At 49.9% G+C, this 144,179-nt stretch overlaps 1 protein-coding gene and 2 long non-coding RNA genes across 3 annotated transcripts; 2 read left to right on the top strand and 1 right to left on the bottom strand.

Annotated features, from left to right (window-relative positions):
• Positions 1-32,808: 32,808 nt before the first annotated feature.
• Positions 32,809-79,658, top strand: LOC143773239 (uncharacterized). Its single transcript, XR_013215113.1, has 3 exons — positions 32,809-32,854; positions 79,424-79,506; positions 79,579-79,658. It is a non-coding gene; the product is annotated as an uncharacterized LOC143773239 (long non-coding RNA).
• Positions 79,659-85,856: 6,198 nt separating this feature from the next.
• Positions 85,857-90,674, top strand: LOC143773238 (uncharacterized). The gene is made up of 3 exons (XR_013215112.1): positions 85,857-85,987; positions 86,294-86,388; positions 89,846-90,674. It is a non-coding gene; the product is annotated as an uncharacterized LOC143773238 (long non-coding RNA).
• Positions 90,675-90,769: 95 nt separating this feature from the next.
• Positions 90,770-124,386, bottom strand: LOC143774182 (insulin receptor substrate 1-like). The gene is made up of 5 exons (XM_077261548.1): positions 124,235-124,386; positions 121,083-121,488; positions 108,660-108,952; positions 106,687-108,505; positions 90,770-91,951 (listed from the first exon to the last, which is right to left on the bottom strand). Exons 2-5 carry the CDS (start codon positions 121,405-121,407, stop codon positions 91,944-91,946), a joined length of 2,445 nt encoding a protein of 814 aa, XP_077117663.1. The 5' UTR covers positions 121,408-121,488; positions 124,235-124,386; the 3' UTR covers positions 90,770-91,943.
• Positions 124,387-144,179: the final 19,793 nt, after the last annotated feature.

The raw sequence follows: 144,179 nt of genomic DNA, 5'->3' as shown, positions 1-144,179 counted from the left end.
TGGAGGTCACTTTACCAGGTTAGAGATCGCTTGTGGAAGCCGGGGGGCGCAGCGTTCCGCAGGTCCAAAACTTTAGTTGCCAGGCAGCCCCCAGAAAGCGTGTGCTTGCCCCCCTCTGGCTGGCATATGCCCTGTTTCTTAGCTGGTCATCTTCTGTGTGTCCCCACTCTCCACATGGTCCAGCTCTTAACCCTGCCGTGTCCCTCCCCCTGTAGCTGGGTGGGCTTAGCAATCTCCACCCCTCTGCCTCCCTGCGATATTTGTTCCAATATCTAATAAATGGGATAACTGCTCTCAGGATGATCGGATCAGCACACGGGCAGTACCAGCGCCTGTGGTTTGTTCTGCCGGTCGTACTGGGATCAAACCTGGACCCATTCGGTCCCTGTGGGAGGCTGATCTCTATATCTCGGGTTTCAGACCTCCCACGGATACAGGAGTCGCAGCATTAGATGCACCATTTCTTTAGGACGAGGGGAATATTTTTTATGAGCCGCTACCTCGGACGATGCGTCCATAATTCACGATTCCATGTCAGAGACGGTTCGGCTGGACGACCATACTAGATGTGTATCCAGTGGCCCCTTGACATGCGTGCTTTAATTAAGCCCTTGAGCATTTCCAAGCCCCCTGCTGGTGTGGCTTCCTAACGGAGCTTTGAAGTACCTTCTGCAGTCTCCTCTGAGCTCAGCCGATTACCATACTAATAGGCACTATGTTCATTAGAAAAGGTGGGGGCCAGGAGCACTCCTCTCTGCAGACCTGTGACCAGGAGGCAAAATGGAGTCACGCCAATCTCTGTTAGTATGCCCGTCCAAGATGGCGGCTGTTCCCTCATCACACCTCCCTGCTTTAGAGGGCGCTAGGGGGCATCACATTCCTGTGTTTCCCCATGCGCCCTTCCGCACCTTCTCCTTGCCGGGACAACCCATCAGCGTTACCATGGTCTCTGCCCCCTCCTCTGCCTCTCCCCGAGGCTGTCTCTGCCTCCTCTGTCTCTCTGAGGCAGTCTCTGCCTCCTCCTCTGTCTCTCTTTGAGGCTGTCTCTGCCCCTCCTCTCTCTGTCTGAGGCTGTCTCTGCCCCCTCCTCCTCCTTTCTCTGAGGCTGCCTCTGTCTCCTCCTCCCTCTGTCTGAGGCTGTCTCTGCCTCCTCCTCTGTCTCTGAAGCTGTCCCTGCCTCCTCCTCTGTCCCTCTCTGAGGCCGTCTCTGCCTCTCCCTCTCTCTTTCTGAGGCTGTCCCTGCCTCCTCCTCTGTCTCTCTCTGAGGCTGTCTCTGCCTCCTCTCCCTGAGGCTGTCCCTGCCTCCTCCTCTGTCCCTCTCTGAGGCTGTCTCTGCCTCTCTCTTTCTGAGGCTGTCCCTGCCTCCTCCTCTGTCTCTCTCTGAGGCTGTCTCTGCCTCCTCCTCTCTGTCTCTGAGGCTGTCCCTGCCTCCTCCTCTGTCCCTCTCTGAGGCTGTCTCTGCCTCTCCCTCTCTCTCTGAGGCTGTCTCTGCCTCTCCCTCTCTCTTTCTGAGGCTGTCCCTGCCCCCTCCTCTCTCTCTCTCTGAGGCTGTCTCTGCCTCCTCCTCTCTGTCTCTGAGGCTGTCCCTGCCTCCTCCTCTGTCCCTCTCTGAGGCTGTCTCTGCCTCCTTCTCTCTTTCCCTGAGGCTGTCCCTGCCTCCTCCTCTGTCCCTCTCTGAGGCTGTCTCTGCCTCTCCCTCTCTCTTTCTGAGGCTGTCCCTGCCTCCTCCTCTGTCTCTCTCTGAGGCTGTCTCTGCCTCCTCCTCTCTGTCTCTGAGGCTGTCCCTGCCTCCTCCTCTGTCCCTCTCTGAGGCTGTCTCTGCCTCTCCCTCTCTCTCTGAGGCTGTCTCTGCCTCTCCCTCTCTCTTTCTGAGGCTGTCCCTGCCCCCTCCTCTCTCTCTCTCTGAGGCTGTCTCTGCCTCCTCCTCTCTGTCTCTGAGGCTGTCCCTGCCTCCTCCTCTGTCCCTCTCTGAGGCTGTCTCTGCCTCCTCTCTTTCCCTGAGGCTGTCCCTGCCTCCTCCTCTGTCCCTCTCTGAGGCTGTCTCTGCCTCTCCCTCTCTCTTTCTGAGGCTGTCCCTGCCTCCTCCTCTGTCTCTCTCTGAGGCTGTCTCTGCCTCCTCCTCTCTGTCTCTGAGGCTGACCCTGCCTCCTCCTCTGTCCCTCTCTGAGGCTGTCTCTGCCTCTCCCTCTCTCTCTGAGGCTGTCTCTGCCTCTCCCTCTCTCTCTGAGGCTGTCTCTGCCTCTCCCTCTCTCTTTCTGAGGCTGTCCCTGCCTCCTCCTCTATCTCTGAGCGGATAGGGTACCCCTAACTGTCGGTCCCTGGGCCACGCCTCCGGTGAACCCTGCTGGACCGTTACCTGGAACAGCCATCCCTGGTCCCAGACCACCCGCTCGCGGTCTGACTCCCCAGGAGGCTGTGCCGCCTGCTCCTTGAGAGCTTTCAGGCTAGCATCAGCTTCCAACGCTGCCTGAAATCCCTGACTCGATGTGGCGAGAATGGACGACACTGCCACATCCGCTGTCAGCTCCCCGGGATCTGTCTCCTGGCCGCTGTCTGACTCGGCAGCCACTTGGTCAGAGAGGGGGAAGCCGTCGGACCTCTGCAAGGCTCCTTGGGCTCCGGCGCTCCCACTCCTGGTGACAGCGGCCACGACCGCTGTGCCCATGGGTAGCGCCTGCTTCCCTCCGGCTCCTGACCAAGCCGCCGGGTCAGGCAGACTTCCCTGCCATCCTGACATCCCGGGTGTGGGGAACTCCTGCCCTGGGGTCTTACCTGGTGGCTCCTCTCCCGGGACGCCTCCTCCCCCCATGGCCTGTTCCTCTTCCTGCAGGGGCCCTAGACTCAGCAGGCTGGATTCACTTAGGGGCCCTACACTGCCCATAGCAGCCCCTCCCTCCACCTCTGAGCTCTCCCCTACAGTCTCCTCACCTGTCCTCCCTGTGAGCCCTGTGTGTGTGGTGTCCGTGCATGGATTACCCTCAGGTTTCAATCCCCCCTCCACTGTTGGAGGCACATTCAACACATCAACATCCACAGTAGAGTCATGACATTCTTGGGGAGCCGAACTTGGGGGTTCAGTGGCCACATACTGAGACACTATCCGCCCCAAATCGGTCCCAAGTAATACATTGGCAGGAATATTTGACGTTACTCCCACCTCCCGCACTCCCCTCCCGGCGCCCCAGTCCAAAAACACCTTGGCGACAGGCAGCGCTGGTTCCACGCCTCCAATTCCGGAGACGGAAAGGGTTTTTCCCGGTACCAAGTCTTGAGGGGACACCACCTCAGGACGTACCAGGGTTCGTTCAGCGCCTGTGTCCCGCAGTCCCATGACCGCTGAGCGGCTGATAGTGACGGGTTGGTAATTGTCCAGGGACCTCCCACCACCCCCTCCCACACATAAAACAGTGGACGGTTCCAGGGACAGGGATGGGGCCTTAAGACGCTGGGGACATGCAGACTTGAAGTGTCCCAGCTGGTTGCAGTGATGACAACGTCTGGGTTCTGCGCCTGGCCTGGAGAGGGCAGCAGGGGGGTACACCCCTTGCACTCTGGGGGCTGGGGAAACAGGGGCAGGATTGGGCTTACCCCCTCTCCAGGTGCAGCTGGCAGGCTTCTTCGGCTCAGGCGCCCTGTTATTGGCATACTCATCTGCCAGGGCGGCTGTAGCAGAAGCCCCCTTCGGTTTCTGGTCACGAAGGAACTGCTGGAGGTCCTCTGAGCAGTTCCACAAAAACTGCTCCGTGACGAACAGTTCCTGGACCTCCTGGCGGGTGGCGAGCGCTAGACCCGAGGTCCAGTGCTCTGCAGCTCTCAGCAACGCCCGCATGTGGTCGGTCCAGGTGTCCTTTGGGCCCCGCTGCAGGCTCCGGAACTTCTTGCGGTAGGACTCCGGGGTGAGGTTGTAGTGTTGGATCAGGGCCCGTTTGATGCTGCTGTAGTCCTGCTCCGCCCCGGCAGGTAAGTCCCCCAAAACTTCCAGGGACTTACCCCTCAAACGGGGGGTCAGGTATCTTGCCCACTGAGCCGGGGCCAGATGGTGTTGAAGGCAGGTCCTTTCAAAGGCCAGCAAGAAGGAATCCAGGTCTCCATCCTTCTCAAGCAGAGGGAAGTCCTCGGCCCGGACTTTGGAAACCCTGGACTCTGGTGGTGCTGGGGCGTCCAGCGGGAGCCCGTGTTGAGCCATCTCCAGTCGGTGCTGGCGCTCCGCTGCTCTCTCTGCCGCCGCTTGCTCCGCTGCCCGCTCTGCAGCTTTCTCTGCCCGCTCTGCTGCCTCACGGCGTTCTGCACGCTCGGCCTCCGCTGCTTTCTCTGCAGCTGCCATGAGTCTCATATAGGCGTCTTCATTACCCGCCTCGAGACGTGCCACTGCCGCTGCAACAAGGGCCTCTGATGTGGACAGGCTGGGGCGGGTAGGTGGTGGGTAGTCCCTTGCCGGACTAAGCACAGGTGGCTGGCTCCTTGGGGAGTCTGGGCTGAGCTCCCCCTCGCCTTGAACAGTACCATCCACCACCACCTCCTCGACCATAGCACTGGCCTGCGCCCTCACTGTACTCCTGGTGCCCTCTGCCATCTTTGGAACCTCTGGTTACTGACACAGCTGTAACCCTGGCCTTGCACACAACTTATTATATTTACACTCTGACCGTCTAGTGCTGGGCTGACCTTAAGACCCCAGCAGCGAAAGTTACCACTGGTAGTCTTTAGTGTCTGGGAGTAGGGGTCCCACGCACACTATTACTCTGATCCCACGTACGCTGCCACCACTGTGAAGAAAGCCCCTGTTCCTTCCACGTCACCAATCCGTGACGTCACTACACAGGCCCAGCTCTCCGGCGCCCCCTTTGTCTCTCAGGTCAGTAAGGGAACTGCACCTAGAGCAAATGGCCGCCGGGGAGACTGCCCTGTTACCCACACTGGGTATTCTAAGATTCGCAATCAGAGTAAAAGGATCATCCCAAAATTAATTTATGATTTAATTGCCTTAAGGGCGCACTAGGTAATTACAATAATATACAATCACAATATACCAAGAGTTACAGTCAGAGTACAATATAACAACAATGATACAAGGCTTAAGGTATAAAGCTGGAGGTCACTTTACCAGGTTAGAGATCGCTTGTGGAAGCCGGGGGGCGCAGCGTTCCGCAGGTCCAAAACTTTAGTTGCCAGGCAGCCCCCAGAAAGCGTGTGCTTGCCCCCCTCTGGCTGGCATATGCCCTGTTTCTTAGCTGGTCATCTTCTGTGTGTCCCCACTCTCCACATGGTCCAGCTCTTAACCCTGCCGTGTCCCTCCCCCTGTAGCTGGGTGGGCTTAGCAATCTCCACCCCTCTGCCTCCCTGCGATATTTGTTCCAATATCTAATAAATGGGATAACTGCTCTCAGGATGATCGGATCAGCACACGGGCAGTACCAGCGCCTGTGGTTTGTTCTGCCGGTCGTACTGGGATCAAACCTGGACCCATTCGGTCCCTGTGGGAGGCTGATCTCTATATCTCGGGTTTCAGACCTCCCACGGATACAGGAGTCGCAGCATTAGATGCACCATTTCTTTAGGATGAGGGGAATATTTTTTATGAGCCGCTACCTCGGACGATGCATCCATAATTCACGATTCCATGTCAGAGACGGTTCGGCTGGACGACCATACTAGATGTGTATCCAGTGGCCCCTTGACATGCGTGCTTTAATTAAGCCCTTGAGCATTTCCAAGCCCCCTGCTGGTGTGGCTTCCTAACTGAGCTTTGAAGTACCTTCTGCAGTCTCCTCTGAGCTCAGCCGATTACCATACTAATAGGCACTATGTTCATTAGAAAAGGTGGGGGCCAGGAGCACTCCTCTCTGCAGACCTGTGACCAGGAGGCAAAATGGAGTCACGCCAATCTCTGTTAGTATGCCCGTCCAAGATGGCGGCTGTTCCCTCATCACAGTATAAAAAGACACCTGTGCACACCCTCAAACAGTCTGACTCCAAACTCCACTATGGTGAAGACCAAAGAGCTGTCAAAGGACACCAGAAACAAAATTGTAGCCCTGCACCAGGCTGGGAAGACTGAATCTGCAATAGCCAACCAGCTTGGAGTGAAGAAATCAACAGTGGGAGCAATAATTAGAAAATGGAAGACATTCAAGACCACTGATAATCTCCCTCGATCTGGGGCTCCACGCAAAATCCCACCCCGTGGGGTCAGAATGATCACAAGAACGGTGAGCAAAAATCCCAGAACCACGCGGGGGGACCTAGTGAATGAACTGCAGAGAGCTGGGACCAATGTAACAAGGCCTACCATAAGTAACACACTATGCCACCATGGACTCAGATCCTGCAGTGCCAGACGTGTCCCACTGCTTAAACCAGTACATGTCCGGGCCCGTCTGAAGTTTGCTAGAGAGCATTTGGATGATCCAGAGGAGTTTTGGGAGAATGTCCTATGGTCTGATGAAACCAAACTGGAACTGTTTGGTAGAAACACAACTTGTCGTGTTTGGAGGAAAAAGAATACTGAGTTGCATCCATCCAACACCATACCTACTGTAAAGCATGGTGGTGGAAACATCATGCTTTGGGGCTGTTTCTCTGCAAAGGGGCCAGGACGACTGATCCGGGTACATGAAAGAATGAATGGGGCCATGTATCGTGAGATTTTGAGTGCAAACCTCCTTCCATCAGCAAGGGCATTGAAGTTGAAACGTGGCTGGGTCTTTCAACATGACAATGATCCAAAGCACACCGCCAGGGCAATGAAGGAGTGGCTTCGTAAGAAGCATTTCAAGGTCCTGGAGTGGCCTAGCCAGTCTCCAGATCTCAACCCTATAGAAAACCTTTGGAGGGAGTTGAAAGTCCGTGTTGCCAAGCGAAAAGCCAAAAACATCACTGCTCTAGAGGAGATCTGCATGGAGGAATGGGCCAACATACCAACAACAGTGTGTGGCAACCTTGTGAAGACTTACAGAAAACGTGTGACCTCTGTCACTGCAAACAAAGGATATATTACAAAGTATTGAGATGAAATTCTGTTTCTGACCAAATACTTAATATGCAAATAAAATGATAAAAAAAACACAATGTGATTTTCTGTATTTTTTTTTCCCAGTTTGTCTCCCATAGTTGAGGTCTACCTATGATGTAAATTACAGATGCCTCTCATCTTTTTAAGTGGTGGAACTTGCACTATTGCTGACTGACTAAATACTTTTTTGCCCCATTGTATATACAGGAGATGCCCAGGTTATATCGGCTGTACATATATAATTATATACAGGAGATGCCCAGGTTATACCAGCTGTACATATATAATTATATACAGGAGATACCCAGGTTATACCGGCTGTACAGATATAATTATATACAGGAGATGCCCAGGTTATACCAGCTGTACATATATAATTATATACAGGAGATGCCCAGGTTATACCAGCTGTACATATATAATTATATACAGGTGATGCCCAGGTTATACCAGCTGTACATATATAATTATATACAGCAGATACCCAGGTTATACCAGCTGTACATATATAATTATATACAGGAGATGCCCAGGTTATACCAGCTTACAAACCATGTTTGATTTCCTTTTATCCTTGAATCCTGAGGGTTGTTTCATGTAAATGTCTTCTGTTAAGTCTCCATTCAGAAATGTTGCCTTTAAATCCAGATGTTTGAACTTCATTTGTTTTGTTGCTGCAACTGCAAACAAAGTTCTGATTGTGGTGTGTTTGACAACTGGTGCACATGTCTCATCATAGTGTTCTCCATATTTCTGAGTATAGCCTTTAGCTACGGGTCTTGCCCGGTATCGATTAGTTGTGCCGTCTGCTTGGTATCTTACTTTAAAAACCCATTTACATCCTATATCCTTTTCTTTTGGTGGTTCTGTCAGTGTCCATGTCCTTGAATCATGCATGGATTTTATTTCTGTTTCTGCAGCCTTTAACCATTTGTTGGCATCTTCTTCTGAAAGTTGAGATATGTCCTCCCAAGATGTAGGTTTATAAATTTTATTTGTACTTGCCTTGTATGAAAGACGTTGAGGTGTGTGATGATAATGTATAATATGATTTTTAGTTTTGCCTGTTAGCACACATACTGTGGGCTCTGACCCCCCCTTCTCTTTGTGTTTCTGCTTGCTGAGATGTGTATGTGTGGATCCCAAATCCCTCATGGCCCCCATCACAAGAATTTATATTGTGCCTATAGCCGCACAAATCTCCCCCCAGTACCAGCTGAAACTGGTCTAGTCTCTCTCAAAAGACGTGAGGTTCTTTGTTCTATTATAATAAGATATTGGGCCACTGATTTTGGCTAAAAAAATAAGGAGTATATATTGCTAACTTCCATCGGTAGATCTGTCAAACACTGTAAGCGCGAGCAGCTAAACACATCGAGTACAAAGTGCGGATTTCTCCGACACAGTGTGGAATGACTAGGACGAATTTGGTATCATTAGAAAGCCAATTTTAAAATAAGAGGAATGATGGGTGTGCTGTGATTCTTACATGTTCTCAAGCTAAGATGAGAATTACAAGTATTGTTGGTACAAACTGTACATCTGAGGAGAGGGGAGGGCAATTGTAACTCAAACCCCTTTAGTGATGTCACAAGCCTGCAGTTATAAGTTGCTGCACTCGACCCAGCCTTGATTCTTCCCTTGGACCACACCACAGAAAGACTATTTGATGCATTGGGACATTTAGGGCTCTGCCTACCAGCATGGTTTGCCTGAAATGATCGAAGCAAATGTGATTTTATCTTCCTTTAATCCATGTTTATTTTATAATTGCTTTGTACATACTTTGTCTCATATTGTAACATCTTTATATGCCTTTTATAAACACTGCCTAATCTTTTATGGAGTAAAATATATAAAATACTAGCTTTGTTCTCCTGCTCTAAAACGTACCCTAAGTCTTCCTTAAGTAATTACGCTACCAATTTGGGTTGGCTTGAACCCCTCTCTGTGAGAAATCTGAGCTGGTGGCAGCGAAGTGTGTTCTGGGCTAGGGGCTACCACTGGCAGCGACGGAACAGGGTTTTATAAGCTATTGTCTGGCTGCTGCCTGAGCATTTATAATTCTCTCGCTGCAATGTGCCTGCTAGCCAGTCCACAGTGAAGCGGCCCGTCCGGCGACTAATTATCCCAGGTGTAGTTCCCTGACTGCAAGAGCTGCAAGTTCCGAAGCGGAACTGGAAAGCGGGATATACATAAATCCCTGCAGTTCGTCATATTGTAGCAGCAGTGGGATAACTAAAATAAGCCCCTGCGATAAATTGATAGGTCAATAGCCTTTGTTTGTGTTTTCAACACATTGTAGTAGTGGAGGGATAACTAAGATAAGCCCCCTGCACATGTGATAGCCGTGTGCTGGCCAAAGGCCACCCCGATCCGTGACATAGTGGTGTCAGCACGGTGTGAATCGTGACATTGGCGGCAAGCGGTGGGATCTTAGAGCATTAGCGATCTGGTTTGAGCAATCATTCCTCTCACTAAAAACTTGCAAAGTTCTTGCGAGTACTTGGTGTAAATAAGTTTGGAGAACGAACTCAGTGTTTATTAGTCCTGAGACAATTGTGTGTACTGGTAATTATCCCTTCCTTTCTTTGTTTTTTTATCCTATCTTTTATTTGGCAACCATGGTTATGCTGGGAGAAACCTTTTATAAGAAGCAGTTCAAGGACACTCTTATGGCTTTGAGCATGTCACAGCAGATTGACTTTGCAGGTAAAAACAAAGACCAACTGGTCACGGCTCTCGTGCAATGGGAAGCCGCTCCAGACTGCTCTCAGAGCCCAGTGGCCGCAGATGCTGGCACCTGTGAAAATGGTGGTGCCGCAGAGGTTCAACCACTGAATGCCGGCCCGACTTGCAACCAGGGGAGCGCGGACCTCCACCTGCAGCTGGCTCTGCAACAATGCTCCGCGGACAACATAGAGATGTCTGCAGCTAGTCCTGCAATTCCAAGAGGCAGAGAGAGCCGAGCGGTAGGATGAGAGAGCCAAGCGAGAGGCCCAGCGAGCCGAGAGGGAGGCTGAGAGCCGAACGCCAATCCCAGCAAGTCCACGAACTCGAGATGGTCCGGCAGGGGGGGATACCCTCCACAGTCAGGAGCGGTGAGCCCAACAGTGCTCAGATACCGAAGCCCCGGCCAGAGCACTTTCCTGTGATGGAAAAGGACGGGGACTTGGACACTCTTCTGCGGGCCTTTGAGAAAGCCTGCAGACAGTACCAGCTGCCTACGGAAGAATGGGCACGATACCTGACTCCAGGGCTAAAGGGCAAAGCTCTGGAGGCGTTTGCTGCCCTCCATCAAGAACAAGATGGTGACTATGAGGCTATCAAGTAGGCCCTGATAACAAAGTACCAGCTTACACCCGAGGTTTATCGTAGAAAGTTCCGGAACCTCCAACGTGGCCCACACGGCAGTTACAGCGATGTGGCGCATGGACTCGGGACCCTCTTTGACCAGTGGACCCAAGGACTGTCAGTGACCACCTTTGCCCAGCTGCGAGACCTGATGATCAGAGACCAGTTCCTACATCTTTGCCCAGCTGAGGTGCGACAGTTCGTGATGGACCGAGAACCCAAAGACGTGACGAAAACAGCGCAGATTGCCGATGCCTATGAGGCCAACCGTAGATCGGAAGTGCGGAAGCCAGTCACCACCAGCTGGAGAGGGGGTAAGCCTGCAACCAACGCCAGTGGCCCTGTGTTATGATCCGGTGACCTTGGAGCCACATGAGACTTTCTCAGGAGAAGGTGGAACCTGTACTGACTGCAAACCCTAAACTGACACCTCAACTAGAAGTAGCCGTGGGGTGTACCTAACACATCCTAGACACCTCGACACAGCCAGAGGACTAAATACCCCTATAGATGGAAATGGGAATTCTATCTTGCCTCAGAGCAGAACCCCAAAGGATAGGCAGCCCACCACAAATATTGACTGTGAGTATAAGAGGAAAGACAAACACAGGCAGAAATCAGGATTTAGCAAAAGAGGCCATGCTAGCTAAATAGGAAAGGATAGGACAGAATACTAAGCGGTCAGTATTAAAACCCTAAAAATATCCACAGCAGATAACACAAAAATTCCACATCTAACTAAGACATGAAATGTATCTCTGCATCTCCTGAGAATCCAACTTGACTGAAAATATCCAAACACAGTCTAAGCTGGACAAGAAAAACAGTGAATAGCACTGAACTGTAAAGCACACCGCATGTGTGCAGCAGAAACAAAACCAGACACTTATCTTGGCCGACTTGGCAGGAGGGCAGGAGGAACCAGACAGAGATGAATAACCTCCAAGAACAATGGGCAACTGGCAAGGACTAATGAATTCTGCACACCTAAATACCCCAGTCAGAGCTGCAATCAGCAGGAACACCTGCCCAGGATTGCAACCCAGGGACAACTGCATTACCACCAGCAACCACCGGGGGGAACCCAAGAGCAGAATTCACAACAGTACCCCCCCCCTTGAGGAGGGGTCACCGAACCCTCACCAGCGCCCCCAGGCCGATCAGGGCGAGCCAGATGAAAGGCATGGACCAAATCAGCAGCATGGACATCAGAGGCAAAAACCCAAGAATTATCCTTCTGGCCATAACCCTTCCATTTGACAAGGTACTGAAGCCTCCGCCTCGAAAAGCGAGAATCCAAATTTTCTCAACCACATACTCCAACTCCCCATCAACTAACACAGAGGCCGGAGGATCAACAGGGAACAACGGGAACCACATATTTCCGCAATAAAGATCTATGGAAGACATTATGGATAGCAAAAGAGGCCGGAAGGGCCAATCGAAAAGACGCCGGATTAATAATCTCAGAAATCCTATAAGGAACAATAAACCGTGGCTTAAACTTAGGGGAAGAAACCTTCATAGGAACATGACGGGAAGACAACCAAACCAGATCCCTGTCATGAATCCCAATGGCTAGGGATAGCACAGGACAAGCAAAGTACAAATATATTACGGACGAGCTCTAGGGTGATGGAACCTGGGCAGACCGCTGCCCTACGCCTGACAAACGCAACTAGAGATAGCCAGGGAGCGTGCCTACGTTGGTTCTAGACGCCACGCACCAGCCTAAGAGCTAACTAGCACTGCAGAGAAAATAAAGACCTCACTTGCCTCCAGCGGAATGAACCCCAAAAGATATAGTTGCCCCCCACATGTATTGACGGTGAAATGAGAGGAAGGCACACACATAGAGATGATATATATAGTTTTAGCAAATTGAGGCCCGCTGTAAACTAGAAAGCAGAACGATACAAAAGGGGACTGAGCGGTCAGCAAAAAACCCTAATCAAAAAAACCATCCTGAGATTACAAGAACCCATGTGCCAACTCATGGCACATGGGGAGAACCTCAGTCCACTAGAGCTACCAGCTAGCATAGAGACATAATAAGCAAGCTGGACAAAAAACCAAACAACTGAAAATCAGCACTTAGCTTATCCTGAAAGATCTGGGAGCAGGTAGGAGGAACCAAAGAGAGCACATCTGAATACATTGATAGCCGGCAAGGGAAATTACAGAAAGGCCAGGTAAAATAGGAAACACCCAGCCACTGATAGACAGGTGGAAACCAAAGGCCGCAACCCACCAAAGTCACCCAGTACCAGCAGTAACCACCAGAGGGAGCCCACAAACAGAATCCACAACAGTACCCCCCCCCTTGAGGAGGGGTCACCGAACCCTCACGAGAACCCCCAGGGCGATCAGGGTGAGCTCTATGGAAGGCGCGGACCAAATCAGTCGCATGAACATCGGAGGCGACCACCCAGGAATTATCCTCCTGACCATAACCCTTCCACTTAACCAAATACTGGAGTTTGCGTCTGGAAACACGAGAATCCAAGATCTTCTCAACAACATACTCCAATTCTCCCTCCACCAGCACCGGAGCAGGAGGCTCAACCGAAGGAACAACGGGCACCTCATACCTCCGCAACAACGACCGATGGAACACATTATGAATAGCAAACGATGCTGGGAGATCCAAACGAAAAGATACAGGGTTAAGAATCTCCGAGATCCTATAAGGACCGATGAACCGAGGCTTGAACTTAGGAGAAGAGACCTTCATAGGGACAAAACGAGAAGACAACCACACCAAATCCCCAACAAGAAGTCGGGGACCCACGCGGCGACGGCGATTAGCAAACTGCTGAGTCTTCTCCTGAGATAACTTCAAATTGTCCACCACCTGATTCCAAATCTGATGTAGCCTGTCCACCACCACGTCCACTCCAGGACAATCCGAAGGCTCCACCTGACCAGAGGAAAAACGAGGATGAAACCCCGAATTACAAAAAAAAGGAGAGACCAACGTGGCCGAACTAGCCCGATTATTAAGAGCAAATTCGGCCAGTGGCAAAAAAGCAACCCAGTCATCTTGATCAGCAGAAACAAAACACCTCAAATAAGTTTCCAAGGTCTGATTAGTTCGCTCCGTCTGGCCATTCGTCTGAGGGTGGAATGCAGACGAGAAAGACAAATCAATGCCCATCTTGGCACAAAACGTCCGCCAAAATCTAGACACAAACTGGGATCCCCTGTCAGAAACGATATTCTCCGGAATCCCATGCAAACGAACCACGTTCTGAAAAAATAAAGGGACCAACTCAGAGGAGGAAGGCAACTTAGGCAAGGGCACCAAATGAACCATCTTAGAAAAGCGGTCACACACAACCCAGATAACGGACATTTTCTGTGAAACCGGGAGATCAGAAATAAAATCCATGGAAATGTGCGTCCAAGGCCTCTTCGGGATGGGCAAGGATAACAACAACCCACTGGCCCGAGAACAGCAAGGCTTAGCTCGAGCACACACTTCACAAGACTGCACAAAGGTACGCACATCCCTAGACAAGGAAGGCCACCAAAAAGACCTGGCCACCAAGTCTCTAGTACCAAATATTCCAGGATGACCAGCCAACACAGAAGAATGGACCTCGGAGATGACTCTACTGGTCCAATCATCCGGAAAAAACAGTCTTTCTGGTGGACAACGATCTGGTTTATCCACCTGAAACTCCTGCAATGCACGTCGCAAGTCTGGGGATACGGCGGACAATATTACCCCATCCCTAAGGATACCAGTAGGCCCAGAGTCTCCAGGAGAGTCAGGCACAAAACTCCTGGAAAGAGCATCTGCCTTCACATTCTTTGAACCTGGCAGGTATGAAACCACGAAATTGAAACGAGAAAAAAACAACGACCAACGAGCCTGTCTAGGATTCAAACGCCTGGCAGACTCAAGGTAAATGAGATTCTTGTGATCAGTCAAGACCACCACACGATGTTTAGCACCCTCAAGCCAATGACGCCACTCCTCAAATGCCCACTTCATGGCCAAAAGCTCCCGATTACCCACATCATAATTGCGCTCGGCGGGCGAGAATTTTCTAGAGAAGAATGCACATGGCTTCATCACCGAGCCATTAGAACTTCTCTGTGACAAAACCGCCCCCGCTCCAATCTCGGAAGCATCAACCTCAACCTGAAAAGGAAGTGAAACATCTGGTTGACACAACACAGGAGCAGAAGAAAACCGGCGCTTAAGTTCCTGAAAGGCCTCCACGGCCGCAGGAGACCAATCAGCAACATCAGCACCCTTTTTAGTCAAATCAGTCAAAGGTTTAACAATACTGGAAAAATTAGCAATGAACCGACGATAAAAATTAGCAAACCCCAAGAACTTCTGAAGGCTCTTAACAGATGTAGGTTGTGTCCAGTCACAAATCGCCTGAACCTTGACGGGATCCATCTCAATAGTAGAAGGAGAAAAAATGTACCCCAAAAAAGAAATCTTCTGGACTCCGAAGAGACACTTTGAGCCCTTCACAAACAGAGAATTGGCCCGCAGAACCTGAAACACCTTCCTGACCTGTAGAACATGAGACTCCCAGTCATCAGAAAACACCAAAATATCATCCAAATACACAATCATAAACTTATCCAGATATTCACGGAAAATATTGTGCATAAAGGACTGAAAGACTGACGGAGCATTGGAGAGTCCAAAAGGCATTACCAAATACTCAAAATGGCCCTCAGGCGTATTAAATGCGGTTTTCCACTCCACCCTGTTTTATCCGCACCAGATTATACGCACCGCGAAGATCTATCTTAGTGAACCACCTAGCCCCCTTAATGCGAGCAAACAAATCAGTCAATAATGGCAATGGATACTGATACTTGACTGTAATCTTATTCAGAAGGCGATAATCTATACAAGGCCTCAGGGAACCATCTTTTTTTGCCACAAAAAAAAAACCTGCTCCCAGAGGGGACGAAGATGGACGAATATGTCCCTTTTCCAAGGACTCCTTAATATAATTCCGCATAGCAGTATGCTCTGGCACTGACAGATTAAATAAACGACCCTTAGGGAACTTACTGCCAGGAATCAATTCTATAGCACAGTCACAATCTCTATGCGGAGGGAGCGAATTGAGCTTAGGCTCCTCAAAAACATCCCTATAGTCAGACAAAAACGCAGGGATCTCAGAAGGAGTAGATGAAGCGATTGAAATCGGAGGTGCATCATCATGAACCCCCTGACATCCCCAGCTTAACACAGACATTGTTTTCCAGTCCAGGACAGGATTATGAGTTTGTAACCATGGCAGACCAAGCACTAGTACATCATGTAAATTATAAAGTACAAGGAAGCGAATCACCTCCTGATGAACGGGAGTCATGCGCATGGTCACTTGTGTCCAATACTGCGGTTTATTCATAGCCAATGGTGTAGAGTCAATTCCCTTCAGAGGAATAGGAACTTCCAGAGGTTCCAGACTAAAACCGCAGCGTTTAGCAAATGACCAATCCATAAGACTCAGGGCAGCGCCCGAATCCACATAGGCATCGACGGAAATGGAAGACAGTGAAAAAATCAGAGTCACAGACAAAATGAACTTAGGCTGCAGAGTACCAATGGCAAAAGATTTATCAACCCTTTTTGTGCGGTTAGAGCATGCTGATATAACATGAGCTGAATCACCACAATAGAAACACAATCCATTTTTCCGCCTATAATTTTGCCGTTCACTTCTGGACTGAATTCTATCACATTGCATAGTCTCAGGTGCCTGTTCAGAAGACACCGCCAACTGGTGCACGGGTTTGCGCTCCCGTAAACGCCGATCAATCTGAATGGCCATAGCCATAGACTCATTCAGACCTGTAGGCGTAGGGAACCCCACCATAATATCCTTAATGGCCTCAGAAAGACCATTTCTGAAGTTTGCAGCCAGGGCGCACTCATTCCACTGAGTAAGCACCGACCATTTCCGAAACTTCTGACAATATATCTCCGCTTCATCATGCCCCTGAGAGAGGGCTAATAAAGCCTTTTCAGCCTGAATCTCCAGGTTAGGTTCTTCATAGAGCAATCCCAATGCCAGAAAAAATGCATCCACACTGAGCAATACAGGATCCCCTGGTGCCAATGCAAATGCCCAATTCTGAGGGTCGCCCCGCAGGAAAGATATTACAATCTTGACCTGTTGAGCAGGGTCTCCAGAGGAGCGAGATTTTAAAGAAAGAAACAATTTACAATTGTTCCTGAAATTCAGGAAGGTAGATCTATCTCCAGAAAAGAACTCTGGAATAGGAATTCTAGGTTCAGACATGGGAGTGTGAACAACAAAATCCTGTATGTTTTGAACTTTTGCCGCGAGATTACTCAGGCTGGAAGCCAAACTCTGGACATCCATGTTAAACAGCTAAGATCAGAGCCATTCAAGGGTTAAGAGGAGGTAAGAAGCAGCTAGACGGCAATTAAGGGCTAGGCAGCAAAACTCTGAAGGGAAAACAAAAAAAAAAAAATTTCCCTTAAACACTTCTCTTTCTCCTGCTTCAGCCCAAACAATTAACACTTTGTGGGCCGGCTATACTGTCATGAATCCCAATGGCTAGGGATAGCACAGGACAAGCAAAGTACAAATATATTACGGACGAGCTCTAGGGTGATGGAACCTGGGCTGACCGCTGCCCTACGCCTGACAAACGCAACTAGCGATAGCCAGGGAGCGTGCCTACGTTGGTTCTAGACGCCACGCACCAGCCTAAGAGCTAACTAGCACTGCAGAGAAAATAAAGACCTCACTTGCCTCCAGCGGAATGAACCCCAAAAGATATAGTTGCCCCCCACATGTATTGACGGTGAAATGAGAGGAAGGCACACACATAGAGATGATATATATAGTTTTAGCAAATTGAGGCCCGCTGTAAACTAGAAAGCAGAACGATACAAAAGGGGACTGAGCGGTCAGCAAAAAACCCTAATCAAAAAAACCATCCTGAGATTACAAGAACCCATGTGCCAACTCATGGCACATGGGGAGAACCTCAGTCCACTAGAGCTACCAGCCAGCATAGAGACATAATAAGCAAGCTGGACAAAAAACCAAACAACTGAAAATCAGCACTTAGCTTATCCTGAAAGATCTGGGAGCAGGTAGGCAGGAACCAAACAGAGCACATCTGAATACATTGATAGCCGGCAAGGGAATGACAGAAAGGCCAGGTAAAATAGGAAACACCCAGCCACTGATGGACAGGTGGAAACCAAAGGCCGCAACCCACCAAAGTCACCCAGTACCAGCAGTAACCACCAGAGGGAGCCCACAAACAGAATCCACAACAGATCCCCCACCCGAAGCCGGGAACCAACACACCGACGACGGTTAGCAAAACGTTGAGCCTCCTCCTGGGACAACACCAAATTGTCCACCACATGAGCCCAAATCTGCTGCAACCTGTCAACCACAGAATCCACACCCGGACAGTCCGAAGGCTCAACCTGACCCGAAGAAAAACGAGGATGAAAACCAAAATTACAAAAGAAGGGCGAAACCAAAGTAGCTGAACTAGCCCGATTATTAAGGGCAAACTCGGCCAATGGCAAGAAAGCCACCCAATCATCCTGATCAGCAGACACAAAGCATTTCAAATAAGTTTCCAAAGTCTGATTAGTTCGCTCGGTCTGGCCATTTGTCTGAGGATGAAATGCGGAAGAAAAAGACAAGTCAATGCCCAGCCTAGCACAAAAGGCAAGCCAAAACCTAGAAACAAACTGGGAACCTCTGTCGGACACAACATTCTCCGGAATACCGTGCAAACGAACCACATGCTGAAAAAACAACGGAACCAAATCAAAAGAGGAAGGCAATTTAGGCAAAGGCACCAAATGAACCATCTTAGAGAACCGGTCACAAACAACCCAGATAACAGACATCCTCTGGGAAACCGGAAGATCCGAAATAAAATCCATAGAAATATGCGTCCAAGGCCTCTCAGGGACCGGCAAAGGCAAAAGCAACCCGCTAGCACGGGAACAACAAGTCCCAATAGATTAAAACATAACCTTTATTTAGAATATTAAAATAGAACAAACAATATACAACAAACTAATAAAGTGCTCACGCCGAAAACTGTGCTCGAGATAAAAAACTGGTTTGATCTCACCAATTGTGGACGAAGGATCCCCACATGGATAAATAGGGTAATCCTAGGGAGGGTCCAAACTGTAGGGTGATAGAAGGAGACAGGGACCTGTATCTAATCCCCTGTCGTGCCCCAGCAAAAACTCCTGTCCTTACAAGGACAGGCCCAAATATGCCCTACTATGAACACCCCCCACCATGTATGATGTAGTCAACGCCTCCCTACGCGTTTCTTCACCAATAATGGAGATTCATCAGGGGAGTTTTTTTCTCAGTGGCCAAGCAGGCCTAGACGTAAATTCAAAGGTCCATGAATAAAGTCCACTTAAGCATCCAAACACATGAGGTATACGCAGTGGCTGTATACCATCCTAGAGATAGGCAATCCCATGTGGCAATCCACCCCGGTAAGTGAGTCAGCCAGGGCTAAGATGCTTAAGTGGACTTTATTCATGGACCTTTGAATTTACGTCTAGGCCTGCTTGGCCACTGAGAAAAAAACTCCCCTGATGAATCTCCATTATTGGTGAAGAAACGCGTAGGGAGGCGTTGACTACATCATACATGGTGGGGGGTGTCCATAGTAGGGCATATTTGGGCCTGTCCTTGTAAGGAGAGGAGTTTTTGCTGGGGCACGACGGGATTAGATACAGGTCCCTGTCTCCTTCTATCACCCTACAGTTTGGACCCTCCCTAGGATTACCCTATTTATCCATGTGGGGATCCTTCATCCACAATTGGTGAGATCAAACCAGTTTTTTATCTCGAGCACAGTTTTCGGCGTGAGCACTTTATTAGTTTGTTGTATATTGTTTGTTCTATTTTAATATTCTAAGTAAAGGTTATGTTTTAATCTATTGGGACATACTCTTCTAGCTGATATCCGTCATAATCCCCAAGAGTTTGCAACGGCTTGGTTTACCTAGGCCATAGCTTATCACGGGAACAACAAGGCTTGGCCCGCGCACAAGTCCCACAGGACTGCACAAAAGAACGCACATCACGTGACAAAGAAGGCCACCAAAAGGACCTACCCACCAAATCTTTGGTACCAAAAATACCAGGATGGCCAGCCAACACAGAACAATGAACCTCAGAAATCACTCTACTAGTCCATCTATCAGGAACAAACAGTTTTCCCGCTGGACAGCGGTCAGGTTTGTCAGCCTGAAATTCCTGAAGAACCCGTCGTAAATCAGGGGAAATGGCAGAAAGAACCACCCCTTCTTTCAAAATGCCGACCGGTTCAAGGACCTCAGGAGAATCGGGCAAAAAACTCCTAGAGAGGGCATCAGCCTTAATGTTCTTAGAACCCGGAAGATACGAGACCACGAAATCAAAACGGGAAAAAAAACAAGGACCATCGAGCCTGTCTAGGATTCAGCCGCTTGGCAGACTCGAGGTAAATCAGATTTTTATGATCAGTCAAGACCACAATACGGTGCTTAGCTCCCTCAAGCCAATGTCGCCACTCAAATGCCCACTTCATAGCCAACAACTCCCGATTGCCGACATCATAATTGCGTTCAGCAGGCGAAAATTTACGGGAAAAGAATGCACATGGTTTCATCAAGGAACCAACAGGATCCCTCTGAGACAAAACGTCCCCTGCCCCAATCTCAGAAGCGTCAACCTCAACCTGAAACGGAAGAGAAACATCCGGTTGACGCAACACCGGAGCAGAAGTAAATCGGCGTTTAAGCTCCTGAAAGGCAGAGACAGCCGCAGAGGACCAATTCGTCACATCAGCGCCTTTCTTCGTCAAATCGGTCAAGGGTTTAACCACACTGGAGAAGTTAGCAATGAAACGGTGATAAAAATTAGCAAAGCCCAAAAATTTCTGAAGGCTCTTCACGGATGTGGGTTGAATCCAATCATGAATGGCCTGAACCTTAACCGGATCCATCTCTATAGATGAGGGAGAAAAAATGAAGCCCAAAAAAGAAACCTTCTGCACTCCAAAGAGACACTTAGACCCCTTCACAAACAAGGCATTATCACGAAGGATCTGAAATACCATCCTGACCTGATCCACATGGGACTCCCAATCATCGGAAAAAATCAAGATGTCATCCAAATATACAATCATGAATTTATCAAGATAAGTCCGGAAGATATTGTGCATGAAGAACTGAAAAACAGATGGAGCATTAGAGAGCCCGAATGGCATCACAAGGTATTCAAAATGGCCTTCGGGCGTATTAAACGCAGTTTTCCCTAAAAATATCCACAGCAGATAACACAAAAATTCCACATCTAACTAAGACATGAAATGTATCTCTGCATCTCCTGAGAATCCAACTTGACTGAAAATATCCAAACACAGTCTAAGCTGGACAAGAAAAAACAATGAATAGCACTGAACTGTAAAGCACACCGCATGTGTGCAGCAGAAACAAAACCAGACACTTATTTTTTTCCGACTTGGCAGCAGGGCAGGAGGAACCAGACAGAGATGAATAACCTCCAAGAACAATGGGCAACTGGCAAGGACTAATGAATCCTGCACACCTAAATACCCCAGTCAGAGCTGCAATCAGCAGGAACACCTGCCCAGGATTGCAACCCAGGGACAACTGCATTACCACCAGCAACCACCGGGGGGAACCCAAGAGCAGAATTCACAACAGCCCTGCCAGCCACCACAACAGAGTCCTTGTCCCTATTGCCAACAGAACCAGGCCTACCACCGACCGCCAGTGTTTTGTTTGCAAACTCACTGGCCATATCTGTCCCTACTTTCCAGACAAGCAGAAGAACCCCCCAGCCAGGGCCTAACGCAGCAGTTCCTTTGGTGGGTGGGGTGGCTGGGAGGGTATGTGACAACATGCGGCACGTCACTGTGGGAGGCCATGTTGCTACAGGCCTCAAGATTAATAATAAAGGGTGCACTCCAGCCAGAACAATCCCTATAATACCAGGGGAAGTGGTGTGCCGAGCCACGTCCAATAATGTAAATATCAGGAAAGGGAGAAAAAGATTGGACTATGGAAGGCTCGCACAACCAAGTATGAAAATGTAGAAAACGTTTATTAAACACCACAAGAGAACACATAAAAACAATTAAAATACAACCAATGTAAACATGACACCTCTATGTAAACATGATAAATCTGCAGAGAGTAGACAAACACGACCTGATGGGCCCAAAAATGGCATAAAAGGACAGAGTCCCTAAAGATGTATATATGCAATGGCTAACCATATAATGAATATATCAAAAAGACATGATAAGCGCTCAATATATAATAAATGTAAAGCTCACCATGTAGCCCACAAATGGAGTGCAAAGATGTACTATAAGAGAAATATTGCACAGAAGGGGTAGGTAGCCACGCTCAGCAATGATGTGCCATAAATGTGCAGCCAGCTGAGGAAAAGAGAAGGATGAACTGGGCCTAGCAGGTCTAGAAGAGATCCCTGCCCTAGGTAAACGGCAATGGGATCAGAGTTTACCTAGGGCAGGGATCTCTTCTAGACCTGCTAGGCCCAGTTCATCCTTCTCTTTTCCTCAGCTGGCTGCACATTTATGGCACATCATTGCTGAGCGTGGCTACCTACCCCTTCTGTGCAATATTTCTCTTATAGTACATCTTTGCACTCCATTTGTGGGCTACATGGTAAGCTTTACATTTATTATATATTGAGCGCTTATCATGTCTTTTTGATATATTCATTATATGGTTAGCCATTGTATATATACATCATTAGGGACTCTGTCCTTTTATGCCATTTTTGGGCCCATCAGGTCGTGTTTGTCTACTCTCTGCAGATTTATCATGTTTACATAGAGGTGTCATGTTTACATTGGTTGTATTTTAATTGTTTTTATGTGTTCTCTTGTGGTGTTTAATAAACGTTTTCTACATTTTCATACTTGGTTGTGCGAGCCTTCCATAGTCCAATCTTTTTCTCCCTTTCCTGCTACAGGCCTCAAGGACACCAGGGCCGAACGAACCCTCATCCGACCCGAACTGGCGGCCCCTGAAGAAATTCCGGGGAAAACCCTAACTGTCACTGGGATTGGAGGCATCACCTGTCACTTGCAAATGGCCCGGGTTTATATTGATTGTGATGCCGGGAGCGGGGTGAAGGAAGTGGGGCTGTCTGATAACTTACGCACTGATGTTTTGTTGGGGAGGTTGTTTGCATACTATGTCCCTGACACCCGTCCCCAATCTGCTAATAAGGGTAACGTTAACCATGATGATGATAATGGGAAATCGCATGCGTTACCTGACCATACTTTATCTAGTATTGATGCATCTGTTAACCATTTTTTACCTAGGTATGATGCTGGAAATGTTGTACCTGTGCCAACTGAATCTGATAATCATTTTTCTGCAAAAGTTGATGTGTCCATAGGTACAGGAGTGCTCAGCCACGTCGCTCTGCGGAGTGAGACGGCTGAGGAACCCCTAGCAGGGGCAAGTGTCGGTGCTACCGGAAATGGGGAGATGCATGGGAACCGTGAGGAAGGTGATGCCATGCAATTGACCAGTGCCACCGAGGAAGGTAACTGGCCCATAAGTAGCAATGCTCCTGAGGTAATGGGGTTGGATGGGGAGGTAGAGCCCATAGCAGCGACGGCTGATGGGTCTGTAGAAATCCCCGGGGAGACAGCCTACGTAGCTGCTGTCACCCGCAGTCAGAGTGCCCGGAACGCAGATAACTGTCTGCCTCCCGGACCATCCTCAGTCATCAGTGTGACTGAACCAGAGGTGGACCCAGTGCAGGTCCCAGAGGGCTCCCGTGGGGAAGGGACCCTGACATCGCTTTTGGCTTCCCCTAGCCAGGAGTTTCAGGCCGCTCTGCACACAGATGCGAGCCTAGAGAGTTTGAGACAACTCGCCGAGACGCCATTCTCCGAGACTGATAAGGAGAAGGTGTTTTGGGAAGGAGGAAGGTTGTACCGGGAGACAGTACCCGGAAAATCGCAAAAGGAATGGTTGAGGGAAAGACAGCTGGTCGTCCCGCAGCAATTCCGGGGTGAGTTGTTACGGATTGCCCATGAGATCCTGCTAGCTGGACACTTGGGGATCAGCAAAACTAAGGCCCGGCTGTCTCAACACTTCTATTGGCCTAAGATGGGGACAGATGTGTCAAACTACTGCCGCTCCTGTGTCACCTGTCAAAGAGCGGGGAAGGTGGGGCCTGCTCTTAAGGCTCCCCTGATCCCTTTGCCAGTGATAGAGGAGCCTTTCCAGAGGATTGCGGTGGACATTGTGGGCCCGCTGGCCGTCCCCAGCAGCTCTGGAAAGCGATATATTCTTACTGTGGTAGACTACGCTACCCGGTACCCAGAGGCAGTAGCTCTGTCGTCAGCTAGGGCAGATAAGGTGGCGGATGCCCTGTGGCTATCTTTGCACGTGTAGGATTTCCCAGGGAGATGCTTAACGATCAAGGGACCCAATTCATGTCTCGCCTAATGGAGGCTCTCTGTAAGAAAATGCAGGTGAAGCACCTGGTATCGAGTGCGTATCACCCACCGACCAATGGCTTGTGGGATCAGTAAACTTCCTATAGATTGACACATGGGATCAGCAAACTTCCTATACACTGACACATGGGATCAGTAAACTTCCTATATTCTGGTAGGTGGGATCAGTAAATTTCCTATAGACTGGCACATGGGATCAGTAAACCTATAGACTGGCATGTGGGATCAGTAAACTTCCTATAGACTGGCAAGAGGGATCCGTAAACTTCCTATAGACTGGCACGTGGGATCAGTAAACCTCCTATAGACTGGCACGTGGGATCAGTAAAGTTCCAATAGACTGGCACATGGGATCAGTAAAGTTCCGATAGACTGGCACGTGGGATCAGTAAACCTATAGACTGGCACGTGGGATCAGTAAACTTCCTATAGACTGGCACGTGGGATCAGTAAAGTTCCGATAGACTGGCACATGGGATCAGTAAAGTTCCGATAGACTGGCACGTGGGATCAGTAAACTTCCTGTAGACTGGCACGTGGGATCAGTAAAGTTCCGATAGACTGGCACATGGGATCAGTAAAGTTCCGATAGACTGGCACGTGGGATCAGTAAACTTCCTGTAGACTGGCACGTGGGATCAGTAAACTTCCTATTGTCAGGACTCTGAACATTTTTTATTACCTTTTTGTGCATTATTGACCTTTTCCAAGATGGCATCTTTGGTCCCATGTGCACTGTGTCTTCCTGCTATAAAACTCCACCCCAGCCTTCAGTCTGTGCTAGAGTATTCTGCCTTGCATCCAGCTCCTGACCTCTGGTTACTCCCTGGCTATACACCTGCTCCTGTGAACCTGTGTGGTGATCCTGCTACTCTGCTCTGAGTTCCTGCTGCATACATTGGTTTCCAGTAATCCTCCTTCATCTGCTGCTCGTGTTTACTTCATCTGCATTTGCTGGTCATGTAAGCTGTTGCTGCTCTGCAATAACCTGAGACTATTACCCAGGCCTCCCTGGTTGAGCTAAAGATATGATTTGAACTGCCTAATAAGCATATCTATCTGTGTTTGGACTAAGACAAGGATTATTCGTCTCAAGTATCCTCAAGAATAATTGTGCTTCATAGACTTTCTGCATGATTGCATTTTCCTCTGAAGTTTCCTATTGACTGATAAGCTGCATTTAATATTTACTCCAATTTGTTGTGGACTTGAGTTTCTCTCTGCACCTGTTTGAATCACCGTGTGATAATATAGACTTTACCACTTATAAAACTGTGTCCTGTAGTTGTCTTGTTCCACGCAAAGAGTCTCCTGAGTTATGCACTATAATTATTACACCTATAAACTGGCACGTGGGATCAGTAAACTTCCTATAGACTGGCATGTGGGATCAGTAAACTTCCTATAGACTGGCATGTGGGATCAGTAAACCTCCTATAGACTGGCACATGGGATCAGTAAAGTTCCGATAGACTGGCACGTGGGATCAGTAAACTTCCTATAGACTGGCACGTGGGATCAGTAAACTTCCGGTAGAATGGCACGTGGGATCAGTAAACTTCCTACAGACTGGCACATGGGATCAGTAAACTTCCTATAGACTGGCACGTGGGATCAGTAAAGTTCCTATAGACTGGCACGTGGGATCAGTAAAGTTCCTATAGACTGGCACGTGGGATCAGTAAAGTTCCTATAGACTGGCACGTGGGATCAGTAAAGTTCCTATAGACTGGCACGTGGGATGAGTAAACCTATAGACTGGCACATGGGATCAGTAAAGTTCCGATAGACTGGCACGTGGGATCAGTAAACTTCCTGTAGACTGGCACGTGGGATCAGTAAAGTTCCTATAGACTGGCAAGTGGGATCAGTAAACTTCCTGTAGACTGGCACGTGGGATCAGTAAACTTCCTATAGACTGGCACGTGGGATCAGTAAAGTTCCTATAGACTGGCAAGTGGGATCAGTAAACTTCCTGTAGACTGGCACGTGGGATCAGTAAACTTCCTATAGACTGGCACGTGGGATCAGTGAAGTTCCTATAAACTGGCACGTGGGATCAGTAAACCTCCTATAGACTGGCACATGGGATCAGTAAAGTTCCTATAGACTGGCACGTGGGATCAGTAAACTTCCTATAGACTGGCACGTGGGATCAGTAAGGTTCCTATAGACTTGCACGTGGGATCAGTAAACTTTCTATAGACTGGCACGTGGGATCAGTAAACCTCCTATAGACTGGCACATGGGATCAGTTAAGTTCCGATAGACTGGTACGTGGGATCAGTAAACTTCCTGTAGACTGGCACGTGGGATCAGTAAACTTCCTACAGACTGGGACGTGGGATCAGTAAACTTCCTATAGATTGGCACGACACGTGGGATCAGTAAAGTTCCTATAGACTGGCATGTGGGATCAGTAAACCTTCTATAGACTGGCACATGGGATCAGTAAAGTTCCGATAGACTGGCACGTGGGATCAGTAAACTTCCTATAGACTGGCACGTGGGATCAGTAAACTTCCTATAGACTGGCACATGGGATCAGTAAACTTCCTATAGACTGGCATGTGGGATCAGTAAACTTCCTATAGACTGGCACGTGGGATCAGTAAAGTTCCTATAGACTGGCACATGGGATCAGTAAACCTCCTATAGACTGGCACATGGGATCAGTAAAGTTCCGATAGACTGGCACGTGGGATCAGTAAACTTCCTATAGACTGACACGTGGGATCAGTAAAGTTCCTATAGACTGGCACGTGGGATCAGTAAGCTTCCTATAGACTGGCACGTGGGATCAGTAAACCTCCTATAGACTGGCACATGGGATCAGTAAAGTTCCTATAGACTGGCACGTGGGATCAGTAAACTTCCTATAGACTGGCACGTGGGATCAGTAAGGTTCCTATAGACTTGCACGTGGGATCAGTAAACTTTCTATAGACTGGCACGTGGGATCAGTAAACCTCCTATAGACTGGCACGTGGGATCAGTTAAGTTCCGATAGACTGGTACGTGGGATCAGTAAACTTCCTGTAGACTGGCACGTGGGATCAGTAAAGTTCCTACAGACTGGGACGTGGGATCAGTAAACTTCCTATAGATTGGCACGACACGTGGGATCAGTAAAGTTCCTATAGACTGGAATGTGGGATCAGTAAACCTTCTATAGACTGGCACATGGGATCAGTAAAGTTCCGATAGACTGGCACGTTGGATCAGTAAACTTCCTATAGACTGGCACGTGGGATCAGTAAACTTACTATAGACTGGCACGTGGGATCAGTAAACTTCCGGTAGACTGGCACGTGGGATCAGTAAACTTCCTACAGACTGGCACATGGGATCAGTAAACTTCCTATAGACTGGCACGTGGGATCAGTAAACTTCCTATAGACTGGCACGTGGGATCAGTAAAGTTCCTATAGACTGGCACATGGGATCAGTAAACTTCCTATAGACTGGCATGTGGGATCAGTAAACTTCCTATAGACTGGCACGTGGGATCAGTAAAGTTCCTATAGACTGGCACATGGGATCAGTAAACCTCCTATAGACTGGCACATGGGATCAGTAAAGTTCCTATAGACTGGCACATGGGATCAGTAAAGTTCCGATAGACTGGCACGTGGGATCAGTAAACTTCCTATAGACTGACACGTGGGATCAGTAAAGTTCCTATAGACTGGCACGTGGGATCAGTAAGCTTCCTATAGACTGGCACGTGGGATCAGTAAACCTCCTATAGACTGGCACATGGGATCAGTAAAGTTCCTATAGACTGGCACGTGGGATCAGTAAACTTCCTATAGACTGGCACGTGGGATCAGTAAGGTTCCTATAGACTTGCACGTGGGATCAGTAAACTTTCTATAGACTGGCACGTGGGATCAGTAAACCTCCTATAGACTGGCACGTGGGATCAGTTAAGTTCCGATAGACTGGTACGTGGGATCAGTAAACTTCCTGTAGACTGGCACGTGGGATCAGTAAAGTTCCTACAGACTGGGACGTGGGATCAGTAAACTTCCTATAGATTGGCACGACACGTGGGATCAGTAAAGTTCCTATAGACTGGAATGTGGGATCAGTAAACCTTCTATAGACTGGCACATGGGATCAGTAAAGTTCCGATAGACTGGCACGTTGGATCAGTAAACTTCCTATAGACTGGCACGTGGGATCAGTAAACTTACTATAGACTGGCACGTGGGATCAGTAAACTTCCGGTAGACTGGCACGTGGGATCAGTAAACTTCCTACAGACTGGCACATGGGATCAGTAAACTTCCTATAGACTGGCACGTGGGATCAGTAAACTTCCTATAAACTGGCACGTGGGATCAGTAAACTTCCTATAGACTGGCACGTGGGATCAGTAAAGTTCCTATAGACTGGCACGTGGGATCAGTAAACCTATAGACTGGCACATGGGATCAGTAAAGTTCCGATAGACTGGCACATGGGATCAGTAAACTTCCTATAGACTGGCACGTGGGATCAGTAAAGTTCCTGTAGACTGGCACGTGGGATCAGTAAACTTCCTATAGACTGGCACGTGGGATCAGTAAACTTCCTATAGACTGGCACGTGGGATCAGTAAACTTCCTACAGACTGGCACATGGGATCAGTAAACTTCCTATAGACTGGCACGTGGGATCAGTAAAGTTCCTATAGACTGGCACGTGGGATCAGTAAACTTCCTATAGACTGGCACGTGGGATCAGTAAAGTTCCTATAGACTGGCACGTGGGATCAGTAAACTTCCTATAGACTGGCACGTGGGATGAGTAAACCTATAGACTGGCACATGGGATCAGTAAAGTTCCGATAGACTGGCATGTGGGATCAGTAAAGTTCCTATAGACTGGCACGTGGGATCAGTAAAGTTCCTATAGACTGGCACGTGGGATCAGTAAAGTTCCTATAGACTGGCACGTGGGATCAGTAAACTTCCTGTAGACTGGCACGTGGGATCAGTAAACTTCCTGTAGACTGGCACGTGGGATCAGTAAACCTCCTATAGACTGGTACATGGGATCAGTAAAGTTCCTATAGACTGGCACGTGGGATCAGTAAACTTCCTATAGACTGGCACGTGGGATCAGTAAGGTTCCTATAGACTTGCACGTGGGATCAGTAAACTTCCTATAGACTGGCACGTGGGATCAGTAAACTTCCTATAGACTGGCATGTGGGATCAGTTAAGTTCCTATAGACTGGCACTTGGGATCAGTAAACTTCCTATAGACTGGCACGTGGGATCAGTAAACTTCCTATAGACTGGCACGTGGGATCAGTAAACTTCCTATAGACTGGCACGTGGGATCAGTAAACTTCCTGTAGACTGGCACGTGGGATCAGTAAACCTCCTATAGACTGGTACATGGGATCAGTAAAGTTCCTATAGACTGGCACGTGGGATCAGTAAACTTCCTATAGACTGGCACGTGGGATCAGTAAGGTTCCTATAGACTTGCACGTGGGATCAGTAAACTTCCTATAGACTGGCACGTGGGATCAGTAAACTTCCTATAGACTGGCATGTGGGATCAGTTAAGTTCCTATAGACTGGCACTTGGGATCAGTAAACTTCCTATAGACTGGCACGTGGGATCAGTAAACTTCCTGTAGACTGGCACGTGGGATCAGTAAACTTCCTATAGACTGGCACGTGGGATCAGTAAACTTCCTATAGACTGGCACGTGGGATCAGTAAACTTCCTATAGACTGGCATGTGGGATCAGTAAACTTCCTATAGACTGGCACGTGGGATTAGTTAAGTTCCGATAGACTGGCACGTGGGATCAGTAAACTTCCTATAGACTGGCACGTGAGATCAGTAAACTTCCTGTAGACTGGCACGTGGGATCAGTAAACTTCCTACAGACTGGCACGTGGGATCAGTAAACTTCCTATAGATTGGCACGTGGGATCAGTAAAGTTCCTATAGACTGGCACGTGGGATCAGTTAAGTTCCGATAGACTGGCACGTGGGATCAGTAAACTTCCTATAGACTGGCACTTGGGATCAGTAAACTTCCTATAGACTGGCACGTGGGATCAGTAAACTTCCTATAGACTGGCACATGGGATCAGTAAAGTTCCGATAGACTGGCACGTGGGATCAGTAAACCTCCTATAGACTGGCACGTGGGATCAGTAAACTTCCTATAGACTGGCACGTGGGATCAGTAAACTTCCTATAGATTGGCATGTGGGATCAGTAAACTTCCTATAGACTGGCACATGGGATCAGTAAACTTCCTATAGACTGGCACGTGGGATCAGTAAAGTTCCTATAGACTGGCACGTGGGATCAGTAAACTTCCTATAGACTGGCACGTGGGATCAGTAAACTTCCTATAGACTGGCACGTGGGATCAGTAAACTTCCTATAGACTGGCACGTGGGATCAGTAAACTTCCTATAGACTGGCACATGGGATCAGTAAACTTCCTATAGACTGGCACGTGGGATCAGTAAACTTCCTATAGACTGGCACATGGGATCAGTAAAGTTCCGATAGACTGGCACGTGGGATCAGTAAACTTCCTATAGACTGGCACGTGGGATCAGTAAACTTCCTATAGACTGGCACGTGGGATCAGTGAAGTTCCTATAGACTGGCACATGGGATCAGTAAACTTCCTATAGACTGGCACGTGGGATCAGTAAACTTCCTATAGATTGGCACATGGGATCAGTAAAGTTCCGATAGACTGGCACGTGGGATCAGTAAACTTCCTATAGACTGGCACGTGGGATCAGTAAAGTTCCTATAGACTGGCACGTGGGATCAGTAAGCTTCCTATAGACTGGCACGTGGGATCAGTAAACTTCCTATAGACTGGCACATGGGATCAGTAAAGTTCCTATAGACTGGCACGTGGGATCAGTAAACTTCCTATAGACTGGCACGTGGGATCAGTAAGGTTCCTATAGACTGGCACGTGGGATCAGTAAAGTTCCTATAGACTGGCACGTGGGATCAGTAAGCTTCCTATAGACTGGCACGTGGGATCAGTAAAGTTCCTATAGACTGGCACATGGGATCAGTAAACTTCCTGTAGACTGGCACGTGGGATCAGTAAAGTTCCTATAGACTGGCACGTGGGATCAGTAAAGTTCCTATAGACTGGCACGTGGGATCAGTAAACTTCCTATAGACTGGCACGTGGGATCAGTAAAGTTCCTATAGACTGGCACGTGGGATCAGTAAAGTTCCTATAGACTGGCACATGGGATCAGTAAACTTCCTATAGACTGGCACGTGGGATCAGTAAACTTCCTATAGACTGGCACGTGGGATCAGTAAACTTCCTGTAGACTGGCACGTGGGATCAGTAAACTTCCTGTAGACTGGCACGTGGGATCAGTAAACTTCCTATAGACTGGCACGTGGGATCAGTAAACTTCCTATAGACTGGCACGTGGGATCAGTAAAGTTCCTATAGACTGGCACATGGGATCAGTAAACTTCCTATAGACTGGCACGTGGGATCAGTAAACTTCCTATAGACTGGCACGTGGGATCAGTAAACTTCCTATAGACTGGCACGTGGGTTCAGTAAACTTCCTATAGACTGGCACGTGGGATCAGTAAATTTCCTATAGACTGGCACGTGGGATCAGTAAACTTCCTATAGACTGGCACGTGGGATCAGTAAAGTTCCTATAGACTGGCACGTGGGATCAGTAAAGTTCCTATAGACTGGCACGTGGGATCAGTAAAGTTCCTATAGACTGGCACGTGGGATCAGTAAACTTCCTATAGACTGGCACGTGGGATCAGTAAAGTTCCTATAGACTGGCACGTGGGATCAGTAAACTTCCTGTAGACTGGCACGTGGGATCAGTAAACTTCCTATAGACTGGCACGTGGGATCAGTAAATTTCCTATAGTCTGGCACGTGGGATCAGTAAAGTTCCTATAGACTGGCACATGGGATCAGTAAACTTCCTGTAGACTGGCACGTGGGATCAGTAAACTTCCTATAGACTGGCACGTAGGATCAGTAAACTTCCTATAGACTGGCACGTGGGATCAGTAAACTTCCTATAGACTGGCACGTGGGATCAGTGAAGTTCCTATAGACTGGCACATGGGATCAGTAAACTTCCTGTAGACTGGCACGTGGGATCAGTAAACTTCCTATAGACTGGCACGTGGGATCAGTAAAGTTCCTATAGACTGGCACGTGGGATCAGTAAAGTTCCTATAGACTGGCACATGGGATCAGTAAACTTCCTGTAGACTGGCACGTGGGATCAGTAAACTTCCTATAGACTGGCACGTAGGATCAGTAAACTTCCTATAGACTGGCACGTAGGATCAGTAAACTTCCTATAGACTGGCACGTGGGATCAGTGAAGTTCCTATAGACTGGCACGTGGGATCAGTAAACTTCCTGTAGACTGGCACGTGGGATCAGTAAACTTCCTATAGACTGGCACGTGGGATCAGTAAATTTCCTATAGACTGGCACGTGGGATCAGTAAATTTCCTGTAGACTGGCACGTGGGATCAGTAAACTTCCTATAGACTGGCACGTGGGATCAGTAAATTTCCTATAGACTGGCACGTGGGATCAGTAAATTTCCTGTAGACTGGCACGTGGGATCAGTGAAGATTCTATGGTTTCAGGCTTTGAGCACATGCGCAGTCAGTACTGATGAGCAGCTTCGCCCCCTCTTGGCCTCTTGGTGAACAGTAAGTTCCTCTCCTGCAGCAGATGATATAACGGTTTTTTACCTCTAGAGGGCGCTGGTTCTCTTCAGCTGGAAGGCGATCGCCAGAATCACGGAGGAGCCGGTAGATGGCGCTGTGGATGAGAGCGTTTGTGCTGAATCTGATCGTTTGTAGTGTTCTCCATTGCCCCCTGGTGTCCGTGTGGGGAACTGCTCTGGTGTAAATGTGAGAAATCTAAGCATGGAAGAGGTGAGTGCAGTGAGACAGGTCAGTGCTGACTCACAGGGGTCAGTGCTCACAGGGGGTCAGTGCTCACTCACAGGGGGTCAGTGCTCGCTCACAGGGGGTCAGTGCTCACTCACAGGGGGTCAGTGCTCGCTCACAGGGGGTCAGTGCTCACTCACAGGGGGTCAGTGCTCACTCACAGGGGTCAGTGCTCACTCACAGGGGGTCAGTGCTCGCTCACAGGGGGTCAGTGCTCGCTCACAGGGGGTCAGTGCTCACTCACAGGGGGTCAGTGCTCGCTCACAGGGGGTCAGTGCTCGCTCACAGGGGTCAGTGCTCACTCACAGGGGGTCAGTGCTCGCTCACAGGGGGTCAGTGCTCGCTCACAGGGGGTCAGTGCTCGCTCACAGGGGGTCAGTGCTCACAGGGGGTCAGTGCTCACAGGGGGTCAATGCTCACGGGGTCAGTGCTGACTCACAGGGGGTCAGTGCTCACAAGGGGTCAGTGCTCACTCACAGGGGTCAGTGCTCACAGGGGGTCAGTGCTCACTCACAGGGGTCAGTGCTCACTCACAGGGGGTCAGTGCTCACTCACAGGGGGTCAGTGCTCACTCACAGGGGGTCAGTGCTCACTCACAGGGGGTCAGTGCTCACTCACAGGGGGTCAGTGCTCACTCACAGGGGGTCAGTGCTCACTCACAGGGGGTCAGTGCTCACTCACAGGGGGTCAGTGCTCACAGGGGGTCAGTGCTCACAGGGGGTCAGTGCTCACAGGGGGTCAGTGCTCGCTCACAGGGGGTCAGTGCTCACGGGGTCAGTGCTGACTCACAGGGGGTCAGTGCTCACAGGGGGTCAGTGCTCACTCACAGGGGGTCAGTGCTCACTCACAGGGGGTCAGTGCTCACAGGGGGTCAGTGCTCGCTCACAGGGGGTCAGTGCTCGCTCACAGGGGGTCAGTGCTCACAGGGGGTCAGTGCTGACTCACAGGGGGTCAGTGCTCACAGGGGGTCAGTGCTCGCTCACAGGGGGTCAGTGCTCACAGGGGGTCAGTGCTCACAGGGGGTCAGTGCTCACAGGGGGTCAATGCTCACAGGGGTGAGCTCAGGACGCTGCAGGTAGGGTATCACAGAGCGCCTGGTGCTGCCCCTGAAATGTACAGAGCGAAGCAGCACAGAGTATTTTAGGAATGAAAGAGAGTGGACAATGATGAGTAAACACACCTGAAGCGAAGTCCCAGCAGCACAGAGAATTGTTATAGAGAAGGGCACTGGTGCCAGTAATGGGGCGACACAAGGTTCGGGGCTGGCACTGCTCTAAGTCCTGGTGTGGAGGCATCAGAAAGCCAGGTGGTGGCGCTGGAGGCTTCATTAGAGCGGTGTGCAACTGGCTTTATTCTCCAGAGACACAGGGTTCAGGCCTTATGTAGGGAGTATACACACAGTATACGGGGAATGTACAGGGGGCATACAGAGAGCGTACAGGCGGTATACAGAGAGTGTACAGGCGGCATACAGAGAGTGTACAGGCGGTATACAGCGAGTGTACAGGCGGTATACAGAGAGTGTACAGGCGGCATACAGAGAGTGTACAGGGGGCATACAGAGAGTGTACAGGCGGTATACAGAGAGTGTACAGGCGGCATACAGAGAGTGTACAGGCGGTATACAGAGAGTGTACAGGGGGCATACAGAGAGTGTACAGGGGGCATACAGAGAGTGTACAGGGGGCATACAGAGAGTGTACAGGGGGCATACAGAGAGTGTACAGGGGGCATACAGAGAGTGTACAGGGGGCATACAGAGAGTGTACAGGGGGCATACAGAGAGTGTACAGGCGGTATACAGAGAGTGTACAGGGGGCATACAGAGAGTGTACAGGGGGCATACAGAGATGTACAGGCGGTATACAGAGAGCGTACAGGCGGTATACAGAGAGCGTACAGGGGGCATACAGAGAGTGTACAGGCGGTATACAGAGAGTGTACAGGCGGTATACAGAGAGTGTACAGGGGGCATACAGAGAGTGTACAGGCGGTATACAGAGAGTGTACAGGGGGCATACAGAGAGTGTACAGGGGGCATACAGAGAGTGTACAGGGGGCATACAGAGAGTGTACAGGGGGCATACAGAGAGTGTACAGGGGGCATACAGAGAGTGTACAGGGGGCATACAGAGATGTACAGGCGGTATACAGAGAGCGTACAGGCGGTATACAGAGAGCGTACAGGGGGCATACAGAGAGTGTACAGGCGGTATACAGAGAGTGTACAGGCGGTATACAGAGAGTGTACAGGCGGTATACAGAGAGTGTACAAGGGGCATACAGAGAGTGTACAGGCGGCATACAGAGAGTGTACAGGGGGTATACAGAGAGTGTACAGGGGGCATACAGAGAGCGTACAGGGGGCATACAGAGAGCGTACAGGGGGCATACAGAGAGTGTACAGGCGGCATACAGAGAGTGTACAGGGGGTATACAGAGAGTGTACAGGGGGCATACAGAGAGTGTACAGGGGGCATACAGAGAGTGTACAGGCGGTATACAGAGAGTGTACAGGCGGTATACAGAGAGTGTACAGGCGGTATACAGAGAGTGTACAGGGGGTATACAGAGAGTGTACAGGGGGCATACAGAGAGCGTACAGGGGGCATACAGAGAGCGTACAGGCGGCATACAGAGAGCGTACAGGGGGCATACAGAGAGCGTACAGGGGGCATACAGAGAGCGTACAGGGGGCATACAGAGATGTACAGGCGGTATACAGAGAGCGTACAGGCGGTATACAGAGAGCGTACAGGGGGCATACAGAGAGTGTACAGGCGGCATACAGAGAGTGTACAGGCGGTATACAGAGAGTGTACAGGGGGCATACAGAGAGTGTACAGGGGGCATACAGAGAGCGTACAGGCGGCATACAGAGAGCGTACAGGCGGCATACAGAGAGTGTACAGGCGGTATACAGAGAGTGTACAGGGGGCATACAGAGAGTGTACAGGGGGCATACAGAGATGTACAGGCGGCATACAGAGAGTGTACAGGCGGCATACAGAGAGTGTACAGGGGGCATACAGAGAGTGTACAGGCGGCATACAGAGAGCGTACAGGCGGCATACAGAGAGCGTACAGGCGGCATACAGAGAGCGTACAGGGGGCATACAGAGAGCGTACAGGGGGCATACAGAGAGCGTACAGGCGGCATACAGAGAGTGTACAGGCGGCATACAGAGATGTACAGGCGGCATACAGAGAGTGTACAGGCGGCATACAGAGAGTGTACAGGGGGCATACAGAGAGTGTACAGGCGGTATACAGAGAGTGTACAGGCGGCATACAGAGAGTGTACAGGGGGCATACAGAGAGTGTACAGGGGGCATACAGAGTGTACAGGGGGCATACAGAGAGTGTACAGGGGGCATACAGAGAGTGTACAGGGGGCATACAGAGAGTGTACAGGGGGCATACAGAGAGTGTACAGGGGGCATACAGAGAGTGTACAGGGGGCATACAGAGAGTGTACAGGGGGCATACAGAGAGTGTACAGGGGGCATACAGAGAGTGTACAGGGGGCATACAGAGAGCGTACAGGGGGCATACAGAGAGCGTACAGGGGGCATACAGAGAGCGTACAGGGGGCATACAGAGAGCGTACAGGGGGCATACAGAGAGCGTACAGGGGGCATACAGAGAGCGTACAGGGGGCATACAGAGAGCGTACAGGGGGCATACAGAGAGTGTACAGGGGGCATACAGAGAGTGTACAGGCGGCATACAGAGAGTGTACAGGCGGCATACAGAGAGTGTACAGGGGGCATACAGAGAGTGTACAGGGGGCATACAGAGAGCGTACAGGCGGCATACAGAGAGCGTACAGGGGGCATACAGAGAGCGTACAGGGGGCATACAGAGAGCGTACAGGGGGCATACAGAGAGCGTACAGGGGGCATACAGAGAGTGTACAGGCGGCATACAGAGAGTGTACAGGCGGCATACAGAGAGTGTACAGGCGGCATACAGAGAGTGTACAGGTGGCATACAGAGAGTGTACAGGCGGCATACAGAGAGCGTACAGGCGGCATACAGAGAGCGTACAGGGGGCATACAGAGAGCGTACAGGCGGCATACAGAGTGTACAGGGAGCATACAGAGAGTGTACAGGGGGCATACAGAGATGTACAGGGGGCATACAGAGAGTGTACAGGCGGCATACAGAGAGTGTACAGGGGGCATACAGAGAGTGTACAGGCGGCATACAGAGAGCGTACAGGGGTATACAGAGAGCGTACAGGGGGCATACAGAGAGCGTACAGGCGGCATACAGAGAGTGTACAGGCGGCATACAGAGAGTGTACAGGCGGCATACAGAGAGGGTACAGGCGGCATACAGAGAGCGTACAGGCGGCATACAGAGAGCGTACAGGGGGCATACAGAGAGCGTGCAGGCGGCATACAGAGAGCGTGCAGGCGGCATACAGAGAGCGTACAGGGGGCATACAGAGAGCGTGCAGGCGGCATACAGAGAGCGTACAGGGGGCATACAGAGAGCGTACAGGCGGTATACAGAGAGTGTACAGGCGGTATACAGAGAGTGTACAGGGGGCATACAGAGAGTGTACAGGGGGCATACAGAGAGTGTACAGGGGGCATACAGAGAGTGTACAGGGGGCATACAGAGAGTGTACAGGCGGCATACAGAGAGCGTACAGGCGGCATACAGAGAGCGTACAGGCGGCATACAGAGAGCGTACAGGGGGCTGTTGTGAATTTGGTTTCTGGGCTCCCCCGGTGGTTTCTGGTGGTACTGCACTTATGTGCTTCATCTCCTCTGTTCACCTGTTTCCATCAGGATGTGGGAGTTGTCTATTTAGCCTTGCTCCTCAGTCATTTCTGTGCCGGCCAACAATGTTACCAGAAGCCTTTCTGTTGCATGTTCCTGCTCCTAGACTACTATCAGCTAAGTTGGACTTGTAGTCCTAAGTTTGTTTTGCATTTTTGTTCCAGTTCTCTGTGATTGATTATTTCTGAGACTGGAAGCTCTTGTGAGCTGGAATTGCCACTCTGGTGTCATGAGTTGATATTAGAGTCTTAAAGTAATTTCAGGATGGTGTTTTGAAAGGGTTTTCAGCTGACTGTGAAGTTCCCTTTTCTGTCTTCCTACTATCTAGTAAGCGGACCTCAATTTGCTAAACCTATCTTCATACTTCGTATGTCAATTTCCTCTAAAATCACCGACAATATATGTGGGGGCTACTGTCTGCCTTTTGGGGAAAATTTCTCTAGAGGTAAGCCAGGTCTGTATTTTCCTCTGCTAGGGTCAGTCAGTTCTCCGGCTGGCGCTGGGCGTCTAGGGATAAAACGTAGGCACGCTACCCGGCCACTGTTAGTTGTGCGGTAGGTTTAGCTCACAGTCAGCTCGAGTTCCCATCTTCCAAGAGCTAGTCCTTTTTGTATGCTTTACTACGTTCTCTTGCCATTGAGAACCATGACAGTTTGGCCGGCCAAGGGTTAAAATTATTGGCAGAAGAAAGGAGAGAAAAGAAGTCTGCAGAGAATTTTTTTTTTTTTTTTTTTCTGAGTTTGCTCATTAGTTGATTCTCTAGCTTCTCTGCTTACTGCAGCCTTCGTCTCTCTCTCTCCTTCTAAACCTTGAATGGTTCTGACTTCACCTGATGAAAATGGATCCTCAGGGTTTAGCTACAGGTCTGAACAATCTCGCTATGAAGGTTCAAAGTTTACAGGATTTTGTTATTCATGCTCCTATATCTGAACCTAGAATCCCTTTACCTGAATTTTTCTCCGGGGATAGATCTCGCTTCCAGAATTTCAAACATAATTGTAAATTATTTTTGTCTCTGAGATCTCGCTCCGCTGGAGATCCTGCACAGCAGGTCAGGATTGTGATTTCCTTGCTCCGGGGCGACCCTCAGGACTGGGCATTTGCTTTGGCACCAGGGGATCCTGCGTTGCTCAATGTGGATGCGTTTTTCCTGGCTTTGGGGTTGCTTTATGAGGAACCTCATTTAGAGATTCAGGCTGAAAAAGCCTTGATGGCCCTGTCTCAGGGGCAAGATGAGGCTGAAATATACTGCCAAAAATTTCGTAAGTGGTCTGTGCTTACTCAGTGGAATGAGTGCGCCCTGGCGGCGAATTTCAGAGAGGGTCTCTCTGATGCCATTAAAGATGTTATGGTGGGGTTCCCTGTGCCTGCAGGTCTGAATGAGTCCATGACAATGGCTATTCAGATTGATCGGCGTTTGCGGGAGCGCAAACCTGTGCACCATTTGGCGGTGTCTACTGAGAAGACGCCAGAGATTATGCAATGTGATAGAATTCTGTCCAGAAGCGAACGACAGAATTTTAGGCGAAAAAATGGGTTATGCTTCTATTGTGGTGATTCAACTCATGTTATATCAGCATGCTCTAAACGTACTAAGAAGGTTGATAAGTCTGTTTCAATTGGCACTTTACAGTCTAAGTTTATTCTATCTGTGACCCTGATTTGCTCTTTATCGTCTATTACCGCGGATGCCTATGTCGACTCTGGCGCCGCTTTGAGTCTTATGGATTGGTCCTTTGCCAAACGCTGTGGGTTTGATTTAGAGCCTCTGGAAGTTCCTATACCTCTGAAGGGTATTGACTCCACGCCATTGGCTAGTAATAAACCACAATACTGGACACAAGTAACTATGCGTATTAATCCGGATCACCAGGAGATTATTCGCTTCCTTGTGTTGTATAATCTACATGATGTGTTGGTGCTTGGATTGCCATGGCTGCAATCTCATAACCCAGTCCTCGACTGGAAAGCAATGTCTGTGTTAAGCTGGGGATGTCAGGGGACTCATGGGGACGTACCTTTGGTTTCCATTTCGTCATCTATTCCCTCTGAGATTCCGGAATTTTTATCTGATTATCGTGACGTTTTTGAGGAGCCTAAACTTGGTTCACTACCTCCTCACAGAGATTGCGATTGTACTATAGATCTGATTCCGGGCAGTAAGTTTCCAAAGGGTCGTTTATTTAATCTATCTGTGCTTGAACATGCTGCTATGCGGGAATATATTAAGGAGTCCTTGGAAAAGGGACATATTCGTCCTTCGTCATCTCCCTTAGGAGCCGGTTTTTTCTTTGTATCTAAAAAAGATGGCTCTTTGAGGCCGTGTATTGATTATCGGCTTTTGAATAAAATCACGGTTAAATATCAGTATCCTTTGCCACTGCTTACTGATTTGTTTGCTCGAATAAAGGGGGCCAAGTGGTTCTCTAAGATTGATCTTCGTGGGGCGTATAATTTGGTGCGAATTAAGCAGGGGGATGAGTGGAAAACCGCATTTAATACGCCTGAGGGCCATTTTGAGTATTTAGTAATGCCTTTTGGTCTTTCAAATGCCCCTTCAGTCTTTCAGTCCTTTATGCATGACATTTTCCGCGATTATTTGGATAAATTTATGATTGTGTATCTGGATGATATTTTGATTTTTTCGGACGACTGGGACTCTCATGTCCAACAGGTCAGGAGGGTTTTTCAGGTTTTGCGCTCTAATTCCTTGTGTGTAAAGGGTTCTAAGTGCGTTTTTGGGGTTCAAAAGATTTCGTTTTTGGGGTACATTTTTTCCCCCTCTTCCATTGAGATGGACCCTGTCAAGGTTCAGGCTATTTGTGATTGGACGCAACCCTCTTCTCTTAAGAGCCTTCAGAAGTTTTTGGGCTTTGCTAATTTTTATCGTCGATTTATAACTGGTTTTTCTGATGTTGCTAAACCGTTGACTGATTTGACTAAGAAGGGTGCTGATGTTGCTGATGGGTCCCCTGCTGCTGTGGAGGCCTTTCGGGAGCTTAAGCGCCGCTTTTCTTCCGCCCCTGTATTGCGTCAGCCTGATGTTACTCTTCCTTTTCAGGTTGAGGTCGACGCTTCAGAAATCGGAGCTGGGGCGGTTTTGTCGCAGAAAAGTTCCGACTGCTCCGTGATGAGACCTTGTGCGTTCTTTTCTCGTAAATTTTCGCCCGCTGAGCGAAATTATGATATTGGTAATCGGGAGCTCTTGGCTATGAAGTGGGCTTTTGAGGAGTGGCGTCATTGGCTTGAGGGGGCTAGACATCAGGTGGTGGTATTGACTGACCACAAGAATTTGATTTATCTTGAGTCTGCCAGGCGCCTGAATCCTAGACAGGCGCGCTGGTCGTTATTTTTCTCTCGGTTTAATTTTGTGGTTTCTTACCTACCGGGTTCTAAAAATGTGAAGGCGGATGCCCTTTCTAGGAGTTTTGAGCCTGATTCCCCTGGTAATTCTGAACCTACAGGTATCCTTAAGGATGGAGTTATATTATCTGCTGTTTCCCCAGACTTGCGTCGGGTCTTGCAGGAGTTTCAGGCGGATAGACCTGATCGTTGCCCGCCTGGTAGAATGTTTGTTCCTGATGATTGGACCAGTAGAGTCATATCGGAGGTCCATTCTTCTGCGTTAGCTGGTCATCCTGGAATCTTTGGTACCAGGGATTTGGTGGCTAGGTCCTTCTGGTGGCCTTCCCTGTCGCGAGATGTGCGAGGTTTTGTGCAGTCTTGTGATGTTTGTGCTCGGGCCAAGCCTTGTTGTTCTCGGGCTAGTGGATTGTTGTTATCTTTGCCTATTCCGAAGAGGCCTTGGACTCACATCTCCATGGATTTTATTTCTGATCTCCCTGTTTCTCAGAAGATGTCTGTCATCTGGGTGGTGTGTGACCGTTTCTCTAAGATGGTCCATTTGGTTCCCTTGCCTAAATTGCCTTCCTCATCCGAGTTGGTTCCTCTGTTTTTTCAAAATGTGGTTCGCTTGCATGGTATTCCGGAGAATATCGTGTCTGACAGGGGAACCCAATTCGTGTCTAGATTTTGGCGAGCGTTCTGTGCTAGGATGGGCATTGATTTGTCTTTTTCGTCTGCTTTCCATCCTCAGACTAATGGCCAGACCGAGTGAACTAATCAGACCTTGGAGACTTATTTGAGGTGTTTTGTGTCTGCGGATCAGGATGATTGGGTTGCCTTTTTGCCTTTAGCGGAGTTCGCCCTCAATAATCGGGCTAGTTCTGCCACCTTGGTTTCTCCTTTCTTCTGTAATTCGGGGTTTCATCCTCGTTTCTCTTCCGGTCAGGTGGAGTCTTCGGATTGTCCTGGAGTGGATGCTGTGGTGGAGAGGTTGCATCAGATTTGGGGGCATGTGGTGGACAATTTGAAGTTGTCCCAGGAGAAGACTCAGCATTTTGCCAACCGCCGTCGTTGTGTTGGTCCTCGTCTTTGTGTTGGGGACTTGGTGTGGTTGTCTTCTCGTTTTGTCCCTATGAAGGTTTCTTCTCCTAAGTTTAAGCCTCGGTTCATCGGCCCGTACAAGATATTGGAGATTCTTAACCCTGTGTCCTTTCGTTTGGACCTCCCTGCATCTTTTTCTATTCATAATGTCTTCCATCGGTCATTGTTGCGCAGGTATGAGGTACCGGTTGTGCCTTCCGTTGAGCCTCCTGCTCCGGTGTTGGTTGAGGGTGAGTTGGAGTACGTTGTCGAGAAGATCTTGGACTCCCGTGTTTCCAGACGGAGACTTCAGTATCTGGTCAAGTGGAAGGGCTACGGTCAGGAGGATAATTCTTGGGTGACAGCCTCTGATGTTCATGCCTCCGATTTGGTCCGTGCCTTTCATAGGGCTCATCCTGATCGCCCTGGTGGTTCTGGTGAGGGTTCGGTGCCCCCTCCTTGAGGGGGGAGTACTGTTGTGAATTTGGTTTCTGGGCTCCCCCGGTGGTCACTGGTGGTACTGAACTTGTGTGCTTCATCGCCTCTGTTCACCTGTTTCCATCAGGATGTGGGAGTTGTCTATTTAGCCTTGCTCCTCAGTCATTTCTATGCCGGCCAACAATGTTACCAGAAGCCTTTCTGTTGCATGTTCCTGCTCCTAGACTACTATCAGCTAAGTTGGACTTGTAGTCCTAAGTTTGTTTTGCATTTTTGTTCCAGTTCTCTGTGATTGTTTATTTCTGAGGCTGGAAGCTCTTGTGAGCTGGAATTGCCACTCTGGTGTCATGAGTTGATATTAGAGTCTTAAAGTAATTTCAGGATGGTATTTTGAAAGGGTTTTCAGCTGACTGTGAAGTTCCCTTTTCTGTCTTCCTACTATCTAGTAAGCGGACCTCAATTTGCTAAACCTATCTTCATACTTCGTATGTCAATTTCCTCTGAAATCACCGACGATATATGTGGGGGCTACTGTCTGCCTTTTGGGGAAAATTTCTCTAGAGGTAAGCCAGGTCTGTATTTTCCTCTGCTAGGGTCAGTCAGTTCTCCGGCTGGCGCTGGGCGTCTAGGGATAAAACGTAGGCACGCTACCCGGCCACTGTTAGTTGTGCGGTAGGTTTAGCTCACAGTCAGCTCGAGTTCCCATCTTCCAAGAGCTAGTCCTTTTGTATGCTTTACTACGGTCTCTTGCCATTGAGAACCATGACGGGGCATACAGAGAGCGTACAGGCGGCATACAGAGAGCGTACAGGGGGCATACAGAGAGCGTACAGGGGGCATACAGAGAGCGTACAGGCGGCATACAGAGAGCGTACAGGCGGCATACAGAGAGCGTACAGGGGGCATACAGAGAGCGTACAGGCGGTATACAGAGAGCGTACAGGGGGCATACAGAGAGCGTACAGGGGGCATACAGAGAGCGTACAGGGGGCATACAGAGAGCGTACAGGGGGCATACAGAGAGCGTACAGGGGGCATACAGAGAGCGTACAGGGGGCATACAGAGAGCGTACAGGGGGCATACAGAGAGCGTACAGGCGGCATACAGAGAGCGTACAGGGGGCATACAGAGAGCGTACAGGCGGTATACAGAGAGCGTACAGGGGGCATACAGAGAGCGTACAGGGGGCATACAGAGAGCGTACAGGGGGCATACAGAGAGCGTACAGGGGGCATACAGAGAGCGTACAGGGGGCATACAGAGAGCGTACAGGGGGCATACAGAGAGCGTACAGGGGGCATACAGAGAGCGTACAGGGGGCATACAGAGTGTACAGGGGGCATACAGAGTGTACAGGGGGCATACAGAGTGTGTACAGGCGGCATACAGAGAGTGTACAGGCGGCATACAGAGAGTGTACAGGCGGCATACAGAGAGTGTACAGGCGGCATACAGAGAGTGTACAGGCGGCATACAGAGAGTGTACAGGCGGCATACAGAGAGTGTACAGGCGGCATACAGAGAGTGTACAGGCGGCATACAGAGAGTGTACAGGCGGCATACAGAGAGTGTACAGGCGGCATACAGAGAGCGTACAGGGGGCATACAGAGAGCGTACAGGGGGCATACAGAGAGTGTACAGGGGGCATACAGAGAGTGTACAGGGGGCATACAGAGAGTGTACAGGCGGTATACAGAGAGTGTGTACAGGGGGCATACAGAGAGTGTACAGGGGGCATACAGAGAGTGTACAGGGGGCATACAGAGAGTGTACAGGGGCATACAGAGAGTGTACAGGGGGCATACAGAGAGTGTACAGGCGGTATACAGAGAGTGTGTACAGGGGGCATACAGAGAGTGTACAGGGGGTATACAGAGAGTGTGCAGGCGGCATACAGAGAGCGTACAGGCGGTATACAGAGAGTGTGTACAGGGGGCATACAGAGAGTGTACAGGGGGTATACAGAGAGTGTGCAGGGGGCATACAGAGAGTGTACAGGCGGTATACAGAGAGTGTGTACAGGGGGCATACAGAGAGTGTACAGGGGGTATACAGAGAGTGTGCAGGCGGCATACAGAGAGTGTACAGGGGGCATACAGAGAGTGTACAGGGGGTATACAGAGAGTGTACAGGGGGCATACAGAGAGTGTACAGGCGGTATACAGAGAGTGTGTACAGGGGGCATACAGAGAGTGTACAGGGGGTATACAGAGAGTGTGCAGGCGGCATACAGAGAGTGTACAGGGGGCATACAGAGAGTGTACAGGGGGCATACAGAGAGTGTACAGGGGGCATACAGAGTGTGTACAGGGGGTATACAGAGAGTGTACAGGCGGTATACAGAGAGTGTACAGGCGGTATACAGAGAGTGTACAGGCGGTATACAGAGAGCGTACAGGCGGCATACAGAGAGCGTACAGGCGGCATACAGAGAGCGTACAGGCGGCATACAGAGAGTGTACAGGCGGTATACAGTGAGTGTGCAGGCGGCATACAGAGAGTGTGCAGGGGGCATAAAGAGAGTGTACAGGCGGCATACAGAGAGTGTACAGGCGGCATACAGAGAGTGTACAGGCGGTATACAGAGAGTGTACAGGCGGTATACAGAGAGTGTACAGGCGGTATACAGAGAGTGTACAGGGGGCATACAGAGAGTGTACAGGGGGCATACAGAGAGTGTACAGGGGGCATACAGAGAGTGTACAGGGGGCATACAGAGAGTGTACAGGGGGCATACAGAGAGTGTACAGGGGGCATACAGAGAGTGTACAGGGGGCATACAGAGAGTGTACAGGGGGCATACAGAGAGTGTACAGGGGGTATACAGAGAGTGTACAGGCGGTATACAGAGAGTGTACAGGCGGTATACAGAGAGTGTACAGGCGGTATACAGAGAGTGTACAGGCGGTATACAGAGAGTGTACAGGCGGTATACAGAGAGTGTACAGGCGGTATACAGAGAGTGTACAGGCGGTATACAGAGAGTGTACAGGCGGTATACAGAGAGTGTACAGGCGGTATACAGAGAGTGTACAGGCGGTATACAGAGAGTGTACAGGCGGTATACAGAGAGTGTACAGGCGGTATACAGAGAGTGTACAGGCGGTATACAGAGAGTGTACAGGCGGTATACAGAGAGTGTACAGGCGGTATACAGAGAGTGTACAGGCGGTATACAGAGAGTGTACAGGCGGTATACAGAGAGTGTACAGGCGGTATACAGAGAGTGTACAGGCGGTATACAGAGAGTGTACAGGCGGTATACAGAGAGTGTACAGGCGGTATACAGAGAGTGTACAGGCGGTATACAGAGAGTGTACAGGCGGTATACAGAGAGTGTACAGGCGGTATACAGAGAGTGTACAGGCGGCATACAGAGAGTGTACAGGCGGTATACAGAGAGTGTACAGGCGGTATACAGAGAGTGTACAGGCGGTATACAGAGAGTGTACAGGCGGTATACAGAGAGTGTGCAGGCGGTATACAGAGAGTGTGTACAGGGGGCATACAGAGAGCGTACAGGCGGCATACAGAGAGCGTACAGGGGGCATACAGAGAGTGTACAGGCGGTATACAGAGAGTGTACAGGGGGCATACAGAGAGTGTGCAGGCGGTATACAGAGAGTGTGTACAGGGGGCATACAGAGAGCGTACAGGCGGCATACAGAGAGCGTACAGGGGGCATACAGAGAGTGTACAGGCGGTATACAGAGAGTGTACAGGGGGCATACAGAGAGTGTACAGGGGGCATACAGAGAGTGTACAGGGGGCATACAGAGAGCGTACAGGGGGCATACAGAGAGCGTACAGGGGGCATACAGAGAGCGTACAGGGGGCATACAGAGAGCGTACAGGGGGCATACAGAGAGCGTACAGGCGGTATACAGAGAGCGTACAGGGGGCATACAGAGAGCGTACAGGGGGCATACAGAGAGCGTACAGGCGGCATACAGAGAGCGTACAGGCGGCATACAGAGAGCGTACAGGCGGCATACAGAGAGCGTACAGGCGGCATACAGAGAGCGTACAGGCGGCATACAGAGAGCGTACAGGCGGCATACAGAGAGCGTACAGGCGGCATACAGAGAGCGTGCAGGGGGCATACAGAGAGCGTGCAGGGGGCATATAGAGAGCGTACAGGGGGCATATAGAGAGTGTACAGGCGGCATACAGAGAGCGTACAGGGGGCATACAGAGTGTACAGGGGGCATACAGAGAGCGTACAGGGGGCATACAGAGAGCGTACAGGGGGCATACAGAGAGCGTACAGGGGGCATACAGAGAGTGTACAGGCGGCATACAGAGAGTGTACAGGCGGCATACAGAGAGTGTACAGGCGGCATACAGAGAGTGTACAGGCGGCATACAGAGAGTGTACAGGCGGCATACAGAGAGTGTACAGGCGGCATACAGAGAGTGTACAGGCGGCATACAGAGAGTGTACAGGCGGCATACAGAGAGTGTACAGGCGGCATACAGAGAGTGTACAGGGGGCATACAGAGAGTGTACAGGCGGTATACAGAGAGTGTACAGGCGGCATACAGAGAGTGTACAGGGGGCATACAGAGATGTACAGGCGGCATACAGAGAGCGTACAGGGGGCATACAGAGAGCGTACAGGCGGCATACAGAGAGCGTACAGGCGGCATACAGAGAGTGTACAGGCGGCATACAGAGAGTGTACAGGGGGCATACAGAGAGTGTACAGGGGGCATACAGAGAGTGTACAGGGGGCATACAGAGAGTGTACAGGGGCATACAGAGAGTGTACAGGGGGCATACAGAGAGTGTACAGGGGGCATACAGAGAGCGTACAGGGGGCATACAGAGAGCGTACAGGGGGCATACAGAGTGTACAGGGGGCATACAGAGAGTGTACAGGGGGCATACAGAGAGTGTACAGGCGGTATACAGAGAGTGTACAGGGGGCATACAGAGAGTGTACAGGGGGCATACAGAGAGCGTACAGGGGGCATACAGAGAGCGTACAGGGGGCATACAGAGAGCGTACAGGGGGCATACAGAGTGTACAGGGGGCATACAGAGAGTGTACAGGGGGCATACAGAGAGTGTACAGGCGGCATACAGAGAGTGTACAGGGGGCATACAGAGAGTGTACAGGGGGCATACAGAGTGTACAGGGGGCATACAGAGAGTGTACAGGCGGTATACAGAGAGCGTACAGGGGGCATACAGAGAGCGTACAGGCGGCATACAGAGAGCGTACAGGGGGCATACAGAGAGTGTACAGGCGGCATACAGAGAGTGTACAGGGGGCATACAGAGAGTGTACAGGCGGTATACAGAGAGTGTACAGGGGGCATACAGAGAGTGTACAGGCGGTATACAGAGAGTGTACAGGGGGCATACAGAGAGTGTACAGGGGGCATACAGAGAGTGTACAGGGGGCATACAGAGAGTGTACAGGGGGCATACAGAGAGTGTACAGGGGGCATACAGAGAGTGTACAGGGGGCATACAGAGAGTGTACAGGGGGCATACAGAGAGTGTACAGGGGGCATACAGAGCGTGTACAGGGGGCATACAGAGAGTGTACAGGGGGCATACAGAGAGTGTACAGGCGGCATACAGAGAGTGTACAGGCGGCATACAGAGAGTGTACAGGCGGCATACAGAGAGTGTACAGGCGGCATACAGAGAGTGTACAGGGGGCATACAGAGAGTGTACAGGGGGCATACAGAGAGTGTACAGGCGGCATACAGAGAGTGTACAGGCGGCATACAGAGAGTGTACAGGCGGCATACAGAGAGTGTACAGGCGGTATACAGAGAGTGTACAGGGGGCATACAGAGAGCGTACAGGGGGCATACAGAGAGCGTACAGGGGGCATACAGAGAGCGTACAGGGGGCATACAGAGAGCGTACAGGGGGCATACAGAGAGCGTACAGGCGGCATACAGAGAGCGTACAGGCGGCATACAGAGAGTGTACAGGGGGCATACAGAGAGTGTACAGGGGGCATACAGAGAGTGTACAGGCGGTATACAGAGAGTGTACAGGCGGCATACAGAGAGTGTACAGGCGGCATACAGAGAGTGTACAGGGGGCATACAGAGAGTGTACAGGGGGCATACAGAGAGTGTACAGGCGGCATACAGAGAGTGTACAGGGGGCATACAGAGTGTGTACAGGCGGTATACAGAGAGCGTACAGGCGGTATACAGAGAGTGTACAGGCGGCATACAGAGAGTGTACAGGCGGCATACAGAGAGTGTACAGGGGGCATACAGAGTGTACAGGGGGTATACAGAGAGCGTACAGGCGGCAAACAGAGAGCGTACAGGGGGCATACAGAGAGCGTACAGGCGGCATACAGAGAGCGTACAGGGGGCATACAGAGAGTGTACAGGCGGCATACAGAGAGCGTACAGGGGGCATACAGAGAGTGTACAGGGGGTATACAGAGAGTGTACAGGCGGCAAACAGAGAGTGTACAGGGGGCATACAGAGAGCGTACAGGCGGCATACAGAGAGCGTACAGGGGGCATACAGAGAGTGTACAGGCGGCATACAGAGAGTGTACAGGCGGCATACAGAGAGTGTACAGGCGGCATACAGAGAGTGTACAGGCGGCATACAGAGAGTGTACAGGGGGCATACAGAGAGCGTACAGGGGGCATACAGAGAGTGTACAGGGGGCATACAGAGAGCGTACAGGGGGCATACAGAGAGTGTACAGGGGGCATACAGAGAGTGTACAGGCGGTATACAGAGAGTGTACAGGGGGCATACAGAGAGTGTACAGGGGGCATACAGAGAGTGTACAGGCGGCATACAGAGAGTGTACAGGCGGCATACAGAGAGCGTACAGGCGGCATACAGAGATCGTACAGGCGGTATACAGAGAGCGTACAGGCGGTATACAGAGAGTGTACAGGCGGCATACAGAGAGCGTACAGGCGGCATACAGAGAGCGTACAGGCGGCATACAGAGATGTACATTATTCCATGAGGGGCCTCAGTCACCATAGATAAAACCATTTCTCACAAAGGCGACATTAAAGGGATTGTCCAGAAAATATTCAATTAATAATCGTGTCCCCGCTGGTCTCTGTGGTCCCACTGCTGCCCATGGTGGACATGTGACCACTGCAGCCAATCACACGTCTGTACGAATAGAGGCACATGTAGGCACAGATGGTGCACTTCCTCTTCCTGCAGTATGGACATGTGACTACGGAGGCCAATGATTGGCTGTGCCAGTCACATGCTTGTTCTTTGCTGGAAAGCTAACCTGTTGTTGCCATGGTAAATAAAATAAAAGCTGAGAGGTAGCATGGATGGTAACTATGGCAACTACAGAGGCCTATAATATAAGTCCTGCCTCAGGAAGGGATTTCTGGGTGGGATTGCATAAACCACACCCCTTTGTGTCTAGGACATCAGAGCCCCCAGGAGTACACCGTGGAGCTCAGCGGTACCCCCTCACTAATGTAACCCCTCATTGGCTTCCCTAGGCCTAGTGTTGCCATGGTTACCTCTCAGCCTCTGAGTCTACATCATTATAATGGAGTCAGCCCCACAGTGCGCAGTATTATGCAAATTCTGTACATCAAGGCTACATCATTCTCCCCCTACCCTCCATCTTCTTTTTGTGGTTCCATCTGTACGCCAGACGGGGCCGCCACCAATTCTCATAATCACTGCCTATAGATGTGTGATCTGCTGTGTCACCACCAGATGGCAGCACTGTCTGATCTCTGCCTATAGATGTGTGATCTGCTGTGTCACCACCAGATGGCAGCACTGTCTGATCTCTGCCTATAGGTGTGTGATCTGCGGTGTCACCACCAGATGGCAGCACTGTCTGATCTCTGCCTATAGATGTGTGATCTGCGGTGTCACCACCAGATGGCAGCACTGTCTGATCTCTGCCTATAGATGTGTGATCTGCTGTGTCACCACCAGATGGCAGCACTGTCTGATCTCTGCCTATAGATGTGTGATCTGCTGTGTCACCACCAGATGGCAGCACTGTCTGATCTCTGCCTATAGATGTGTGATCTGCTGTGTCACCACCAGATGGCAGCACTGTCTGATCACTGCCTATAGATGTGTGTTCTGCTGTGTCACCACCAGATGGCAGCACTGTCTGATCTCTGCCTATAGATGTGTGATCTGCGGTGTCACCACCAGATGGCAGCTCTGTCTGATCTCTGCCTATAGATGTGCGATCTGCTGTGTCACCACCAGATGGCAGCACTGTCTGATCTCTGCCTATAGATGTGTGATCTGCTGTGTCACCACCAGATGGCAGCACTGTCTGATCTCTGCCTATAGATGTGTGATCTGCTGTGTCACCACCAGATGGCAGCGCTGTCTGATCTCTGCCTATAGATGTGTGATCTGCTGTGTCACCACCAGATGGCAGCGCTGTCTGATCTCTGCCTATAGATGTGTGATCTGCTGTGTCACCACCAGATGGCAGCACTGTCTGATCTCTGCCTATAGATGTGTGTTCTGCTGTGTCACCACCAGATGGCAGCACTGTCTGATCTCTGCCTATAGATGTGAGATCTGCTGTGTCACCACCAGATGGCAGCGCTGTCTGATCTCTGCCTATAGATGTACGTTCTGCTGTGTCACCACCAGATGGCAGCACTGTCTGATCTCTGCCTATAGATGTACGTTCTGCTGTGTCACCACCAGATGGCAGCACTGTCTGATCTCTGCCTATAGATGTGTGATCTGCTGTGTCACCACCAGATGGCGGCACTGTCTGATCTCTGCCTATAGATGTGTGATCTGCTGTGTCACCACCAGATGGCAGCGCTGTCTGATCTCTGCCTATAGATGTGTGATCTGCTGTGTCACCACCAGATGGCAGCGCTGTCTGATCTCTGCCTATAGATGTGTGATCTGCTGTGTCACCACCAGATGGCAGCGCTGTCTGATCTCTGCCTATAGATGTGAGATCTGCTGTGTCACCACCAGATGGCAGCACTGTCTGATCTCTGCCTATAGATGTGCGATCTGCTGTGTCACCACCAGATGGCGGCACTGTCTGATCTCTGCCTATAGATGTACGTTCTGCTGTGTCACCACCAGATGGCAGCACTGTCTGATCTCTGCCTATAGATGTGTGATCTCCTGTGTCACCACCAGATGGCAGCGCTGTCTGATCTCTGCCTATAGATGTGTGATCTGCTGTGTCACCACCAGATGGCAGCGCTGTCTGATCTCTGCCTATAGATGTGAGATCTGCTGTGTCACCACCAGATGGCAGCGCTGTCTGATCTCTGCCTATACATGTACGTTCTGCTGTGTCACCACCAGATGGCAGCACTGTCTGATCTCTGCCTATAGATGTACGTTCTGCTGTGTCACCACCAGATGGCAGCGCTGTCTGATCTCTGCCTATAGATGTGTGATCTGCTGTGTCACCACCAGATGGCAGCACTGTCTGATCTCTGCCTATAGATGTGTGGTCTGCTGTGTCACCACCAGATGGCAGCACTGTCTGATCTCTGCCTATAGATGTGTGATCTGCTGTGTCACCACCAGATGGCAGCCCTGTCTGATCTCTGCCTATAGATGTGAGATCTGCTGTGTCACCACCAGATGGCAGCGCTGTCTGATCTCTGCCTATAGATGTGTGATCTGCTGTGTCACCACCAGATGGCAGCCCTGTCTGATCTCTGCCTATAGATGTACGTTCTGCTGTGTCACCACCAGATGGCAGCACTGTCTGATCTCTGCCTATAGATGTGTGATCTGCTGTGTCACCACCAGATGGCAGCACTGTCTGATCTCTGCCTATAGATGTGTGATCTGCGGTGTCACCACCAGATGGCAGCACTGTCTGATCTCTGCCTATAGATGTGTGATCTGCTGTGTCACCACCAGATGGCAGCACTGTCTGATCTCTGCCTATAGATGTACGTTCTGCTGTGTCACCACCAGATGGCAGCACTGTCTGATCTCTGCCTATAGATGTGTGATCTGCTGTGTCACCACCAGATGGCAGCGCTGTCTGATCTCTGCCTATAGATGTACGTTCTGCTGTGTCACCACCAGGTGTCAGCACTGTCTGATCTCTGCCTATAGATGTACGTTCTGCTGTGTCACCACCAGGTGTCAGCACTGTCTAATCTCTGCCTATAGATGTACGTTCTGCTGTGTCACCACCAGGTGTCAGCGCTGTCTGATCTCTGCCTATAGATGTGTGATCTGCTGTGTCACCACCAGATGGCAGCACTGTCTGATCTCTGCCTATAGATGTGTGATCTGCTGTGTCACCACCAGATGGCAGCGCTGTCTTATCTCTGCCTATAGATGTGTGATCTGCTGTGTCACCACCAGATGGCAGCACTGTCTGATCTCTGCCTATAGATGTACGTTCTGCTGTGTCACCACCAGATGGCAGCGCTGTCTGATCTCTGCCTATAGATGTGTGATCTGCGGTGTCACCACCAGATGGCAGCACTGTCTGATCTCTGCCTATAGATGTGTGATCTGCTGTGTCACCACCAGATGGCAGCACTGTCTGATCTCTGCCTATAGATGTGTGATCTGCTGTGTCACCACCAGATGGCAGCACTGTCTGATCTCTGCCTATAGATGTGTGATCTGCTGTGTCACCACCAGATGGCAGCACTGTCTGACCTCTGCCTATAGATGTGTGATCTGCTGTGTCACCACCAGATGGCAGCGCTGTCTGATCTCTGCCTATAGATGTGTGATCTGCGGTGTCACCACCAGATGGCAGCACTGTCTGATCTCTGCCTATAGATGTGTGATCTGCTGTGTCACCACCAGATGGCAGCACTGTCTGATCTCTGCCTATAGATGTGTGATCTGCTGTGTCACCACCAGATGGCAGCACTGTCTGATCTCTGCCTATAGATGTGTGATCTGCGGTGTCACCACCAGATGGCAGCACTGTCTGATCTCTGCCTATAGATGTGCGATCTGCTGTGTCACCACCAGATGGCAGCACTGTCTGATCTCTGCCTATAGATGTACGTTCTCCTGTGTCACCACCAGATGGCAGCACTGTCTGACCTCTGCCTATAGATGTGTGATCTGCTGTGTCACCACCAGATGGCAGCACTGTCTGATCTCTGCCTATAGATGTGTGATCTGCTGTGTCACCACCAGATGGTGGCACTGTCTGATCTCTGCCTATAGATGTGTGATCTCCTGTGTCACCACCAGATGGCGGCACTGTCTGATCTCTGCCTATGGATGTGTGATCTGCTGTCACCACCAGATGGCAGCACTGTCTGAGCTCTGCCTATAGATGTGTGATCTGCTGTCACCACCAGATGGCAGCACTGTCTGATCTCTGCCTATAGATGTGTGATCTGCTGTGTCACCACCAGATGGCAGCGCTGTCTGATCTCTGCCTATAGATGTGTGATCTGCTGTGTCACCACCAGATGGCAGCACTGTCTGATCTCTGCCTATAGATGTGTGATCTGCGGTGTCACCACCAGATGGCAGCACTGTCTGATCTCTGCCTATAGATGTATGATCTGCTGTGTCACCACCAGATGGCAGCGCTGTCTGATCTCTGCCTATAGATGTGTGATCTGCTGTGTCACCACCAGATGGCAGCACTGTCTGATCTCTGCCTATAGATGTGAGATCTGCTGTGTCACCACCAGATGGCAGCGCTGTCTGATCTCTGCCTATAGATGTGTGATCTGCTGTGTCACCACCAGATGGCAGCACTGTCTGATCTCTGCCTATAGATGTGTGATCTGCTGTGTCACCACCAGATGGCAGCGCTGTCTGATCTCTGCCTATAGATGTGTGATCTGCTGTGTCACCACCAGATGGCAGCGCTGTCTGATCTCTGCCTATAGATGTGTGATCTGCTGTGTCACCACCAGATGGCAGCACTGTCTGATCTCTGCCTATAGATGTGTGATCTGCTGTGTCACCACCAGATGGCAGCGCTGTCTGATCTCTGCCTATAGATGTGTGATCTGCTGTGTCACCACCAGATGGCGGCACTGTCTGATCTCTGCCTATAGATGTGTGATCTGCTGTCACCACCAGATGGCAGCACTGTCTGATCTCTGCCTATAGATGTGCGATCTGCTGTGTCACCACCAGATGGCGGCACTGTCTGATCTCTGCCTATAGATGTGCGATCTCCTGTGTCACCACCAGATGGCGGCACTGTCTGATCTCTGCCTATAGATGTACGTTCTGCTGTGTCACCACCAGATGGCAGCACTGTCTGATCTCTGCCTATAGATGTGTGATCTGCTGTGTCACCACCAGATGGCAGCACTGTCTGATCTCTGCCTATACATGTGTGATCTGCTGTGTCACCACCAGATGGCAGCACTGTCTGATCTCTGCCTATAGATGTGTGATCTGCTGTGTCACCACCAGATGGCAGCACTGTCTGATCTCTGCCTATAGATGTGTGATCTGCTGTGTCACCACCTGATGGCAGCACTGTCTGATCTCTGCCTATAGATGTGTGATCTGCTGTGTCACCACCAGATGGCAGCACTGTCTGATCTCTGCCTATAGATGTGTGATCTGCTGTGTCACCACCAGATGGCAGCACTGTCTGATCTCTGCCTATAGATGTGTGATCTGCGGTGTCACCACCAGATGGCAGCGCTGTCTGATCTCTGCCTATAGATGTGTGATCTGCGGTGTCACCACCAGATGGCAGCACTGTCTGATCTCTGCCTATAGATGTGTGATCTGCTGTGTCACCACCAGATGGCAGCACTGTCTGATCTCTGCCTATAGATGTACGTTCTGCTGTGTCACCACCAGATGGCAGCGCTGTCTGATCTCTGCCTATAGATGTGTGATCTGCGGTGTCACCACCAGATGGCAGCGCTGTCTGATCTCTGCCTATAGATGTGTGATCTGCTGTGTCACCACCAGATGGCGGCACTGTCTGATCTCTGCCTATAGATGTGTGATCTGCTGTGTCACCACCAGATGGCAGCACTGTCTGATCTCTGCCTATAGATGTGTGATCTGCTGTGTCACCACCAGATGGCGGCACTGTCTGATCTCTGCCTATAGATGTGTGATCTGCTGTGTCACCACCAGATGGCGGCACTGTCTGATCTCTGCCTATAGATGTGTGATCTGCTGTGTCACCACCAGATGGCAGCACTGTCTGATCTCTGCCTATAGATGTGTGATCTGCTGTGTCACCACCAGATGGCAGCACTGTCTGATCTCTGCCTATAGATGTGTGATCTGCTGTGTCACCACCAGATGGCAGCACTGTCTGATCTCTGCCTATAGATGTGCGATCTGCTGTGTCACCACCAGATGGCAGCACTGTCTGATCTCTGCCTATAGATGTGCGATCTGCTGTGTCACCACCAGATGGCGGCACTGTCTGATCTCTGCCTATAGATGTGTGATCTGCTGTGTCACCACCAGATGGCAGCACTGTCTGATCTCTGCCTATAGATGTGTGATCTGCGGTGTCACCACCAGATGGCAGCACTGTCTGATCTCTGCCTATAGATGTGTGATCTGCTGTGTCACCACCAGATGGCAGCACTGTCTGATCTCTGCCTATAGATGTGTGATCTGCGGTGTCACCACCAGATGGCAGCGCTGTCTGATCTCTGCCTATAGATGTGTGATCTGCTGTGTCACCACCAGATGGCAGCGCTGTCTGATCTCTGCCTATAGATGTGTGATCTGCGGTGTCACCACCAGATGGCAGCGCTGTCTGATCTCTGCCTATAGATGTGTGATCTGCTGTGTCACCACCAGATGGCAGCGCTGTCTGATCTCTGCCTATAGATGTGTGATCTGCTGTGTCACCACCAGATGGCAGCACTGTCTGATCTCTGCCTATAGATGTGAGATCTGCGGTGTCACCACCAGATGGCAGCGCTGTCTGATCTCTGCCTATAGATGTGTGATCTGCTGTGTCACCACCAGATGGCAGCACTGTCTGATCTCTGCCTATAGATGTGAGATCTGCGGTGTCACCACCAGATGGCAGCGCTGTCTGATCTCTGCCTATAGATGTGTGATCTGCTGTGTCACCACCAGATGGCAGTGCTGTCTGATCTCTGCCTATAGATGTACGTTCTCCTGTGTCACCACCAGATGGCAGCGCTGTCTGATCTCTGCCTATAGATGTGCGATCTGCTGTGTCACCACCAGATGGCAGCACTGTCTGATCTCTGCCTATAGATGTGTGATCTGCTGTGTCACCACCAGATGGCAGCGCTGTCTGATCTCTGCCTATAGATGTGTGATCTCCTGTGTCACCACCAGATGGCAGCACTGTCTGATCTCTGCCTATAGATGTGTGATCTGCTGTGTCACCACCAGATGGCAGCGCTGTCTGATCTCTGCCTATAGATGTGTGATCTCCTGTGTCACCACCAGATGGCAGCACTGTCTGATCTCTGCCTATAGATGTACGTTCTGCTGTGTCACCACCAGATGGCAGCACTGTCTGATCTCTGCCTATAGATGTGTGATCTGCTGTGTCACCACCAGATGGCAGCGCTGTCTGATCTCTGCCTATAGATGTGTGATCTCCTGTGTCACCACCAGATGGCAGCACTGTCTGATCTCTGCCTATAGATGTGTGATCTGCTGTGTCACCACCAGATGGCAGCGCTGTCTGATCTCTGCCTATAGATGTGTGATCTCCTGTGTCACCACCAGATGGCAGCACTGTCTGATCTCTGCCTATAGATGTGCGATCTGCTGTGTCACCACCAGATGGCAGCACTGTCTGATCTCTGCCTATAGATGTGTGATCTGCTGTGTCACCACCAGATGGCAGCACTGTCTGATCTCTGCCTATAGATGTGTGATCTGCTGTCACCACCAGATGGCGGCACTGTCTGATCTCTGCCTATAGATGTGTGATCTCCTGTGTCACCACCAGATGGCGGCACTGTCTGATCTCTGCCTATAGATGTGTGATCTGCTGTGTCACCACCAGATGGCAGCACTGTCAGATCTCTGCCTATAGATGTGTGATCTGCTGTCACCACCAGATGGCAGCACTGTCTGATCACTGCCTATAGATGTGCGATCTGCTGTGTCACCACCAGATGGCAGCACTGTCTGATCTCTGCCTATAGATGTGTGTTCTGCTGTGTCACCACCAGATGGCAGCACTGTCTGATCTCTGCCTATAGATGTGTGATCTGCTGTGTCACCACCAGATGGCAGCGCTGTCTGATCTCTGCCTATAGATGTGTGATCTGCGGTGTCACCACCAGATGGCAGCACTGTCTGATCTCTGCCTATAGATGTACGTTCTGCTGTGTCACCACCAGATGGCAGCACTGTCTGATCTCTGCCTATAGATGTGCGATCTGCTGTGTCACCACCAGATGGCAGCACTGTCTGATCTCTGCTTATAGATGTGTGATCTGCTGTGTCACCACCAGATGGCAGCACTGTCTGATCTCTGCTTATAGATGTGGGATCTGCTGTGTCACCACCAGATGGCGGCGCTGTCTGATCTCTGCCTATAGATGTGTGATCTGCTGTGTCACCACCAGATGGCGGCGCTGTCTGATCTCTGCCTATAGATGTGCGATCTGCTGTGTCACCACCAGATGGCGGCGCTGTCTGATCACTGCCTATAGATATGTGATCTGCGGTGTCACCCCCAGATGGCAGCACTGTCTGATCTCTGCCTATAGATGTGTGATCTGCTGTGTCACCACCAGATGGCGGCACTGTCTGATCTCTGCCTATAGATGTGTGATCTCCTGTGTCACCACCAGATGGCAGCGCTGTCTGATCACTGCCTATAGATATGTGATCTGCGGTGTCACCCCCAGATGGCCGCACTGTCTGATCTCTGCCTATAGATGTGTGATCTGCTGTGTCACCACCAGATGGCGGCGCTGTCTGATCTCTGCCTATAGATGTGTGATCTGCTGTGTCACCACCAGATGGCAGCACTGTCTGATCTCTGCCTATAGATGTGTGATCTGCTGTGTCACCACCAGATGGCAGCACTGTCTGATCTCTGCCTATAGATGTGTGATCTGCTGTGTCACCACCAGATGGCAGCACTGTCTGATCTCTGCCTATAGATGTGTGATCTGCTGTGTCACCACCAGATGGCAGCGCTGTCTGATCTCTGCCTATAGATGTGTGATCTGCTGTGTCACCACCAGATGGCAGCACTGTCTGATCTCTGCCTATAGATGTGTGATCTGCTGTGTCACCACCAGATGGCAGCGCTGTCTGATCTCTGCCTATAGATGTACGTTCTACTGTGTCACCACCAGATGGCAGCACTGTCTGATCTCTGCCTATAGATGTGTGATCTGCTGTGTCACCACCAGATGGCCGCACTGTCTGATCTCTGCCTATAGATGTGTGATCTGCTGTGTCACCACCAGATGGCAGCGCTGTCTGATCTCTGCCTATAGATGTGTGATCTGCTGTGTCACCACCAGATGGCAGCACTGTCTGATCTCTGCCTATACATGTGTGATCTGCTGTGTCACCACCAGATGGCAGCACTGTCTGATCTCTGCCTATAGATGTGTGATCTGCTGTGTCACCACCAGATGGCAGCACTGTCTGATCTCTGCCTATAGATGTGTGATCTGCTGTGTCACCACCTGATGGCAGCACTGTCTGATCTCTGCCTATAGATGTGTGATCTGCTGTGTCACCACCAGATGGCAGCACTGTCTGATCTCTGCCTATAGATGTGTGATCTGCTGTGTCACCACCAGATGGCAGCACTGTCTGATCTCTGCCTATAGATGTGTGATCTGCGGTGTCACCACCAGATGGCAGCGCTGTCTGATCTCTGCCTATAGATGTGTGATCTGCGGTGTCACCACCAGATGGCAGCACTGTCTGATCTCTGCCTATAGATGTGTGATCTGCTGTGTCACCACCAGATGGCAGCGCTGTCTGATCTCTGCCTATAGATGTGTGATCTGCTGTGTCACCACCTGATGGCAGCACTGTCTGATCTCTGCCTATAGATGTGTGATCTGCTGTGTCACCACCAGATGGCAGCACTGTCTGATCTCTGCCTATAGATGTACGTTCTGCTGTGTCACCACCAGATGGCGGCACTGTCTGATCTCTGCCTATAGATGTGTGATCTGCTGTGTCACCACCAGATGGCGGCACTGTCTGATCTCTGCCTATAGATGTGTGATCTGCTGTGTCACCACCAGATGGCGGCACTGTCTGATCTCTGCCTATAGATGTGTGATCTGCTGTGTCACCACCAGATGGCAGCACTGTCTGATCTCTGCCTATAGATGTGTGATCTGCTGTGTCACCACCAGATGGCGGCACTGTCTGATCTCTGCCTATAGATGTGTGATCTGCTGTGTCACCACCAGATGGCAGCACTGTCTGATCTCTGCCTATAGATGTGTGATCTGCGGTGTCACCACCAGATGGCAGCGCTGTCTGATCTCTGCCTATAGATGTGTGATCTGCTGTGTCACCACCAGATGGCAGCGCTGTCTGATCTCTGCCTATAGATGTGTGATCTGCTGTGTCACCACCAGATGGCAGCGCTGTCTGATCTCTGCCTATAGATGTGTGATCTGCTGTGTCACCACCAGATGGCAGTGCTGTCTGATCTCTGCCTATAGATGTACGTTCTCCTGTGTCACCACCAGATGGCAGCACTGTCTGATCTCTGCCTATAGAGGTGTGATCTGCTGTGTCACCACCAGATGGCAGCGCTGTCTGATCTCTGCCTATAGATGTGTGATCTCCTGTGTCACCACCAGATGGCAGCACTGTCTGATCTCTGCCTATAGATGTGTGATCTGCTGTGTCACCACCAGATGGCAGCACTGTCTGATCTCTGCCTATAGATGTGTGATCTGCTGTCACCACCAGATGGCGGCACTGTCTGATCTCTGCCTATAGATGTGTGATCTCCTGTGTCACCACCAGATGGCGGCACTGTCTGATCTCTGCCTATAGATGTGTGATCTGCTGTGTCACCACCAGATGGCAGCACTGTCAGATCTCTGCCTATAGATGTGTGATCTGCTGTCACCACCAGATGGCAGCACTGTCTGATCACTGCCTATAGATGTGCGATCTGCTGTGTCACCACCAGATGGCAGCACTGTCTGATCTCTGCCTATAGATGTGTGTTCTGCTGTGTCACCACCAGATGGCAGCACTGTCTGATCTCTGCCTATAGATGTACGTTCTGCTGTGTCACCACCAGATGGCAGCACTGTCTGATCTCTGCCTATAGATGTGCGATCTGCTGTGTCACCACCAGATGGCAGCACTGTCTGATCTCTGCTTATAGATGTGTGATCTGCTGTGTCACCACCAGATGGCAGCACTGTCTGATCTCTGCTTATAGATGTGGGATCTGCTGTGTCACCACCAGATGGCGGCGCTGTCTGATCTCTGCCTATAGATGTGTGATCTGCTGTGTCACCACCAGATGGCAGCGCTGTCTGATCTCTGCCTATAGATGTGTGATCTGCTGTGTCACCACCAGATGGCGGCGCTGTCTGATCTCTGCCTATAGATGTGTGATCTGCTGTGTCACCACCAGATGGCAGCACTGTCTGATCTCTGCCTATAGATGTGTGATCTGCTGTGTCACCACCAGATGGCGGCACTGTCTGATCTCTGCCTATAGATGTGTGATCTGCTGTGTCACCACCAGATGGCGGCGCTGTCTGATCTCTGCCTATAGATGTGTGATCTGCTGTGTCACCACCAGATGGCAGCACTGTCTGATCTCTGCCTATAGATGTGTGATCTGCTGTGTCACCACCAGATGGCAGCACTGTCTGATCTCTGCCTATAGATGTGTGATCTGCTGTGTCACCACCAGATGGCAGCACTGTCTGATCTCTGCCTATAGATGTGTGATCTGCTGTGTCACCACCAGATGGCAGCACTGTCTGATCTCTGCCTATAGATGTGTGATCTGCTGTGTCACCACCAGATGGCAGCGCTGTCTGATCTCTGCCTATAGATGTGTGATCTGCTGTGTCACCACCAGATGGCAGCACTGTCTGATCTCTGCCTATAGATGTACGTTCTGCTGTGTCACCACCAGATGGCAGCGCTGTCTGATCTCTGCCTATAGATGTGTGATCTGCTGTGTCACCACCAGATGGCAGCGCTGTCTGATCTCTGCCTATAGATGTACGTTCTACTGTGTCACCACCAGATGGCAGCACTGTCTGATCTCTGCCTATAGATGTGTGATCTGCTGTGTCACCACCAGATGGCCGCACTGTCTGATCTCTGCCTATAGATGTGTGATCTGCTGTGTCACCACCAGATGGCGGCGCTGTCTGATCTCTGCCTATAGATGTGTGATCTGCGGTGTCACCACCAGATGGCAGCACTGTCTGATCTCTGCCTATAGATGTGTGATCTGCTGTGTCACCACCAGATGGCAGCACTGTCTGATCTCTGCCTATAGATTTGTGATCTGCTGTGTCACCACCAGATGGCAGCACTGTCTGATCTCTGCCTATAGATGTGTGATCTGCGGTGTCACCACCAGATGGCAGCGCTGTCTGATCTCTGCCTATAGATGTGTGATCTGCTGTGTCACCACCAGATGGCAGCACTGTCTGATCTCTGCCTATAGATGTACGTTCTCCTGTGTCACCACCAGATGGCAGCACTGTCTGATCTCTGCCTATAGATGTGTGATCTGCTGTGTCACCACCAGATGGCGGCACTGTCTGATCTCTGCCTATAGATGTGTGATCTGCGGTGTCACCACCAGATGGCAGCGCTGTCTGATCACTGCCTATAGATGTGTGATCTGCTGTGTCACCACCAGATGGCAGCACTGTCTGATCTCTGCCTATAGATGTGTGATCTGCTGTGTCACCACCAGATGGCAGCGCTGTCTGATCTCTGCCTTTAGATGTGTGATCTGCGGTGTCACCACCAGATGGCAGCACTGTCTGATCTCTGCCTATAGATGTGTGATCTGCTGTGTCACCACCAGATGGCAGCGCTGTCTGATCTCTGCCTATAGATGTGTGATCTGCTGTGTCACCACCAGATGGCGGCACTGTCTGATCTCTGCCTATAGATGTACGTTCTCCTGTGTCACCACCAGATGGCAGCACTGTCTGATCTCTGCCTATAGATGTGTGATCTGCTGTGTCACCACCAGATGGCAGCACTGTCTGATCTCTGCCTATAGATGTGTGATCTGCTGTGTCACCACCAGATGGCAGCACTGTCTGATCTCTGCCTATAGATGTGCGATCTCCTGTGTCACCACCAGATGGCAGCACTGTCTGATCTCTGCCTATAGATGTGCGATCTGCTGTGTCACCACCAGATGGCAGCACTGTCTGATATCTGCCTATAGATGTGTGATCTGCTGTGTCACCACCAGATGGCAGCACTGTCTGATCTCTGCCTATAGATGTGTGATCTGCGGTGTCACCACCAGATGGCAGCACTGTCTGATCTCTGCCTATAGATGTGTGATCTGCTGTGTCACCACCAGATGGCGGCACTGTCTGATCTCTGCCTATAGATGTGTGATCTGCTGTCACCAACAGATGGCAGCACTGTCTGATCTCTGCCTATAGATGTGTGATCTGCTGTGTCACCACCAGATGGCAGCACTGTCTGATCACTGCCTATAGATGTGTGATCTGCTGTGTCACCACCAGATGGCGGCACTGTCTGATCTCTGCCTATAGATGTGTGATCTGCTGTGTCACCACCAGATGGCGGCACTGTCTGATCTCTGCCTATAGATGTGTGATCTGCTGTGTCACCACCAGATGGCAGCACTGTCTGATCTCTGCCTATAGATGTGTGATCTGCTGTGTCACCACCAGATGGCAGCGCTGTCTGATCTCTGCCTATAGATGTGTGATCTGCTGTGTCACCACCAGATGGCGGCACTGTCTGATCTCTGCCTATAGATGTGTGATCTGCTGTCACCACCAGATGGCAGCACTGTCTGATCTCTGCCTATAGATGTGTGATCTGCTGTGTCACCACCAGATGGCAGCACTGTCTGATCTCTGCCTATAGATGTACGTTCTGCTGTGTCACCACCAGATGGCAGCGCTGTCTGATCTCTGCCTATAGATGTGTGATCTGCTGTGTCACCACCAGATGGCAGCGCTGTCTGATCTCTGCCTATAGATGTGTGATCTGCTGTGTCACCACCAGATGGCGGCACTGTCTGATCTCTGCCTATAGATGTGTGATCTGCTGTCACCACCAGATGGCAGCACTGTCTGATCTCTGCCTATAGATGTGCGATCTGCTGTGTCACCACCAGATGGCAGCGCTGTCTGATCTCTGCCTATAGATGTGTGATCTGCGGTGTCACCACCAGATGGCAGCACTGTCTGATCTCTGCCTATAGATGTGTGATCTGCTGTGTCACCACCAGATGGCGGCGCTGTCTGATCTCTGCCTATAGATGTGTGATCTGCTGTATCACCACCAGATGGCAGCACTGTCTGATCTCTGCCTATAGATGTGTGATCTGCGGTGTCACCACCAGATGGCAGCACTGTCTGATCTCTGCCTATAGATGTGTGATCTCCTGTGTCACCACCAGATGGCAGCGCTGTCTGATCTCTGCCTATAGATGTGTGATCTGCTGTGTCACCACCAGATGGCGGCACTGTCTGATCTCTGCCTATAGATGTGTGATCTGCTGTGTCACCACCAGATGGCGGCACTGTCTGATCTCTGCCTATAGATGTGTGATCTGCTGTGTCACCACCAGATGGCAGCACTGTCTGATCTCTGCCTATAGATGTGTGATCTGCTGTGTCACCACCAGATGGCAGCGCTGTCTGATCTCTGCCTATAGATGTACGTTCTGCTGTGTCACCACCAGATGGCGGCACTGTCTGATCTCTGCCTATAGATGTACGTTCTGCTGTGTCACCACCAGATGGCAGCGCTGTCTGATCTCTGCCTATAGATGTGTGATCTGCGGTGTCACCACCAGATGGCAGCACTGTCTGATCTCTGCCTATAGATGTACGTTCTGCTGTGTCACCACCAGATGGCAGCGCTGTCTGATCTCTGCCCATAGATGTGTGATCTGCTGTGTCACCACCAGATGGCAGCGCTGTCTGATCTCTGCCTATAGATGTACGTTCTGCTGTGTCACCACCAGATGGCAGCGCTGTCTGATCTCTGCCTATAGATGTGTGATCTGCGGTGTCACCACCAGATGGCAGCACTGTCTGATCTCTGCCTATAGATGTACGTTCTGCTGTGTCACCACCAGATGGCGGCACTGTCTGATCTCTGCCCATAGATGTGTGATCTGCTGTGTCACCACCAGATGGCAGCGCTGTCTGATCTCTGCCTATAGATGTGTGATCTGCTGTGTCACCACCAGATGGCAGCACTGTCTGATCTCTGCCTATAGATGTACGTTCTGCTGTGTCACCACCAGATGGCAGCGCTGTCTGATCTCTGCCTATAGATGTGTGATCTGCGGTGTCACCACCAGATGGCAGCACTGTCTGATCTCTGCCTATAGGTGTGTGATCTGCTGTGTCACCACCAGATGGCAGCACTGTCTGATCTCTGCCTATAGATGTGTGATCTGCTGTGTCACCACCAGATGGCAGCACTGTCTGATCTCTGCCTATAGATGTGTGATCTGCGGTGTCACCACCAGATGGCAGCGCTGTCTGATCTCTGCCTATAGATGTGTGATCTGCTGTGTCACCACCAGATGGCGGCACTGTCTGATCTCTGCCTATAGATGTGTGATCTGCGGTGTCACCACCAGATGGCAGCACTGTCTGATCTCTGCCTATAGATGTGTGATCTGCGGTGTCACCACCAGATGGCGGCACTGTCTGATCTCTGCCTATAGATGTGTGATCTGCTGTGTCACCACCAGATGGCGGCACTGTCTGATCTCTGCCTATAGATGTGTGATCTGCGGTGTCACCACCAGATGGCGGCACTGTCTGATCTCTGCCTATAGATGTGTGATCTGCGGTGTCACCACCAGATGGCGGCACTGTCTGATCTCTGCCTATAGATGTGTGATCTGCTGTGTCACCACCAGATGGCGGCACTGTCTGATCTCTGCCTATAGATGTGTGATCTGCTGTGTCACCACCAGATGGCGGCACTGTCTGATCTCTGCCTATAGATGTGTGATCTGCTGTGTCACCACCAGATGGCGGCACTGTCTGATCTCTGCCTATAGATGTGTGATCTGATGTGTCACCACCAGATGGCGGCACTGTCTGATCTCTGCCTATAGATGTGTGATCTGCGGTGTCACCACCAGATGGCAGCGCTGTCTGATCTCTGCCTATAGATGTGTGATCTGCTGTATCACCACCAGATGGCAGCACTGTCTGATCTCTGCCTATAGATGTGTGATCTGCTGTGTCACCACCAGATGGCAGCGCTGTCTGATCTCTGCCTATAGATGTGTGATCTGCGGTGTCACCACCAGATGGCGGCACTGTCTGATCTCTGCCTATAGATGTGTGATCTGCTGTGTCACCACCAGATGGCGGCACTGTCTGATCTCTGCCTATAGATGTGTGATCTGCGGTGTCACCACCAGATGGCAGCGCTGTCTGATCTCTGCCTATAGATGTGTGATCTGCTGTGTCACCACCAGATGGCAGCGCTGTCTGATCTCTGCCTATAGATGTGCGATCTCCTGTGTCACCACCAGATGGCAGCACTGTCTGATCTCTGCCTATAGATGTGCGATCTGCTGTGTCACCACCAGATGGCAGCACTGTCTGATCTCTGCCTATAGATGTGCGATCTCCTGTGTCACCACCAGATGGCGGCACTGTCTGATCTCTGCCTATAGATGTGCGATCTCCTGTGTCACCACCAGATGGCGGCACTGTCTGATCTCTGCCTATAGATGTGTGATCTGCGGTGTCACCACCAGATGGCAGCACTGTCTGATCTCTGCCTATAGATGTGTGATCTGCTGTGTCACCACCAGATGGCAGCACTGTCTGATCTCTGCCCATAGATGTGTGATCTGCTGTGTCACCACCAGATGGCAGCGCTGTCTGATCTCTGCCTATAGATGTGTGATCTGCGGTGTCACCACCAGATGGCAGCACTGTCTGATCTCTGCCTATAGATGTGTGATCTGCTGTGTCACCACCAGATGGCAGCACTGTCTGATCTCTGCCCATAGATGTGTGATCTGCTGTGTCACCACCAGATGGCAGCACTGTCTGATCTCTGCCTATAGATGTGTGATCTGCTGTGTCACCACCAGATGGCAGCACTGTCTGATCTCTGCCCATAGATGTGTGATCTGCTGTGTCACCACCAGATGGCGGCACTGTCTGATCTCTGCCTATAGATGTGTGATCTGCGGTGTCACCACCAGATGGCAGCACTGTCTGATCTCTGCCTATAGATGTGTGATCTGCGGTGTCACCACCAGATGGCAGCACTGTCTGATCTCTGCCCATAGATGTGTGATCTGCTGTGTCACCACCAGATGGCAGCACTGTCTGATCTCTGCCTATAGATGTGTGATCTGCGGTGTCACCACCAGATGGCAGCACTGTCTGATCTCTGCCCATAGATGTGTGATCTGCTGTGTCACCACCAGATGGCGGCACTGTCTGATCTCTGCCTATAGATGTGTGATCTGCGGTGTCACCACCAGATGGCAGCACTGTCTGATCTCTGCCTATAGATGTGTGTTCTGCTGTGTCACCACCAGATGGCAGCACTGTCTGATCTCTGCCTATAGATGTGTGATCTGCTGTGTCACCACCAGATGGCAGCACTGTCTGATCTCTGCCCATAGATGTGTGATCTGCTGTGTCACCACCAGATCGCAGCACTGTCTGATCTCTGCCTATAGATGTGTGATCTGCTGTGTCACCACCAGATGGCAGCACTGTCTGATCTCTGCCTATAGATGTGCGATCTGCTGTGTCACCACCAGATGGCAGCGCTGTCTGATCTCTGCCTATAGATGTGTGATCTGCTGTGTCACCACCAGATGGCAGCACTGTCTGATCTCTGCCTATAGATGTGCGATCTGCTGTGTCACCACCAGATGGCAGCGCTGTCTGATCTCTGCCTATAGATGTGTGATCTGCTGTGTCACCACCAGATGGCAGCGCTGTCTGATCTCTGCCTATAGATGTGTGATCTGCTGTGTCACCACCAGATGGCAGCACTGTCTGATCTCTGCCTATAGATGTGTGATCTGCGGTGTCACCACCAGATGGCAGCACTGTCTGATCTCTGCCTATAGATGTGTGATCTGCTGTGTCACCACCAGATGGCAGCACTGTCTGATCTCTGCCTATAGATGTGTGATCTGCTGTGTCACCACCAGATGGCAGCACTGTCTGATCTCTGCCTATAGATGTGTGATCTGCGGTGTCACCACCAGATGGCAGCACTGTCTGATCTCTGCCTATAGATGTGTGATCTGCTGTGTCACCACCAGATGGCAGCACTGTCTGATCTCTGCCTATAGATGTACGTTCTGCTGTGTCACCACCAGATGGCAGCGCTGTCTGATCTCTGCCTATAGATGTGTGATCTGCTGTGTCACCACCAGATGGCAGCACTGTCTGATCTCTGCCTATAGATGTACGTTCTGCTGTGTCACCACCAGATGGCAGCGCTGTCTAAACTCTGCCTATAGATGTGTGATCTGCTGTGTCACCACCAGATGGCGGCACTGTCTGATCTCTGCCTATAGATGTGAGATCTGCTGTGTCACCACCAGATGGCAGCGCTGTCTGATCTCTGCCTATAGATGTGTGATCTGCTGTGTCACCACCAGATGGCAGCACTGTCTGATCTCTGCCTATAGATGTACGTTCTGCTGTGTCACCACCAGATGGCAGCACTGTCTGATCTCTGCCTATAGATGTGTGATCTGCTGTGTCACCACCAGATGGCAGCACTGTCTGATCTCTGCCTATAGATGTGTGATCTGCTGTGTCACCACCAGATGGCAGCACTGTCTGATCTCGGCCTATAGATGTGTGATCTGCGGTGTCACCACCAGATGGCAGCACTGTCTGATCTCTGCCTATAGATGTGTGATCTGCTGTGTCACCACCAGATGGCAGCACTGTCTGATCTCTGCCTATGGATGTGTGATCTGCTGTGTCACCACCAGATGGCAGCACTGTCTGATCTCTGCCTATAGATGTGTGATCTGCTGTGTCACCACCAGATGGCAGCACTGTCTGATCTCTGCCTATAGATGTGTGATCTGCTGTGTCACCACCAGATGGCAGCGGTGTCTGATCTCTGCCTATAGATGTGCGATCTGCTGTGTCACCACCAGATGGCAGCGCTGTCTGATCTCTGCCTATAGATGTACGTTCTGCTGTGTCACCACCAGATGGCAGCACTGTCTGATCTCTGCCTATAGATGTACGTTCTGCTGTGTCACCACCAGATGGCAGCACTGTCTGATCTCTGCCTATAGATGTGTGATCTGCGGTGTCACCACCAGATGGCAGCACTGTCTGATCTCTACCTATAGATGTGTGATCTGCTGTGTCACCACCAGATGGCAGCACTGTCTGATCTCTGCCTATAGATGTGTGATCTGCTGTGTCACCACCAGATGGCGGCACTGTCTGATCTCTGCCTATAGATGTGTGATCTGCTGTGTCACCACCAGATGGCAGCGCTGTCTGATCTCTGCCTATAGATGTGTGATCTGCGCCTATAGATGTGAGATCTGCTGTGTCACCACCAGATGGCGGCACTGTCTGATCTCTGCCTATAGATGTGAGATCTGCTGTGTCACCACCAGATGGCGGCACTGTCTGATCTCTGCCTATAGATGTGAGATCTGCTGTGTCACCACCAGATGGCGGCACTGTCTGATCTCTGCCTATAGATGTGTGATCTGCGCCTATAGATGTGAGATCTGCTGTGTCACCACCAGATGGCGGCACTGTCTGATCTCTGCCTATAGATGTGAGATCTGCTGTGTCACCACCAGATGGCGGCACTGTCTGATCTCTGCCTATAGATGTGAGATCTGCTGTGTCACCACCAGATGGCAGCGCTGTCTGATCTCTGCCTATAGATGTGCGATCTGCTGTGTCACCACCAGATGGCGGCGCTGTCTGATCTCTGCCTATAGATGTGTGATCTGCGCCTATAGATGTGAGATCTGCTGTGTCACCACCAGATGGCAGCGCTGTCTGATCTCTGCCTATAGATGTGTGATCTGCTGTGTCACCACCAGATGGCAGCACTGTCTGATCTCTGCCTATAGATGTGAGATCTGCTGTGTCACCACCAGATGGCGGCACTGTCTGATCTCTGCCTATAGATGTGCGATCTGCTGTGTCACCACCAGATGGCAGCACTGTCTGATTTCTGCCTATAGATGTGTGATCTGCTGTGTCACCACCAGATGGCAGCACTGTCTGATCTCTGCCTATAGATGTGTGATCTGCGGTGTCACCACCAGATGGCAGCACTGTCTGATCTCTGCCTATAGATGTACGTTCTGCTGTGTCACCACCAGATGGCGGCACTGTCTGATTTCTGCCTATAGATGTGTGATCTGCTGTGTCACCACCAGATGGCAGCACTGTCTGATCTCTGCCTATAGATGTGTGATCTGCTGTGTCACCACCAGATGGCAGCACTGTCTGATCTCTGCCTATAGATGTGTGATCTGCTGTGTCACCACCAGATGGCAGCACTGTCTGATCTCTGCCTATAGATGTACGTTCTGCTGTGTCACCACCAGATGGCGGCACTGTCTGATCTCTGCCTATAGATGTGTGATCTGCTGTGTCACCACCAGATGGCAGCACTGTCTGATCTCTGCCTATAGATGTGTGATCTGCTGTGTCACCACCAGATGGCGGCACTGTCTGATCTCTGCCTATAGATGTGAGATCTGCTGTGTCACCACCAGATGGCAGCGCTGTCTGATCTCTGCCTATAGATGTGTGATCTGCTGTGTCACCACCAGATGGCGGCACTGTCTGATCTCTGCCTATAGATGTGAGATCTGCTGTGTCACCACCAGATGGCAGCGCTGTCTGATCTCTGCCTATAGATGTGTGATCTGCGGTGTCACCACCAGATGGCAGCACTGTCTGATCTCTGCCTATAGATGTGTGATCTGCTGTGTCACCACCAGATGGCAGCACTGTCTGATCTCTGCCTATAGATGTGTGATCTGCTGTGTCACCACCAGATGGCGGCACTGTCTGATCTCTGCCTATAGATGTGAGATCTGCTGTGTCACCACCAGATGGCAGCACTGTCTGATCTCTGCCTATAGATGTGTGATCTGCTGTGTCACCACCAGATGGCAGCACTGTCTGATCTCTGCCTATAGATGTGTGTTCTGCTGTGTCACCACCAGATGGCAGCGCTGTCTGATCTGTGCCTATAGATGTGTGATCTGCTGTGTCACCACCAGATGGCAGCGCTGTCTGATCTGTGCCTATAGATGTGTGATCTGCTGTGTCACCACCAGATGGCAGCACTGTCTGATCTCTGCCTATAGATGTGTGATCTGCTGTGTCACCACCAGATGGCAGCACTGTCTGATCTCTGCCTATAGATGTGAGATCTGCTGTGTCACCACCAGATGGCAGCACTGTCTGATCTGTGCCTATAGATGTGTGATCTGCTGTGTCACCACCAGATGGCAGCACTGTCTGATCTCTGCCTATAGATGTGTGATCTGCTGTGTCACCACCAGATGGCAGCACTGTCTGATCTCTGCCTATAGATGTGTGATCTGCTGTGTCACCACCAGATGGCAGCACTGTCTGATCTCTGCCTATAGATGTGCGATCTGCTGTGTCACCACCAGATGGCAGCGCTGTCTGATCTCTGCCTATCGATGTGTGATCTGCGGTGTCACCACCAGATGGCAGCACTGTCTGATCTGTGCCTATAGATGTGTGATCTGCTGTGTCACCACCAGATGGCAGCACTGTCTGATCTCTGCCTATAGATGTGCGATCTGCTGTGTCACCACCAGATGGCAGCACTGCCTGATCTCTGCCTATAGATGTGAGATCTGCTGTGTCACCACCAGATGGCAGCACTGTCTGATCTGTGCCTATAGATGTGTGATCTGCTGTGTCACCACCAGATGGCAGCACTGTCTGATCTCTGCCTATAGATGTGCGATCTGCTGTGTCACCACCAGATGGCAGCGCTGTCTGATCTCTGCCTATAGATGTGTGATCTGCTGTGTCACCACCAGATGGCAGCACTGTCTGATCTCTGCCTATAGATGTGAGATCTGCTGTGTCACCACCAGATGGCAGCGCTGTCTGATCTGTGCCTATAGATGTGTGATCTGCTGTGTCACCACCAGATGGCAGCACTGTCTGATCTCTGCCTATAGATGTGCGATCTGCTGTGTCACCACCAGATGGCAGCACTGTCTGATCTCTGCCTATAGATGTGAGATCTGCTGTGTCACCACCAGATGGCAGCACTGTCTGATCTCTGCCTATAGATGTGTGATCTGCTGTGTCACCACCAGATGGCAGCGCTGTCTGATCTCTGCCTATAGATGTGAGATCTGCTGTGTCACCACCAGATGGCAGCACTGTCTGATCTGTGCCTATAGATGTGTGATCTGCTGTGTCACCACCAGATGGCAGCACTGTCTGATCTCTGCCTATAGATGTGCGATCTGCTGTGTCACCACCAGATGGCAGCGCTGTCTGATCTCTGCCTATCGATGTGTGATCTGCGGTGTCACCACCAGATGGCAGCACTGTCTGATCTGTGCCTATAGATGTGTGATCTGCTGTGTCACCACCAGATGGCAGCACTGTCTGATCTCTGCCTATAGATGTGCGATCTGCTGTGTCACCACCAGATGGCAGCACTGCCTGATCTCTGCCTATAGATGTGAGATCTGCTGTGTCACCACCAGATGGCAGCACTGTCTGATCTGTGCCTATAGATGTGTGATCTGCTGTGTCACCACCAGATGGCAGCACTGTCTGATCTCTGCCTATAGATGTGCGATCTGCTGTGTCACCACCAGATGGCAGCGCTGTCTGATCTCTGCCTATAGATGTGTGATCTGCTGTGTCACCACCAGATGGCAGCACTGTCTGATCTCTGCCTATAGATGTGAGATCTGCTGTGTCACCACCAGATGGCAGCGCTGTCTGATCTGTGCCTATAGATGTGTGATCTGCTGTGTCACCACCAGATGGCAGCACTGTCTGATCTCTGCCTATAGATGTGCGATCTGCTGTGTCACCACCAGATGGCAGCACTGTCTGATCTCTGCCTATAGATGTACGTTCTGCTGTGTCACCACCAGATGGCAGCGCTGTCTGATCTCTGCCTATAGATGTGTGATCTGCTGTGTCACCACCAGATGGCAGCACTGTCTGATCTCTGCCTATAGATGTGTGATCTGCGGTGTCACCACCAGATGGCAGCGCTCTCTGATCTCTGCCTATAGATGTGTGATCTGCTGTGTCACCACCAGATGGCAGCGCTGTCTGATCTCTGCCTATAGATGTGTGATCTGCTGTGTCACCACCAGATGGCAGCACTGTCTGATCTCTGCCTATAGATGTGTGATCTGCTGTGTCACCACCAGATGGCAGCACTGTCTGATCTCTGCCTATAGATGTGTGATCTGCTGTGTCACCACCAGATGGCAGCACTGTCTGATCTCTGCCTATAGATGTGTGATCTGCTGTGTCACCACCAGATGGCAGCACTGTCTGATCTCTGCCTATAGATGTGTGATCTGCTGTGTCACCACCAGATGGCAGCACTGTCTGATCTCTGCCTATAGATGTGTGATCTGCTGTGTCACCACCAGATGGCAGCACTGTCTGATCTCTGCCTATAGATGTGTGATCTGCTGTGTCACCACCAGATGGCAGCACTGTCTGATCTCTGCCTATAGATGTGTGATCTGCTGTGTCACCACCAGATGGCGGCACTGTCTGATCTCTGCCTATAGATGTGTGATCTGCTGTGTCACCACCAGATGGCAGCACTGTCTGATCTCTGCCTATAGATGTGTGATCTGCTGTGTCACCACCAGATGGCAGCACTGTCTGATCTCTGCCTATAGATGTGTGATCTGCTCTGTCACCACCAGATGGCAGCACTGTCTGATCTCTGCCTATAGATGTGTGATCTGCGGTGTCACCACCAGATGGCAGCACTGTCTGATCTCTGCCTATAGATGTGTGATCTGCTGTCACCACCAGATGGCAGCACTGTCTGATCTCTGCCTATAGATGTGTGATCTGCGGTGTCACCACCAGATGGCGGCACTGTCTGATCTCTGCCTATAGATGTGCGATCTGCTGTGTCACCACCAGATGGCAGCACTCTGATCTCTGCCTATAGATGTGCGATCTGCTGTGTCACCACCAGATGGCAGCGCTGTCTGATCTCTGCCTATAGATGTACGTTCTGCTGTGTCACCACCAGATGGCGGCACTGTCTCATCTCTGCCTATAGATGTGTGATCTGCTGTGTCACCACCAGATGGCAGCACTGTCTGATCTCTGCCTATAGATGTGTGATCTGCTGTGTCACCAACAGATGGCAGCGCTGTCTGATCTCTGCCTATAGATGTGTGATCTGCTGTGTCACCACCAGATGGCGGCACTGTCTGATCTCTGCCTATAGATGTGTGATCTGCTGTCACCACCAGATGGCAGCACTGTCTGATCTCTGCCTATAGATGTGTGATCTGCTGTGTCACCACCAGATGGCAGCACTGTCTGATCTCTGCCTATAGATGTGTGATCTGCTGTGTCACCACCAGATGGCAGCACTGTCTGATCTCTGCCTATAGATGTGTGATCTGCTGTGTCACCACCAGATGGCAGCACTGTCTGATCTCTGCCTATAGATGTGTGATCTGCTGTGTCACCACCAGATGGCAGCGCTGTCTGATCTCTGCCTATAGATGTGTGATCTCCTGTGTCACCACCAGATGGCAGCACTGTCTGATCTCTGCCTATAGATGTGCGTTCTGCTGTCACCACCAGATGGCGGCACTGTCTGATCTCTGCCTATAGATGTGTGATCTGCTGTGTCACCACCAGATGGCAGCACTGTCTGATCTCTGCCTATAGATGTACGTTCTGCTGTGTCACCACCAGATGGCAGCACTGTCTGATCTCTGCCTATAGATGTACGATCTGCTGTGTCACCACCAGATGGCAGCACTGTCTGATCTCTGCCTATAGATGTGCGATCTGCTGTGTCACCACCAGATGGCAGCGCTGTCTGATCTCTGCCTATAGATGTGTGATCTCCTGTGTCACCACCAGATGGCAGCACTGTCTGATCTCTGCCTATAGATGTGTGATCTGCTGTGTCACCACCAGATGGCAGCGCTGTCTGATCTCTGCCTATAGATGTGTGATCTGCTGTGTAACCACCAGATGGCAGCGCTGTCTGATCTCTGCCTATAGATGTGTGATCTGCGGTGTCACCACCAGATGGCGGCACTGTCTGATCTCTGCCTATAGATGTGTGATCTGCTGTGTCACCACCAGATGGCAGCACTGTCTGATCTCTGCCTATAGATGTGTGATCTGCTGTGTCACCACCAGATGGCAGCACTGTCTGATCTCTGCCTATAGATGTGTGATCTGCTGTGTCACCACCAGATGGCAGCACTGTCTGATCTCTGCCTATAGATGTGTGATCTGCTGTGTCACCACCAGATGGCGGCACTGTCTGATCTCTGCCTATAGATGTGTGATCTGCTGTGTCACCACCAGATGGCGGCACTGTCTGATCTCTGCCTATAGATGTGTGATCTGCTGTGTCACCACCAGATGGCAGCGCTGTCTGATCTCTGCCTATAGATGTGTGATCTGCTGTGTCACCACCAGATGGCGGCACTGTCTGATCTCTGCCTATAGATGTGTGATCTGCTGTCACCACCAGATGGCAGCACTGTCTGATCTCTGCCTATAGATGTGTGATCTGCTGTCACCACCAGATGGCAGCACTGTCTGATCTCTGCCTATAGATGTGTGATCTGCTGTGTCACCACCAGATGGCAGCACTGTCTGATCTCTGCCTATAGATGTGCGATCTGCTGTGTCACCACCAGATGGCAGCACTGTCTGATCTCTGCCTATAGATGTGTGATCTCCTGTGTCACCACCAGATGGCGGCACTGTCTGATCTCTGCCTATAGATGTGCGTTCTGCTGTGTCACCACCAGATGGCAGCACTGTCTGATCTCTGCCTATAGATGTGTGATCTGCGGTGTCACCACCAGATGGCAGCGCTGTCTGATCTCTGCCTATAGATGTGTGATCTGCTGTGTCACCACCAGATGGCAGCACTGTCTGATCTCTGCCTATAGATGTGTGATCTCCTGTGTCACCACCAGATGGCAGCGCTGTCTGATCTCTGCCTATAGATGTGTGATCTGCTGTGTCACCACCAGATGGCAGCACTGTCTGATCTCTGCCTATAGATGTGCGATCTGCTGTGTCACCACCAGATGGCAGCACTGTCTGATCTCTGCCTATAGATGTGTGATCTGCTGTGTCACCACCAGATGGCAGCGCTGTCTGATCTCTGCCTATAGATGTGTGATCTGCTGTGTCACCACCAGATGGCAGCGCTGTCTGATCTCTGCCTATAGATGTGTGATCTGCTGTGTCACCACCAGATGGCAGCACTGTCTGATCTCTGCCTATAGATGTGAGATCTGCTGTGTCACCACCAGATGGCGGCACTGTCTGACCTCTGCCTATAGATGTGTGATCTGCTGTGTCACCACCAGATGGCAGCGCTGTCTGATCTCTGCCTATAGATGTGTGATCTGCTGTGTCACCACCAGATGGCAGCACTGTCTGATCTCTGCCTATAGATGTGTGATCTGCTGTGTCACCACCAGATGGCAGCACTGTCTGATCTCTGCCTATAGATGTGTGATCTGCTGTGTCACCACCAGATGGCAGCGCTGTCTGATCTCTGCCTATAAATGTGTGATCTGCTGTGTCACCACCAGATGGCAGCACTGTCTGATCTCTGCCTATAGATGTGAGATCTCCTGTGTCACCACCAGATGGCAGCACTGTCTGATCTCTGCCTATAGATGTGTGATCTGCTGTGTCACCGCCAGATGGCAGCACTGTCTGATCTCTGCCTATAGATGTGTGATCTGCTGTGTCACCACCAGATGGCAGCGCTGTCTGATCTCTGCCTATAGATGTGTGATCTGCTGTGTCACCACCAGATGGCAGCACTGTCTGATCTCTGCCTATAGATGTGAGATCTGCTGTGTCACCACCAGATGGCAGCGCTGTCTGATCTCTGCCTATAGATGTGTGATCTGCGGTGTCACCACCAGATGGCAGCGCTGTCTGATCTCTGCCTATAGATGTACGTTCTGCTGTGTCACCACCAGATGGCAGCACTGTCTGATCTCTGCCTATAGATGTGTGATCTGCTGTGTCACCACCAGATGGCAGCACTGTCTGATCTCTGCCTATAGATGTACGTTCTGCTGTGTCACCACCAGATGGCAGCGCTGTCTGATCTCTGCCTATAGATGTGTGATCTGCTGTGTCACCACCAGATGGCGGCACTGTCTGATCTCTGCCTATAGATGTGTGATCTGCTGTGTCACCACCAGATGGCAGCGCTGTCTGATCTCTGCCTATAGATGTGTGATCTGCTGTGTCACCACCAGATGGCGGCACTGTCTGATCTCTGCCTATAGATGTGTGATCTCCTGTGTCACCACCAGATGGCAGCACTGTCTGATCTCTGCCTATAGATGTGTGTTCTGCTGTGTCACCACCAGATGGCAGCGCTGTCTGATCTCTGCCTATAGATGTACGTTCTGCTGTGTCACCACCAGATGGCAGCACTGTCTGATCTCTGCCTATAGATGTGTGATCTGTTGTGTCACCACCAGATGGCAGCACTGTCTGATCTCTGCCTATAGATGTGTGATCTGCTGTGTCACCACCAGATGGCGGCGCTGTCTGATCTCTGCCTATAGATGTGTGATCTGCTGTGTCACCACCAGATGGCAGCACTGTCTGATCTCTGCCTATAGATGTGCGATCTGCTGTGTCACCACCAGATGGCAGCGCTGTCTGATCTCTGCCTATCGATGTGTGATCTGCTGTGTCACCACCAGATGGCAGCGCTGTCTGATCTCTGCCTATAGATGTGCGATCTGCTGTGTCACCACCAGATGGCAGCGCTGTCTGATCTCTGCCTATAGATGTACGTTCTGCTGTGTCACCACCAGATGGCAGCGCTGTCTGATCTCTGCCTATAGATGTGTGATCTGCTGTGTCACCACCAGATGGCAGCACTGTCTGATCTCTGCCTATAGATGTGTGATCTGCTGTGTCACCACCAGATGGCGGCACTGTCTGATCTCTGCCTATAGATGTACGTTCTGCTGTGTCACCAGCAGATGGCAGCGCTGTCTGATCTCTGCCTATAGATGTGTGATCTGCGGTGTCACCACCAGATGGCAGCGCTGTCTGATCTCTGCCTATAGATGTGTGATCTGCTGTGTCACCACCAGATGGCAGCACTGTCTGATCTCTGCCTATAGATGTGTGATCTGCTGTGTCACCACCAGATGGCAGCACTGTCTGATCTCTGCCTATAGATGTGTGATCTGCTGTGTCACCACCAGATGGCAGCACTGTCTGATCTCTGCCTATAGATGTGTGATCTGCTGTGTCACCACCAGATGGCGGCACTGTCTGATCTCTGCCTATAGATGTGTGATCTGCTGTGTCACCACCAGATGGCAGCGCTGTCTGATCTCTGCCTATAGATGTGTGATCTGCTGTGTCACCACCAGATGGCAGCACTGTCTGATCTCTGCCTATAGATGTGTGATCTGCTGTGTCACCACCAGATGGCAGCGCTGTCTGATCTCTGCCTATAGATGTGTGATCTGCTGTGTCACCACCAGATGGCAACGCTGTCTGATCTCTGCCTATAGATGTGTGATCTGCGGTGTCACCACCAGATGGCAGCCCTGTCTGATCTCTGCCTATAGATGTGCGATCTGCTGTGTCACCACCAGATGGCAGCACTGTCTGATCTCTGCCTATAGATGTGTGATCTGCTGTGTCACCACCAGATGGCAGCGCTGTCTGATCTCTGCCTATAGATGTGTGATCTGCTGTGTCACCACCAGATGGCAGCGCTGTCTGATCTCTGCCTATAGATGTGTGATCTGCTGTGTCACCACCAGATGGCAGCACTGTCTGATCTGTGCCTATAGATATGTGATCTGCGGTGTCACCCCCAGATGGCGGCACTGTCTGATCTCTGCCTATAGATGTGTGATCTGCTGTGTCACCACCAGATGGCAGCGCTGTCTGATCTCTGCCTATAGATGTGTGATCTGCTGTGTCACCACCAGATGGCGGCACTGTCTGATCTCTGCCTATAGATGTGTGATCTCCTGTGTCACCACCAGATGGCAGCACTGTCTGATCTCTGCCTATAGATGTGTGATCTGCTGTGTCACCACCAGATGGCAGCTCTGTCTGATCTCTGCCTATAGATGTGCGATCTGCTGTGTCACCACCAGATGGCGGCACTGTCTGATCTCTGCCTATAGATGTGTGATCTGCTGTGTCACCACCAGATGGCGGCACTGTCTGATCTCTGCCTATAGATGTGTGATCTGCTGTGTCACCACCAGATGGCGGCACTGTCTGATCTCTGCCTATAGATGTGTGATCTCCTGTGTCACCACCAGATGGCAGCGCTGTCTGATCTCTGCCTATAGATGTGTGATCTGCGGTGTCACCACCAGATGGCAGCACTCTGATCTCTGCCTATAGATGTGTGATCTGCTGTGTCACCAGCAGATGGCAGCTCTGTCTGATCTCTGCCTATAGATGTGTGATCTCCTGTGTCACCACCAGATGGCAGCACTGTCTGATCTCTGGGTCTCCTGCAGATGTCTTCCTGTGAATACACGGACTACGACTCCCCAGAAGATAATGAGGAGGAGGATGGGAGTGATCCCCTTGGAGACTTTAGGTGAGATGTCACGTGACCATTGTATTTGTCAGTAAGAAGTAGGGGGTCATCCCCTTATAGTTCTTGTCTCAGCCCTGCAGATGATGCCTTAGATTCACCCTATCAGCAGCTGGCGCAGCGTGACACTTCCGTCCTCCGCTCCGTGCCGTCAGGTAAGCATCTTGCTGTCATATACTGACTAATTGGTTGCCATGCTTTACACTGCAGCTCTGCTCTGTTAGGGCTTGTCTGGTATTAGTGACTCCAGATTAGCTGCATTGAGGAATCTCAAGTCCTCTTCCTGTCTCATTGGTTGGTCTGCTGTTCCTTAACTCTCCCATACTTTACACTGCAGCTCTGCTTCTTTACACTAGATAATGTGGCAGAGAACCAGCAGGAAGGCAAGATGATTATGTAACAACAAAGTCAGAGGGGAGGGGACTCAGTAAGGGGGAGGAGCTTCTGTATGGCGAAAAATATCGGGTAAGTGAAGTTAAGTAATGAGAAGCCTCAATACAGAAGATGAGACTCAGTGTGGAGGAGCCTTAGTGGGGGAGAAGTCTCAATATAGAGGAGGAGCAATAATAAGCAGGTGGAGTCTCAGTGATGAGGTGGAGTCTTCTTAATAAGAGGCGGAGCTTCAGTAAGAAGGTGGAGTCTCAGTATGGAAGAGGAGCAATGATAAGCAGGTTGTAAGACTCACTTGGTGAGGTGGACTCACAAAGCTGCGGGTCAGCCAGAGTGTTGGCCCAGGAGGCTGGAAGGCACATGGAACAATAAAGAGCCGGCCAACAGGCTATCCTGGACAGCAGACAGACAGCGAGGCAGAACTCTCCACAGAACCAAGAGGGCAGGAGAGGAAAACAGAAAGTCTGAGACAACACAAAGATGTAGGTGGCAACGTAATGTGAACCGACTCCAGTAACAGTCTGTGATGCTTACAGCAAACGACGCGTTAACCACAGCACAAGCAGATTATAGAAGATTGTGACACAGTGATAAGCCTGCAGCAAACAATTGGTGACCAGAAGCAGATGTCCGCACTCGCTCTCCCCGGGGCTCTCGTGCGGTGCTGGGACGCCAGCGCCCAATCAGCACTCGTGTGACTACCTCCGCCGTCTGACATTTTGAACATGAAGAGGAAGTCCAGGCTACAGCTGATCCCCGACTTCCTCTTCCTGCTCAAAACAAAAAGGCAAATCCAGGCAATTATCTTGATGGGAGTTGGACACATTTCGTAGATATTGCTCCATTGACCGATTGATGTCCTGTCTTCCCATTACTTTGGGGTTGATAAGCTGAGAAATCTAAAGATTGTTTTTTTAATTCTTGCTGAGGGCTCTCCAGAGCCAGAAACGAATTACACACTGTGGTCAGAAACTATACGAGCTGGGAGACAGGAGAACCCGAAATTTACCGTATTTGAAAAATATTTGACCCAAATGTGGAGTAGATGGAACAAACAAGACATCTTGGAGATACTATGACCCAGTAGTAGTGAACCCTAGTGCCTTCAGAAGATCTCTAGCAAAATCTATAGAAATTTCAGCTCAGGGCTCTCATGTAGGAAGGAACTACAGAGGCACTTGAGGGCTTAAACTGCCCACACTGAGGGCAAGATTGAATTATGTCAAGTCTCCATTTAGGCCACCAGTAGAAAAGAGCAAGGAGTTCAGCAGTTCGTTTTACTCCAGTGTGACTGGATAGAATAATGGACCCAACATAAGACTTGCATGTGAAGTGCCTTTGAAACCAGAGAACTTCCTTTTGGTGGCGAAATCGGAGCAAGGATCTTTTCAAGTAACAGGCGAGGGTGCAGCTCCAGTGGCATCACAAGGAGCAAAGTGTCTGGATAGGGCACCAGCCCTGCATGTCCTCTCTGCAGGACAGTACATGAGGATGAAGTGGAAGGACCATTGAGCTTGGCATGGATTTGGCCTATGGCCGGACTGAAGAAGACATTCCAGATTTTTGTGGTTGGTATAGATGTCGGGGATCTTAGCTCCTTCAAGAAGATTTTGTCATGCCTAAAGTTATTTTTTTGCCACATGCTCATGGTCACCAATGGAATAATTCCATTCCACTGGATAAAATTTCTTGGGGAAGAATCCAAATGGATGATTTCTTAGTGTTGGAGCGGTTCCCTCACAAAATTCCTCCAGAGCAATAGCAGATGTATGAATAGTGAGGCAGAATGGCCTCTTAACATTCCAGATGGTGTAGGACAGGATGTCACGGCGGCAACTCGCATGCCTCCTCAGGATCCATCCTCTGTATCACCCTATGCCTCAAAACTACTGGAACAACACGTCTACCTTGAACTGTCCTCCCACCTCTCTTGCTCCCTCATCGACCGTTTACAATCTGGCTTCCGGTCACACCACTCCACTGAAATTGCCCTAACTAAAGTCACCAATGACCTATTAACCGCCGAGACACTACAGTCATGGACAAAAATTTTGAGAATGAGACAAATATTAATTTTTCCAAAGTCTACTGCTTCATTTTTTCTAATTTGCATATACTCCGGAATGTCAGAGTGATCAGCTTAACAGCAATTACTGTACTTGCAAAGTCAATATTTGCCCAGAAAATGAACTTTAACCCCCAAAACACATTTGAACATCATTGCAGTCCTGCCTTAAAAGGAGCAGCTAACATCATTTTAGTGCTTGATCCAGTAACACAGGTGTGGGTGTTGATGAGGACAGGGCTGGCGATCAATCAGTCATGATTAAGTAAGAATGACATCACTGGACACTTTAAAAGGAGGCTGGTGCTTGGTATCATTGTTTCTCTTCAGTTAACCATGGTTATCTCTAAAGAAACACGTGCAGCCATCATTGCACTGCACAAAAATGGCCTAACAGGGAAGAGTATCGCAGCTACAACGATTGCACCTCAGTCAACAATCTATCGCATCATCAAGAACTTCAAGGAGAGAGCTTCCATTGTTGTCAAAAGGCTCCAGGGCGCCCAAGAAAGACCAGCACGCGCCAGGACCGTATCTTACAACTGTTTCAGCTGCGGGATCGGACTACCAGCAGTGCCGAGCTTGCTCAGGAATGGCAGCAGGCTGGTGTGAGTGCTTCCGCACGCACTGTGAGGTGGAGACTCTTTGAGCAAGGCCTGGTTTCAAGGAGGTCAGCAAAGAAGCCACTTCTCTCCAGAAAAAACATCAGGGACCGACTTATATTCTGCAAAAGGTACAGGGAGTGGACTGCTGAGGACTGGGGCCAAGTCATTTTCTCTGATGAATCCCCTTTTCGATTGTTTGGGACATTCGGAGAAGAAGAGGTGAGCGCTACCACCAGTCTTGTCTCATGCCAACTGTAAAGCATCCTGAAACCATTCATGTGTGGGGTGGCTTCTCAGCCAAGGGAATCGGCTCACTCACAGTCTTGCCTAAAAACACAGCCATGAATAAAGAATGGTACCAGAATGTCCTCCAAGAGCAACTTCTCCCAACCGTCCAAGAGCAGTTTGGCACCCAACAATGCCTTTTCCAGCATGATGGAGCACCTTGCCATAAAGCAACGGTGATAACTAAATGGCTCATGGAACAAAACATAGAGATTTTGGGTCCATGGCCTGGAAACTCCCCAGATCTTAATCCCATTGAGAACTTGTGGTCAATCATCAAGAGACGGGTGGACAAACAAAAACCAACAAATTCTGGCAAAATGCAAGCATTGATTATGCAAGAATGGACTGCTATCAGTCAGGATTTGGTCCAGAAGTTGATTGAGAGCATGCCAGGGAGAATTGCAGAGGTCTTGAAGAAGAAGGGTCAACACTGCAAATATTGACTTGCTGCATTAACTCATTATAACTGTCAATATAACCTATTGGTCCTCATAATATGATTGCAATTATATTTCTGTATGTGATATAAACATCAGACAAACACTAATAAAAACCAGAGGGCAGCAGATCATGTGAAAATATAATTTTGGTGTCATTCTCAAAAATTTTGGCCATGACTGTACTCTATCCTCCTCCTCCTGGACCTGTCGGCTGCCTTTGACACAGTGGACCATTCCCTATTATTACAGACCCTCTCATCCCTTGGCATCACAGACTTGGCCCTATCCTGGATCTCATCATACCTAACAGACCGGACATTCAGCGTCTCCCACTCACACACCACCTCCTCACCTCACCCCCTATCTGTCGGAGTCCCGCAACGTTCAGTCCTTGGGCCCCTGCTCTTCTCCATTTACACCTTTGGCCTGGGACAGCTCATAGAATCTCATGGCTTTCAGTATCACCTCTATGCTGATGACACACAGATCTACATCTCTGGACCAGATATCACCACCCTACTAACCAGAATCCCTCAATGTCTGTCCACTATTTCATCCTTCTTCTCCGCTAGATTTCTGAAACTTAACATGGACAAAACAGAATTCATCATCTTTCCCCCATCTCACGCGACAACCCCAACTGACCTATCCATTACAGTAAATGGCAGCCCACTCTCCTCAGTCCCACAAGCTCCTGCCTTGGGGTAATCCTTGACACTGATCTCTGCAATAAACCACATATCTAAGCCCTTTCCACTTCCTGCCGCCTTCAACTCAAAAATATTTCACTGATCCGTACATTCCTCAACCAAGAATCTGCAAAAACCCTAGTCCATGCCCTCATCATCTCCCGCCTCGACTACTGTAACCTCCTACTCTCTGGACTCCCCTCTAACACTCTCGCACCCCTCCAATCCATCCTACTCTCTGCTGCCCGACTAATCCACCTGTCCTCCCGCTATTCCCCGGCCTCTCCCCTCTGTCAATCCCTTCACTGGCTCCTCATTGCCCAAAGACTCCAGTATAAACCCTAACCATGACATACAAAGCCATCCACAAGCTGTCTCCTCCATACATCTGTGACCTCCGATCCTCACAAGATCTCCTTCTCTACTCCCCTCTTATCTCCTTTTCCCACTATCTTATACAAGATTTCTCTTTATGGGGTGCTTCCCCCATACTCTGGAACCCTCTACCACAACACATCAGACTCTCGCCTACCATCGAAACCTTCAAAAGGGACCTGAAGACCCACCTCTTCCGACAAGCCTACAACCTGCAGTAACCACTAGTGATGAGCGAGTTTACTCGTTGCTCGGGTTTTCCGGAGCACGCTCGGGTGGTGTCCGAGTATTTGTTAGTGTTCGGAGATTGTTTTCATTGCCTCAGCTGAATGATTTACAGCTACTAGCCAGCCTGATTGCATGTGGGGATTTTCTAGCAACCAGGCAACCCCCACATGTACTCATGGTGGTTAGTAGCTGTAAATCATTCAGCTGAGGCGATGAAAACGAAATCTCCGAACTCTAACAAATACTCGTAGACCACCCGAGCGTCCTGGGGAAAACCCGAGCAATGAGTATACTCGCTCATCACTAGTAACCACCGATCCACCAAACCACTGCACGACCTCCTACTGTATTCTCACCCATCCCTTGTAGATTGTGAGCCCTCGCGGGCAGGGTCCTCTCTCCTCCTGGACCAGTTGTGACTTGTATTGTTTAAGATTATTGTACTTGTTTTTATTATGTATACCCCTCCTCACATGTAAATCGCCATGGAATAAATGGCGCCATAATAATAATATTTGGTGCTGCTGCGTTTGCTGTCTGAACCTGTGTCTCTGTTTTCCCGTTCCCGTCTTGACTCAGTGCTTGCCTTTAGTGTGCAGACTCACTGGTTTGACTTGGCTTGTATCCTGACCTGTTTCTGTCCTTTGTCTTTTGGCTTATCTGCTCCTGACCGTTACGGACCCCCTGGCTTGTCTCTGACCGCGAGTTTGCTTATTCCTTTGGTACTGCGCTACAGTCTAGGATTTGACCTGGCTTGTTTCGTGGCCTCACTGCTGCACTGCAGGTCAGCTCTGTTTAGGTGCAGACCTGCTTCCTCTTTACTGCCATCTAGTGAAGCCTGCACCTACCTGCATTGCAGCAGATTGCAACATATTGAGCACATTGCCTAATAACAATGTGTGATGCTGGCAGCAAACAATGGGTAGCAAGTGATGGAAATGACAGGAGTCTGAAGATGGTATCAGAAGCAGGATAGTGGTGACCCGATCAGCAACATCTTACAGCGTGAATACTCAGAAACAGGGTGTATTAGGCATAGTCTTGGAGGAGGGGCCTTGATAAGGGGGCGGGGCCTGTATACAGCCACTAGTGACAGTACGGTGTAGCCACTGATCCCACTCAGGGCGGAGCATCCACAGACTGTACATAAGCGTGTGGGCTGTCGTGTGGCCGCTCACATTGTGACTTTGGTCATTTATATGCTATTGATGACTACGCACACTGGTGATGAGGAGGATGGTGGTGGTAGTAATTGACGTTTCCTCCTTCCAGAGCTCGTCTCGGCCTCGCCGTTCCCCCTGACGTCTCGCGTTCTTTTTCACCCCTCATTTGAGGCTTATTACGCTGCTGTCGCCGTTCACCAAAACCTGGAGACTCCGGAGATGCGGCTGAGGCGGGACGAAGGTAACAACTCTCATCATTCTCGCACCCACAGAACTCACACTCACCTGGCGTCCCCGTATTCTGCTGACATGTCTTAAAGGGCCGGAGCAGCCCTGTGTAAAGAACATGTGATTAGAGGTTCTGTAACCCTGTAATAGCGGCTCGGGGCTGAGAACCGCTCCTGACTGCTGAGTGTTTGTTACAATGTCAGCGGAGTCACAACTATGACCTGCACTGATACATTGTAACAAACCCTTTGGTGTCCCAGTGCTGGATGTTTGCTGCACCCCTGGAGAACTACAATCACCATCATCCTCTCTCCACCAGGATTCACCGCAAATCCAGGAGAATATTTCTACACAGATCCTGTCCTGGCCCCCGGTCACCGAGTGTATAACTGCCTGCCGCCGGCAAGTCACAGTGTAAGTGTCACCCTGCAGGGGGCGGGGTCACAGCTCCATTATATCTGTATGACCCTGCAGCGGGCGGGGTCACAGCTCCATTATATCTGTATCACCCTGCAAGGGGCGGGGTCACAGCTCCATTATATCTGTATGACCCTGCAGGGGGCGGGGTCACAGCTCCAATATATCTGTATGACCCTGCAGGGGGCGGGGTCACAGCTCCATTATATCTGTATCACCCTGCAGGGGGCGGGGTCACAGCTCCATTATATCTGTATGACCCTGCAGGAGGCGGGGTCACAGCTCCATTATATCTGTATCACCCTGCAAGGGGCGGGGTCACAGCACCATTATATGTGTATCACCCTGCAGGGGGCGGGGTCACAGCTCCATTATATCTGTATCTCCCTGCAAGGGGCGGGGTCACAGCTCCATTATATCTGTATGACCCTGCAGGAGGCGGGGTCACAGCTCCATTATATCTGTATGACCCTGCAGGAGGTGGGGTCACAGCTCCATTATATCTGTATGACCCTGCAGGAGGCGGGGTCACAGCTCCATTATATCTGTATGACCCTGCAGGAGGTGGGGTCACAGCTCCATTATATCTGTATCACCCTGCAAGGGGCGGGGTCACAGCACCATTATATGTGTATCACCCTGCAGGGGGCGGGGTCACAGCTCCATTATATCTGTATCTCCCTGCAGGGGGCGGGGTCACAGCTCCATTATATCTGTATGACCCTGCAGGAGGCGGGGTCACAGCTCCATTATATCTGTATCACCCTGCAGGAGGCGGGGTCACAGCTCTATTATATCTGTATCACCCTGCAGGAGGTGGGGTCACAGCTCCATTATATCTGTATCACCCTGCAGGAGGCGGGGTCACAGCTCCATTATATCTGTATCACCCTGCAGGAGGCGGGGTCACAGCTCCATTATATCTGTATGACCCTGCAGGAGGCGGGGTCACAGCTCCATTATATCTGTATCACCCTGCAGGGGGCGGGGTCACAGCTCCATTATATCTGTATCACCCTGCAGGAGGCGGGGTCACAGCTCTATTATATCTGTATCACCCTGCAGGAGGTGGGGTCACAGCTCCATTATATCTGTATCTCCCTGCAAGGGGCGGGGTCACAGCTCCATTATATCTGTATCACCCTGCAGGAGGCGGGGTCACAGCTCTATTATATCTGTATCACCCTGCAGGAGGCGGGGTCACAGCTCCATTATATCTGTATCACCCAGCAGGAGGCGGGGGTCACAGCTCTATTATATCTGTATCACCCTGCAGGAGGTGGGGTCACAGCTCCATTATATCTGTATCACCCAGCAGGAGGCGGGGTCACAGCTCCATTATATCTGTATAACCCTGCAGGAGGCGGGGTCACAGCTCTATTATATCTGTATCACCCTGCAGGAGGCGGGGTCACAGCTCCATTATATCTGTATCACCCAGCAGGAGGCGGGGTCACAGCTCCATTATATCTGTATCACCCTGCAGGAGGCGGGGTCACAGCTCCATTATATCTGTATCACCCAGCAGGAGGCGGGGTCACAGCTCCATTATATCTGTATCACCCTGCAGGAGGCGGGGTCACAGCTCCATTATATCTGTATCACCCTGCAGGAGGCGGGGTCACAGCTCTATTATATCTGTATCACCCTGCAGGAGGCGGGGTCACAGCTCTATTATATCTGTATCACCCTGCAGGAGGTGGGGTCACAGCTCCATTACTGTATCACCCTGCAGGGGGCGGGGTCACAGCTCCATTATATCTGTATCACCCAGCAGGAGGCGGCACCACAGCTCCATTATACCTGTATCTCCCTGCAGGGGGCGGGGTCACAGCTCCATTATATCTGTATCACCCTGCAGGAGGCGGGGTCACAGCTCCATTATACCTGTATCTCCCTGCAAGGGGCGGGGTCACAGCGCCATTATATCTGTATCACCCTGCAGGAGGCGGGGTCACAGCTCCATTATATCTGTATCACCCTGCAAGGGGCGGGGTACAGCTCCATTATATCTGTATCACCCTGCAGGGGGCGGGGTCACAGCTCCATTATATCTGTATCACCCTGCAGGAGGCGGCGCCACAGCACCATTATATCTGTATCACCCTGCAGGAGGCGGGGTCACAGCTCCATTATACCTGTATCTCCCTGCAAGGGGCGGGGTCACAGCTCCATTATATCTGTATCACCCTGCAGGAGGTGGGGTCACAGCTCCATTATATCTGTATCACCCTGCAGGAGGCGGGGTCACAGCTCTATTATATCTGTATCACCCTGCAGGGGGCGGGGTCACAGCTCCATTATATCTGTATCACCCTGCAGGGGGCGGGGTCACAGCTCCATTATATCTGTATCACCCTGCAGGGGGCGGGGTCACAGCTCCATTATATCTGTATCACCCTGCAGGAGGCGGGGTCACAGCTCCATTATATCTGTATCACCCTGCAGGGGGCGGGGTACAGCTCCCTCTTCTCTGTATCACCCTGCAGGGGGCGGGGTCACAGCTCCTTCCTATCTGTATCACCCTGTAGGAGGCGGGGTCACAGCTCCTTCCTATCTGTATCACCCTGTAGGAGGCGGGGTCACAGTTCCTTCCTATCTGTATCACCCTGTAGGAGGCGGGGTCACAGCTCCTTCCTATCTGTATCACCCTGTAGGAGGCGGGGTCACAGCTCCATTATATCTGTATCGCCCTGCAGGGGGCGGGGTCACAGCTCCTTCCTATCTGTATCGCCCTGCAGGGGGCGGGGTCACAGTTCCTTCCTATCTGTATCGCCCTGCAGGGGGCGGGGTCACAGCTCCTTCCTATCTGTATCGCCCTGCAGGGGGCGGGGTCACAGTTCCTTCCTATCTGTATCGCCCTGCAGGGGGCGGGGTCACAGCTCCTTCCTATCTGTATCGCCCTGCAGGGGGCGGGGTCACAGCTCCTTCCTATCTGTATCGCCCTGCAGGGGGCGGGGTCACAGTTCCTTCCTATCTGTATCGCCCTGCAGGGGGCGGGGTCACAGCTCCTTCCTATCTGTATCGCCCTGCAGGGGGCGGGGTCACAGCTCCTTCCTATCTGTATCGCCCTGCAGGGGGCGGGGTCACAGCTCCTTCCTATCTGTATCACCCTGTAGGAGGCGGGGTCACAGTTCCTTCCTATCTGTATCACCCTGTAGGAGGCGGGGTCACAGCTCCTTCCTATCTGTATCACCCTGTAGGAGGCGGGGTCACAGCTCCATTATATCTGTATCGCCCTGCAGGGGGCGGGGTCACAGCTCCTTCCTATCTGTATCGCCCTGCAGGGGGCGGGGTCACAGTTCCTTCCTATCTGTATCGCCCTGCAGGGGGCGGGGTCACAGCTCCTTCCTATCTGTATCGCCCTGCAGGGGGCGGGGTCACAGCTCCTTCCTATCTATCGCCCTGCAGGGGGCGGAGCCGGCTGTAGACTGACTGTGTTTTCTGGTTGCAGGTGTTCGGCTGTTTCCGACTCCAGACTCCGCCGCCTATCATGTCTTCCTGTGTGTTTCCCTCTGCTGTTGAGGACGATCTCTGTGACGAAGAAGTAGTTCTGGGGGAAGTTGTGGCCGGACCCTCGCTCCACTCTGAGGACAGAGTGGTCCCACAGTGTCTCCCTTCCCCAGTGTGGGGGTCCCCTCTGAGGACTCCTGCGGTCTCTTCCCCAGTATCGGGGTCTCCTGCGGCCCCTTCCTCAGTATGGGGATCTCCTGCGGCCACTTCCCCAGTATGGGGGTCTCCTGTGGCCCCTTCCTCCATATCGGGGTCTCCTGTGGCCCCTTCCTCCATATCGGGGTCTCCTGCGGCCCCTTCCTCAGTATAGGGGGCTCCTGCGGCCCCTTCCCCAGTATCGGGGGCTGCTGCGGCCCCTTCCTCAGTATGGGGGGCTCCTGCGGCCCCTTCCCCCGTCCTGTACTCTGCATCAGAGCTGCAGGCAGCATCCGGTCTGTTGTGGTTATCATCCCCGCCCCCATTACATAATAAGCTCCACCCACTTGTACATTTGTAATGTCCGTTATCTTTTTGCCCCTCATAAGAGAGGGTCCGCTGTGGGGCCTCTGCTGGGTGAGGGCCGCAGACACGAGATGGGGGTGTTTGGAGCAGTAGGAGGTCACCGTGTGGCGCCCCCGCAGGCCGTGGTGGAAACTTGTTCCTCAGGAGCAGGAGAAAAAAAATCCAAATAAGGAAAACAAATAAATGTTATTTTCTTACTAGAAACAGCCGTGCGGTTATTTGCTCTGTGGGGTCCGGGCCGACCACAGCCCCACCCTCCGACCACAGCCCCACCCTCCGACCACAGCCCCACCCCGCGCTCATTACTGAGGACAATATGGCGGCACATGCCGCGGAGCGACGCACAGAAGACGCGGACGCCGGCTGCGTTCAGACACTTTATTATTAGCTTATACATTGCAGTTTTCCTGTGAGTCGGGCAGCGGACATTTTGTTTTCAGCCCGTCATGAAGGCGGGCGCTTAGGCGTTGCCATGGAGATCATCTACAAACAAACACAGGACAACAAGCTTCGGGCGAGCGAGCATTCTCATTGGCTCAGATTCTTGGAATGTTCCATTTAAACCCAAAATAAGAGGGGGGGGGGGGGAGTGAGACCAGCTGATGTGACGGCCCCCGGGGCGGAGGCAGGAATATGGGGCGATATTAGCGGTGTCTCCCCCCCCTGTTATTAGACATGGTACAGCTTTACTCCCTGATATATCGCGGCCTCCGTAACATAATAAAACTCCAGCTTATAATACTCTACGTATAATCTCTATATATTACATTATCTCTATAAACTTCTACTCATAGATTTCATTATTTCCCAAAACAGACAGAACAAACAGATCCGCCACACACGCGCCACCGGCGGCCATTTTGTAGATGAAGGTGCCATTGAGTCAAGTCACTCGTACCTCGCGGTAACGTCATCAGTACCTGGTAAAGCACCTGGCGGCCTCCCCTCACAAAATGGCCGCCACCCTGTGTGCAGTTTCCCCGACGGTGGCAGAAGTACCGCAAACAATGAGGTTTTGTCAGATTTTGGCGTTTGGTGAAAACACTGTAGATCTGGGATTGATTCCACGCGTCTGACTCCGCCCCCAGCGCAGAAACCACGAGAGCAGCCATTTTGTGGCCTTAGATACGTCGTACCTATGGAGTCTTGAGTGTTTTTGGTGCCCAGACGCCATTTTGTCATCACTGACAGCATAAGGCAGCCATTGTGGCAGTGAAGCAGTAGACACGTTTTTTTTTACTTTTTCCCCCTTTAAGAACACAAAATGGCTTCCTCCGCCGTGCACCATTTCCTGATCGTCTGGTCATGTCAGGGGTTAATGTGCTCAAACGCCGCTGACCTTGATGCCGACGGTGTCTCGTCGCTGTCCCGGTTGCTATGGCGACTGTTCTGTGTTTTCAGTGAAAGGCACATGAATATTAGATTTCCGTCCAGTCCTGAAATTTGTGCGAGACGCAAGAAGTCGACAAAGTGCAATTAGTAACGGACATTGTGCGGCCCGGCGAGCGCCGGCAGCTGCGTCATCATCTCGCCGCCATTCAACATTCTGTGGAAAGAACAAAGACAAAATAAAAAAGCAGAATTATTGTATCTGTAATAGGCTCTGACGGATGCAACAAAGTCCAGCAGACCTCCCCTTTAACGGGCTTTAAGGACAAGATGCTTAAAGGAGAGCAGCACAATGGAGGTCAGCAGGGCGGGGCTTGTGACATCTGCTCCGCCTCCCTGACCCCTCACAATCCTCACTCGCCATCATCGATACTTGGGGTAGTGATCGGCCAGAAATAACTTCACCCAAAACTGCTCTTGGAGATTTCGGCGGCGTTGCCCTTTTACAGGGTGACGTGATGGCGGGTGGGGGAGACTCCATCTGTTCAGGATGTAAATGTCATGGGGGACACGAGGGGCCAGGCACTGCCGGAGGCCTCTGTGAACTCGCAGCTGCCGCAGACATAAATATTCTCAACACCAAGAAAGTGACTCCGCGGGTTGTGTGCGAGCGACACAACATGGACGCCGACATAAACCGAGTGACAAGAATAGCAGCCGCTCCTCAGCGTCTACATAAAGCCGCCAACCGACCGCAAGCGAAAAGTCACAGCCGGGAGACCGCGCGAAATCTGCACCGATCGCTACACGGAAACATCAGACGCGGACCTGTATCTGCAAGGTGTCAACCGATGTAGCAGAGCCGATACCGGTGAACTATAGGGCATGTCTGTATGTAAAGTGGTAGCTACCTGCAGTCCTATGTAAGGCCACACAGTGATAAATCCGAGTACAGATCATATGGTAAATGTCACCTGCAGTCCTATGTAACACCACCGATAACACACTGAGTACAGATAATGTAGATGTCATCTGCAGTCCTATGTAACACGATGCTGCATCATCACAGCTAGTAGTAAGTGTTAGCTGAGCTCTGCTATATCTAGTCGCTGTATACTGCGCAGGGGTAATCACTGGGAGCAATGGAAGATAATTACATCACACCATGAGCGCTGTCATGGAGTCTGATGACTGATGAGCGCGGGGGCCGCAAAGTCACAAAGAAAGCAGAGTAATGGGGTCATGAAAACCCTCCGGATAATTACAGTAAAGTTTCCCTGCCCCCAACTCCCGACTGACCATAAGTGAAAAGAGAGACATCACCAGAACTTCTAGACACTGAAAAAACGTACAATAAATCCAAATACATCCTCCAATGCTGTAGAACAGCGCTACACTGCGAAACCTGGATCCAGCAGTCAGACACCACCGCTGCTGCTGCTCTCTCATATGGTGGACTACACTTTTCTCATACCCCAAGATCAGACAACAGAGCAGGTGGAGGCGTTGGTCAGCTCCTTTCACCCAAATGTACCTTCCAAGTTATCCCCCAAGTACCCTCACTTGTATTCCCTTCCTTTGAGGTCCATGCTGTCAGACTCTACGTCCCCTTCTCCATGCGAGTGGCGGTGGTGTATCGTCCTCCTGGCCCCTCTCATCAGTTCCTGGATCATTTTGCCACCTGGCTTCCACACTTTCTCTCCTGTGACACCCCCACCCTTATCATGGGTGATTTCAACATTCCCATTGCTTCTCCCCTCTCCCCATCTGCTTCTCACCTTTTATCTCTAACCTCCTCTTTCGGCCTCTCGCAGCATACTAACTCTCCAACGCATGAAGATGGAAACTCCCTTGACTTGGTCTTCTCCCGGCTTTGCTCAGTGGATGATTTCACAAACTCCCCTCTCCCGCTCTCTGACCACAATCTTCTTTCATTCTCTATCAAGAACTGCCATCCCGCTCAGGTGACCCCCACTTTCCACACTTATAGAAACATACAGGCCATAAACACCCAGAAACTTATGAAGAACTTGCAGTCCTCATTGGCCCCAATCTCCTCCATCTCATGTCCTGATTCTGCTCTGAAGCATTACAATGAAACCCTGCAAAGTGCCCTGGATGAAGCTGCTCCTCCTATACATAGAGCAATTCGACACAGACGGCGACAACCGTGGCACACGCTGCAAACACGTTTCCTGCAGCGGTGCTCCAGGTGCGCCGAACTTCTGTGGAGAAAATCTAATCTACCCAAAGATTTCATCCATTATAAGTTTATGCTAAAAACATACAACTCTGCTCTTCACCTCTCCAAACAAACCTATTTCAACACCCTCATCACCTCACTGTCCAATAACCCTAAACGTCTCTTCGACACTTTCCAGTCCCTACTCAACCCAAGAGAGCAGGCCCCAACCACAGATCTCCGCGCTGACGATCTGGACAATTACTTCAAAGAAAAAATTGACCACATTCGCCAGGAAATCATCTCCCAATCTCCTCATACCAGGCACTGTCCTCCCTCCCCCACTGCATCTAGTTCACTCTCTGACTTTGAACCAGTTACAGAAGAAGAAGTAAGCAGGCTCCTTGCATCTTCTCGCCCGACCACTTGCACCAGTGACCCTATTCCGTCACATCTCCAGTCCCTTTCCCGGCTGTCACCTCTCACATAACAAAAATATTCAACCTTTCCCTCACTTCCGGTATTTTTCCCTCCTCATTTAAGCATGCCATCATACATCCATTACTTAAAAAACCCTCCCTCGACCAAAACTGTGCCACTAATTATAGACCTGTCTCTAATCTTCCCTTCATCTCTAAACTCCTGGAACGCCTGGTCCACTCCCGTCTTACCCGCTATCTCTCAGATAACTCTCTTCTCGACCCTCTTCAATCTGGCTTCGGCTCTTTACACTCTACTGAAACTGCCCTCACTAAAGTCTCTAATGACCTACTAACAGCTAAATCTAATGGTCACTATTCCATGCTAATTCTCTTGGATCTCTCCGCAGCATTCGACACTGTGGATCATCAGCTCCTCCTCACTATGCTCCGCTCCATCGGCCTCAAGGACACCGTTCTCTCTTGGTTCTCTTCCTATCTCTCTGACCGATCCTTCACTGTATGTTTTGCTGGTTCCTCCTCCTCTCACCTTCCCCTTACTGTTGGGGTTCCTCAAGGATCAGTCCTAGGCCCCCTCCTCTTCTCTTTGTATACTGCCCCTATTGGTCAAACAATCAGTAGATTTGGTTTCCAGTATCATTTCTATGCTGACGACACCCAATTATACACCTCTTCTCCTGCTTTCACTCCGACCTTCTTAGAAAACACCAGTGATCGTCTTACCGCTGTCTCTAACATCATGTCTTCCCTCTATCTGAAACTGAACCTGTCAAAAACTGAACTCCTCCTGTTCTCTCCCTCTACTAACCTACCTTTGCCTGACATTGCCATCTCCGTGTGCGGTTCCACCATTACTCCCAAGCAACATGCCCGCTGCCTTGGGGTCATCCTTGATTCCGAGCTTTCGTTCACCCCCCACATCCGAACACTGGCTCGCTCTTCTTATCTGCATCTTAAAAATATTTCTAGAATTCGCCCTTTTCTTACCTTCGACTCTGCAAAAACTCTTACTGTTTCTCTTATTCATTCTCGTCTGGACTATTGTAACTCTCTACTAATTGGCCTCCCTCTTACCAAACTCTCCCCGCTCCAATCTGTCCTGAATGCTGCTGCCATGATCATATTCCTCACCAACCGTTACACCGATGCCTCTACCTTGTGCCAGTCATTACACTGGCTACCCATCCACTCCAGAATCCAGTACAAAACTACTACCCTCATCCACAAAGCACTCCATAGCTCAGCACCACCCTACATCTCTGGTCTCAGTCTACCACCCTACCCGTGCCCTCCGCTCCGCTAATGACCTCAGGTTAGCATCCTCAATAATCAGAACCTCCCATTCCCGTCTCCAAGACTTTACACGTGCTGCGCCGATTCTTTGGAATGCACTACCTAGGTTAATACGATTAATCCCCAATCCCCACAGTTTTAAGCGTGCCCTAAAAACTCATTTGTTCAGGCTGGCCTACCGCCTCAACGCATTAACCTAACTATCCCTGTGTGGCCTAATAAAAAATAAATAAATAAACATAATCAGGTTCCTCTCATCATGTTCTCATACACTTTATGCAGTCAATAGCCTCTGTGTCTGTACTGCTACATACTTAGGCAGTTAACTGGTTAATGCAGCTTTACATGAACACCCGAGCCTTACACTATGGCTGGTCCAAATAACTAAAGCAATTGTTACCATCCACCTCTCGTGTCTCCCCTTTTCCTCATAGATTGTAAGCTTGCGAGCAGCAGGACCCTCATTCCTCCTGGTATCTCTTTTGAACTGTGATTTCTGTTATGCTGTAATGTCTATTGTCTGTACAAGTCCCCTCTATAAGTTGTAAAGCGCTGCGGAATATGTTGGCGCTATATAAATAAAAGTATTATTATTATTATTACACTACACCTCCATCCTGTCCTGTATCTACTATTCCTGTACTGTATACACAGCTCTACACTACACCTCCATCCTGTCCTGTATCTACTATTCCTGTACTGTACACACAGCTCTACACTACACCTCCATCCTGTCCTGTATCTACTATTCCTGTACTGTATACACAGCTCTACACTACACCTCCATCCTCTCCTGTATCTATTCCTGTACTGTACACAGCTCTACACTACACCTCCATCCTGTCCTGTATCTACTATTCCTGTACAGTACACAGCTCTACACTACACCTCCATCCTGTCCTGTATCTACTATTCCTGTACTGTACACAGCTCTACACTACACCTCCATCCTGTCCTGTATCTACTATTCATGTACTGTACACACAGCTCTACACTACACCTCCATCCTGTCCTGTATCTACTATTCCTGTACTGTACACAGCTCTACACTACACCTCCATCCTGTCCTGTATCTACTATTCCTGTACTGTACACACAGCTCTACACTACACCTCCATCCTGTCCTGTATCTACTATTCCTGTACTGTACACAGCTCTACACTACACCTCCATCCTGTCCTGTATCTACTATTCCTGTACTGTACACAGCTCTACAATACACCTCCATCCTGTCCTGTATCTACTATTCCTGTACTGTACACAGCTCTACACTACACCTCCATCCTGTCCTGTATCTACTATTCCTATACTGTACACAGCTCTACACTACACCTCCATCCTGTCCTGTATCTACTATTCCTGTACTGTACACACAGCTCTACACTACACCTCCATCCTGTCCTGTATCTGCTATTCCTGTACTGTACACACAGCTCTACACTACACCTCCATCCTGTCCTGTATCTACTATTCCTGTACTGTACACAGCTCTACACTACACCTCTATCCTGTCCTGTATCTACTATTCCTGTACTGTACACAGCTCTACACTACACCTCCATCCTGTCCTGTATCTACTATTCCTGTACTGTACACAGCTCTACACTACACCTCCATCCTGTCCTGTATCTACTATTCCTGTACTGTACACACAGCTCTACACTACACCTCCATCCTGTCCTGTATCTGCTATTCCTGTACTGTACACACAGCTCTACACTACACCTCCATCCTGTCCTGTATCTACTATTCCTGTACTGTACACACAGCTCTACACTACACCTCCATCCTGTCCTGTATCTACTATTCCTGTACTGTACACAGCTCTACACTACACCTCCATCCTGTCCTGTATCTACTATTCCTGTACTGTACACAGCTCTACATTACACCTCCATCCTGTCCTGTATCTACTTTTCCTGTACTGTACACACAGCTCTACACTACACCTCCATCCTGTCCTGTATCTACTATTCCTGTACTGTACACAGCTCTACACTACACCTCCATCCTGTCCTGTATCTACTATTCCTGTACTGTACACACAGCTCTACACTACACCTCCATCCTGTCCTGTATCTACTATTCCTGTACTGTACACAGCTCTACACTACACCTCCATCCTGTCCCGTATCTACTATTCCTGTACTGTACACAGCTCTACACTACACCTCCATCCTGTCCTGTATCTACTATTCCTGTACTGTACACAGCTCTACACTACACCTCCATCCTGTCCTGTATCTACTATTCCTGTACTGTACACAGCTCAACATTACACCTCCATCCTGTCCCGTATCTATTCCTGTACACACAGCTCTACACTACACCTCCATCCTGTCCTGTATCTACTATTCCTGTACTGTACACAACTCTACACTACACCTCCATTCTGTCCCGTATCTACTATTCCTGTACTGTACACAGCTCTACACTACACCTCCATCCTGTCCCGTATCTACTATTCCTGTACTGTACACACAGCTCTACACTACACCTCCATCCTGTCCTGTATCTACTATTCCTGTACTGTACACACAGCTCTACACTACACCTCCATCCTGTCCTGTATCTACTATTCCTGTACTGTACACAGCTCTACACTACACCTCCATCCTGTCCTGTATCTACTATTCCTGTACTGTACACAGCTCTACACTACACCTCCATCCTGTCCGGTATCTACTATTCCTGTACTGTACACACAGCTCTACACTACACCTCCATCCTGTCCGGTATCTACTATTCCTGTACTGTACACACAGCTGTACACTACACCTCCATCCTGTCCCGTATCTACTATTCCTGTACTGTACACAGCTGTACACTGCACCTCCATCCTGTCCTGTATCTACTATTCCTGTACTGTACACAGCTCTACACTACACCTCCATCCTGTCCCGTATCTACTATTCCTGTACTGTACACAGCTCTACACTACACCTCCATCCTGTCCCGTATCTACTATTCCTGTACTGTACACAGCTCTACACTACACCTCCATCCTGTCCTGTATCTACTATTCCTGTACTGTACACAGCTCTATACACCTCCATCCTGTCCCGTATCTACTATTCCTGTACTGTACACAGCTCTACACTACACCTCCATCCTGTCCCGTATCTACTATTCCTGTACTGTACACAGCTCTACACTACACCTCCATCCTGTCCCGTATCTACTATTCCTGTACTGTACACACAGCTCTACACTACACCTCCATCCTGTCCCGTATCTACTATTCCTGTACTGTACACACAGCTGTACACTACACCTCCATCCTGTCCCGTATCTACTATTCCTGTACTGTACACACAGCTCTACACTACACCTCCATACTGTCCCGTATCTATGTCACGATATTGTATGAAATATCATATAAGTTTAGTTTCTCCTGTTAACCCAGGCTGTGGGCTAAACCCCCCCCCCCTTCCCTTTCACTCAGGCAAGAGCTAGGGGTAGGCAAAAGGCCTTTCACGTCAACATGATGAAGGCTCATCACGAACGTGAACCTTTCGTCCTACCGGTCTGCAGCATACCCGAAGACGGGGAGGAGGACACCCTCCTGGACATGCTGGCCCAAGCCAAGGCCAGTGGTTCCATCGAGGACGTGGAGGTAAGCGCCTCGCTAACTGAACCACAGCGGATGCAGTTGCAAACCACACTGGAACCCTTCCGGGTCGTGTTCTCCAACCGGCCTGGAAGGACTGAGTTAGCAGTCCACGAGGTAGACACCGGGAATCATGCCCCACTATGGCGAACACCCTATCGAATCTCCGACCAGGTGCAGCAGGTTATGCGCCAGATCATCAATGAGATGTTACAGCTGGGGGTGATTCGACGGTCAAAGAGCGCGTGGGTCTCACCCGTAGTTCTCGTGCCAAAGAAGGACCGGACCACCCGGTTCTGCGTGGACTACAGGGGTCTCAACGCCATTACAGCCTCTGACGCGCACCCAATGCCGCGCATCGAGGAGCTGCTTGAGAAGTTAGCTGGCGCAAAATACCTGACAATAATGGATCTGAGTCAAGGATACTGGCAGATTCCCCTGAGCCCCGAGGCGCAGGAGAAGTCCGCCTTTATCACACCCTTCGGACTGTACGAGTCCACGGTCATGCCCTTCGGCATGAAGAATGCCCCTGCCACTTTCCAGCGGATTGTCAACCTCCTGCTTCAGGAACTGGAGAAGTACGCAGTGGCGTACTTGGATGACATTGCCATCTTCAGTCCCTCCTGGGAGGAACACCTGCAGCATCTCGAGGAGGTGCTCAGGCGAATTCACCGAGCAGGACTGACTATCAAGCCCGGAAAGTGCCAGATGGGCATGAGGGAGGTCCACTACCTGGGGCACCGGGTAGGCGGAGACACCCTAAAGCCAGAGCCTGAGAAAGTGGGAGCAATCGTGTACTGGCCCACTCCCAGGACCAAGAAACAGGTGATGTCCTTCCTGGGCACTGCAGGGTACTATAGGCTCTTCGTACAGCACTATAGTAGCCTGGCAAAACCTTTGATGGACCTCACCAGGAAGAAGCTACCCTACATCGTCAACTGGACAGATGGCTGTGAGGGGGCCTTCCAGGCGTTGAAAACCGCTCTGTGCAACGCCCCTGTGTTGAAAGCAGTCGACAGTAGTCGACCGTTCTTGGTACAGACTGACGCCAGCGAGTTTGGCCTTGGTGCTGTGCTCAGCCAGGTTGACTCGGAGGATCAAGAGCACCCCGTGTTGTACCTGAGCCGGAAACTTTTGCCGAGGGAAGTGGCCTACTCCACCATTGAGGAGTGCCTGGCCATAGTCTGGGCCCTGCAGCGCTTGCAGCCCTACTTGTACGGTCGCACCTTCACCGTGCTGACCGACCACAACCCTCTGCGCTGGCTAAACGCCATGTGTGGAACCAATGGCAGGTTGCTATGCTGGAGCCTTGCCCTTCAGCAATTTGACTTCACCATTGAACACAAAGCGGGCAGGGAGCATGGGAATGCAGAGGGACTGTCCCGCCAGGGTGAACCTACTGAGGTGCGCATGGAGGCATACCGAGAGGTTCTGCCTCCGTAGCACACACAAAAAGGGGGAGGTGTCACGATATTGTATGAAATATCATATAAGTTTAGTTTCTCCTGTTAGCCCAGGCTGTGGGCTAAACCCCCCCTTCCCTTTCACTCAGGCAAGAGCTTGCCTTGTCAATGTATGTGGGGGAGTTTTATTGAAGAAAGGAATTTTTACGATCGCTTGGTTAGGCTCAAACTCTCCTTCAGCTAGAAATGGATTAGAAGGCTCCAGAATCCATGAGGGTCTTTGTCCTAATATTGTAAGATATTGGGCCAATGGTTTAGGATAAGAAAATAATAAATGCATATTGTTATAGTCCATCGGCGGATCTATCAACCCCTGTAAGGAGCAACTCCTAACTCCATCAGGTAAAAAGTAGGGATTTCTCTGTAATTATGCATCACAAATAGGACATATTTGATCTCATTAGAATGCCAACGTTAATACGAGATGAATGCTGGGTTTGTTATGACTATGACATGTTCTGTAGCGGAGTTATAGGCATTAGACAAATTTAGGCTGAATTTACTAAGACTGAAGAAAGAGGAGGGCGATCTTAACTTAACCCTTTTGGTGATGTCACAGGCTGTGGTTATTTAAGTGACTCCACTTACCCAGCCCTCAGAATCTGTCTGCTGGAGTCTGGGTGTCACGATTCACACCGTGACTGTCACCAATTGTCACGATCCCTTAGCCGTGGCCCGCAGTTTGTCACGAAAATCCACAGGGATTCCCGACCACTGCCACCATTAGGTCACGGATTGGGATGACTTTAGACCAGCAGACGGCTATCACGTGTGCAGGGGGGCTTATCCTCGTTATCCCTCTACTGCCACAATGTGATAAAAAAACACACACAATGCTATTGACCTCTTAGTTTACAGCAGGGGCTTATTTTAGGTATCCCACTGCTCTTCAATATACCATGAACTGCAGGGATTTGTGTATCCCGCTTACAGTTCCACTTAACACTTGCAGCTCTCTGGCGCCCCCCTTACTCTCAGGTCAGATTAGGTACTGCACCTAGGGTAATTAGTCGCCAGAAAGGCTGCCTGCTATGTACTGGCTATTGGGCGCGCTGCAGCGACGCGATAACTACTCCCACGCAGGCAGGAACAATAATTATCAAGCTGCAGTCGCTGAAACAACACCCCAAAAGTCTGCACACGGTAAGCTGCCACCAGCTCCGATCAAACGGGTCCGGAGCTAACCCAAAACAGTAGCGTAATTTCCCTTCAAGAGACTGGGTACGTTTTTAGAGTAGGGAGGAAGAACTAGCATTAAATATTATACTCCAGAAAGGTTAGGCAGTGCTTTATCAAAATTATACAAAGATGTTACAAATGAGACAATTGCAAATATGTACAAGGTAATTATGAAAATAAAAGGATTAAAGGAAGAAAAGATAACTCACATGTTCATATCAGTTCAGGCAAACACCATGCTAGTGGGAGGGGCTCCCAAAAATCCCAATGCATGAGGTACAGCTCTTCAGGTCAGACCCACATGTTCTTCCAGCAACAGACTCACTGCTGGAGTCCGGCCAAAACAGTTATAGCTTAGCTTGGTGACATCACCAAAAAGGCTGGCTATCCCAGTCCCTCCTCTCTCTGCATTCTGGCTAAGTATAAGCTAAATCTTTCTAAGACTTGTAATTCCGCTGCTGAACATATCATAGTCCTGACAAACCCAGCATTCATCTCAGATTACCGTGGGCTTTCTAAGGAGATCAAATATGTCCTATTATTTACAGAGCAATCCCTACTTCTTCACCCGATGGAGTTAGACGCTGATGCTTAGAGTGATGGGTAGATCCTCCGAGTGTGATTATGACGATATATTTTTGTGTTCGTATTTTAAATCGTTTGCCTAATATCTTACAAAAATGGAACAAAGGACCGCATGGTTCTAGAGACTTAGAATCCAGTTCTTGCTGGAGGAAGCTTCTACCTGGTCGTAAACATTCCTTTAGGCAATAAAACGCTCTTCCCCCATGTACATTGGCAAGGCAAGCTCAACTCTGAAGTAAAAGAGAAGGGGGGTTTCTTAGCCCACATCCTGGGCTGACAAGAGAAACTAAACTTATATGATATTTCATACCATATCGTGACACTGGGTGAGCCTGGTCTTATTCCAGTACCCTGATGAATTGGGACATTTGGGAACTCCGCCCACTAGCCTGGTTGCCTCAAATGAACTGAGAACATGTGAGTTTTACCTCTTCTCATTTATTCCTTTTATTCTATAATTACCTTGTACATATTTGCAATTGTCTCATATTGTAATATCTTTATATAACGGTTTATAAACACTGCCTTAAACCTTTTATGGAGTATAATATTTAATATACTAGATTCGTTCTTCCTGTTCTAAAAGGTACCCTAAGTCTTCTGAAGGGAATTACGCTACTGTTTTGGGTTACCTTCGGACCCGTTTAATCGAAGCTGGTGGCAGCAATACTGCGCACTGTGCCTTTGGGAGTCGTTGTAGCAATGGCGATATTGATAATTATTGTTCCTGACTGAGCGGGAGTAGTTAAATTGCTTCGCTGCAGCGTGCCCAATAGCCAGTACATAGCAGGCAGCCTTTCTGGCGACTAATTATCCTAGGTGCAGTACCTAATCTGACCTGAGGGTAAAGGGGGCGCCAGAGAGCTGCAGGTTTCAAGTCGAACTGTAAGCGGGATATATATAAATCCCTGCAGTTCATGGTATATTGAAGAGCAGTGGGATAACTAAAATAAGCCCCTGCTGTAAACTAAGAGGTCAATAGCCTTGTGTGTGTTTTTTTTATCACATTGTAGCAGTGGAGGGATAACTAAGATAAGCCCCCTGCACATGTGATAGCTGTCTGTTGGCCTAAAGTCACCCCGATCCGTGACATAGGGGTAAAGGTCACGGTGTGAATCCGTGACATATTGGTGGCAGAGGTGAGGAATCGTGACAATCTACTATTCCTGTACTGTACACAGCTCTACACTACACCTCCATCCTGTCCTGTATCTACTATTCCTGTACTGTACACAGCTCTACACTACACCTCCATCCTGTCCTGTATCTACTATTCCTGTACTGTACACAGCTCTACACTACACCTCCATCCTGTCCTGTATCTACTATTCCTGTACTTTACACACAGCTCTACACTACACCTCCATCCTGTCCTGTATCTACTATTCCTGTACTGTACACAGCTCTACACTACACCTCCATCCTGTCCTGTATCTACTATTCCTGTACTGTACACACAGCTCTACACTACACCTCCATCCTGTCCTGTATCTACTATTCCTGTACTGTACATAGCTCTACACTACACCTCCATCCTGTCCTGTATCTACTATTCCTGTACTGTACACAGCTCTACACTACACCTCCACCCTGTCCCGTATCTACTATTCCTGTACTGTACACACAGCTCTACACTACACCTCCATCCTGTCCCGTATCTACTATTCCTGTACTGTACACAGCTCTACACTACACCTCCATCCTGTCCTGTATCTACTATTCCTGTACACAGCTCTACACTACACCTCCATCCTGTCCCGTATCTACTATTCCTGTACTGTACACACAGCTCTACACTACACCTCCATCCTGTCCTGTATCTACTATTCCTGTACTGTACACACAGCTCTACACTACACCTCCATCCTGTCCCGTATCTACTATTCCTGTACTGTACACACAGCTCTACACTACACCTCCATCCTGTCCCGTATCTACTATTCCTGTACTGTACACACAGCTCTACACTACACCTCCATCCTGTCCTGTATCTACTATTCCTGTACTGTACACTGCTCTACACTACACCTCCATCCTGTCCTGTATCTACTATTCCTGTACTGTACACACAGCTCTACACTACACCTCCATCCTGTCCTGTATCTACTATTCCTGTACTGTACACAGCTCTACACTACACCTCCATCCTGTCCTGTATCTACTATTCCTGTACTGTACACAGCTCTACACTACACCTCCATCCTGTCCTGTATCTACTATTCCTGTACTGTACACAGCTCTACACTACACCTCCATCCTGTCCCGTATCTACTATTCCTGTACTGTACACACAGCTCTACACTACACCTCCATCCTGTCCAGTATCTACTATTCCTGTACTGTACACACAGCTCTACACTACACCTCCATCCTGTCCCGTATCTACTATTCCTGTACTGTACACAGCTCTACACTACACCTCCATCCTGTCCTGTATCTATTCCTGTACTGTACACACAGCTCTACACTACACCTCCATCCTGTCCTGTATCTACTATTCCTGTACTGTACACAGCTCTACACTACACCTCCATCCTGTCCTGTATCTACTATTCCTGTACTGTACACACAGCTCTACACTACACCTCCATCCTGTCCTGTATCTACTATTCCTGTACTGTACACACAGCTCTACACTACACCTCCATCCTGTATCTACTATTCCTGTACCGTACACACAGCTCTACACTACACCTCCATCCTGTCCTGTATCTACTATTCCTGTACTGTACACAGCTCTACACTACACCTCCATCCTGTCCCGTATCTACTATTCCTGTACTGTACACAGCTCTACACTACACCTCCATCCTGTCCTGTATCTACTATTCCTGTACTGTACACAGCTCTACACTACACCTCCATCCTGTCCCGTATCTACTATTCCTGTACTGTACACACAGCTCTACACTACACCTCCATCCTGTCCCATATCTACTATTCCTGTACTGTACACAGCTCTACACTACACCTCCACCCTGTCCCGTATCTACTATTCCTGTACTGTACACACAGCTCTACACTACACCTCCATCCTGTCCCGTATCTACTATTCCTGTACTGTACACAGCTCTACACTACACCTCCATCCTGTCCTGTATCTACTATTCCTGTACTGTACACAGCTCTACACTACACCTCCATCCTGTCCCGTATCTACTATTCCTGTACTGTACACAGCTCTACACTACACCTCCATCCTGTCCTGTATCTATTCCTGTACTGTACACAGCTCTACACTACACCTCCATCCTGTCCCGTATCTACTATTCCTGTACTGTACACACAGCTCTACACCTCCATCCTGTCCCGTATCTACTATTCCTGTACTGTACACACAGCTCTACACTACACCTCCATCCTGTCCTGTATCTACTATTCCTGTACTGTACACAGCTCTACACTACACCTCCATCCTGTCCTGTATCTACTATTAATGTACAGTACACAGCTCTACACTACACCTCCATCCTGTCCTGTATCTACTATTCCTGTACTGTACACAGCTCTACACTACACCTCCATCCTGTCCTGTACCTACTATTCCTGTACTGTACACACAGCTCTACACTACACCTCCATCCTGTCCTGTATCTATTCCTGTACTGTACACACAGCTCTACACTACACCTCCATCCTGTCCTGTATCTACTATTCCTGTACTGTACACAGCTCTACACTACACCTCCATCCTGTCCTGTATCTACTATTCCTGTACTGTACACACAGCTCTACACTACACCTCCATCCTGTCCTGTATCTACTATTCCTGTACTGTACACAGCTCTACACTACACCTCCATCCTGTCCTGTATCTACTATTCCTGTACTGTACACAGCTCTACACTACACCTCCATCCTGTCCTGTATCTACTATTCCTGTACTGTACACACAGCTCTACACTACACCTCCATCCTGTCCTGTATCTACTATTCCTGTACCGTACACACAGCTCTACACTACACCTCCATCCTGTCCTGTATCTACTATTCCTGTACTGTACACAGCTCTACACTACACCTCCATCCTGTCCCGTATCTACTATTCCTGTACTGTACACAGCTCTACACTACACCTCCATCCTGTCCAGTATCTACTATTCCTGTACTGTACACACAGCTCTACACTACACCTCCATCCTGTCCTGTATTTACTATTCCTGTACTTTACACAGCTCTACACTACACCTGTATCAATACCTGTTTCATCTCTACTGCTTCTCCTCAGTTCACCGGACATCTGGAAGTCTATGCTTGCGTAGGTGTTGATGCATGGACTTGACGTCACGTTTCCAGTCTTCGCTGGTGGGAGTACGTTGGTCCCCAGTAGAGCAGCAGAGGGAGCATTAGTGCCAACATCTTTCGCCAGGTCCAGGTCTATGTAATTTAGTCCAGACTCCTCCACTGGAGGACGACTACCATTGAGTGAAGTAAGAGAAGCCCCATCGGAGCAATGCCTAATCCTGGCCGGAGTCTCAGTCCTCATGAGTTTTATCCATTCTGCACCATTGTAGATGTTACACCCAGACACTGCGGTGAGTAGCCCTCTCAGGCCCATGTCCTCAGAGCTTGATCGGGCCACCACCATTTTCTCCACATGGTCAGTGGTGGACTCCCCTGGGACTGTCACATTGGCATTATAGATATCTGCAGGGTCTATGGGTTGGAAAGTCTTCTCACTGGTGCTGGCCAACCAGTAGCTCTCCTCTGTGGAGTTTTTCTCTACAATTGGCAGCATCCATGGATTTTTCTCCATTGCGGATTTGGATAACTTTCCTTCTAGGCTTTCTGTAGTGGGCCTCTTTTCTGGTCTACCCACCTTTTTGACATGAGAGAGCTGAGTCTCTGGCTCGAATGCCATTTGTGTGTATTCTCCATTTGGCGCATGGTTGTAGCGGTGTGTGTCCATAGCAATGTACTCTGCCTGATTAGAGTCACTCGTCCTGGACATCTTCTCCGGTTTAGCCCTGTAATGGATGCTGACATACTCTCCAGGACTGGGCGGTCTACGGTAATGTCCAGGGAGTGTGCTGGCTCGCCATGTGTCTGCTGACATGCTGAGTGGTCTCCGGCTCCTGCTACCAGTCGCTTCCTCCAGGCTGTCAGAAGAGGACGAGTGATGAGACGGGGACACAGAATCTAACTTATAAGAGCGGGGCAGTGATCTATAAGAGGCTGGGATCCTGGTGGGTCGGTGGTTAGAGGAATTCAGATTTTCTTGTGGTGGCGGTGGCGTATTAGATGCGGAACGGCTCATTGGCCACATGTTCATGTAATCTGACACCTGACTATCAGCACTGCCTACTGACATGTCACCAGATGGTGGCCAGCTTGTCATCTCTGGGGAACAGCTCCCGAGGGGCGACATCATGACGTAGCCAGCCATTTCTATAGGTGCTGGGGGTGAAATGCTGTTAGGGGTCATGGGCATGTAATCTTGGGAGGACCTGCTGCCGGGTAACATGGGCATGTAGCCTGCCTCTTGGCGCGGTTCACATTTCCCCATCATGGCATAGTTGTCATCATTTTCTAACTTAGCGATTCGTCTTCCATTGTCCTCAGATAGTGGTGATACAAGGTCTAACGTTTGAGGTCTCCTCTGCAGTTGCCCCATGGAGATGTAATTGGTTTCATTCAATGGTGATGGCAGCAGAAACGTTGGTGCCTCAAATCCCGGGCTCGAGCCATACTCATCTGATGAAGTTGAACCATAATCTGCAGAGGGATGACTGGTCTCACCCCTAGGACGTTTCTCTTCCCTTTCTTCTGGGGAGTGTGGACTCTGATCTCGGGGTTTTGAAGCTGGGGAGCAGTCGACTGAAATCTCCATTCTAGATCTTCGGGGCAGACCAACCTGGCTGGGGGGAGGGGGGTTGGGTAAGTGACGCCGGCAAGGAACAGTGATAGGGGTGGAGGACAGGGACTGACTCTTAGTCCGAGGTCGAAACTCTTCACTCAGAGACTTCATGGCTTCTAAGATCGTCTCATGCATGTTCTGTGCAATAACAGAGTCATCCACCTGGAAAATAAGAGAGGCGTAAACAAACCATTAAAAAGTATTCAAAACCTCTCCATCAATTTGGGGAATTGGAGATCTTGAGACAACTTGTATCATTATATAAGATGCCCCATATCTAGCCCTTTCATAGTCAGTAATGGAGGAACGCCCTCACCTGCATCCACAACTCTCCTGGGCCAGTGACCGCCGATCTTCCCACCTCCACGAAAAAGTAGTTGTCAGAGTGGCCGCAGCGGCGAACGTTCATGAGCTGGAGGGTGACGGATGGGGTATCACATCGCAGCCGCAAGAGGCTCAGGGTGCGCTCTGTCAAGCACAGGCGGTACACTCCGGACAGGTTACGTGTCTGGCCTAGGCCCCGGGGGCGCAAGCTCACCTGCCAGACCTCACGGAAAGGTGGACCTGGCCAGGTGGCACCCTCTTCAGAGGGAGTGGAGAGGGCACGAGCTGTGGAGAGAGACCATGAAGCATGAGCAGAATATTCAGAGTACAGTGTGTCTGATGGTACCACACACACCACGTTACATCACCGGCCTTTATAAACATGAGCAAAACCTTCTGTAATACAGTGTGTCTGATGGTACCACATGCACCACCGGCCATTATAGACATGAGGAGAACCTTGTGTAATACAGTGTGTCTGATGGTACCACATGCACCACCGGCCATTATAGACATGAGGAGAACCTTGTGTAATACAGTATGTCTGATGGTAACACACACACCACCGGCCATTATAGACATGAGCAAAACCTTCTGTAATACAGTATGTCTAATGGTACCACACACACACCACCGGCCATTATAGACATGAGCAAAACCTTCTGTAATACAGTATGTCTGATGGTACCACACACACACACCACCGGCCATTATAGACATGAGGAGAACCTTGTGTAATACAATGTGTCTAATGGTACCACACACACACCACCGGCCATTATAGACATGAGCAAAACCTTCTGTAATACAGTGTGTCTGATGGCACCACACACACACACACCACCGGCCATTATAGACATGAGGAGAACCTTGTGTAATACAGTATGTCTGATGATACCACATGTACCACCGGCCATTATAGACATGAGGAGAACCTTGTGTAATACAGTGTGTCTGATGGTACCACATGTACCACCGGCCATTATAGACATGAGGAGAACCTTGTGTAATACAGTGTGTCTGATGGTACCACATGTACCACCGGCCATTATAGACATGAGGAGAACCTTGTGTAATACAGTGTGTCTGATGGTACCACACACACCACCGGCCATTATAGACATGAGGAGAACCTTGTGTAATACAGTGTGTCTGATGGTAACACACACACCACCGGCCATTAGGAGAACCTTGTGTAATACAGTGTGTCTGATGGTACCACACACACCACCGGCCATTATAGACATGAGGAGAACCTTGTGTAATACAGTGTGTCTGATGGTACCACACACACCACCGGCCATTATAGACATGAGGAGAACCTTGTGTAATACAGTGTGTCTGATGGTAACACACACACCACCGGCCATTATAGACATGAGGAGAACCTTGTGTAATACAGTATGTCTGATGGTACCACACACACCACCGGCCATTATAGACATGAGGAGAACCTTGTGTAATACAGTGTGTCTGATGGTACCACATGTACCACCGGCCATTATAGACATGAGGAGAACCTTGTGTAATACAGTGTGTCTGATGGTACCACATGTACCACCGGCCATTATAGACATGAGGAGAACCTTGTGTAATACAGTGTGTCTGATGGTACCACATGTACCACCGGCCATTATAGACATGAGGAGAACCTTGTGTAATACAGTGTGTCTGATGGTACCACACACACCACCGGCCATTATAGACATGAGGAGAACCTTGTGTAATACAGTGTGTCTGATGGTAACACACACACCACCGGCCATTAGGAGAACCTTGTGTAATACAGTGTGTCTGATGGTAACACACACACCACCGGCCATTATAGACATGAGGAGAACCTTGTGTAATACAGTGTGTCTGATGGTACCACACACACCACCGGCCATTATAGACATGAGGAGAACCTTCTGTAATACAGTGTGTCTGATGGTACCACACACACCACCGGCCATTATAGACATGAGGAGAACCTTCTGTAATACAGTGTGTCTGATGGTACCACACACACCACCGGCCATTATAGACATGAGGAGAACCTTGTGTAATACAGTGTGTCTGATGATACCACACACACCACCGGCCATTATAGACATGAGGAGAACCTTCTGTAATACAGTGTGTCTGATGGTACCACACACATCACCGGCCATTATAGACATGAGGAGAACCTTCTGTAATACAGTGTGTCTGATGGTACCACACACACCACCGGCCATTATAGACATGAGGAGAACCTTGTGTAATACAGTGTGTCTGATGGTACCACATGTACCACCGACCATTATAGACATGAGGAGAACCTTGTGTAATACAGTGTGTCTGATGGTACCACATGTACCACCGGCCATTATAGACATGAGGAGAACCTTCTGTAATACAGTGTGTCTGATGGTACCACATGTACCACCGGCCATTATAGACATGAGGAGAACCTTGTGTAATACAGTGTGTCTGATGGTACCACATGTACCACCGGCCATTATAGACATGAGGAGAACCTTGTGTAATACAGTGTGTCTGATGGTACCACATGTACCACCGGCCATTATAGACATGAGGAGAACCTTCTGTAATACAGTGTGTCTGATGGTAACACACACACCACCGGCCATTATAGACATGAGGAGAACCTTCTGTAATACAGTGTGTCTGATGGTACCACATGTACCACCGACCATTATAGACATGAGGAGAACCTTGTGTAATACAGTGTGTCTGATGGTACCACACACACCACCGGCCATTATAGACACGAGGAGAACCTTCTGTAATACAGTGTGTCTGATGATACCACATGTACCACCGGCCATTATAGACATGAGGAGAACCTTCTGTAATACAGTATGTCTGATGATACCACATGTACCACCGGCCATTATAGACATGAGGAGAACCTTCTGTAATACAGTGTGTCTGATGGTAACACACACACCACCGGCCATTATAGACATGAGGAGAACCTTCTGTAATACAGTGTGTCTGATGGTACCACACACACCACCGGCCATTATAGACATGAGGAGAACCTTGTGTAATACAGTGTGTCTGATGGTACCACACACACCACCGGCCATTATAGACATGAGGAGAACCTTCTGTAATACAGTGTGTCTGATGGTACCACATGTACCACCGGCCATTATAGACATGAGGAGAACCTTGTGTAATACAGTGTGTCTGATGGTACCACACACACCACCGGCCATTATAGACATGAGGAGAACCTTCTGTAATACAGTGTGTCTGATGGTAACACACACACCACCGGCCATTATAGACATGAGGAGAACCTTCTGTAATACAGTGTGTCTGATGGTACCACATGTACCACCGGCCATTATAGACATGAGGAGAACCTTGTGTAATACAGTGTGTCTGATGGTAACACACACACCACCGGCCATTATAGACATGAGGAGAACCTTGTGTAATACAGTGTGTCTGATGGTAACACACACACCACCGGCCATTATAGACATGAGGAGAACCTTGTGTAATACAGTGTGTCTGATGGTACCACATGTACCACCGGCCATTAGGAGAACCTTGTGTAATACAGTGTGTCTGATGGTACCACACACACCACCGGCCATTATAGACATGAGGAGAACCTTCTGTAATACAGTGTGTCTGATGGTAACACACACACCACCGGCCATTATAGACATGAGGAGAACCTTGTGTAATACAGTGTGTCTGATGGTACCACACACACCACCGGCCATTAGGAGAACCTTGTGTAACACAGAATACAACCAATCAGAGCTCACTTTTCATTTCTGATCGTTCTCTAGTAAAATGAAAGCTGTGTTTTGATTGGTTGCTATGGGCCACACTGACAGTCTTCCTTTTGATCATTTCATACGTTCCAGAAACAGTGATTGATTCTGCAGATTATTCCCCCAGACTTCTCTAGATCTGCAGAGCATCACTCTGCCCCTTCTACCTCCTCACACAGACAAATCAAAGCTCCGCAGGAAGTGAGCGGTTAAGGGAGTGAAGCTCTGCAATAGAAACAAGCATTCTGACGGCAAGATCACCATGGATACGCATCTTTGGTAGATGCAGTGCTAGTTACCATGACGACCAGGAGTCAGGAATTGGGCCTAAGGATTGTCAGCTTCTCAGGACAGTGACATGTACAGTAATGGAGCCATAAAATGAGAGGTGGATCCCCAACCAGCCCCAACCCGAAGGCCTAGAGAGCAGGAGACCCATAGCTGCAAGTATATTATGGGCCTGACATACCCACTGGACCAAGGAGGGCGGAGCTTGTATGGTAGGGCGGAGCTTATACAAGGATGGGCGGAGCCAGAAAAGTTCCACCATTTGGGATTCAAATTATTTGGAGTTATAACACCCAAAGTCAGAGGAGACGGGTGGGAGAATAATATACTAGCATCACCCTGCTGGACCAGAGCACGACTGTGGCACTGACCCAACATGATCACCAAATATACCCCAACCTCCTCAGCCCCGGACCACCAAGACCCGTATACACACAGTCCAGACACCGCTACACCATAACCTGTATACACAGTCCAGACACCGGTACACCATAACCAGTATACACACAGTCCAGACACCACTACACCATAACCTGTATACACAGTCCAGACACCACTACACCATAACCTGTATACACACAGTCCAGACACCACTACACCATAACCTGTATACACACAGTGCAGACACCACTACACCATAACCTGTATACACACAGTCCAGACACCACTACACCATAACCTGTATACACACAGTCCAGACACCACTACACCATAACCTGTATACACACAGTCCAGACACCACTACACCATAACCTGTATACACACAGTCCAGACACCACTACACCATAACCTGTATACACAGTCCAGACACCACTACACCATAACCTGTATACACACAGTCCAGACACCACTACACCATAACCTGTATACACACAGTGCAGACACCACTACACCATAACCTGTATACACACAGTCCAGACACCGCTACATTGTAACCTGTATACACACAGTCCAGACACCGCTACACCATAACCTGTATACACAGTCCAGACACCACTACACCATAACCTGTATACACACAGTCCAGACACCGCTACACCATAACCTGTATACACACAGTCCAGACACCACTACACCATAACCTGTATACACACAGTCCAGACACCGCTACACCATAACCTGTATACACAGTCCAGACACCACTACACCATAACCTGTATACACACAGTCCAGACACCGCTACACCATAACCTGTATACACACAGTCCAGACACCACTACACCATAACCTGTATACACACAGTCCAGACACCACTACACCATAACCTGTATACACACAGTCCAGACACCGCTACACCATAACCTGTATACACACAGTCCAGACACCACTACACCATAACCTGTATACACACAGTCCAGACACCACTACACCATAACCTGTATACACACAGTGCAGACACCACTACACCATAACCTGTATACACACAGTCCAGACACCACTACACCATAACCTGTATACACACAGTCCAGACACCACTACACCATAACCTGTATACACACAGTCCAGACACCACTACACCATAACCTGTATACACACAGTCCAGACACCACTACACCATAACCTGTATACACACAGTCCAGACACCACTACACCATAACCTGTATACACAGTCCAGACACCACTACACCATAACCTGTATACACACAGTGCAGGCACCACTACACCATAACCTGTATACTCACAGTCCAGACACCACTACACCATAACCTGTATACACAGTCCAGACACCGCTACACCATAACCTGTATACACACAGTCCAGACACCACTACACCATAACCTGTATACACACAGTCCAGACACCACTACACCATAACCTGTATACACACAGTCCAGACACCGCTACATTGTAACCTGTATACACACAGTCCAGACACCACTACACCATAACCTGTATACACACAGTGCAGACACCACTACACCATAACCTGTATACACACAGTCCAGACACCACTACACCATAACCTGTATACACACAGTCCAGACACCACTACACCATAACCTGTATACACACAGTCCAGACACCACTACACCATAACCTGTATACACACAGTCCAGACACCACTACACCATAACCTGTATACACACAGTCCAGACACCGCTACATTGTAACCTGTATACACACAGTCCAGACACCACTACACCATAACCTGTATACACACAGTGCAGACACCACTACACCATAACCTGTATACACACAGTGCAGACACCACTACACCATAACCTGTATACACACAGTCCAGACACCACTACACCATAACCTGTATACACACAGTCCAGACACCACTACACCATAACCTGTATATACACAGTCCAGACACCACTACACCATAACCTGTATACACACAGTCCAGACACCACTACACCATAACCTGTATACACACAGTCCAGACACCACTACACCATAACCTGTATACACACAGTCCAGACACCACTACACCATAACCTGTATACACACAGTCCAGACACCACTACACCATAACCTGTATACACATAGTCCAGACACCACTACACCATGACCTGTATACACCGTGACTTGTATACACACAGTCCAGACACCACTACTCCATGACCCATATACATATTACAGACACCACTACACCATGACCTGTATACACCGTGACTTGTATACACACAGTCCAGACACCACTACTCCATGACCCATATACATATTACAGACACCACTACACCATGACCTGTATACACACAGTCCAGACACCACTACACCATAACCTGTATACACACAGTCCAGACACCACTACACCATAACCTGTATACACACAGTGCAGACACCGCTACACCATAACCTGTATACACACAGTCCAGACTATACTACACCATAACCTGTATACACACAGTCCAGACACCACTACACCATAACCTGTATACACACAGTCCAGACACCGCTACACCATAACCTGTATACACACAGTCCAGACACCGCTACACCATAACCTGTATACACACAGTCCAGACACCGCTACACCATAACCTGTATACACACAGTCCAGACACCGCTACACCATAACCTGTATACACACAGTCCAGACACCGCTACACCATAACCTGTATACACACAGTCCAGACACCGCTACACCATAACCTGTATACACACAGTCCAGACACCACTACACCATAACCTGTATACACACAGTCCAGACACCGCTACACCATAACCTGTATACACACAGTCCAGACACCGCTACACCATAACCTGTATACACACAGTCCAGACACCACTACACCATAACCTGTATACACACAGTCCAGACACCACTACACCATAACCTGTATACACACAGTCCAGACACCACTACACCATAACCTGTATACACACAGTCCAGACACCGCTACACCATAACCTGTATACACACAGTCCAGACACCGCTACACCATAACCTGTATACACACAGTCCAGACACCGCTACACCATAACCTGTATACACACAGTCCAGACACCACTACACCATAACCTGTATACACACAGTCCAGACACCGCTACACCATAACCTGTATACACACAGTCCAGACACCGCTACACCATAACCTGTATACACACAGTCCAGACACCACTACACCATAACCTGTATACACACAGTCCAGACACCACTACACCATAACCTGTATACACACAGTCCAGACACCGCTACACCATAACCTGTATACACACAGTCCAGACACCACTACACCATGTTCTGTATACACAGTCCAGACACCACTACACCATAACCTGTATACACACAGTCCAGACTATACTACACCATAACCTGTATACACACAGTCCAGACACCACTACACCATAACCTGTATACACACAGTGCAGACACCACTACACCATAACCTGTATACACACAGTGCAGACACCACTACACCATAACCTGTATACACACAGTCCAGACTATACTACACCATAACCTGTATATACACAGTCCAGACACCACTACACCATAACCTGTATACTCACAGTGCAGACACCACTACACCATAACCTGTATACACACAGTCCAGACACCGCTACACCATAACCTGTATACACACAGTCCAGACTATACTACACCATAACCTGTATACACACAGTCCAGACACCACTACACCATAACCTGTATACACACAGTGCAGACACCACTACACCATAACCTGTATACACACAGTGCAGACACCACTACACCATAACCTGTATACACACAGTCCAGACACCACTACACCATAACCTGTATACACACAGTCCAGACACCACTACACCATAACCTGTATACACACAGTCCAGACACCACTACACCATAACCTGTATACACACAGTCCAGACACCACTACACCATAACCTGTATACACACAGTCCAGACAGTACTACACCATAACCTGTATACACACAGTCCAGACACCACTACACCATAACCTGTATACACACAGTCCAGACACCACTACACCATAACCTGTATACACACAGTCCAGACACCACTACACCATAACCTGTATACACACAGTCCAGACACCACTACACCATAACCTGTATACACACAGTCCAGACACCACTACACCATAACCTGTATACACATAGTCCAGACACCACTACACCATGACCTGTATACACCGTGACTTGTATACACACAGTCCAGACACCACTACTCCATGACCCATATACATATTACAGACACCACTACACCATGACCTGTATACACCGTGACTTGTATACACACAGTCCAGACACCACTACTCCATGACCCATATACATATTACAGACACCACTACACCATGACCTGTATACACACAGTCCAGACACCACTACACCATAACCTGTATACACACAGTCCAGACACCACTACACCATAACCTGTATACACACAGTGCAGACACCGCTACACCATAACCTGTATACACACAGTCCAGACTATACTACACCATAACCTGTATACACACAGTCCAGACACCACTACACCATAACCTGTATACACACAGTCCAGACACCATTACACCATAACCTGTATACACACAGTCCAGACACCACTACACTATAACCTGTATACACACAGTCCAGACACCACTACACCATAACCTGTATACACACAGTCCAGACACCACTACACCATAACCTGTATACACACAGTCCAGACACCGCTACACCATAACCTGTATACACACAGTCCAGACACCGCTACACCATAACCTGTATACACAGTCCAGACACCGCTACACCATAACCTGTATACACACAGTCCAGACACCACTACACCATAACCTGTATACACACAGTGCAGACACCACTACACCATAACCTGTATACACACAGTCCAGACACCACTACACCATAACCTGTATACACACAGTCCAGACACCGCTACACCATAACCTGTATACACACAGTCCAGACACCACTACACCATAACCTGTATACACACAGTCCAGACACCACTACACCATAACCTGTATACACACAGTCCAGACTATACTACACCATAACCTGTATACACACAGTCCAGACACCACTACACCATAACCTGTATACACACAGTCCAGACACCACTACACCATAACCTGTATACACACAGTCCTGTCACCACTACACCATAACCTGTATACACAGTCCAGACACCACTACACCATAACCTGTATACACACAGTCCAGACACTACTACACCATAACCTGTATATACACAGTCCAGACACCGCTACACCATAACCTGTATACACACAGTCCAGACACCGCTACACCATAACCTGTATACACACAGTCCAGACACCACTACACCATAACCTGTATACACACAGTCCAGACACCGCTACACCATAACCTGTATACACACAGTGCAGACACCACTACACCATAACCTGTATACACACAGTCCAGACACCACTACACCATAACCTGTATACACACAGTCCAGACACCGCTACACCATAACCTGTATATACACAGTCCAGACACCACTACACCATAACCTGTATACACACAGTCCAGACACCGCTACACCATAACCTGTATACACACAGTCCAGACACCGCTACACCATAACCTGTATACACACAGTCCAGACACCGCTACACCATAACCTGTATACACACAGTCCAGACACCGCTACACCATAACCTGTATACACAGTCCAGACACCACTACACCATAACCTGTATACACACAGTCCAGACACCACTACACCATAACCTGTATACACACAGTCCAGACACCACTACACCATAACCTGTATACACACAGTCCAGACACCACTACACCATGACCTGTATACACACAGTCCAGACACCACTACACCATGACCTGTATACACACAGTCCAGACACCACTACACCATAACCTGTATACACACAGTCCAGACACCGCTACACCATAACCTGTATACACACAGTCCAGACACCACTACACCATAACCTGTATACACACAGTCCAGACACCACTACACCATAACCTGTATACACACAGTCCAGACACCACTACACCATAACCTGTATACACAGTCCAGACACCACTACACCATGACCTGTATACACACAGTCCAGACACCACTACACCATAACCTGTATACACACAGTCCAGACACCGCTACACCATAACCTGTATACACACAGTCCAGACACCACTACACCATAACCTGTATACACACAGTCCAGACACCGCTACACCATAACCTGTATACACACAGTCCAGACACCACTACACCATAACCTGTATATACACAGTCCAGACAGCACTACACCATAACCTGTATACACACAGTCCAGACACCACTACACCATAACCTGTATACACACAGTCCAGACACCACTACACCATAACCTGTATACACACAGTCCAGACACCACTACACCATAACCTGTATACACAGTCCAGACACCATTACACCATAACCTGTATACACACAGTCCAGACACCACTACACCATAACCTGTATATACACAGTCCAGACACCATTACTCCATGACCCATATACATATTACAGACACCACTACACCGTGACTTGTATACACACAGTCCAGACACCACTACTCCATGACCCATATACATATTACAGGCACCGCTACACCATGACCTGTATACACCGTGACTTGTATACACACAGTCCAGACACCACTACACCATAACCTGTATACACACAGTCCTGTCACCACTACACCATAACCTGTATACACACAGTCCAGACACCACTACACCATAACCTGTATACACACAGTCCAGACACCACTACACCATAACCTGTATACACACAGTCCAGACACCACTACACCATAACCTGTATACACACAGTCCAGACACCGCTACACCATAACCTGTATACACACAGTCCAGACATCACTACACCATAACCTGTATACACACAGTCCAGACACCGCTACACCATAACCTGTATACACACAGTCCAGACACTACTACACCCTGACCTGTATATACACAGTCCAGACACCACTACACCATAACCTGTATACACACAGTCCAGACACCACTACACCATAACCTGTATACACACAGTCCAGACACCATTACACCATAACCTGTATACACACAGTCCAGACACCGCTACACCATAACCTGTATATACACAGTCCAGACACCACTACACCATAACCTGTATACACACAGTCCAGACACCACTACACCATAACCTGTATACACACAGTCCAGACACCACTACACCATAACCTGTATACACACAGTCCAGACACCGCTACACCATAACCTGTATACACACAGTCCAGACACCACTACACCATAACCTGTATACACAGTCCAGACACCACTACACCATAACCTGTATACACACAGTCCAGACACCACTACACCATAACCTGTATACACACAGTCCAGACTATACTACACCATAACCTGTATACACACAGTCCAGACACCACTACTCCATGACCCATATACATATTACAGACACCACTACACCATAACCTGTATACACACAGTCCAGACACCGCTACACCATAACCTGTATACACACAGTCCAGACACCACTACACCATAACCTGTATACACAGTCCAGACACCACTACACCATAACCTGTATACACACAGTCCAGACACCACTACACCATAACCTGTATACACACAGTCCAGACTATACTACACCATAACCTGTATACACACAGTCCAGACACCACTACTCCATGACCCATATACACATATTACAGGCACCGCTACACCATGACCTGTATACACCGTGACTTGTATACACACAGTCCAGACACCACTACACCATGACTTGTTTATAGTGTTGTACATGTGGGTGGGTTATTTCCTTCATGTCTGGGGTGGGAGTCGCTTGTGGATCAGCAGTCTTGCTGGGTACACATGTAGACCTCTACCCCACATGTAGGACCGCTAGTTGTTGTCTTTACCTTGGGCTTGTAGTTCTTGTATGGCTTCGTACCAGGCATTCTGCTCGTCTTCTCCATCGGCCGACACGCTCCATCCTCCGTCCCGTGTATACAGCACCAGGAGGTGTCTCCTCTTAGCATCCGCTCTCTTGTTAACACCAAATGCCTCTTCTAGGACAACTGTCCCCCGTGGCCCCCCGGATCCGTCCCCCAGCCGAAACTTCTTCTCATTCTCATAGTATTCCATACGGGCCGGGCCTCGAGACCCAGGGCCACGCAAAACAAAAAATCTCCTGCGCATTGACTTCTGCTTGCGCAAGTAGCCGCACTTCTTCACGTCGTCCATTGTTGATTTTTGGTATTGTTTTTTATGTTACATGTCCTCAAAAAAAAAAAAATCCAATTCCTTAACCTCAGCTATAAAGTCCTAAAAAAAAAAAAAAAGCACCGATTTCTTTGAAGTTTTTTCCAGATTCTGTAAACAAAGTTTAATTTCTACAAAAAAATATATATAATTTGAAAATTTGGTGTTTAATCAAGCACCAGAAAAAAAAAAAAAAGTCTGTTCCAGAAAATCAGTAAAATCGTCCGGGAGCCTGTTAGTTTTGGCTCCGTCCCTGAAAACTGTACGTCCTTAATATTCCAGTGGCCCCTGCTACACGGCCCGGCGTCTCCGTCCTGAATCCAAGTATTATAGTAAAGCCCGGGGCCCCACACAGGAAAAAAAAAAAAATATCAAGAAATTAAGTGCTGTTTGTTTTTCAAGCCACAAGAAAAGTATTTGCACAATTTATCCAAAAATATTTGTTGTTGTTTTTTTCCTTTTTTTTTTTTTTTTTACACTAATCAAACTCAATTTTGACTAATTTTGTTTTTCTATTGTGCACAAAATCTAAAAAAAACAAAGTCCAGCAACAAGTCCGGGCCTGGGGGTCCACAGTGTCCGAGGCTACACCCCATAAATCAGACCGGCAGTGAATGAGTCCCTCAGACAATTGCCACTTTAATTCAGAGTTTTTCCCCTTTAAGTCGTGTTCCAAGAAAAAGTCATTTATGGAACGTAAGGGAACAAGCGCGCTGCTGTCTCCCAAATTCCCAGAAAAAGAAAAAAAACTATATAGAATTCTAAGCAGCTTTAAAAAATATAGAGATTTATAAAAAATTGCAAAAAAAATAAAGGCCAAAAATAAGAATTCTGATTATCTTTTTTTTTTATATTGGACACGTGCAAATAATGAAGCAAAAATAAAAAGGTGTCGGTGTCCGAACCGGTTAATGATTGACTGCACCAACGGCCGGGAGAAGGCACGGAAGAAAATCGGGGCGAGAAGTCGCCGGCTCGTCTTTGGAGAAGGAAACGACACGTGAAAAGTCTTTGGAAATACTGAACTAATTTGCACAGTGATTGGGAGATTCCACCTGAGAGGGGGAGGGGGAAACAAACTCAAAAATAGGTCACCGCCACTTTAAATTTAAAAAATATTTTTGCAGATTCAGCATAAAACATTCTTTGCAAGTAAGGCGATGTATAAATGCAATTGTGCCGAGCGCTGCGCCGACGACCATCTGTCCAGGCCCCACGACGGCCGCCCCAAGAATCAACCACCCAAAAAATGAAAAAAAAAAACGAACAACGTGTGAGCAGCAACTTCTCCGCGTTCAGACAGGAGCGAACACCGATTATTGGGCGAAAAGCTAAAAAGAGGCAAAAAAAAATATCACATTCAAGTTTAAAAACCAAAAGCTGCGCCCCCAGAAGTCAGCGGCGCCCCGTGAGGTGGTGCGCCCCCAGAAGTCAGCGGCGCCCCGTGAGGTGGTGCGCCCCCAGAAGTCAGCGGCGCCCCGTGAGGTGGTGCGCCCTCAGAAGTCAGCGGCGCCCCGTGAGGTGGTGCGCCCTCAGAAGTCAGCGGCGCCCCGTGAGGTGGTGCGCCCTCAGAAGTCAGCGGCGCCCCGTGAGGTGGTGCGCCCCAGAAGTCAGCGGCGCCCCGTGAGGTGGTGCACCCCCAGAAGTCAGCAGCACCCCGTGAGGTGGTGCACCCCCAGAAGTCAGCAGCGCCCCGTGAGGTGGTGCGCCCCCAGAAGTCAGCGGCGCCCCGTGAGGTGGTGCGCCCTCAGAAGTCAGCGGCGCCCCGTGAGGTGGTGCGCCCCAGAAGTCAGCGGCACCCCGTGAGGTGGTGCGCCCTCAGAAGTCAGCGGCGCCCCGTGAGGTGGTGCGCCCCCAGAAGTCAGCGGCGCCCCGTGAGGTGGTGCGCCCTCAGAAGTCAGCGGCGCCCCGTGAGGTGGTGCGCCCTCAGAAGTCAGCGGCGCCCCGTGAGGTGGTGCGCCCCAGAAGTCAGCGGCGCCCCGTGAGGTGGTGCACCCCCAGAAGTCAGCAGCACCCCGTGAGGTGGTGCACCCCCAGAAGTCAGCAGCGCCCCGTGAGGTGGTGCGCCCCCAGAAGTCAGCGGCGCCCCGTGAGGTGGTGCGCCCTCAGAAGTCAGCGGCGCCCCGTGAGGTGGTGCGCCCCAGAAGTCAGCGGCGCCCCGTGAGGTGGTGCACCCCCAGAAGTCAGCAGCACCCCGTGAGGTGGTGCACCCCCAGAAGTCAGCAGCACCCCGTGAGGTGGTGCACCCCCAGAAGTCAGCAGCGCCCCGTGAGGTGGTGCACCCCCAGAAGTCAGCAGCGCCCCGTGAGGTGGTGCGCCCCCAGAAGTCAGCAGCGCCCCGTGAGGTGGTGCGCCCCTAGAAGTCAGCAGCGCCCCGTGAGGTGGTGCGCCCCTAGAAGTCAGCAGCGCCTCGTGAGGTGGTGTGCCCCGTGAGCTGAGGCACCCCTAGAAGTCCACAGCGCCCCGTGAGGTGAGGTGGTGCTCCCCGTGAGGTGAGGTGCTGCGCCCCGTGAGGTGAGGTGCTGCGCCCCTAGAAGTCAGCGGCGCCTGGTGAGGTGGTGCTCCCCGTGAGGTGCGGCGCCCCTAAAAGTCAGTGGTGCCCCGTGAGGTGCGGCGCCAGCTGCTGCCCAGCGTCAGGCGGCCTCACCCCCACATGCACAGCACGTGTCCTTGCAGGGTGCGCTGCCTGTCAGACCCCGGATGCCGGGCAGGGGCCATGGCTGCCGCACTGGGTGTCCTTTGGCCTGGATCAGCAGGCAGAGCTGTCAGTGCTGTCCATGTGTCCTGGCACATAGGTGGGGGGGCGTACCTGGCTCCTAGCAGGGCAGGCTGCTGCTGCGGCTTCCATGCGGGTGAGGCAGGGGCTCGGTCTTCAGGCTGCACTCGGGGGGCTGCATCTGGGGGGCAGCACAGGGGCAGACACTGCACGCAGCAGCTGAGCTCAACTTGTTTTCTGCAATGATCCCCTCCCATGGTCAGACAGCAGCTGGTGACAGGAGGCTCAGGGTCCTAGAGGCAGCCGCTCCCTGACAATGTGTGCCTGTGTGTATACAGGGGCTTCCAAAAGTATTCACCCCCCTTGGCATTTTTTGGTGTTTCGCTGCCTCACAGCCTGGAATTTCACTGTTTTTAGTTATGTGTTTGCATCAGTTCATGTAAAGAACGTGCCGACAACTGTGGACATTGTTGTTTTTCTTTTTTATGCTGAAGCAAACAACAAATGGGACAAAACTTCAGTGTGCAGAACTATTCACCCCTAAAGTCAGTACTTTGTAGAGCCTCATATTGCAGCAATTACAGTAAGTCGCTTTGGATAAATCTCTATGGCTACGTGCCCACGGTCAAGAATCGGCAGCGCTTTGGACGCCTCACATGTCCGCTCCGTCTACAGCGCTGCCGGCTGTTGAACGCAGGAGATTCCACATGTGGTCACCGCATCCTACACATTGTACAGCTGAGATTCACTGGCTACGGAAAGTATTCACACCCTTTACATTTTTCACTCTTTGTTTCATTGCAGCCATTTGGTAAATTCAATAAAGTTCATTTTTTTCTCATTAATGTACACTCTGCCCCTCATCTTCACTGAAAACCCCTCAGAAATGTAGACATTTTTTCAAATTTATTAAAAAAGAAAAACTGAAATATCCCGTGGTCATAAGTCTTCAGCCCCTTTGCTCAGTATTGAGGAGAAGCCCCTTCTGAGCTAGTACAGCCATGAGTCTTCTTGGGAATTTGGGGATCCTCGGCCATTCTTCCTTGCAGATCCTCTCCAGTTCCATCAGGTTGGATGGTGAACGTTGGTGGACGCCATTTTCAGGTCTCTCCAGAGATGCTCCATTAGGTTTAGTTTATTTCTCGTAGTCTGGGAGTCCTTCATGTCTTTTTTAGTAAACTCTATGTGGCTTTCATATGTCTTGTACTGAGGAGAGGCTTCCGTCGGGCCACTCTGCCATAAAGGCCTGACTAGTGGAGGGCTGCAGTGATAGTTGACTTTGTGGAACTTTCTCCCATCTCCCTACTGCATCTCTGGAGCTCAACCACAGTGATCTTGGGGTTCTTCCTTACCTCTCTCACGAAGGCTCTTCTCCCACGATTGCTCAGTTTGGATGGATGGCCAGGTCTAGGAAGACTTCTGGAGATCCCAAACTTCTTCCATTTAAGGATTATGGAGGCCACTGTGCTCTTAGGAACCTTGAGTACTGCAGACATTCTGTTGTAACCTTGGCCAGATCTGTGCCTTGCCACAATTCTGTCTCTCAGCTCTTTGGCCGGTTCCTTTGACCTCATGATTCTCATTTGGCCTGACATGCACTGTGAGCAGTGAGGTCTTATATAGACAGGTGTGCGCCTTTCCAAATCACGTCCTATCAGTTTAATTACACACAGCTGGACTCCAATGAAGGAGTAGAACCATCTCAAGGAGGATCACAAGGAAATGGACATCGTGTGACTTAAATATGAGTGTCTGAGCAAAGGGTCTGAATACTTATAACCATGTGATATTTCAGGTTTTTCTTTTTTAATAAATTTGCAAAAATTACTACATTTCTCTTTTTTTTTTTTTTAGTGAAGATGAGGTGCAGAGTGAACATTAATGAGGAAACAATTAACTTTTTTAAATTTACCAAATGGCTGCAATGAAATAAAGAGTGAAAAATGTAAAGTTGTCTGAATACTTTCTGCACCCACTGTAAATAGACATGCTGCAGTCTGGAAAGACGCGCCGCATGTCCGTCTCCACGGGGTGCCTGGAAGTGTCCATACACGCATGGTGGAGATGGGATTTCTTGAAATCCCATCCACTATGCTGTGACATCTAGACGCTGCAGGTTGGATGCTGCGGATGTACGCAGCGTCCAACCCACAGCGTTTACTGACTGTGGGAACATACCCTTAGATGTTTCCTCTGGTGAACAGCAATCTTTACATCTGACGATAGATTCTCCAGTGGACTAAGGTCTGGTCTGTGACTTGGCTGATCCAGAACATTTCCACGTTTCCCCTTAAACCACTCGAGTGTTGCTTTAGCACTATGCTTTTGACCCATTGTCATGTTGGAAGATGAACCTCCGTCAAATCACTGACAAACAGGTTTTACTCAAGAATATCCCTGTATTTTGCACCATCCATGTTCCTCTCAATTCTGACCATTTTCCCTCTCCCTGCTGCCGAAAAACATCCCCCAGCATGATGCTGGCACCACCATGTTTCACTGTGGGGATGGTGTTCTTGGGGTGATGAGCTGTATTGTTTTGGTGCCAGACATAGCATTTACCTTGGTGGCCAAAAAGTTCGTGTTGATCTCATCTGACCACAGCACCTTCCTCCGTACATTTGGGGAGTCTCCCACATGTCTTTTGGCAAACTCAAACCGAGCTTTACAATCTCTATGTTTAAGTAAAGGCTTTTTTCTGCCCACTCTTCCATGAAGGCCATCTCTATGGAGTGAACGGCTTAATGTGGTCATATGGACAGATACTCCAGTCTCTGCTTGGGAACTCTGTGACTCCTTTAGGGTTACATTTGGTCTCTGTACTGCCTCTCTGATAAATGCCCTCCTTGCCCGGACTGACAGTTTTGGTGGGTGGCCTCTCTGGCAGTGCTCCTCCTGTTCCTCCTTGCACAAAGGCTGAGGTAGTGGTCCTGCTGCTGGGTTGTTGCCCTCCTACAGCCCCCTCCACGTCTCCTGGTGTACTGGCCTGTCTCCTGGTAGCGCCTCCAGCCTCTGGACACTACGCTGACAGACACAGCAAACCTTCTTGCCACAACTCACATTGATGTGCCATCCTGGATGAGCTGCACTACCTGAGCCACTTGAGTGGGTTGTAGAGTTCGTCTCATGCTACCACGAGTGTAAAAGCACAACCAACATTCAAAAGGGACCAAAACATCAGCCTGAAAGCATTGGTACTGAGATGTGGTCGGTGGTCCCCACCTGCAGAACCACTCCTTTATTGAGTGTGTCTTGATAATTGCCAATAATTTCCATCTGTTGTTTATTCCATTTGCACAACAGCATGTGAAATTGATTGTCAATCAGTGTTGCTTCCTTAGTGGACAGTTTGATTTCCCTTTATTTTTTTGAGCAGTGTATATACCTATGTAAATAAAGTAGGGAAAATAAGTATTTGATCACCGACCAACCAGCAAGAATTCTGGCTCTCGCAGACCTGTTCATTTTCCTGTAAGAAGCCTCCTGCTCTGCACTCATTACCTGTATTAATTGCTCCTGTGTGGTCTCGTTACCTGTATAAAAGACACCTGTCCACACACTCAATCACACTCCAACCTCTCCACCATGGTCAACACCAAAGACCTGTCTAAGGTCCCCAGGGACAAAATTGTAGACCTGCAGAAGGCTGGGATGGGCTACAGGACAATAGGCAAGCAGCTTGGTGAGAAGGCAACTACTGTTGGAATAATTATTAGAAAATGGAAGAAACACAACATGATTGTCAATATTCCTCGGTCTGGGGCTCCATGCAGGATCTTGCCTCATGGGGTAAAGATGATTCTGAGAAAGGTCAGGAAACAGCCCAGAATTACATGGGAGGACCTGGTCTATGACCTGAAGAGAGCTGGGACCACAATTAAAATCCTGCCGGACACGCAAGATCCCCCTGCTCACACCACATGTCCAGGCCCTTTTGAAGTTCACCAATGACCATTTAGATGATCCAGAGAAGGCATGGGAGGAGATCATGTGGTCAAATGAGACCAAAATAGAACTTTTTGGTATCAACTCCACTTGCCATGTTTGGATCAAGAAGAAGGATGAGTACAACCCCAAGAACACCTTCCCAACCGTGAGGCATAGTGGGGGAAACATCATACTTTAGGGGTCCTTTTCTGCAAAGGGAACAGGACGACTGCACTGTATTGAAGGGAGGATGGATGGAATCATGTATACATGGTGTCTACATCTTGCACTCGGCGTACGGGCTGTTCTGTGCTGATGCTCGGTATACGGGGTGTCTACATCTCGCACTCGATATACTGGCTGTTCTGTGCTGATGTACGGTAACAGGGTGTCTACATCTTGCACTCGGCATACGGCCGTTCTGTGCTGACACTCGGTATACGGGGTGTCTACATCTCGCACTCGGCATATGGGCTGTTCTGTGCTGACGCTCGGTATACGGGGTGTCTACATCTCGCACTCGGCATATGGGCTGTTCTGTGCTGACGCTCGGTATACGGGGTGTCTACATCTCGCGCTCGGCATACGGGCTGTTCTGTGCTGACGCTCAGTATACGGGGTGTCTACATCTCGCACTCGGCATAATGGCTGTTCTGTGCTGACGCTCAGTATACAGAGTGTCTACATCACGCACTCGGCATACGGGCTGTTCTGTGCTGACGCTCGGTATACGGGGTGTCTACATCACGCACTCGGCATACGGGCTGTTCTGTGCTGACGCTCGGTATACGGGGTGTCTACATCATGCACTCGGCATACGGGCTGTTCTGTGCTGACGCTCGGTATACGGGGTGTCTACATCTCGCACTCGGCATACGGGCTGTTCTCTGCTGACGCTCAGTATACAGGGTGTCTACATCTCGCGCTCGGCATAATGGCTGTTCTGTGCTGACGCTCAGTATACGGGGTGTCTACATCTCGCACTCGGCATAATGGCTGTTCTGTGCTGACGCTCAGTATACAGAGTGTCTACATCACGCACTCGGCATACGGGCTGTTCTGTGCTGACGCTCAGTATACAGGGTGTCTACATCTCGTGCTCGGCATACGGGCTGTTCTGTGCTGACGCTCAGTATACGGGGTGTCTACATCACGCACTCGGCATACGGGCTGTTCTGTGCTGACGCTCGGTATACGGGGTGTCTACATCTCGCGCTCGGCATACGGGCTGTTCTGTGCTGACGCTCGGTATACGGAGTGTCTACATCTCGCACTCGGCATAATGGCTGTTCTGTGCTGACGCTCGGTATACGGGGTGTCTACATCACGCACTCGGCATACGGGCTGTTCTGTGCTGACGCTCGGTATACGGGGTGTCTACATCTCGCGCTCGGCATACGGGCTGTTCTGTGCTGACGCTCGGTATACGGGGTGTCTACATCACGCGCTCAGCATACGGGCTGTTCTGTGCTGATGCTCGGTATACGGGGTGTCTACATCTCGCACTCGGCATACGCGCTGTTCTGTGCTGACGCTTGGTATACAAGGTGTCTACATCACGCACTCGGCATACGGGCTGTTCTTTGTTGATGCTCAGTATACGGGATGTCTACATCTCACGCTCAGCATACATGCTGTTCTGATGCTCGGTATACGGGGTGTCTACATCTCGTGCTCGGCATAATGGCTGTTCTGTGCTGACGCTCAGTATACGGGGTGTCTACATCTCGCACTCGGCATAATGGCTGTTCTGTGCTGACGCTCAGTATACAGAGTGTCTACATCACGCACTCGGCATACGGGCTGTTCTGTGCTGACGCTCAGTATACGGGGTGTCTACATCTCGTGCTCGGCATACGGGCTGTTCTGTGCTGACGCTCAGTATACGGGGTGTCTACATCACGCACTCGGCATACGGGCTGTTCTGTGCTGACGCTCGGTATACGGGGTGTCTACATCTCGCGCTCGGCATACGGGCTGTTCTGTGCTGACGCTCGGTATACGGAGTGTCTACATCTCGCACTCGGCATAATGGCTGTTCTGTGCTGACGCTCGGTATACGGGGTGTCTACATCACGCACTCGGCATACGGGCTGTTCTGTGCTGACGCTCAGTATACAGGGTGTCTACATCTCGCGCTCGGCATACGGGCTGTTCTGTGCTGACGCTCGGTATACGGGGTGTCTACATCACGCGCTCAGCATACGGGCTGTTCTGTGCTGATGCTCGGTATACGGGGTGTCTACATCTCGCACTCGGCATACGCGCTGTTCTGTGCTGACGCTTGGTATACAAGGTGTCTACATCACGCACTCGGCATACGGGCTGTTCTTTGTTGATGCTCAGTATACGGGATGTCTACATCTCACGCTCAGCATACATGCTGTTCTGATGCTCGGTATACGGGGTGTCTACATCTCGTGTTCGGAATACAGGCTGTTGTGTGCTGATGATCAGTATACGGGGTGTACGTCTCTTGTGATCAGTATAGGAGCTGCTCTATGCTGACGATCGGTACACAGGGTGTCTACATCTCACACTCGGCATACGGGCTGTTATGTGCTGACGCTCGGTATACAGGGTGTCTACATGTCGCGCTCAGCATATGGGCTGTACTATGCTCTCGGTATACGAGGTGTCTACATCTCGCACTCGGCATACGGGCTGTTCTGTGCTGATTCTCAGTATACGGGGTGTCTACATCTCGCGCTCAGCATATGGGCTGTTCTGTGCTGATTCTCAGTATACGGGGTGTCTACATCTCGCGCTCGGCATATGGGCTGTTCTATGCTCTCGGTATACGAGGTGTTTACATCTCGCTCTCCGCATACGAGCTGTTCTATGCTGACTCTCGGTATACGGGGTGTCTACATCTCGAACTCGGCATACGGGCTGTTCTATGCTCTCGGTATACAGGGTGTCTACATCTCGCACTCGCCATACGGCTGTTCTGTGCTGACACTCGGTATACAGGGTGTCTACATCTCATGCTCGGCATACGGCTGTTCTGTGCTGATGCTCGGTATACGGGGTGTCTACATCTCGTGCTCAGCATATGGGCTGTTCTGTGCTGACGCTCGGTATACGGGGTGTCTACATCTCGTGCTCGGCATACGGCTGTTCTGTGCTGATACTCGGTATACAGGGTGTCTACATCTCATGCTCGGCATACGGCTGTTCTGTGCTGACGCTCGGTATACGGGGTGTCTACAGCTCATGCTCGGCATACGGGCTGTTCTGTGCTGACGCTCGGTATACGGGGTGTCTACATCTCGCACTCGGCATACGGGCTGTTCTATGCTGACGCTCGGTATACGGCGTGTCTACATCTCATGCTCGGAATACGGCTGTTCTGTGCTGACGCTCGGTATACGGGGTGTCTACATCTCGCGCTCGGCATACGGGCTGTTCTGTGCTGACGCTCGGTATACGGGGTGTCTACATCTCATGCTCGGCATACGGCTGTTCTGTGCTGGCGATCGGTATACGGGGTGTCTACATTTCGCGCTCGGTGTTGTGAAATTGGATTCTGGGCTCCCCCGGTGGCCACTTGTGGAATTGAACTTGTGTGCATCATCCCCTCTGTTCACCTGCTCCTATCAGGATGTGGGAGTCGCTATATAACCTTGCTCCTCTGTCAGTTTCTTGCCGGTCAACAATGTTATCAGAAGCCTTCTGTGCTTGTTCCTGCTACTAGACAACTCCTAGCTAAGTTGGACTTTTGTCCTTGTGTGTTTTTGCATTTTGTTCCTGTTCACAGCTGCTGTTTCGTTACTGTGTCTGGAAAGCTCTTGTGATCGGAAATTGCCACTCTGGTGTTATGAGTTAATGCTAGAGTCTTAAAGGAATTTCTGGATGGTGTTTTGATAGGGTTTTCTGCTGACCATGAAAGTGTCCTTTCTGTCTTCCTGCTATCTAGAAAGCGGACCTCGATTTTGCTAAACCTATTTTCATACTACGTTTGTCATTTCATCTAAAATCACCGCCAATATATGTGGGGGCCTCTGTCTGCCTTTTGGGAAAATTTCTCTAGAGGTGAGCCAGGACTGTCTTTTCCTCTGCTAGGATTAGGTAGTTCTCCGGCTGGCGTTGGGCATCTAGGGTTAAAAAACGTAGGCATGCTACCCGGCCACTTCTAGTTGTGCGGCAGGTTTAGTTCATGGTCAGTATAGTTTCCATCTTCCAAGAGCTAGTTCTCATATATGCTGGGCTATGTTCTCTCGCCATTGAGAATCATGATAGTTTGACCGGCCCAAAAAAGGGTTAAATTACTGGCTGAGAAAGGAGAGAAAAAAGAAGTCTGCTACAATTTTTTTTTTTTTTCCTCTAGTTCTGAGTGTGCTCTTAATTTAATCACTTGCTAGTCTGCCTATACTGCAGCCTTCCTCTCTTCCTCTCCTTCTAATCCTTGAATGGCTCTGTGTTCACCTGTTTCAAATGGATCTTCAGAGTGTAGCTACAGGTTTGAATAATCTCGCCACAAAGGTACAAAATTTGCAAGATTTTGTTGTTCATGCACCTATGTCTGAGCCTAGAATTCCTTTGCCTGAATTCTTCTCGGGGAATAGATCTCACTTTCAAAATTTTAAAAATAATTGCAAATTGTTTTTGTCCCTGAAGTCTTGCTCTGCCGGAGACCCTGCACAGCAGGTCAGGATTGTAATTTCCTTGCTCCGGGGCGACCCTCAGGACTGGGCTTTTGCATTGGCACCAGGGGATCCTGCGTTGCTCAATGTGGATGCGTTTTTTCTGGCCTTGGGGTTGCTTTATGAGGAACCTCATTTAGAGCTTCAGGCGGAAAAGGCCTTGATGTCCTTGTCTCAGGGGCAAGATGAAGCTGAAATATACTGCCAAAAATTCCGCAAATGGTCTGTGCTTACTCAGTGGAATGAGTGCGCCCTGGCGGCGATTTTCAGAGAAGGTCTCTCTGATGCCATTAAGGATGTTATGGTGGGGTTCCCTGTGCCTGCGAGTCTGAATGAGTCCATGACGATGGCTATTCAGATCGATAGGCATCTGCGGGAGCGCAAACCTGTGCACCATTTGGCGGTGTCTATTGAGAAAACGCCAGAAAATATGCAATGTGATAGAATTCTGTCCAGAAGCGAGCGGCAGAATTTTAGACGAAAAAATGGGTTGTGCTTCTATTGTGGTGATTCAACTCATGTTATATCAGCATGCTTTAAGCGTACTAAGAAGCCTGACAAGTCTGTTTCAATTAGCACTTTACAGTCTAAGTTTATTCTATCTGTGACCCTGATTTGTTCTTTGTCATCTATTACCGCGGACGCCTATGTCGACTCTGGCGCTGCTTTGAGTCTTATGGATTGGTCCTTTGCCAAACGCTGTGGGTATGATTTGGAGCCACTGGAGGCTCCGATACCTCTGAAAGGGATTGACTCCACCCCATTGGCTAGTAATAAACCACAATACTGGACACAAGTGACTATGCGTGTTAATCCGGATCACCAGGAGGTTATTCGCTTTCTGGTGCTGTATAATCTACATGATGTTTTGGTGCTGGGATTGCCATGGCTGCAATCTCATAACCCAGTCCTCGACTGGAGAGCTATGTCTGTGTTAAGCTGGGGATGTAAAGGAACTCATGGGGACGTACCTTTGGTTTCCATTTCATCATCTATTCCCTCTGAGATTCCTGAATTCTTGTCTGACTTTCGTGACGTTTTTGAAGAACCCAAGGTTGGTTCACTACCTCCGCACCGGGAGTGCGATTGTGCCATAGACTTGATTCCGGGTAGTAAATACCCTAAGGGTCGTTTATTTAATCTGTCTGTGCCTGAACACGCTGCTATGCGAGAATATATAAAGGAGTCCTTGGAAAAGGGACATATTCGTCCTTCGTCATCTCCCTTAGGAGCCGGTTTTTTCTTTGTGTCTAAGAAAGACGGCTCTTTGAGGCCGTGTATTGATTATCGACTTTTGAATAAAATCACGGTTAAATATCAATATCCGTTACCACTGCTTACTGATTTGTTTGCTCGTATAAAGGGGGCCAAGTGGTTCTCTAAGATTGATCTCCGTGGGGCGTATAATTTGGTGCGAATCAAGCAGGGGGATGAGTGGAAAACCGCATTTAATACGCCCGAGGGCCATTTTGAGTATTTGGTGATGCCTTTTGGTCTTTCAAATGCCCCTTCAGTCTTCCAGTCCTTTATGCATGACATTTTCCGCGATTATTTGGATAAATTTATGATTGTGTATCTGGATGATATTCTGATTTTTTCGGATGACTGGGACTCTCATGTCCAGCAGGTCAGGAGGGTTTTTCAGGTTTTGCGGTCTAATTCCTTGTGTGTGAAGGGTTCTAAGTGTGTTTTTGGGGTTCAAAAGATTTCTTTCTTGGGATACATTTTTTCCCCCTCTTCCATCGAGATGGATCCTGTCAAGGTTCAGGCTATTGGTGATTGGACGCAACCCTCTTCTCTTAAGAGTCTTCAGAAATTTTTGGGCTTTGCTAACTTTTATCGTCGATTTATTGCTGGTTTTTCTGATGTTGTAAAACCATTGACTGATTTGACTAAGAAGGGTGCTGATGTTGCTGATTGGTCCCCTGATGCTGTGGAGGCCTTTCGGGAGCTCAAGCGCCGCTTTTCTTCCGCCCCAGTGTTGCGTCAGCCTGATGTTGCTCTTCCTTTTCAGGTTGAGGTTGACGCTTCTGAAATCGGAGCTGGGGCGGTGTTGTCGCAGAGAAGTTCCGACTGCTCCGTGATGAGACCTTGTGCTTTTTTTTCCCGTAAATTTTCGCCCGCCGAGCGGAATTATGATATTGGGAATCGGGAGCTTTTGGCCATGAAGTGGGCTTTTGAGGAGTGGCGTCACTGGCTTGAGGGGGCCAGACATCAGGTGGTGGTATTGACTGACCACAAAAATTTAATTTACCTTGAGTCTGCCAGGCGCCTGAATCCTAGACAGGCGCGCTGGTCGTTGTTTTTCTCTCGGTTTAATTTTGTGGTGTCGTACCTACCGGGTTCTAAGAATGTTAAGGCGGATGCCCTTTCTAGGAGTTTTGAGCCTGACTCCCCTGGTAATTCTGAGCCCACAGGTATCCTTAAAGATGGAGTGATATTGTCTGCCGTTTCTCCAGACCTGCGGCGGGCCTTGCAGGAGTTTCAGGCGGATAGACCTGATCGTTGCCCACCTGGTAGACTGTTTGTTCCTGATGATTGGACCAGTAGAGTCATCTCTGAGGTTCATTCTTCTGCGTTGGCAGGTCATCCTGGAATCTTTGGTACCAGGGATTTGGTGGCAAGGTCCTTCTGGTGGCCTTCCCTGTCACGAGATGTGCGAGGCTTTGTGCAGTCTTGTGACGTTTGTGCTCGGGCCAAGCCTTGTTGTTCTCGGGCTAGTGGATTGTTGTTGCCCTTGCCTATCCCGAAGAGGCCTTGGACGCACATCTCGATGGATTTTATTTCGGATCTGCCTGTTTCTCAGAAGATGTCTGTCATCTGGGTGGTGTGTGACCGTTTCTCTAAGATGGTCCATCTGGTTCCCTTGCCTAAGTTGCCTTCTTCTTCCGAGTTGGTTCCTCTGTTTTTTCAAAATGTTGTTCGTTTGCATGGTATTCCTGAGAATATCGTTTCTGACAGAGGGACCCAATTCGTGTCTAGATTTTGGCGGGCATTCTGTGCTAGGATGGGCATAGATTTGTCTTTTTCGTCTGCTTTCCATCCTCAGACTAATGGCCAGACCGAGCGGACTAATCAGACCTTGGAGACATATTTGAGGTGTTTTGTGTCTGCGGATCAGGATGATTGGGTTGCTTTTTTGCCTTTGGCGGAGTTCGCCCTCAATAATCGGGCCAGCTCTGCCACCTTGGTATCCCCGTTTTTCTGTAATTTGGGGTTTCATCCTCGATTTTCCTCCGGTCAAGTGGAATCTTCGGATTGTCCTGGAGTGGATGCTGTGGTGGAGAGGTTGCATCAGATTTGGGGGCAGGTGGTGGACAATTTGAAGTTGTCCCAGGAGAAGACTCAGCTTTTTGCCAACCGCCGTCGTCGTGTTGGTCCTCGGCTTTGTGTTGGGGACTTGGTGTGGTTGTCTTCTCGTTTTGTCCCTATGAGGGTTTCTTCTCCTAAGTTTAAGCCTCGGTCCATCGGCCCGTACAAGATATTGGAGATTCTTAACCCTGTGTCCTTCCGTTTGGACCTCCCTGCATCCTTTTCGATTCATAATGTTTTTCATCGGTCATTGTTGCGCAGGTATGAGGTACCGGTTGTGCCTTCCGTTGAGCCTCCTGCTCCGGTGTTGGTTGAGGGTGAGTTGGAGTACGTTGTGGAAAAGATCTTAGACTCTCGTGTTTCCAGACGGAGACTCCAGTATCTGGTCAAATGGAAGGGATACGGTCAGGAGGATAATTCTTGGGTCACTGCCTCTGATGTTCATGCCTCCGATCTTGTCCGTGCCTTTCATAGGGCTCATCCTGATCGCCCTGGTGGTTCTGGTGAGGGTTCGGTGCCCCCTCCTTGAGGGGGGGGTACTGTTGTGAAATTGGATTCTGGGCTCCCCCGGTGGCCACTTGTGGAATTGAACTTGTGTGCATCATCCCCTCTGTTCACCTGCTCCTATCAGGATGTGGGAGTCGCTATATAACCTTGCTCCTCTGTCAGTTTCTTGCCGGTCAACAATGTTATCAGAAGCCTTCTGTGCTTGTTCCTGCTACTAGACAACTCCCAGCTAAGTTGGACTTTTGTCCTTGTGTGTTTTTGCATTTTGTTCCTGTTCACAGCTGCTGTTTCGTTACTGTGTCTGGAAAGCTCTTGTGATCGGAAATTGCCACTCTGGTGTTATGAGTTAATGCTAGAGTCTTAAAGGAATTTCTGGATGGTGTTTTGATAGGGTTTTCTGCTGACCATGAAAGTGTCCTTTCTGTCTTCCTGCTATCTAGAAAGCGGACCTCGATTTTGCTAAACCTATTTTCATACTACGTTTGTCATTTCATCTAAAATCACCGCCAATATATGTGGGGGCCTCTGTCTGCCTTTTGGGAAAATTTCTCTAGAGGTGAGCCAGGACTGTCTTTTCCTCTGCTAGGATTAGGTAGTTCTCCGGCTGGCGCTGGGCATCTAGGGTTAAAAAACGTAGGCATGCTACCCGGCCACTTCTAGTTGTGCGGCAGGTTTAGTTCATGGTCAGTATAGTTTCCATCTTCCAAGAGCTAGTTCTCATATATGCTGGGCTATGTTCTCTCGCCATTGAGAATCATGACAGCTCGGCATACGGGCTGTTGTATGCTCTCGGTATACGGAGTGTCTACATCTCGCGCTCAGCATATGGGCTGTTCTGTGCTGACACTCGGTATACAGGGTGTCTACATCTCATGCTCGGCATATGGCTGTTCTGTGCTGACGCACGGTATACGGGGTGTCTACAGCTCATGCTCGGCATATGGGCTGTTCTGTGCTGACACTTGGTATATGGGGTGTCTACATCTCGCACTCGGCATACGGGCTGTTCTATGCTGACGCTCGGTATACGGGGTGTCTACATCTCATGCTCGGCATACGGCTGTTCTGTGCTGATGATCGGTATACGGGGTGTCTACATCTCGCACTCGGCATACGGGCTGTTCTGTGCCGACGATCGGTATACGGGGTGTCTACATCTCATGCTCGGCATACGGGCTGTTCTGTGCTGACTCTCGGAATACAGGGTGTCTACATCTCATGCTCGGCATACGGCTGTTCTATGCTGACACTCGGTATACGGGGTGTCTACATCTCGCGCTCGGCATACGGCTGTTCTATGCTGACACTCGGTATACGGGGTATACGCCTCTCATGATCAGTATATTTATTTTATTTGCTTATATAGCGCCATCATATTCCACAGCGGTTTACAGACAACATCACCATCACTGTCCCCATTAGGGCTCACAGTGTAGATTCCATATTAATCTTTGGGGTTTGAGAAGAAACAGGATAACCCAGAGGAAATCCATGAAGCACGGGGAGAACATATAAACTCCTTGCAGATATACACAGGGTTTTCTATGCTGATGCTCGGTATACGGGGTGTGCTACTCTTGCGCTCAATATACAGGGTATACACCTCTCACTTTCGGTATAGGAGATTTCCTATGCTGACCCTTGGTATATAGGGTGTCTGCCTCTCGTGTTCAGTATACAGTGTTTCCTGGGCTGATGCTCGGTGTCACGATATGGTAGGAAATATCATATAAGTTTAGTTCTCTTGCTAGCATGCTGTGGGCTAAGCCCCCCTTCTTGGAGTGATTCTGTAACAGCTTGTGGCTGCAAATGCCTGACTTTCAGCTCACAAGCCCTCATCCCCCGCACCAAGGTATTTACGACCGGTATTTCCTGTGGTGGAAAGTGCCCAGCTTTTACTAGATTAGAACCTTCCAGAATATGAAAGTCTTTTGTTCTGTTTTTGGAAGATATTAGGCAAATCGTTTAAGTTAAGACCACGAAAACATATATTTGTAATCTCCATCGAAGGAGCTACCCATCACTCTAAACATGAGCTTTTAACTCCATCAGGTGAAGAAGTAGGGATTTCTCTGTAAATATACATCCCAAATAGGACATATTTGATCTCACTAGAATGCCAGCGATAATACGAGATGAATGAGGGGTATGGTGCGATGATGATATGTTCAGCAGCGGAATTACAAGTCTTAGAAAGATTTAGCTTATACTTAGTCAGAATGCAGAGAGAGGAGGGACTGGGATAGCCAGCCTTTTTGGTGATGTCACCAGGTTAAGCTATAACTGTTTTGGCCGGACTCCAGCAGTGAGTCTGTTGCTGGAAGAACATGTGGGTCTGACCTGAAGAGCTGTACCTCATGCATTGGGATTTTTGGGAGCCCCTCCCCCTAGCATGGTGTTTGCCTGAACTGATATGAACTAAGAACATGTGAGTTATCTTTTCTTCCTTTAATCCTTTTATTTTCATAATTACCTTGTACATATTTGCAATTGTCTCATTTGTAACATCTTTGTAAAATATTTTATAAACACTGCCTAAAAATCATTTATGGGGTATAATATTTAATACTAGTTCGTTCTTCCTGCCCTAAACCGTACCCTGTCTCTGAAGGGAATTACGCTACTGTTTTGGGGTTAGCTCCGGACCTGTTTAATCGGAGCTGGTGGCAGCACTACCGTGTGCAGGCCTTTGGGTGACATTGCAGCGACTGCGGCTTGATAATTATTGTTCCTGCCTGAGTGGGAGTAGTTATCGCGTCGCTGCAGCGCGCCCAATAGCCAGTACATAGCAGGCAGCCTTTCTGGCGAATAATTACCCTAGGTGCAGTACCTAATCTGACCTGACAGTAAGGGGGGCGCCAGAGAGCTGCAAGGTTTAAATGGAACTGTAAGCGGGATATACACAAATCCCTGCAGTTCATGGTATACTGAAGAGCAGTGGGATACCTAAAATAAGCCCCTGCTGTAAACAAGAGGTCAATAGCCTCGTGTGTGTTTTTTTCATCACATTGTGGCAGTGGAGGGATAACTAAGATAAGCCCCCCTGCACATGTGATAGCCGTCTGCTGGTCTAAAGTCACCCCAATCCGTGACATACTGTGGGCAGCGGCTAAGGGATCTTGACAGTCACGGTGTGAATCGTGACAGCCAGTGATAGAGGAGCCTTTCCAGAGGATTGCGGTGGACATTGTGGGCCCGCTGGCCGTCTCCAGCAGCTCTGGAAAGCGATATATTCTTACTGTGGTAGACTACGCTACCTAGTACCCAGAGGCAGTAGCTCTGTCGTCAACTAGGGCAGATAAGGTGGCGGATGCCCTGTTGGCCATCTTTTCACGTGTAGGATTTCCCAGGGAAATGCTTACTGATCGAGGGACCCAATTTATGTCTCACCTAATGGAGGCTCTCTGTAAGAAAATGCAGGTGAAGCACCTGGTATCGAGTGCGTATCACCCACAGACCAATGGCTTGTGTGAACGCTTCAATGGTACCCTCAAACAGATGCTACGCATGCTGGTTGAGACACAAGGGCGCGACTGGGAGCGGTACCTCCCACACCTGCTATTCGCTTACAGAGAGGTTCCGCAGGCCTCGACGGGGTTCTCCCCCTTCAAGCTCCTGTACGGCAGGCGAGTCCGGGGACCCCTTGGGTTGGTAAGAGAATCCTGGGAAGAGGAGCCGAACCCTTCTGAAGTGTCCATAGTGGAGTATGTCATGCGCTTCCGTGACAAGATGCAGACCTTGACGCAGTTGGTGCATGACAACATGACGCAGGCTCAGGCTGATCAGAAGCACTGGTACGACCAGAACGCCCGGCAGCGGACCTACCACGTGGGTCAAAAGGTGTGGGTGCTGGTTCCCGTACCAACGGATAAGCTTCAGGCAGCCTGGGAGGGCCCGTACGTCGTCCACCAACAGCTCAACCCGGTCACCTATGTGGTCACGCTTGACCACGCTCGGGGTAGGCGAAAGGCCTTTCACGTCAACATGATGAAGGCTCATCACGAACGTGAACCTTTCGTCCTACCGGTCTGCAGCGCAACCGAAGACTGGGAGGAAGACGCCCTCCTGGACATGCTGGCCCAAGTCAAGGCCGGTGGGTCCATTGAGGACGTGGAGGTAAGCGCCTCGCTAGATGAACCACAGCGGTTGCAGTTGCAAACCACACTGGAACCCTTCCAGGTCGTGTTCTCCAACCGGCCTGGAAGGACTGAGTTAGCCGTCCACGAGGTGGACACCGGGAATCACGCCCCACTACGGCGAACACCCTATCGAATCTCTGACCAGGTGCAGCAGATTATGCGCCAGGAGATCGATGAGATGTTACAGCTGGGGGTGATTCGACGGTCAAAGAGCGCGTGGGCCTCACCTGTAGTTCTCGTGCCCAAGAAGGACCGGACCACCCGGTTCTGCGTGGACTACAGGGGGCTCAACGCCATTACAGTCTCTGACGCGCACCCCATGCCGCGCATAGAGGAGCTGCTTGAGAAGTTAGCTGGCGCAAAATACCTGACAATAATGGATCTGAGTCGAGGATACTGGCAGATTCCCCTGAGCCCCGAGGCGCAGGAGAAATCCGCCTTTATCACACCCTTCGGACTGTACGAGTCCACGGTCATGCCCTTCGGCATGAAGAATGCCCCTGCCACTTTCCAGTGGATGGTCAATCTCCTGCTTCAGGGACTGGAGAAGTACGCAGTGGCATACTTAGATGACATTGCCATCTTCAGTCCCTCCTGGGAGGAACACCTTCAGCATCTCGAGGAGGTGCTCACGCGAGTTCACCGAGCAGGACTGGCTATCAAGCCGGGAAAGTGCCAGATGGGCATGAGGGAGGTTCACTACCTGGGGCACCAGGTAGGCGGAAACACCCTAAAGCCAGAGCCTGACAGAGTGGGCGTGATCATGAACTGGCCCACTCCCAGGACCAAGAAACAGGTGATGTCCTTCCTGGGCACTGCAGGGTACTATAGGCGCTTCGTACAGCACTATAGTAGCCTGGCAAAACCTTTGACGGACCTCACCAGGAAGAAGCTACCCCACATCGTCAACAGGACAGATGGCTGTGAGGGGGCCTTCCAGGCGTTGAAAACCGCACTGTGCAACGCCCCTGTGTTGAAAGCAGTCGACAGCAGTCGACCGTTCTTGGTACAGACTGACGCCAGTGAGTTTGGCCTTGGTGCTGTGCTCAGCCAGGTTGACTCGGAGGACCAAGAGCACCCCGTGTTGTACCTGAGCCGGAAACTTTTGCCGAGGGAAGTGGCCTACTCCACCATTGAGAAGGAGTGCCTGGCCATAGTCTGGGCCCTGCAGCGCTTGCAGCCCTACTTGTACGGTCGCACCTTCACTGTGGTGACTGACCATGACCCTCTGCGCTGGCTAAGCACCATGTGTGGAACCAACGGCAGGTTGCTACGCTGGAGCCTTGCCCTTCAGCAATTTGACTTCACCATTAAACACAAAGCGGGCAAAGAGCATGGGAATGTAGATGGACTCTCCCGCCAGGGTGAACCTACTGAGGTGCGCATGGAGGCATACCGTGGGGTTCTACCTCCCTAGCGCACTCCAAAAGGGGGAGGTGTCACGATATGGTAGGAAATTTCATATAAGTTTAGTTCTCTTGCTAGCATGCTGTGGGCTAAGCCCCCCTTCTTGGAGTGATTCTGTAACAGCTTGTGGCTGCAAATGCCTGACTTTCAGCTCACAAGCCCTCATCCCCCGCACCAAGGTATTTACGACCGGTATTTCTTGTGGTGGAAAGTGCCCAGCTTTAACTAGATTAGAAACTTCCAGAATATGAAAGTCTTTTGTTCTGTTTTTGGAAGATATTAGGCAAATCATTTAAGATAGGGACACGAAAATACATATCCTTGATCTCCATCGAAGCATCTACCCATTACCCTAAACACAGACGTCTAACTCCATCTGGTGAAGAAGTAGGGATTTCTCTGTAAATATGTATCCCAGACAGGGCATATTTGATCTTATTTGAAAGCCCACGTTACTCCGAGATGAATGCTGGTTATGTTAGGACTATGATATGTTCAGTAGCGGAATTACAAGTCTTAGAAAAATTTAGCTTACATTTACTCAGAATGTAGAGAGAGGAGGGTCTGGATAAGCCAGCCTTTCTGTGATGTCACTAGCTGCAGGTTTTAAGTTTGTGGCAGGACCCCCAGCTCAGTTTTCTTGTCTTTTCCTGTGAGCCCTGAGCAGCACATCCAATGAGCTGGGACGTATGGTTGCCTGCAATGCAATGACCTGAGAATATGTGAGTGTTATCTTTTCTTCATTTCATCCTTTTATTTTCATAATTACCTTGTACATATTTGCAATTGTCTCATTTGTAACATCTTTGTAAAATATTTTTATAAAGCACTGCCTACTTTTTGTGGGGTATATTATTTCATGCCAGTTATTTCTCCATGCTCTAAAAACGTACCCTAAGTCTCTTGAAGGGAAATGAGTCGAAGTCCAGCATTATTGTGAATGGCCGGTATGTGTTCCAGAGGAAGATACTCTGCGCTGCAAGCCTGAAGTAAGGTTGTTCTGGGACCTGTAGTCCCACAAGTATTGGTGTAGTTTGTGAGGGAGGCTGGCCGGGCTAGTTTGAGAGCTGGGCGGGTCGAACTAGCCACACACAGCTCCCACCTATGGGAGTGGTTACAGCTTGATAATGTGACCAGGGTGAGGGTCACATGGATCCTGTGTATGGACCTGAATGGGTTTTAGCTGTAAGGTTCTGTAAGAGGAAAGGCCTGGGTGTTGGGAGGTCCGGAGTGGGGACTGGATCCCTGAAGAGCACCTGGTGAGGCCATGGTCCTGAGTGGCCTCTGTCTTGGGAGGTCCTGTCTGTGTGGACCAGATCCCTGAAGAGCACAAGGTGAGGCCATGCATCTGCAGAGCCGGTGACTGCTACTGTGTTGGGAAAGCTACCGTCCTTCCTTCCTTAACTGACTGATGTGTGCCTGCCAGGCAAGTTGGTGTCCTTGGGACAACTTTCCCAAGGAGAGAGGACTGACAAGGAGTCAGCAGGTGGAGCCGGAGGTCCCCTAAGGTTCCTCCATAGACTGTTAGTGCTTATTATGTTCTATGAACTGTGAGGTCACCCACGGCAACTGATCAGAGGAGGACCAGCATGTTTCGTTGCCGCAAACAAATGATGTGAAACCTAATGTCATGTCCTGATACAGTGTGTAATGGACTGTTCGTGGTACGGTTTATGACTCTATAATAAACCGCATAGACTGTTATGTGCAAAAAGTGTTCCTGTGTACGTTGAATCCCATTGCTAAGCGAGTGTTCCCCTACCCGTTAGTGAGCGCTATCTCACAATAGGTTGTTCTATGCTAATGCTCGGCATACGCCTCTCGCACTCGATATATGGTGTTCTACCCATGACGCTCGGTATATGTGTAGCACCCCCACTGCCGCAGGGCCGAGGGGTACCCGGTACCGGGCCTCTGAGTCTCTGCTCTGGGGTTGTCACGGTGGCTAGGCCCGGTCCGTGACCCTGCTGAGGGGCGTACAGTAAATAATAGATGTAGATAGTGGTGGTGGTGCGGTGCAGTAAATAACGAGGACACCAGGTTGCAGTCTCTTTACCTCTTTACTGAAGGTCTCTGGGTCCTCAGTCCGGAATACGGTTC

This window comes from Ranitomeya variabilis, chromosome 5 (assembly GCF_051348905.1).
Source record: "Ranitomeya variabilis isolate aRanVar5 chromosome 5, aRanVar5.hap1, whole genome shotgun sequence".
In the NCBI taxonomy this organism is placed as follows: Eukaryota; Metazoa; Chordata; class Amphibia; order Anura; family Dendrobatidae; genus Ranitomeya; species Ranitomeya variabilis.
This window is presented reverse-complemented; position numbering and strand designations above follow the sequence as displayed.

Excerpts from the sequence above, each read along its gene's own strand:
- LOC143774182 (XM_077261548.1), bottom strand. The coding sequence starts at position 121,407 with ATGGACGACGTGAAGAAGTGCGGCTACTTGCGCAAGCAGAAGTCAATG. Across the intron at positions 108,953-121,082 it reads ACAAGAACTACAAGCCCAAG|CTCGTGCCCTCTCCACTCCC; the intron begins GTAAAGACAACA and ends CTCTCTCCACAG. Across the intron at positions 108,506-108,659 it reads CAGGAGAGTTGTGGATGCAG|GTGGATGACTCTGTTATTGC; the intron begins GTGAGGGCGTTC and ends CTTATTTTCCAG.